Genomic DNA, 144179 nt, shown 5'->3' with positions numbered 1-144179 from the left:
TTAAACATAAAACTAACTCTAACACTAACCCTAACCCTAACCCTAACCCTAACCATAACCCTAACTCATACATCAAACCTTAACCCTAACCCTAACCCTAACCCAAACCCTAACCCTAACCCTAACCCTAACCTTAACACTAACTCTAACTTCTAACACTAAATCTAACCTGAAACCCATCCCTAAACCTAACCCTAACCCTAAACCTATCCTAACCCTAACCTTAACCCTAACCATATTGCTAACAACTAATACCTAACCCTAGCCCTAACCCTAACCCTAACACTAACCCTAACATTAACCCTAACCCTTAAAATAACCCTAAGCCAGATTGTAATAACTAACCCTAACACTATCCCTAACCCTAGCATAAGCCTAAAATTAACTCTAACCCTAACCCTAACCCTAACTCTTACATCTAAATTTAACCCTAACCCTAACCCCAAACCTAACCCTAACCCTAACACTAACCCTAATCTCTAACACAAAACTTACTTTAAACCTATCCCTAAACCTAACTATAACCCTAAACCTAACACTAAACCTAACCTCTAACCTGAACCCTCACCCTAAACCTCAACCTAAACCTAACCTTAATCATAACACTAACACAAAACCTAGCCCTAACCCTAAACTGTAACCCTATCCCTATCCCTATCCCTAACCCTAACCCTAACCCTAACCTTAACCCTAACACTAACACTAACCCTAACCCATAACATATCCCTAACACCTAACACGTAAACCTAAACCTATCTCTAACCTTAAACCTAACACTAAATCTAACGCAAACCCTAAACCTTACCCTAAACTTAACCCTAACCATAACACTAGTGCTAACCTAATGGTAACCATAAAACTAACCATAACCCTAAGCCTAACCCTAAACCTAACCCTAACTATAAACTTAACACAAAACATCACACTAAACCTAACACTAACACTAACACCTAAACATAACCCTAACCCTAACCGTAACCCTAACCTTAAAAACTCACCACTAAGCCTAATCCTACCCCTTACCATATCCTTATCACTAACACTAAGCCTAACCCTAATGCTGAACCTAAGCTTTAAACCTAACCCTAAAACTAAACCTAACCCTAACTATAACCTCGAATCTTAACACTAACCCTAACACTAACCCTAACGCTAACCCTAAACCAAAAGCTAATCTTTAACTATAACCCTAACCCTAACCTTAAACCTAATCCAAAACTCTAACTGTAACACTAACCGTAGCACTAAAGGTAAACCTGAGCCTAAGCTTTATGCCTACACCTAACTATAACCCTAACCATGAACTCTAAGCCTAACTTAACCCCAAACCGAACACTAACTCTAACCCTAAACCAAAGACTAACCGCTAACCATAATCCTAACTCTAACCCTAACCATAACACTAAACCTATCTTCTAACCCTAACAAGAAACCTAACCCTAACCCTAAACCTAAACCTAACCCTAACCATAAACCCTAATCCTAACCCTAACACTATCCCTAACACTAACCCTAACCCTTAACCAAACCCTAAACCTAACCCTAGCCCTAACCCTATCGCTAACACCTAACACCCAAACCTAAACCTAACCCTAACTCTAAAACTAACCCAAAACCTAACCCTAAACCTAAATCTAACTCTAAAACTAATAATAACCCTAACATTGTCCGAAACCCAAAGCCTAACCCTAACCCTCTCCCTAACACCTAACTCCTAACTCTAACCTTAATCATAAACCGAACACTAAGCGTAAACCTAAACCTAACTCTAACACTAACCCTAACCCTAAAAAGAACTATAACAATAAACTTTAAGCGTAAACATAACCTTAACCCTAAAACTAACCCTTACCCTAACACTAACCCTAAGCTCTAAAAGTAACACTAAACCTAACCATAACCTTTAACTCTAACCCAAATCCTAACCCTAACCCTAAAGCTAACGCTAAACTCTAACCATAAACGTAACCCTAACTCTAACCCTAACCCTAAAACTAACCCCAACCCTAACCCTAAACCAAACCTAATTGTAACTCTAACTCTAAACATAAACCTAAGCCTAACCCTAAACATAACACTAACTCTAACCCTAACCCTAAAACTCACACTAACCCTAACCCTAACCCTAACACTAACTTCTAAACCTAACCCTAACCCTAACCTTAAGGATAACCCTAAAACTAAACACTTACCCTAATCCTAATCCTTAGCGTATCCCTAAATGTACCCTACCGCTAAACTTATGACACAACCTAATCTTTAACCCTAACTGTAACCCAAACCATACCCATAACTTCTAAGCCTAACACTAACCCTAACACTAACCCTAACTGTAACCCTTAACCAAAAGCTAACCTCTAACCATAAACCTAACCCTAACCCTAACCTTAAACCTAAAACTAAACTCTAACCGTAACCCTAACCTTAACACAAACAGTAAACCTGAACTTAAGCTTTAACGCTAACCCTAACCCTAACACAAACCCTAACCATAACGTCTAAGCCTAGCCCTAACCATAAACCTAACACTAGCACTAAACCAAATGTTAACTTCTAACCATAACCCTAAGTGTAACCCTAACCGTCACCCTAACACTAACGCTAACACTAAAACTAACTTCTAACCCTAACACTAACCCTAACCCTAAACCATAACCAAAATACTAACACTATCACTAACACTAACCCTAACCGTAAATGTAACTCTAACCCTAAACTATAACCCTAACCCTATCACTAACACCTAACTGCTAAACTTAACCCTAACCCTAACTCTAAGACTAGCCCTAAAACTAACATTAACCCTAACCCTAACGCTACCCCTAAACCTAACCGTAACCCTAACCCTAACCGTAACCCAAAGCCTAACCCTAACCCATTCCCTAACACCTAACTCCTAACCCTAACCTTAATCATAACTCTAACACTAAGCGTAATCCTAACCCTAACAAAAACCCTAACCCTAAACCGAGCCATAACCAGAAACTATAACCCTAAACCTAACACTAAAACTAACCCTTAACCTAACACTAACCTTAAACTCGAAACATAATGCTAAACCTAACGCTAGCCATTAACTCTAACTCAAATCCTAACCCTAACACTAACCATAAACCTAAGGTTAAGCTCTAATCGTAACCGTAACCCTAACCCATTACCCTATCCCTAACACCTAACCCCTAACCCTAAACCTAACTCTAACCCTAACACTAAATCTAACGCATAACCTAACCATAACTATAACATTAACCTAATTGTAACCCTAAACCTAACCATAACCCTAAGCCTAACCCTAACCATAACCCTAACTCTAACCCTAACTCTAACCCTCACACTAACCCAAACCCTAAACCTAAGGCTAAAACTAAATTTTTACCTAACCCTAACCCTAAGGGTAACCCTAACCCTAAAACTACCCACTAACCGTAATCCTAACCCTTGTCATATTCTTATCTGAAACCTCTCGCTAACCCTACCTTGAACCTAAGCTTTAACCCTAATCCTAACCATGACATCTAAGCCTAACACTAACCCTAACTCTAACCCTAAACCAAAACCTAACCTCTAAACGTAACCCAAACACAAACCCTAACCTTAAACCTAACCATAAACTCTAATGATAACACTAACCATAACCCTAACAGTAAAACTAAAACTAAGATTTAACCCTAACCCTAAACCTAACAATAACCTCTAAGCCTAATACTAACCATAACCCTAAAAGAAACACAAACCTCTAACTCTACCTAACCCAAACCCTAACCCTAACCCTAACCCTAATACTAAACCTATATTCTAACCATAACACTAACCCTAACCCTAAACCTAAACCTAAACCTAACACAAACACTAACCCTAACCCTAAACGCTAACCCTAAACCTAACCCTAACTGTAACCCTAACAGCAAACCTAAAACTAAGATTTAACCCTAACCCTAAACCTAACAATAACCTCTAAGCCTAACCCTAACCCTAACCCTAAAACAAACGCTAACCTCGAATCATAACACTAACCCTACCTAACCCGAACCCCAACCCTAACACTAACACTAAACATAACTTCTAACCATAACACCAACCCTAACCCTAAACCTAAACCTAACACAAACACTAACCCTAATCCTAAACGCTAACCCTAACCCTAAACGCTAACCCTAACACTAACACTATCCTTAACCCTAACCCTAACTCTGAGCCGAACCCTAAACATAACCCTAACCTTAAACCTATTGCTAAAACCTAACACCCAACCCTAAACCTAACCCTAACTCTAAAACTAACCCAAAACCTAACCCTAACCCTAAATCTAACTCTAAAACCAATAATAACCCTAACACAGTCCGAAACTCAAAGCCTAACCCTAACCCTCTCCCTAACACCTAACTCCTAACTCTAACCTTAATCATAAACCGAACACTAATTGTAACCCTAAACCTAACTCTAACACTAACACTAACCCTAAAAATAACTATAACAATAAACTTTAAGCATAAACATAACCTTAACCCTAAAACTAATCCATACCTTAACACTAACCCTAAGCTCTAAAAGTAACACTAAACCTAACCATAACCTTTAACTCTAACCCAAATCCTAACCCTAACCCTAAAGCTAATGCTAAACTCTAACCATAACCGTAACCCTAACTCTAACCGTAACCCTAACCCCAATCTTAACCCTAAATCTAACCCTAACATATAAGCCTATCCCTAACACCTAAAGCTAAACCAAACCATAACTCTAACCCTAACCCTGACACTAACCACAACCCTAACCCTAACCCAAATGCAAACCTAATTGTAACCCTAACTCTAAACATAAACCTAAGCCTAACCCTAACCATAACCCTAACTCTAACCCTAACACTCACACTAACCCTAACCCTAACCCTAACACTAAATTCTAAACCTAAACCTAACCCTAACCTTAAGAATAACCCTAAAATTAAACACTTACCCTAATCCTAACCCTTAGCGTATCCCTAAATGTACCCTACCACTAAACTTATGCCACAACCTAATCTTTAACCCTAACTGTAACCCAAACCATACCCATAACCTCTAAGCCTAAAACTAACCCTAATTGTAAACCTAAACCAAAAGCTAAACTAACCATAACGTCTAAGCCTAGCCCTAACCCTAAACCTAACACTAGCCCTAACCAAATGCTAACCTCTAAACATAACCCTAAGTGTAACCCTAACACTCACCTAACACTAACGCTAACACTAAAACTAACCTCTAACCCTAACCCTAACCCTAACTTTAAACCATAACCAAAATACTAACACTATCACTAACACTAACCATAACCCAAAACGTAACCCTAACCCTAACACTAACACCTAAACGCTAACCCTAACCCTAACCCTAACTCTAAGATTAACCCTAAAACTAACTTTAACACTAACCCTAACGCTAACGCTAAACCTAATTGTAACCCTAACCCTAACCGTAACCCAAAGCCTAACCCTATCCCCCTCCCTAACACCTAACTAATAACCCTAACCTTAATCATAACTCTAACACTAAGCGGAATCCTAACCCTAACACTAACCCTAACCCTAAACTGAGCCATAACCCTAAACTATAACCCTAAACCTAACCCTAAAACTAACCCTTAAACTAACACTAACCCTAAATTCGAAACATAACGCTAAACCTAACTATAGCCATTAACTCTAACTCAAACCCTAACCCTAACACTAACCATAAACCTAAGGTTAAGCTCTAATCATAAACGAAACCCTAACACTAACCGTAACCCTAACCCTAACCCTAACCCTAACACTAACCCTAAACCATAACCCTATCCCTAAAACCTAACCCCTGAACCTAAACCTAATGCTAACCCTAACACTAAATCTAACGCATAACTAAACCCTAACTATAACATTAACCTAATTGTAACCCAAAACCTAACCATAACCCTAAGCCTAACCATAAGCATAACAACTCTAAACGTAACCCTAATCCTCACACTAACCTAAACCTAAGCCTAAAACTAACACTAACCTCTAACCCTAACCCTAACCCTAACCGTAACCCTAAACCTAAAACTAACCACTGACGTAATACCAACCCTTAGCATATCCCTAACTGAAAACTACCCCTAGTCCTTACCCTCAACCTAAGCTTTAACCCTAATGCTAACCCTAAACCTAACCATAACCATAACCTCTAAGTCTAACCCAAAACCCTTACACTAACTCTAAACCTAAACCAAACGCTAACCTCTAAACATACACCAAACCATAACAATAAAACTAACTTCTAACCCTAACACTAACCCTAACCCTAAACCAAAACCTAACCCTAACCATAACCCTAAACCCTAACCATAACTTTAACACTATCCCTAACCATAAGCCCAACCCTAAACCGTACCATAAACCTAACCATAACCCTAACCCTATTGCTAACACCTAACCCCTAACCCTAACCCAAATGTGAACTCCAAAACTAACACTAAAACTAACCCTAACCTAACCATAAACCTAATTGTAACCCTAACCCTAACTGTAACCCAAAGCCTAACCCTAACCCACTCCCTAAAACCTAACTCCTAAAACTAACCTTAACAATAACCCTTTGGGGGCTGGGGATTTAGCTCAGCGGCATAAGCGCCTGCCTTGCAAGCAGGCAGTCGTGAGTTCGATCCCTGGTACCGATAAAAAGGAAAAAGACAAAAAAAAAAAAAAAAAAACAATAACCCTTACACTAAGCGTAACCCTAAACCTAACACTAACACTATCCCTAACCCTAAGCCAAAACATAACCCTATACTCTAAACCTAAACCTAGCCCTAACCCTAAATCTAACCCTTACCCTAAAAATAACCCTAAACTCTAATCGTAATGCTAAACCTAACCCTAACATTTAACTCTAATGCAAACCACAACCCTAACCCTAAACTAAATGCTAAGCTCTAACCATAATCGTAACCCTACTCATAACCCTAAAACTAAACCTAAATCATAAGCCTATCCCCAACACCTAACCCCTAAACCTAAACCTAAACCTAAACCTAAACCTAACCCTAACACTAAACCTAACGTAAACCCTAAAGCTAACCCTAACGCTAATCTAATGGTAAACCTAACCCTAACAATAACCCTATGCCTAACTCTAACCATAACCCTAACCCTAAAACTAACCATAAAACTCTCACTCTCACAAAAACTAACACTAACCCTAACAGTAACCCTAACCCTAAAGCTAACCACTAAACCAAACCATAACCCTTAGCAGATCCCTAACCGAACCCTACCGCTAACCCTAAACCTGAACCTAAGCTTTAACCTTAAACCTAAAACTAACCATAAAGATAAACTCTAAGCCTAACACTAACACTAACACTAACCCTAACTCTAACACTAAACCAAAATCTAATCCTAACCCTAACACTAACCCTAATCCTAAACCGAACCATAATCCTATACTCTAACACTAAACTTAACCCTAAACCTAAACCTAAAATTTACACTAAAACTAACCTAAACTCTAACCGTAAGGCTAAATCTAACCCTAACTTTTAACTCTAACCCAAACCATAACACTATCCTTAACCCGAACAAAAAACCTAACGCTAATTTCTAACCATAACCATAACCCTAACTCTAAGGGTACCCCTAACCATAACCCTAACACTAACCCTAACCCATAACACTGTCCCTAACACTTAACCCCAAAACCTAACATAACCCTAAACCTAAAAGTATAACGCACACCCTAACCCTAACCGTAATGCTAACTGAATGGTAACCCTAGCCGTAACCATAACCATAACCATAACCCTAAGCCTAACTCTAACCATAACACTAACTCTAACCCTAACTCTAACCCTCACACTAACCCTAACCCTAAACCTAACGCTAAAACTAAATTTTAACCTAGCCTAACACTAAGGGTAACCCTAAACACAAAACTACCCACTAACCCTAATCTTAACCCTTGTCTTATTCCTATCTGAACCCTCTCCCTAACCCTAACCTTGAATCTAAGCTTTAACCCTAACCCTAACAATAACATCTAAGCCTAACACTAACCCTAACTCTAACGCTAAACCAAAAGCTAACCTCTAACCATAAACCTAACCCTAACCCTAATCTTAAACCTAAAACTAAACTCTAACCGTAACCCTAACCTTAACACAAACAGTAAACCTAAACTTAAGCTTTAACGCTAACCCTAACCCTAACACAAACCCTAACCATAACGTCTAAGCCTAGCCCTAACCCTAAACCTAACACTAGCCCTAAACCAAATGCTAACCTCTAACCATAAACCTAACTGTAACCCTAACCCTCACACTAACACTAACGCTAACACTAAAACTAACTTCTAACACTAACACTAACCCTAACCCTAAATGTAACCCTAACCCTAACCCTATCGCTAACACCTAACCGTTAACCCTAACCCTAACACTAACTCTAAGATTAACCCTAAAACTAACCTTAACCCTAATGCTAACTCTAACCCTAAACCTAATCGTAACCCTAAACCTAACCCTAACCCTAACCCAAAGCCTAACCCTAACCCATTCCCTAACACCTAACTCCTAACCCTAACCTTAATCATAACTCTAACACTAAGCGTAATCCTAACCCTAACACTAACCGTAACAATAAACCAAGCCATAACCCTAAACTATAACCCTAATCCTAACCTTAAAACTAACCCTTAACCTAACACTAACCCTAAACTCGAAACATAACGCTAAACCTAACCCTAGCCATTAACTCTAACTGAAACACTAACCCTAACACTAATCATAAACCTAAGGTTAAGCTCTAATCATAACCGTAACCCTAACACTAACCGTAACCCTAACCCTAACCCTAACACTAACCCTAACCCATTACCCTATCCCTAACACCTAACCCCTAACCCTAAACTTAACCCTAAACCTAACGCTAAATCTAATTCATAACCTAACCCTAACTATAACGTTAACCTAATTGTAACCCTAAACCTAACCATAACCCTAAGCCTAACCCTAACCATAACCCTAACTCTAACCCTAACTCTAACCCTCACACTAACCCTAACCCTAAACCTAAGGCTAAAACTAAATTTTAACCTAACCCTAACCCTAAGGGTAACCCTAACCCTAAAACTACCCACTAACCCTAATCTTAACCCTTGTCATATTCCTATCTGAACCCTCTCCCTAACCCTAACCTTGAACCTAAGCTTTAACCCTAACCCTAACAATAAGATCTAAGCCTAACACTAACCCTAACACTAACCCTAACTCTAACCCTAAACCAAAACCTAACCTCTAAATGTAACCCAAACACAAACCCTAACCTTAAACCTAACCATAAATCCTAACCATCACCCTAACCATAACCCTAACAGTAAACTACAACTAAGCTTTAAACCATAACCCTAAACCTAACAATAACCACTAAGCCTAACACAAACCCTAACCCTAAAACAAACGCAAACCTCTAGCCTTACCTAACCCGAACCCTAACCCTAACCCTAATACTAAACCTAAATTCTAACCATAACACTAACCCTAAACCTAAACCTAAACCTAACACAAACACTAACCCTAACGCTAAACCCTAACCCTAACCCTAACCCTAACTGTAACCCTAACAGTAAACCTAAAACTAAGCTTTAACCCTAACCCTAAACCTAACAATAACCTCTAAGCCTAACCCTAACCCTAAAACAAACGCTAACCTCGAACCATAACACTAACACTACCTAACCCGAACCCTAACCCTAACACTAACACTAAACCTAACTTCTAACCATAACACTAACCCTAACCCTAAATCTAAACCTAACACAAACACTAACCCTAACCCTAAACGCTAACCCTAACCCTAACACTATCTCTAACCCTAACCCTAACCCTAACCCTGAACTGAACCCTAAACGTAACCCTAACCATAACCCTATCGCTAACACCTAACACCTAAATCTATCCATAACTCTCACTCTAAAACTAACTCTAAACCTAAAACTAAACCTAACCCTAACCCTATCCCTAACATAAACCCTAATACTAATCGAAACACAAACCCTAATCATAACCCAAAGCCTAACCTTTACCCTCTCCCTAACACCTAACTGCTAAACCTAAATTAATCATAACCCTAACACTAAGCGTAAACCTAACCCTAACACTAACAGTAACCTTAACCCTAAACTGAACCATAATCCTGAACTCTAACGCTAAACTAACCCTATGCCTAAACCTAACACTTACCCTAACAATAATCCTAAACTCTAACCCTAACCCTAACACTAACCCTAACCCTAACATTAACCCTAACCCTAAATTTAATGCTAATCTCAAACCATAACAGTAACCCTAACCCTAACACGTAAACCTAACCCTAACCCTAAACCTAACTTAACCCTAAAGCTAACCATAACCCTTACCCTATCCCTAACACCTAACACCTAAACCTTATCTTAATCCTAACACTAAGTCAAAATTCTAATCCTAACCCTAACACTCTCCGTAAACCTAACCCTAACAATAACCCTAACCTCTAACACTAAATCTAACCCTAAAACTATCCCTAACCCTAACCCTAAACCTAACACTAACCCTAAATTCTAACCCTAACCCTAACCATAACACTTACCTAAATGTAATCTTAACCCTAACCATAACTCTAAGCCTAGCCCTAACCCTAACACTAAACCTATCCCTAACCCTAATGCTAACCCTAACCCTAAACCTAAGGTTTAACCCTAACCCTAACCATAACCCTAAAAAAAAAAAACATCTAAGCCTCACCCTAACGCCAAACCTAACCACAAACTCTATCAATAACACTAATGCTAACCTCTAACCATAACACTAACACTAACCGTATCCCTAAACCTAACCCTAACCCTAACCATGACACTAAACCTAAGTCGAACCCCTCAAATTAAGCCCTAACACTAATCCTAACCCTAACCCGAAATGTAAACATAACCCTAACCGTACACTAACCCTAGCCCTATCTGTAACACCTAACCCCTAACTCTAAAGATAAAACTAACCCTAAAATTAACACTAAACCTAACACTAACCCTAACCCTACCCTAAGCTTAACCCTAAACCTAATTGTAACCCTAAACCTTACAGTAACCTGAAGCCTAGCCGTAACCCTATATCTAACCCTAAACCAAACCCTAAACCTAATCCTAACCATAACACTAACCCTAAGCATAACCCTAACACTAACACAAACAATAACCTCTAAACCTAAACCTAACCCTAACCGTAAACCTAACTCTAAACCTATCGACTAATCCTAATCCTAACCCTTACCCTATCGCTTAAATAAATGCTAACCCTAACCCTAAACGTAAGCTATAACCTTAAGCCTAACCCTAAAGATAACTTCTAGGCCTCACCGTAACACTCACCCTAACCCCAAACTCTATAACTAAACCTAAAGCTAACCTCTAATCGTAGACATAACACTTACCCTTACCCTAATCCTACCCCTAATCCTAACCCTAACCCTAATCCTAACACTAACCCTAAACTCTAACCATAACACTAACCCTAAACCTGAACCTATCACTAACATATAACCCTAACCCTAAACCTAACACTAAGCCTAACCCTAACCCTAAGCTACACGTAACTCTAACCCTAACCGTAACCCAAAGCCTAACAGTAACCTTAACCCTAACCCTAACACTAACACTAATCCAAAACCCTAACCCTAAACCTAATATTATCCCTAATCCTCACTCTAACCGTAAACCTAATCCTTACCCTAACCCTAAACATATCTCTAACACCTAACCCCTACCCCTAATGCTAAACCTAAACCTAAAATTACACTAAACCTAACCCTAAACCTCCACCTAACCCTAAGCCTAAACATAAACCTAATCCTAAAACTAACACTAACCGTAAACTGAAGGCTAATCTTTACAGTCTCCCTAACACCTAACGCCAACCCCTAACCCTAACACTAACCCTAACCCTAAACCTAACCCATTTAACTAACCCTACAACTAACCATAACTTCTAATCCTAACCCTAACCCTAACCATAACCCTAACCCAGAACTAATATTAATCCCTTACCCTAACACTGAAACTAACACTAAGCCTGACTGTAATACATAACAGTAAACCTAACCCTAACTCTAACACTAACACTAACCCTAACCCTAACCCTAACCCATACATCTTACCCTAAACCTAACCCTAATCCTAACCCTAACCCTTACCCTAACCCTAACACTAACCCTAACCTCTAACACTAACCCAAACCCTAAACCTATCCCTAACCTATCCCTAACCTAACCCTAAACCTAACACTAAACCTAACTTCTAACCCTCACCCTACACCTCAACCTAACCATAACTGTAACCATAACAATAACACAAACACTAACCCTAACCCTAAACTCTAACCCTAACCCTAACCCTAACACTATCGCTAACCCATAACACTATCCCTAACACCAAACCTGTAAACCTAACGTTAACCCTAACCCTTAACCTAACACTTAATCTAATGCAAACCCTAACCCTAACCCTAACGCTAACCTAATTATAACTCTAACAAAAACCATAATGCTAAGCCTAAACCTAACCCTAACCCTAAATCTAAATCTAACCCTAACCCTCACACTAACCCTAACTCTAACACTAACACTAACATCTTAACCTTACCCTAACCCTAATAGTAACCCTAAACATAAAACTAACAACTAACCCTAATCCTAACACTTACCATATCCCTAACCCTAAAACTAATCCTAACACTAACCCTGAACCTAAGGGTTAATCCTAACCCTAACACTAAACCTAACACTAACCATAACCTCTAAGCCTAACACTAACCCTAACTCTAACCCTAAACCAAAAGCTAACCTCTAACCACAACCCTAACCCTAACCATAACATTAAACCTAATTCTAAACTCTAACCGTAACCCTAACCATAACCCTAAATCTAAACCTGAACCTAAGCTTTAACCCTAACACTAACCATAACTTCTAAGCCTAACGTAACCGTAAACCTAACCCTAACACTAACACTAAACAAACGCTAACCTCTAACTATAATCCTAAACCTAACCCTAAGCCTAACACTAAACTTATCTTCTAAATCTAATACTCACCCTAACCCTAAAACTAAACCTAACCCTAACCCTAATGCTAAATCCTAACCTTAACCCAAACACTATCCTTAACCCTAACCCTAACCCTAACCTTAACCGTAACCCTAAAACGAATTCGAAACCCAACACTAACGGTATCGCTAACATCTAACCCCTAACCCTAACTCAAAAACTAAGCCTAAACCAATCCCTAATAATGCTAACCCTAACACAAACCCTAAACCTAATCGTAACCCTTACCCTAACCAAAACAAAAAGTCTAACCCAAACCCTCGCCCTAACATCTAACTCCTAACCCAAACCTTAATCATAACCCTAACACTAAGCATAACCCTAACCCTAAACCGAACTATAACACTAAACTTTAAGCCTAAACCTAACCCAAACCCTAAACATAATCTTTACCCTAACACTAAACCTAAACTCTAACCATAACACTAAACCTAACCATAATCTTTAAGTCTAACCCAATCCCTAAACCTAACCCTAAACCAAACACTAACCACTAACCATAATCATAACCCTAACTCTAACAATAACACTAACCCTAACCCTAACACTAACCCTAACCCTAACACTAACACAAATCCTAACCTATAACCCTATCCCTAACACCTAACCCCTAAACCTAATGCTAACTCTAACCCTAACCCTAATGCTAACCCTAAAACTAAATCAAACGCAAACCAAAACCCTAACCTTAAACCTAACACTAACCTAATTGTAACCCTAACCCTAACCATAACGCTAAGCCTAACCATAAGCATAACAACTCTAAACGTAACCCTAATCCTCACACTAACCTAAACCTAAGCCTGAAACTAACACTAACCTCTAACCCTAACCCTAACCCTAACCGTAACCCTAAACCTAAAACTAACCACTGACGTAATACTAACCCTTAGCATATCCCTAACTGAAAACTACCCCTAGTCCTTACCCTCAACCTAAGCTTTAACCCTAACCATAACCCTAACTATAACCTCTAACCCTAACACTAACCCTACACTATCCCTAAGTCTAAACCTAAACCAAAAGCTAAAATCTAACCATTACCATAACGCCAACAATAACCTTAAACCTAACCCTAAACTCTAACCGTAACCATAACCTTAACCCTAATCGTAAACCTTAATTAAGCTTTAATCCTAATGCTAACCCTAACCCTAACCATATCCATAACCTCTAAGTCTAACCCAAAACCCTTACACTAACTCTAAACCTAAACCAAACGCTAACCTCTAAACATACACCAAACCATAACAATAAAACTAACTTCTAACCCTAACACTAACCCTAACCCTAAACCAAAACCTAACCCTAACCATAACCCTAAACCCTAACCATAACTTTAACACTATCCCTAACCATAAGCCCAACCCTAAACCGTACCATAAACCTAACCATAACCCTAACCCTATTGCTAACACCTAACCCCTAACCCTAACCCAAATGTGAACTCCAAAACTAACACTAAAACTAACCCTAACCTAACCATAAACCTAATTGTAACCCTAACCCTAACTGTAACCCAAAGCCTAACCCTAACCCACTCCCTAAAACCTAACTCCTAACACTAACCTTAACAATAACCCTTTGGGGGCTGAGGATTTAGCTCAGCGGCATAAGCGCCTGCCTTGCAAGCAGGCAGTCGTGAGTTCGATCCCTGGTACCGATAAAAAGGAAAAAGACAAAAAAAAAAAAAAAAAAAAAAAAAAAAAAAAAAAAAAAAAAAAAAACAATAACCCTTACACTAAGCGTAACCCTAAACCTAACACTAACACTATCCCTAACCCTAAGCCAAAACATAACCCTATACTCTAAACCTAAACCTAGCCCTAACCCTAAATCTAACCCTTACCCTAAAAATAACCCTAAACTCTAATCGTAATGCTAAACCTAACCCTAACATTTAACTCTAATGCAAACCACAACCCTAACCCTAAACTAAATGCTAAGCTCTAACCATAATTGTAACCCTACTCATAACCCTAAAACTAAACCTAAATCATAAGCCTATCCCCAACACCTAACCCCTAAACCTAAACCTAAACCTAAACCTAAACCTAACCCTAACACTAAACCTAACGTAAACCCTAAAGCTAACCCTAACGCTAATCTAATGGTAAACCTAACCCTAACAATAACCCTATGCCTAACTCTAACCATAACCCTAACCCTAAAACTAACCATAAAACTCTCACTCTCACAAAAACTAACACTAACCCTAACAGTAACCCTAACCCTAAAGTTAACCACTAAACCAAACCATAACCCTTAGCAGATCCCTAACCGAACCCTACCGCTAACCCTAAACCTGAACCTAAGCTTTAACCTTAAACCTAAAACTAACCATAAAGATAAACTCTAACCCTAACACTAACACTAACACTAACCCTAACTCTAACACTAAACCAAAATCTAACCTCTAATCCTAACCCTAACACTAACCCTAATCCTAAACCGAACCATAATCCTATACTCTAACACTAAACTTAACCCTAAACCTAAACCTAAAACTTACACTAAAACTAACCTAAACTCTAACCGTAAGGCTAAATCTAACCCTAACCTTTAACTCTAACCCAAACCATAACACTATCCTTAACCCTAACAAAAAACCTAACGCTAATTTCTAACCATAACCATAACCCTAACTCTAAGAGTACCCCAAACCATAACCCTAACACTAACCCTAACCCATAACACTGTCCCTAACACTTAACCCCAAAACCTAACCTAACCCTAAACCTAAAAGTATAATGCACACCCTAACCCTAACCGTAATGCTAACTGAATGGTAACCCTAGCCGTAACCATAACCATAACCATAACCCTAAGCCTAACTCTAACCATAACCCTAACTCTAACCCTAACTCTAAACCTCACACTAACACTAACCCTAACAATAACCATAACCTCTAAGTCTAACATTAAACCAAACACTAACCCAAACTCTAACCCTAAACCACAACCTAACCTCTAAGCCTAACCCTAACACTAACACTAGCCCTAACCCTAACACTAAACCTAAATTCTAACCCTAACACTAACCCTAACACTAAATCTAAACCTAACCCTAACACTATCTTTAACCCTAACCCTAACCCTAAACCGAACCTAAACCTAACCCTAAACATAACCCTATCACTAACACCTAACACCTAACCCTAACCCTAAGTGTAACTCTAAAACTAACCCTAAACCTAAACCTAAACCTAACCCTAACTCTAAACCTAATCCTAACCCAAAGCCTAACCTTAACACTCTCCCTAACACCTAACCCCTAACACTAACCTTAATCCTAACACTAACACTAAGCGTAAACCTAACCCTAACACTAACAAAAACCCTAACCCTAAACCGAACCCTAACCCTAAACTCTAACCCTAAAACTAACCCTAACCCTAAAACAAACACTTACCCCAACACTAACCCTAAACTCTAGCCGTAACCTTAACCCTAACCCTAACCCTAACCTTTAACTCTAACACAAACCTTAAACATAGCCCTAACCCTAACTCTAACCCTAAACCTCACGCTAACCTCTAACAATAACCGTAAACCTAACCCTAACCCTAAATTCTAATCCTAATCCTGACCATAACCCTAAACATAATCCTAACTGTAATCTAACCCTAAACCTAAGTTTAACCCTTACCCTATCCCTAACACCTAACCACTAAACCTAAACCTAACCCTAACCTTCACCAAAAATTCTAATCCTAACCCTAACCCTAACCCTAGAACTAATACTAACCTCTAAAACTAACCCTAACCCTAAATCTATGCCTAAACCTAACCCTAAACCTAACACTAACCCTAAATTCTAAACCTAGCCATAACCCTAACCCTAACCTAAATGTAATCCTAACCCTCATCGTAACCCTAAGCCTAGCCCTAACCCTAACACTAACCCTATCCTTAACCCTCACACTAACCCTAAACCTAAAGCTAAGCTTTAACTCTAACCCTTACCATAACCCTAAAAATAACTTCTAAACCTCACCCTAACCCTAACCCTAACCACAAACTCTATCACTAAACCTAACACTAACCTCTAACCATAACACTGACCATAACCCTAACCCTAACCCTAACCCTAACCCTAACCCTAACACTAACCCTAAGCCTAACCCATCAAATTAAGCCCTAACACTTTCCTAAACCTAACGCTAACTGTAAACCTAAACCCTAGCCCTACCCTAACCCTAACCTTATCCCTAACACCTAACCCCTAAACCTAACACGGAACCTAACCCTAAAACTAACACTAAACCTAATACTAACTGTAACCCTACCCTAAGCCTAAACCTAAACTTAATTGTAACCCTAAACCTAACCGTAACCCGAAGCCTAACCATAACCCTAACCCTAACACTAACACTAAATTCTAAACCTAAACCGAACACTAACCCTAACCTTAACCCTAACCCAAAACCTAACCCTAACACTTATACTAACTTCTAACCCTAAGCCTAAACCTAAACCTAACACTAACCCTAACACTAAGGCTAAACTCTTACACTAACCATAACAGTAACCATAATCATAACCCTAACAGTAATAATAATCTCTAACCCTAATCATAAACCTAACTCTAACCCAAACCCTAATGCTAACACTAATCTAATGGTAACCCTAACACTTACCGTAACCCGAAGCCTAGCCATAACCCTATACCTAACCCTGACCAAAACCATAACCCTAAACTTGAACATAACTCTAAACCTAAACCTAATCCTAACACTAAACCTAACACTAACACTAACCCTAACACTAACTTCTAAACCGGAACCTATCCATAAATGTAAACCTAACCCTAAACCTAACTACTAATCCCAATCCTAACCCTATCACTATCTCTAACCCTAATGCTACCCAAAACCCTAAACCTAGCTCTAAACATAACTTTAAACCTAACCCTAACCTCAACGTAATTCTAACCCTAACTGTAACCCCAAGATTAATAAAAAACCCTAACCCTAACTGACCCTATACCTAACCCTAACTCTAACTCTAACTCTAACACTAACCCTAAACCCTAACCCGAAACCTAACACTATCCCTAACACTAACCCTAACCCTAAACCTATCCCTAATATCTAACCCCTAAACCTAACACTAAATCTAAACCTAAAATTAACACTAAACCTAACCCTAACACTAGCCATAACCCTAAGCCTAACCCTAAACCGAATCATAACAGTAACCCTAACCGTAAACCGAAGCCTAATCTTTACTCTCTCCGTAACAACTAACCCCTAACCATGACCCTAATACTAACCCTAACCCTAAACGTAACCATAACACTAACCCTACCCCTAACCCTATCTTCTAATCCTAACCCTAACCCTAACTATAAGCATAACCCTAACACAGAACTAACATTAATCCCTTACACTAAATGTAACTCTAACCCTAACCGTAAAACTAACCCTAAGCCTGACTGTAATACCTAACCCTAACCCTAACCCTAGCATAACCCTAACCATAACTCTAACCGTAACTCTAACTCTAACCCTAATCCAAACACTAACCCTAACACATATTTCTAAACCTAAACTTAACCCTAACCCTAACACTAACCCTAACCCCTAAAACTAACCCTAACCCCATACCTATCACTAAACCTAACACTCAACCTAACTTCTAACACTACCCTTGCCCTAAACCTCAACCTAACCCTTACCCTAATGATAACACTAACCCAAACCCTAACTCTAACCCTAAACTGTAACCCTAACCCTAACACTAACACTAACCCTAACCCATAACACTATACCTAATACCTAACCATTAAACCAAAACATTACAGTAACCCTAAACCTAACACTAAATCTAATGCAAACCCTAACCCTAATCCTAACATTAATACTAACCCAATTATAACCCTAACAATAACCATAACACCAAACCTAACCCTAAAACTAACCCTAACTCTAAACCTAAACCTAACCCTCACACTAACCCTAACCCTAACCTAACACTAACACTAACATCTAAGCCTAATCCTAAGAATAACCCTATACCTAAAACCTAATCCTAAGCATAACCCTATACCTAATCCTAAGCATAACCCTATACCTAAAACTATCCACTAACCTAATCCTAATCCTTACCATATCCCTAACCATAACCCTAATCCTAACCCTAACCCTGAACCTAAGCTTTAGCCCTAACCCTAACCCTAAACCTAACCCTAACCATAATATCTAAGCCTAACACTAACACTAACACTAACCATAACTCTAACCCTAAACCAAAAGCTAACCTCTAACCATAACCGTAACCCTAACCGTAACCTTAAACCTAATCCTAAACTCTAACCATAACCCTAACCATAGCAGTAAACGCAAACCTGAGCCTAAGCTTTAATCCTAACAGTAACCCTAAAACTAACCATAACCTTTAAGCCTAGAACTAACCCTAACTCTAACACTAAACCAAACACTAACCTCTAACCATAACCTAACCCTAACTCTAACCCTAACAGTAAACCTATCTTCTAACACTAACACTAAACCTAACCCTAAACCTAAACCTAAATCTAACCATAACCCTAACCCTAAACACTAACCCTAAACCTAACACTATCCCGAACCCTAACCCTAACTCTAAACCGAACACTAAACCTAACCCTATCCATAACCCTATTGCTAACACCTAATCCCTAACAGTAACCCTAACCTTAACTCAAAAACTAACACCAAACCTAACCCTAATCCTAACCCTAACCCTAACCCTAAACCTAACTCTACACCTAAACCTAATCGTAACCCTAACCCTAACCGAAACCCAAAGCCTAAACCTAACACTCTCCCTAACACCTAGCACAACCCTAACCTTAATCATAACCTTAACACTAAGTGTAACCCTAACCCTAACCCTAACCCTAACCCTAACCCTAATCCTAACCCTTAACCTAACAGTAACCTTGAACTCTAACTCTAACACTAAACCTAAGCTTAAGCTTTAACTCTAACCCAAACCCTAACCTTAACCCTAAACTTAACACCTACCTTTAAGCATAACCGTAACCCTAACTCTAACTGTAACCCTAACAATAACCCTAACCCATAACCTTATCATGAACACCTAACCCCTAAACCTAACCCTAACCCTAACACTAACCCTAACACTAAATCAAACCTAACCCTAACACTAACAATAATGATAACCTAATTGTAACCCTAACACTAACCATAACCCTAAGCCTAAAGCTAATCATAACCTTACTCTAAAAGTAACCCTAACACTCACACTAACCGTAAACTTATCCCAAAACCTAACATTAACCTCTAAACCAAAAAGTAACCTAACCCTAAAATTAACCACTAAACCTAATCCTAACGCTTAGCATATTACTAACCGAACCCTACCCCAAATACTAACCCTCAACCTAAGCATTAACCCTAACCGTAACACTAAACATAACCATAAACTCTAAGCCTAACAGTAACCCTAACACTAACCCTAACTCTAACCCTAAACCACAAGCTAACCTCTAATCATAACGCTAACCCTAATCATAACATTAAACCTAACTCTAAACTTTAACCGTAACCTTAACCTTAACCCTAACCATAAACCTGAACTTAAGCTTTAACCCAAACCATAACCATAACCATAACCTCTAAGCCAAGCCCTAACCCTAACCCTAACTCTAACACTAAAACCAACACTAACCTCTACTCATAACCCTAACTCTAACCCTAAAACTAACACTGCAACTAATTTCTAACCCTAAAACTAACCCTCACCCTAAACCTAATCCTAACATTAAGCCTAAACCTAAACCTTAACCATAACCCTAAAACTATACCTAACCCTAACCCTAACGCTAAACCGAACCCTAAATGTAACCCTAACCCTAAACCTATTGATAAAACCTAACACCTAACCATAAACCTAACCCAAACTCTAAAACTAACCCCTTAACCTAACCCTAATCCTAAATCTAATCATAACCATAACCATAACCGTAACCCAAAGCCTAACCATAACCCACTCCCTATTACCTAACTCCTAACCCTAACCTTAATCATAACCCTAAAACTAAGAGTAACCCTAACCCTAACCCTAACACTAACCCTAACCCATAACCCAATCACTAACACCTAAAACCTAAACCTAACACTAAACCTAACCCTAACCCTAACACTAAATCTAACAGAAACCCTAACCCTAAACCTAATGCTAACTTAATTGTAACCCTAACCCTAATCATAATCCTAAGCCTATTCCTCACCATAACCCTAAATCTAACCCTAACCCTAACCCTCACACTAACCGTAACCATAAGCCTAACCCTAACAATAACTTCTACACCTAACCTTAACACTAATGGTAACCGTAATCCTAAAACTAAACACTAACCCTCTTCCTAACACTTAGCATATCTCTAACTGAACACTACCCATTACCCTAACCCTGAACCTAAGCTTTAACCCTAACCATAACCATAAACATAACCACAAAATCTAAGCCTAACACTAACCCTAACAGTAACACTAACTCTGAGCAAAAAAAAAAAAAAAAAAAAAAAAAAAAAAAAAAAAAAAAAAACCTAACATCGAACCATAACCCTAACCCTAAACATAACCTTAAACCTAACCCTAAACTCTAACCATAACCTTAAACTTAACCCAAACGATAAACCTGAACTAAACCTTTAAAAATAACCCTAACCCTAATCATAACCTCTAAGCCTATCCCTAACACTAACCCTACCTCTAAACCTACAGCAAATGCTAACCTCTAACCATAAACCTAACCCTAACCCTAACCCTAACCCTAACCCTAACCCTAACCATAACACTAACCCTAACCCTAAACCTAAAACTAAACCTAACATTAAACTAACCCTAAACACTAACTCTAACCTTTACACTATCCCTAACACTATCCCTAACCCTAATCCGAACCCTAAACTTAAGCCTAAAAATAACCCTGTGGCTAACACCTAACACCTAACCCTAACCCTAACCCTAAACCTAACCCTAAACCTAACCCTAACCCTAAAACTAATTGTAACCCTAACCCTAGCCATAACCCAAAGCCTAAACTTAACCCTCTCCCTAACACCTAACCACTAACCCTAACCTTAATCATAACCCTAACACTAAGTGTAAACTTAACCCTAACCCTAATAATAACCCTATCCTTAACAATAACCCTAACCCTAAACCGAACCGTAACCCTAAAGTCTAACCCTCAAGCTAACTGTAACCCTAAACCTAACACCCTAACACTTACCCAAAACTCTAACCATAACCTAAACCATAACCCTTAACTCTAACCCAAACCCTAACACTAACCCTAACCGTAACCGTAAACCTAACGCTAACCTTTAACCATAACCATAACCATAACCCTAACCCTAACCTGTAAAACTAACCCTAACACTAACACTAAATTCTAATCCTAAACATAACCATAACCCTAAGCATAATCCTAACCCTAACCTACCCTATATATAACCTAACCATAACCTATATATATATAACCTATAACCTAACCTACCCCCTATATAACCTAACCATAACACTTTACCCTATCCCTAACACATATCTCCTAAAACTAACCCTACCCCTAACCCAGAATTCTAATACTAACCCTAAACCTAACCCTAACCCTAATACTAACCCTGACCTCTAACACTAACCCTAACACTAAACCTATCCCTAACCCTAACCCTAAACCTAACACTAACCCTAAATTCTAACGCTAAACCTAACCGAAACTCAAACCCTAACCTAAATGTAATCCTACCCTAACCATAACCCTAAGCCTAAGCCTATCCCTAACACTAACCCTATCACTAAGCCTAATGCTAACCCTAACCCTAAACCTAACTTTAACCCTAACCTTAACCATGACGCTAAAAATAACATCTAAGCCTCATTGTAACCCAAACCCTAACCCTAACCACAAACTCTATCACTAAACCTAACACTAACCTCTAACCTTAACCCTAACCCTAACACTAAAAGTCACCCGAACCATAAACCTAACACTTACCCAACACTAAACCTAAACTCTAACCGTAACAATAACCCTAACTCTAACTTTCAATTCTAACCCAAACCCTAAGCCTAACCCTAAACCTAATGCTCTCCTCTAACCATAAATGTAACACTAACCTGTAATCCTAACTCTAACCCTAACCCTAAATTGTAATCCTAACCCTAACCATAACCCTAAACATAACCCTAAAACTAAATCTAAACCTAAACTATACTTAAAACTAACCATAACCCTTACGCTATCCCTAACACCTAACACCTAAACCTAACCCTATACTTAAACCTAAGTTTTAACCCTAACCCTAACCCAAACCTAAATCTAACCCCTAACCCTAACCCTAACCCTAACCTTAACACTAACACTAACACTAACACTAAATCTAACACAATCCCTAACCCTAACCCTAACCCTAATTCTAACCTAATTGTAACCCTAACACTAACCTTAACCCTAAGGCTAAACCTAACTCTAACTCTAAACCTAACACTAACCCTAACCGTAACCTAACCCTAAAACTAATCACTAACCCTAATGCTAACCTTTACCATATCCCTAAACCTAACCCTAATCCTAACACTAACCCTGAACCTAAGCTTTAACCCTAACCTTATCCTAACCCTAACCCTAACCCTAACCATAAACTTTAACCCTAAACCTAACCCTAACCCTAATTCTAAACTAATTGTAACCCTATCCTAACCCTAACCCTAAACCTAAATCTTACCCTAACACTAACGCTAAACTCTAACTGTAACTCTAACACTAACCATAACCTTTAACTCTAACCCAAACCCTAACCCTAACCATTAACTCTAACCCAAACCATAACCCTAAGCCTAACCCTAACCCTAAACAAAATGTTAACCTCTAACCATAACCGACACTGTAAACCTAACCCTAACCCTTACAATAACCCTTACCCATAACCCTATCCCTAACACCTAACCCCTAAACCTAAACTCTAACTGTAACTCTAACCCTAACCATAACCTTTAACTCTAACCCAAACCCTAACCCTAACCATTAACTCTAACCCAAACCATAACCCTAAGCCTAACCCTAACCCTAAACAAAACGTTAAACTCTAACCATAACTGAAACTGTAAACCTAACCCTAACCCTTACAATAACCCTTACCCATAACCCTATCCCTAACACCTAACCCCTAAACCTGACCCTAACTCAAACCCTAACCCTAACACTAAATCTAACGTAAACTCTAACCCTAACCCTAATGCTATATTAATTGTAACCCTAAACCTAACCATAAACCTAAGCCTAAGCCTAACACTAACCCTACCTCTAACCGTAACCCTAACCTTCACACTAACCCTAAACCTAACCCTAACACTAATACTAATCTCTAAACCTAACCCTAACTCTAACCATAACCCTAACCCTAAAACAAAACACTAAACCTAATCCTAACCCTTAGTGTATCCCTAACCCTAACCCTAACCCTAACACTAACACTAACACTAACACTAACACTAACACTAAATGTACGCTTTAACCCTAACCCTAACACTAACACTAATCATAACCTCTAAGGTTAACACTAAACCTAATGCTAACAATAACCCTAATACATACCTGTAACACTAACCCTAACCCTAACCCTAAATCTAACAATAACCCTGACCTATAACACTAACCCTAACCCTAAAACTATCCCTAACCCTAACCCAAAACCTAACACTAAACCTAACTTGTAACCCTAACCCTAACACTTAGCCTAAATTCTAAACGTAAAATTAACCCTAACCCTAAACCTATTCTTAACATCTAAACCTAATGCTCACCCTAACCCTAAACCTAGCCCTAAACCTAACACAAACCTAATCATAACCGTAATCCTATCCGTAACCCGAAGACTAACCATAATCCTTACCATAACACTAACACTAACACTAACCATAAACCATAACAATAAACCTAACACTAAACCTAACCCTAACTGTAAACCTAAACCTAACCCTATCCTAACCCTAACCCTAGCCCTAACACCTAACCCCTAACCCTATGGCTAAACCTAACTCTAAAACTAACACTGAACCTAACCCTAACACTAATCCTAACCGTAAGGATAGACTAAACCTAATGGTAACCTTACCCCTAACCGTAATCCGAAGCCTAACAATATCCCTAACCCTAACCCTAACCCTAACACTAACACCACACCCTAACCCTAAAACTAACACTAACCCTAAGCCTAACCCTAAAGCTAACCCCAACATTAACCCTAATTTCTAACACTAAGTCTAACCCTAAACCTAAACCTAACCCTAACACTAACACTAACTTCTTATCCTAACCGTAACACTAACCCTAGCCAAAACCCTAAGGGTAACCATCATCTCTAACCCTAATCGTAACCCTAACCCTAACCATAACCATAACCCCAGCCCTAATCCTGACCCTAAACCTATCCCTAAGCCTAACCATAACGCTAACCCCTAAACTTAACACCTAACCCTAAACAATAACCCTAAGCCTAAACCCTAACCTTAAGCCCTAACACTAATCCTAAACGTAACCCTAACCCTAAACGTCAACCTAAGCCTAACCCTAACCATGACACTAAACCTAACCCTAACCCCAATCCTAAAGGCTAACAATAACCATAATTTTAACACTAAAACTTAAACCTAACCCTAAACCTAACGCTAACCCTAACCCTAACTATAACCCTATCTCTAACACCTAACACCTAATTCTAAACCTAACCCTAACCCTAAAACTAACCATAAATCTAACGCAAATGCTACCCCGAACCCTAACATTAACCCTAACCTCATTGTAACCCTAACCCTAACCATAACCCGAAAGCTTAACCGTAACCCCATCCCTAACACGTAACCCCTAAACCTAACCGTAACCCTAACACTAATCCTAATCCACATCCTAAACCTAACCGAAAACCTAACCCTAACCTTAACCATAACCCTAAGCTAAATCTGACCCTAACCCTAAACCTAATGACTAAACCTAATCCTAAAGTTTACCCTATCCCTAACCCTAATTCTAACCCAACACTAAACCTAAGCTTTAAACTTAACCCTCACCATAACTTTAATGATAACTTCTAAGCCTCACACTAATCCTCACCCTAAAACAAACTCTATCATTAAACCTAACGCTAACCTCTAAGCAAAGCCCTAACGCTAACCCTAAACCTAACCCTAAAACTAACACTAACCCTAACCCTAACCCTAACAGTAACCCTAACCCTAAACCTAAACCTAAGATTTAACCCTAACACTAACTCTAACCCTAAACGTAACCATAAAACTAAACCTAACCCTTACAGTGACACTAACACTAAACTCTAACCCTAACCCTAAACCTAACCATAACCCTAACACTAACCCTAAACCTAACGCTAACTTCTAACCATAACCGTAACCCTAATCCTAACCATAACCATAATGCTAACCCTAACTCTAACCCTAACACTAACCCTTATCCATAACCTTATCCCTAAAACCTTATCCCTAAACCTAACCCTAAACTGTAATCCTAACCCTAATACTAAATCTAACGCAAACCCTAACCCTAACGCTAACCTAATTGTAACCCTAAACATAACCATAACCCTAAGCCTAAACCTAAACTGAACCCTAACTCTAAGCCTAACCCTAACCCTCACACTTACCCTAAACCTAGCACTTACCCTAACACTAACCTCTAAACCTAACCCTAAACCTAACTGTAACCCTAATCATAAAACTAACCAATAGCAATAATCCTAACCCGTAGCATAACCCTTACATAACACTACCCCTAACCCTCACCCTGAACCTAAGCTTTAACCCTAACCCCAACCCTAAACCTAACTGTAGCATCTAAGCCTAACACTAAACCTAACACTAAGCCTAACTCTAACCTTAAACCAAAAGATAACCTCTAACCATAAACCTAACCCTAACCCTAAACTTAAACTTAACCATAAACTAATCGTAACCCTAAACCTAACCATAATCCGAAGCCTAACCATAACCCAAACCCTAATCGTAACCCTAACTCTAAGCACTAACCCTAAAGCTAACACTATCCCTAAGCCTAACCCTAACCGGCAACCTAACCCTAACCTTAACCCTGATGCTAACACCTAACCTCAAAACCTAATGCTAAATCTAACCCTAAAACTAACACTAACCGTAACCCTAAGCCTAACTCTAAACATAATAGTAACCCAAAAAATAACCATAACCCGAAGCCTAACCTTAACTCTCTCCCTAACACGTAACCCATAACACTAACCATAAAACTACCCCTAATCCTAAATGTAGCCATAACCCTAAACCTACCAATAACGCTAACATCTAATCCTAACCCTAACCTCAAGCGTAACCCTAACCCTAACCCTAACCTTACCTCTTAAACTAAAGCTAACCCTGTCTGTAATACCTAAACTTAAACCTAACCCTAACCCTAGCATAACCCTAACCCTAACCCTAACCCTTAGCCGAACACTAACGCTAACCCTAACCCTAACACATACCTCTAACCCTAAACCTAACCCTAACACCAAGCCTAAACTCTAACACTAAACCTAAACCTAAACCTATCTATAACACTAACTCTAAACTTAACACTAAACCCAACTTGAAACCCTAATACTAACCTAACCATAACCCTAACCATAACACTAACCCTAGCCCTAAGCCTAACACTAACCATAACACTAACCCTATCACTAACTCTAACCCTAACCCATAACCCTATCCCTAACACGTAACCCATAAACCTAACGCTAACCCTTACCCTAGCACTACATCTAATGCAAAACCTAACCCTAACCCTCAACCCAACCCTAATCCTAACGTTAACATAAATGTAATCCTAAACCTATCCATAACGCTAAGCCTAAGCCTAACCCTAACCCTAACTCTAAAACTAACCCTAACCCTCAAACTAACCCTAACACTAATCCTAACCATTAAACTAACCCCTAAAGCTAACCCTAACACTAAACGTAACCCGAACCCTAAAACTAATCACTAAACCTAATCCTAACCATTACCCTATTACTAACACTTACCTTAACCCTAAACCTAACCCAAACCTAAGGTTTCACCCTAACCCTAACCCTAACACTTACTAAAACCTCTAAGACTAAGCCTAACCCTAACACTAACCCTAACTCTAACACTAAACCAAACACTAACCTCTAACCATGACCCTAAAACTAACACTAACCCTAACCCTAAACCTAACCCTAAACTCTAACTGTAACACTAACCCTAACCCTAACACTAACACTAACCCTAACCCTAAACTTAACCTTAACCTAACAGTAAAACTAACCCCAACCCTAAACCCTAACCCTAACCCTAACACTATCAGTAAAACCTAACCCCTAACCCTATGCCTCACCCTAACTCTAAAACTAAACCTAAACCTAACCCTAACCCTAACCCTTACCCTAACCCTAACCCTAAACCTAATCATAACCATAACCCTAACTGTAATGCAAAGTCTAACCCTAACCCTCTCCTTAACACCTAATCCCTAACCGTAACCATAATCATAACCCTAACACTAAGCCTAATACTGATCCTAACGCTAAACCTAAATTTACCCTAACACTAAACCTAAACTCTAACCCTAACCTTAACCCTAATGCTAAACTTTACCTAAAACCCATACCCTAACCCTAAGCCTAAACCTAATGCTAATCTCTAACCATAACCATAACCCTAACCCTAACCCTAAACATGAAACCTAACCCTAACCCTAAATTCTAATCATATCCCTGAACCTAGCCCTAACCTGGACCTGAACCTAATTGTAACCCTAACCCTAACCAAAACCATAAGACTAAACCTAACCGTAACCCTAACTCTAACCTTAACCCTAACACTAACACTAACCCTAAGCCTAATCCTAACACTAACACTAACTTATAAACGTAACCCTAGAACTAACCATAATCCTAACCCTAAACCTTACACTATCCCTAAACCTAACCCTACCGTAAACAAAACCCTGAACCTAAGCTTTAATTCTAACCAAAACCCTAACACTATTGCTAACCATAACTGTAAACCTAAACCAAGCCCTAAAACTAACCCTAACCCTAACCCTATCGCTAACACCTAAACCCTAACCCTAACTCTAACCCTAACTCTAAAACTAACCCTAAATGTAACCCTCACCCTAACCCTAACCCTAACCCTAAACCTGATCTTAACACTAAACTTAACTGTAAACCGAAGCTTAAAGCTAACTCTCTCCGGAAACCTAATCCTAACCCTAACCTTAATCATAACTCTAACACTAAGCGTAACTCTAACGCTAACCGTAACACTAGCACTAACCCTAAACTGAATCATAACCCTAAACTCTAATCCTAAACCTAACACTAACCATAAATCTAACACTTACCTTAACACTAACCCTAAACTATAACCGTAACCCTAACACTAACTGTAACCTTTAATTCTAACCGAAACCCTAACCCTAACCCTAACCCTAACCCTAACCCTAACCCTAACGTTAACCTCCAACCAAAACCGTAAACCTAACCCTAAACGTAACCATAACCATTACCCTATCTATAACACATAACCCCTAAACCTAACCCTAAAACAAAACCAAAATTCTAATCCTAACCGTAAACCTAACCCTAACACTAAACCTAAACTCTATCACTAAACCTAACCTTAAACCTATCCCTAACCCTAACCCTAAACCTAACACTAAACCTAAATTCTAACCCTAAACCTGACCCTAACCCTAACCTAAATGTAATCCTAACCCTAACCCTAAGCCTAGCCTAACCCTAACACTAACCCTATCCCTAACCCTAACCCTAACGCTAACCCTAACCCTAAACCTAAGCTTTAAATCTAACCCTAACCATAAAACTAACCATAAAATCTAATCCTTACCCTAACACTAACCCTATCCCTTACCACAAACTCTATCACTAAACCTAATGCTAACCTCTAAACATAACCCTAATCCTAACCCTAACCAAAAGCCTAAACCTAACACTAACACTAACTCTAAGCCTAACCCTAAGCCTAAGCTTTAAACATAACCCTAACCCTAAACCCAACACTCTCCGTAACAACTAACCCTAACAACTAACCCCTAAGCCTAAGCCTAAACCTAACACTAAAACTAACCCTAACCCTAACAATAACCCTAAACAGTAACCCTAAACCTAACAATATCCCTAAGCACAACCCTAACCGTAAACCTAACCCGAAACCTAACCCTAACCCTATCCCAAACACCTAACCCCTAACCCTAACGCTGAACATAAACCCAAAAATAACTCTAAACCTAACTGTAACCCTAACACTAACCCTAAGGCTAACCCTAAAACTAATCGTAACACTAAACCTAACATTAATGTGAAGCCTAAACTTAACCATCTCCCCAACAGCTAACCCCTAAGCCTAAACCTAACCCTAACCCTAAGCCTAACACTAACCCTAACCCTCACAATGCTAATTTCTGATCCTAACCCTAACCCTAACCATAACAATAACCCTAACCCAGACCTAACATTAATCCCTTAACCTAACACTAACCCTACTGCTTAAACTTACACTAAGCCTGACTATAATACCTAACCCTAACCCTAAGCCTATCCTAAGCCTAACTCTAACCCATACTCTAACCCTAAACGTAACCCGAAGCCTAAACCTAACCCAAACACTAACACTAACACAAACCCTAAACTCTAATACTAACCCTAATCCTAAACTATTTGTAACCCTAACCCTAAACCTAGCACTAAACATAAATTCTAACCTAACCCTAACCATTAACCTCAACGTAACCATAACCCTAAAAATAACACTAACACTAATCCTAACCCTAACCCTAAATGCTAACCCTAACCATAACCTAACCCTAACCCTAACCCGAAGCCTAACTCTAACACGAACCCTAATCCATAACACTATCCCTAACCCCTAAAAATTAAACCTGACCCTAACCCTAATACTAACCCTAACACTAAAACTAACGCAAACCCTAAACCTACCATAACCGTAAAACTAACGTTAACCTAATTATAACCCTAACCGTAACTATAACCCTAATCCTAACCCTCACCGTAACCCTAACTCTAACACAAACTCCAACACTCACACTAACCCTAACACTAACCCTAAAACTAACAGTAACCTCTAAACCTAACCCTAACCCTAACTGTAACCATAGCCCTAACACTAAACACTAACCCTAATCCTAACACTTACTCTATTCCTAACCCTAACCCTAACCCTAACTATATCCCTAACCCTAAACCTAATCGTAACCCTAGCCTAACCATAACCCAAAGCCTAAACCTAACTCTCTCCATAACACCTAAACCCTAACCCTAACCTTAATCATAACCCTAACACTAAGTGTAACCATAACCCTAACCCTAAACCTATCCTTAACCCCAAGCCAAAATCTTACACTAACACTAATACTAAACACTAACTGTAAACCTAAACCTAACCATAACCTTTAACTCTAACCCAAACCCTAACCCTAACCTTAACCCTAACACTAACCCTAAACCTAAATGTAATGCTAACATCTAACCATAACCGTAACCCTAACCATAACCATAACCATAACACTGACCCTAACTCTAAGCCTAACACTAACCCTAATCCATAACCTTATCCCTAACACCTAACCCTAAACTATAATCCTAACCCTAACACTAAATCTAATGCAAACCCTAACCCTAACCCTAACCCTAACCTAATTGTAACCCTAACCATAACCATAACCCTAAGCCTAACCCTAAACCTAACCCTAACTCTAAGCCTAACCCTAACCCTCACACTTACCCTAAACCTAACACTTACCCTAACACTAACCTCTAAACCTAACCATAACCCTAACCGTAACCCTAACCTAAAACTAACCACTAATTCTAACCCATAGCATAACCCTTACATAACACTAACCCTAACCCTAACCCTGAAACTAAGATTTAACACTAACCCCAACCCTAAACCTAACCATAATCTCTAAGACTAACAGTAAACTTAACACTAAGCCTAACTCTAACCCTAAACCAAAAGCTAACCTCTAACCATAAACCTAACACTAACCCTAAATTTAAACATAACCCTAAACTAATCATAACCCTAAATCTAACCATAATACAAAGTCTAACCATAACCCTAACCCTAACCTTAACCCTGACCCTAACACCTAACCCCAAACCCTAACGGTAAATCTAACACTAAAACTAACACTAACACTAACCCTAACACTAAGCCTAATTATAAACATAATAGTAACTCCAAAAATAACCATAACATGAAGCCCAACCTTAGCCCTCTCCCTAACACATAACCCCTAACCCTAACCCTAACCATAACACTACCACTAATATTAAACGTAGCCATAACCCTAACCTTACCAATAACTCTAACTTCTAATCTTAACCCTAACACAGAGTGTAACCATAAGCATAACCCTAACATTAAACCTAACGTTAACCCCTTATCCTAACCCTAACCTTACCTCTTAAATTAAAGCTAACCCTATCTGTAATACCTAACCCTAAACCAAACCCTAACCCTAGCATAACCCTAAGCCTAACCCTAACCGTTACCCGAACACTAACGCTAATCCTAAGCCTAACACATACCTCTAACCCTAAACCTAACCCTAACATTAACCCTAAATTCTAACACTAACCCAAAACCTAAACCTATCCATAACACTAACTCTAAACCTAACACTAAACCCAAGTTGTAAACCTAATACTAACCTAACCCTAAAACTCAACCTAACCCTAACCATAACCATAACAGTAACCCTAACCCTAAGGCTCACCTTAACCATAACACTAACCCTATCACTAACCCTAACCCTAACCCATAACCCTATCCCTAATACGTAACCCGTAAACCTAACCCTAACCCTTACCCTAGCACTACATCTAACACAAAACCTAACTCTCAACCGAACCCTAACCTTAACTTTTACCTAAATGTAATCCTAACCCGAACCATAATGCTAACCCTAACCCTAACCCTAAACCTAACCCTAACTCTAACCCTAACCCTAACCCTCACACTAACCCTAAGCCTAAACCTAACGCTAAAAATAACCCCTAAACCTAACACTAACACTGACCGTAACCAAACCCTAAAAATAATCACTAAACCTAATCCTAACCATTACCCTATCTCTAACACTTATTTTAACCTTAAACCTAACCCAAACCTAAGCTTTCACCCTAACCCTAACACTAACCCTAATCCTAACCATAACCTCTAAGACTAACCCTATCCCTAAAACTAACCCTAACTCTAACACTAAACGAAAAGCTAACCTCTAACCATAACCCTAACACTAACCCTAATCCTAACCCTAAACTTAACCCTAAACTCTAACTGTAACTCTAACCCTAACCTTAACACTAACACTAACCCTAACACTGAACTTAAGCCTAAACCTAACACTAACCCTAACCCTAAGCCTTAACCCTAAACCTAACCCTAACACTATTGATAAAAACTAACCCCTAACCCTATGCCTAACCCTAACTCTAAAACTAACCCTAAACCTAACACTAACCCTAACCCTTACCCTAACCCAAACCCTAAACCTAATGGTAACCATAACTCTAACCGTAACCCTAAGCCTAACACTAACCCTCTCCTTAACACCTAACCCCTAACCCTAACCTTAATCATAACCCTAACACTAAGCGTAATCCTAATCCTAAACCTAACACTGACCCTAAACCTAAACCTAAACTTTACCCTAACACTAACCCTAAACTCTTACCCTAACCCCAACCCTAATGCTAACCTTTAACTAAAAACCCAAACCCTAACCCTAACCATAAACCTAACACTAACCTCTAACCATAACCATAATTCCTAACTCTAACCCTAAACCGTAAACCTAACACTAACCCTAAATTCTAATCCTATCCCTGCCCAAGCGCTAACCAGAACCCGAACCTAATTGTAACCCTAACCCTAACCAAAACCATAAGCCTAAAGATAACCGTAACCCTAACTCTAACCTTAACCGTAACCCTAACTCTAATCTTAACCCTAATATTAACACTAACACTAACCTCTAAACCTAACCCTAAAAATAACTGTAATCCTAACCCTAAACCTAACCACTAACCCTAATTCTAAACTTGACCCTATCCCTATCCCTATCCCTAACCCTAACCCTAACCCTAACCCTAAACCTAACCCTGAACCTAAGCTTTAACCCTAACACTATGGCTAACCATAACCTAACCCTAAACCAAACCCTAAAACTAACCTTAGCCCTAACACTAACCCTAATCCTATAGATAACACCTAAACCCTAACCCTAAATCTAACCCTAACTCTAAATCTAACCCTAACTCTAACCCTCACCCTAACCCTATTGCTAACCCTAAAAGTAATCGTAATCCTAACCTTAACCGTAACCCAAAATCTAACCCTAACACTCTCCATAACACCTAATCCCTAACCCTACCCTTAATCATAACCCTAACAATAAGCGTAACCCTAATGCTAACCCTAACACCAGCCCTAACCCTAAACTGAATTATAACCCTAAACTCTAACCCTGAACCTAACACTAACCTTAAATATAGCACTTACACTAACACTAACCCTAAACACTAACCGTAACCCTAGCACTATCCATAACCTTTAACTCTAACCAAAACCCTAACATTAACGTTAACCTGTAACCATAACCATAAATCTAACCATAACCATTACCCTATCCATAACACATAACCCCTAAACCTAACACTAAACCAATCGCAAAATTCTAATCCTAACCCGAAACCTTACCCTAACACTAACATTCATCTCTAACACTAACACTAAACCTAAGGCTATCCCTCACCCTAACACTAAACCTGAATTCTAACCCTAACCCTAACATAAATGCAATCCCAACCCTAACCATAACCCTAAGCCTAGCCCTAACCCTAACACTAACCCTGTCCCTAACCCTAACCCTAACCACAAACTCTATCACTAACCCTAAGCCTAAGCTTTAAACATAACCCTAACCCTAAACCCAGCTCTCTCCGTAACAACTAACCCTAACAACTAACCCCTAACCCTAACACTAACACTAACACTATCCCTAAGCCTAACACTAAGCCTAAGCTTTAAACATAACCCTAACCCAATCCTAACGCTAACCACTAACTGTAACCCTAACTCTAACCCTAGCCCTAACCCTCACACTAACCCTAAATCTTAGCCTAAACCTAACACTAACCTCTAAACCTAACCCTAACCCTAAATGTAAACCGAAACCTAAAACTAACCACTAACCCTAATCCTAAACCTTACGCTATTCCTAACATTAACTCTAACCCTAAATATAACCCTAACCCTAAACCTAATCGTAAACCTAACCCTAACAGTAACCCAAAGCCTAAACCTAACCCTCTCCGTAACACCTAATCCCTAACACTAAACTTAAACATAAACCTAACACTAAGCATAACCCTAACCCAAACCTAAACCTAACTCTAACCCTAAACCTAACCTTAACCCTAAACCTAACTCTTACAATAACACTAACACTAAACTCTAACTGTAACCCAAAACCTAACCCTAACCTTTAACTCTAACCCAAACCCTAACCCTAACTCTAACCCTAACCCTAACACTTAACCTAAACGTAACGCTAACCTCTTACCATAACCATAACCATAACCCTAACCCTAACCATAACCATAATCCTAACGCTAACCCTAACTTTAACACTAACCCTAACCCATAACCCTATGCCTAACACCTAACCCCTAAACCTAGCCCTAACAATAATCCTAAACCTAATACTAAATCTAACACAAACCCTAAACCTAAGGCTAACCCTAACCCTCACACTAACCCTATTCCTAACCCTAAAACTAACACCTAAAGCTAACCTTAAACCTAACCATAACCCTAACCCTAAAACTAATCACTAAACCCAATCCTAACACTTACCCTATCCCTAACGCTTACCTTAACCCTAAACCTAAACCTGAACCTAAGGTTTCAGCTTAACCATAACCTCTAAGCCTAACGCTAACCCTAAACCTAACCCTAACCCTATCGATAAAACCTAACCACTAACCCTTAACCCTAACCCTAACCCTAAACTTAAAACTAAACCTAAACCTAACCCTATCGATAAAACCTAACCCCTAACCCTTAACCCTAACCCTAAAATCTAACCCTAGCCATAACACAACCCCTAACCATAACCTAACACTAAACCGAACCCTAACCCTAACCCTAACACTAACCCTATTGATAAAATCTAACCCCTAACCCTATGCCTAATCCTAAAACTAAAACTAACCCTAAACCTAACCCTAACCCTAACACTTACTCTAACCCTAACCATAAAACTAATCGTAACCCTAACCCTAACTGTTACCCAGAGCCTAACCCTAACCCTCTCCCTAACACCTAACCCCTAACCCTAACCTTAATCATAACCCTAACACTAAGCGTAACCCTAACCCTAACTCTAACACAGACCCTAACCCTAAACCTCTTACCCTAACACTAACCCTAAACTCTAACCATCACCCTAACCCTAACCTTTAGCTCTAACCCAAACCCTAACCCTAACCATAACACTAAAACTAATGCTGACCTCTACCCATAACCATAAACCTAACCCTAACCCTAAACCGTAAACCTAACCCTAACCCTAAATGCTAATCTTAACCCTAACCCTAGCCCTAACCCAAACGCAAATGTAAATTTAACCCTAACCCTAACCATAACCATAAGCCGAAACCTAACTCTAACCTTAACCGTAACCCTAACATTAACCCTAAGCCTCATCCTAACACTAACACTCAACTCTAAACCTATCCTTAGCACTAACTGTAATCCTAACCCTAAACCTAACCACTAACCCTAATTCTAACACTTACCCTATTCCTAAACCTAACAGTAACCCTAAACCTAACCCTGAACTAAAGCTTTAACCCTAACCCTAACCCTAACTGTAACACTATCGCTAACCCTAAACCGAAAGCTAACCTAACCCTAACCCTAAACCTATCGCTATCACCTAACCCCTAAACCTAACCCTAACCCTAGCAATAAAACAAACTTTAACTCTAACCCTAACCCTAAACTTAACCCTAACCCTAAACCTAATTGTAACCCTAACCCTAACCATTACCCAAAGCCTAAACCTAACCCTCTCTGTAACACCTAATCCCTAACACTAACCTTAATCATAACCATAACACTAAGTGTAACCCTAACATGAACCCTAAACCTAAACTGAATAATAACCCTAAACTCTAACCCTAAACATAACACTTACCCTAACAGTAACCCAAAACTATAACCATAACCCTAACACTAACCGTAACCTTTAACTGTAACCGAAACCCTAACGCTAACTATAACCCTAACCATAAACATAACGCTAACATCTAACCATAACATAACCTTATACATAAACATAAGCATAACAATTATCCTATCCATAACACACAACCCCTAAACCTAACCCTAACCCTAACCCAAAATTCTAATCCTAACCCTAACACTAACCCTAATCTCTAACACTAACCCTAAACCGAAACCTATCCCTAATCCTAACCCTAAACCTAACACTAAACCTAAATTCTAACCCTAACCCTAAACCTAACCATAAGCCTAAACTCTAACCCTAAACTTCAACCAAACCCTAAACCTAACCGTTACCCTAACACTAACCCTAAACTCTAACCGTAACCCTAACTCTAACACTAACCTTTAACTCTAACCCTAACCTTAACCCTAACCATAAATCTAAACCTCAACCCAACGCTAACTTCAAACAATAACCCTAACATTAACCATAACCCGTAAACCTAGCCCTAACCCTAACCCTAACCCTAAATTCTAATACAAACCTTAACACTAACCCTAAACCTAACACTAACACAAACCCTAAACCAAAATTCTAATCCTAAGCCTAACTGTAACCCTAACCCTAACCTTAAAACTAACCGCAACCCAAACCCTAACCCTAACCATAACCTTAATCTTAACCCTATCCCTAACACCCAACCCGTCAACCTACCCCTAAACCTAACACTAAAGCTAAATCTAAAGCAAAACCTAAACGTAACCCTAACCCTAACCCGAACCTAATGGTAACCCTAACACTAAACATAACCCTAAGCGTAATCCTAATCCTAAGTATAATTCTAACCTTAACCCTAACCCTAACACTAAACCAAAACCTGATCCTAACACTAACCTCTAATCCTAACCCTAGCAATAACCGTAATCCTAACCCTAAACCTAACCACTAACCCTAACCCTAACCCTTATCCTATCCCTAACCCTAACCCTAAACCTAACCAAACCCTGAACCTAATATTTAACTCTAAGCCTAAACCTAACCCTAACCATCAACTCTAAGACTAACCCTCACCATATCCCTAAATCTAACTCTTACCCTAAATAGAATTCTAACCTCTAACCATAACCCTAACCATAACCATAACACAAACCTAAAACTAAACATAACATAAACTCTAACCGTAACACTAACACTAAGCCTAACCCTAAGATTAACACTAATCCTAACCCTAACACTAATCCTAACCCTAACCCTAACCATAACCATAAACATAACCATAACCATAACCATAACCATAACCCTAAACATAACATTAATTCCTTATCCTAAACCTAGCCCTACCCCTTAAACTAACCCAAACCCAATCTGTAATACCTAACCCTAATCCTAAACCTAGTGTAACCCAGCCCTAACCCTAACCATGACCCTAACACTAAAACTAACCCTTAACCTTACCCTAACCCGTACTTTAAACCTAATCCTAAAACTAACTCTAACCCTAATCCTAACACTAACACTAACCCTAAGCTCTAACACTAACCCTAACACTAAACCTATCCCTACCTTAACCCTAAACCTAAGACTAAATCTAAACCTAACCCTAACACTAACCCTAATCCTAAACCTCAAACTAACCCTAACCTTAACCATAACACTAAAACTAACCCTAACCCTAAATGATAACCCTAATCATAACCCTAACCATTACCCTAACATATAACCCTATACCTCACACTTAACCCCTAACACTAACCCTAAACCTAACCCTAACGTAATTGTAATCCTAACCCTAACTATAACCCTAAGCATAACACTAACCCTAACCCTAACTTCTAACCCTAACCCTAACCCTAACTCTAACCCTAACACTAAATTCTAGACCTAACACTAAACCTAACCATAAAGCTTACCCTAAAATTAAACAGTAACCCTAATCTTAAACCTTTCCCTATCCCTAACCCTGAAACTAAGCTTTAGTCCTAACCCTAACACTAACCATAAACTCTAAGCCTAACCCTAACCCTCACTTCTAACCCTAATCCTAACCCTAACCCTAAACCTAAACCTAACCCTAACCCTAAAATCTGACCATAACCATAACACTAACACTAAGCATAACCCTAACCGTAACAATAATCTCTAATCCTAATTGTAAACCTGACTGAAACCCTAACCGTAACTCAACCCCTTAAATCTACCGTAAGCCTGACTGTAATACATAACCCTGACCCTAACCCTAAACCTCGCATAACACTAACCCTAACCCTAACCCATATCTCTAACCATAACCCAAACAAAACTAACCTTAACCCAAAGCCTAAACGTAACCCTATCCCTAACCCTAACCCTAATCCTAACCGTATTCCTAACACTAATCCTAACACTAACCCTAAACCTAAACCTAACTCTAAAAGTAACCCTAACCCTAACACTGACAATAACACTAAACCTAACCCTAACACTCACCTCTAAACTTAACACTAACACTAACCGTAAACCAAACCCTAAACCTAAGGATTAGCCCTAATCCTAACACTAACATAACGATGACCTCTATGCCTAACCCTAACCCTAACCCAAAACTCTAACACTAAACATAACGCTAACCACTAACCATAAGCCTAAACCTAATCTTAAACCTAACCCTAACCCTTACCCTAAACCTAAGCCTAACCCTAACACTTACCTCTAACACTAACCATAACCATAAACTTGACGCTAACCTGTAAACATAGTCCTAAGCCTCACCCTAACCCTAACACTAACAATACCCCTTAAACCTACCATAACCCTGACCGTAATACCTAGCCCTAACCCTGACAAGAAACCTACCATAACACTAACCCTAAATCTAACCCTACCCCTAAACCTAACCCTAACCCATAGCTCTAACCCTAACCCTAAACTTAACCCTAACCCTAACCCTAAACTTAACCTTAACCTCTAATCCCATCCCGAACCTTAACACTAAATTATACCTCACCCAACCCTAAATCTAACACTAATCCTAACTTCTAACCCTAACACTAACCCTAACCCTAAATCTCAACCTAAACCTAAACTTAAACATAACCCTAACCCTAACCCTAACCCTAACCCTGAAAGTAACCATAAATATAACCTTAACACTAACCCTAAGCCTAAATCTAATTGTAACCCTAAACCTAACCGTAACCCGAAGTCTAACCCTGACCCTTTCCCTAACAACTAACCCCTAACGCTAACCCTAAACCTAGCCCTAACCCTAACACTAAAGTAACCCTAACCCTAACCCTAACCCTAAATGCTAATCATAATCCTAACCCTAACTTTAATCCTAAACCTAAACCTAACTCTAAGCCTAATTTCTAAACCTAAACCTAACCCTAACTCTAACACAAAACCTAAACCTAACCCTAACACTAAACTCTAACCCAAACCCTAACACGAAACCTAACCCTAACACTAAACCTAACCCTAACTCTAAACCTAACCCTAAAGCTCAACCTAAACCTAAACCTAAAAATAGCCCAACCCTCACCCTAAGTCTAAACGCTAACCCTAACCGTAAACATAACCCTATCCGTAACCCTAACCTTAACCCTAAACCTAACACTATCCCTCACCCTAAACCTAACCTTAAACCTAACACTAAACCTAACACTAACAACCGCTCTATCCATAACACCTAACCCCTATCCCTAACCCTAACCCTAACCCTCATCATAACCCTCACCCTAACCCTAAACCTAATTGTAACCAAAAACCTAACCATAACAAGAAGCCTAACCAAAACCTGCTCCCTAACACCTAAAACTTAACCCTAACCCTAAACCTAACCCTAATCCTAACCGTAACCATACCCTTTACCCTAAACATAACCCAAAACCTAAATTTAATCATAACCCTAAACCTAACTCTAACCCTAAACCTAACCGTAGTTCTAAAATCTAACCCCACCTTAAAGCTAACCCTCACTGCAATCTTATCCCTAACACCTAACCCGTAAACCTAACACTAACCCTAACTCTGAAACTAACCATAAATCTAACGCAAACAATAACCCTAACACTAACTCTAACCTAATTGTAACCCTAAACCTAACCATAACACGAAGCCTAACACTAAACCTATTCCTAACACCTAACCCCTAAACCTAACCCTAACCCTAATCGTAATCCACACACTAACCCCAACCATAACACTAAACCTCATCCTAACCCTAACCCTAACTCTAAATTTTACCCTGACCCTAACACTAACCCTACCCCTCACCCTAAACCATAACTCTAATCCTAACACTAAGCCTAACCCTTAATCTAACCCTAACCATAACCATAAACCTAACCCTAACCCTAATCATAACACTAACCTAATAGTAACCGTAACCCTAAACATAACCTGAAGCCTAAGCCTAACCCTAACCCTAACCCTAAAACTAACCCTAAACCTAAGTTTTAACCCTAACACTAAACCTAATCATAACCACTAAGCCTAATCCTAACACTAACCCTAAAACTAACCCTAACTCTAACCCTAACCTAAACCCTAACCCTAACCTTAATACTATCCCTAACACTAACCCTAACCCTAACACTATAATTAACACCTAACCCATAACCCTAAACCTAAACCTAACCCTAAAACTAACCCTAACCCTAAACCTAAACCTAAACTTAAGTTTAACCGTAACCCTAAACCTAACCTTAACCATAAACTCTAAGCCTAACCCTAACCCCAACCCTAAATACAAACACTAAACCTAAAACTAACGCTAACCTCTAACCATAACCCTAACCCTGACCTCAACCCTAACTCTAACACTAACCCTAATTATAAACTATAACCGTAAGACTAACCCTAACCATAACCCTAACCTTAGGCCTAAAATCTAACCCTAACCCTAACTCTAACTCTATACGTAACCCTAACACTAACACTTAACCAACTTCTAACCCTAACACTAACCCTAGAACTAAACCTAAACCTAACCCAAACCATAACCATAAACCTAAACCCTAAGTGTAAAACTAACACTATACCTAAACCTAAACCTCAACGTAAACCTAACCCATAACCTAAACATAAACCTAACCCTAACCCTATCCCTATTCCTAAGACCTAACCCCAACCCCGACCCTAAAACTAACCCTAAAACTAACACAAACCCTAAGCCTAACCCTAAACCTAACCCTAAAACAAAGCCTAACCCTAAACCTAATCATAACCCTAACGCTAACCATAACCCGAAGCCTAATCATAACCCTCACCCTAACTAACCCCTAACTATAAATCTAACCGTAACCATTTTCCTAACCCTACCACAAACCCTAACATCTAATCCTAACCCTTACGCTAAACCTAAACATAACCCTAACCATAACAATTACCCTAAGCTTAACATTAATCCCTAACCCTAACCCAAACCCTACCCCTTAAAATAACCCTAAACCTGACTGTAATACCTAAACCTAACACTAACCCTAACCATAGCATAACCATAAATCTAACCCTAACTCTAACCCTAACCATAACCATAACCATAACCTCTAACACTAACCCTAACCCTAAACCTATCCCTAAATCTAACCATAAACCCAACATTAAACCTAACTTCTAACCCTAACCCTAACCCTAAACCTAAACCTCAACCTAACCCTAACCCAAAGCATAACCCTAACACTAACCATAACCGTAAACCAAAGCCTAGGTGTGACCCTAAACCTTACCCTAACCCTAAGCCTAACCCTAATTCTATCCTTAACCCTAAAATTAACCCTAAACCTAAATATGACTCTAAACCTAACACAAACCCTAACACTAACAATAACCCAAAACATAACCCTAACAATAACTTCTAAACCTAACCCTAACACTAACTGTGATGCTAAACATAAACCTCAGATTTAACACTAATCCTAAAACTAACCCTAAGCATAACCTCTAAGCCTAAACCTAACACTAACCCTAACCCTTAACTCTACACCTAAATATAACCCTAACACTAAAAATAACACTAAACCTAACCCTAACCCTAAATTCTAACCCTAACACTAACACTAACGCTAACCCTAATGCTAGCCATAAACCTAACACTAAACCTAACATTAATATCTACCCCGAACCCTAACCCTACCGGTTGAACTAACACTAACACTGACCGTAATACCTAACCCTGAGCCTAACCCGAAACCTACCATAACCCTAAACCTAACCCTAACCCTAACCCTAAGCCTAACACTGAACCAAATTCTAACCCTAACATTAACCCTAACGCTATACCTAAGCCTAACCCAAAACCTAACCCTAACCCTAAATCTAACCCTAAACCCTAACAGTAAACCTAACACTATTCCTAAACCTAAACCTCACCGTAAACCTAACCATTACCCTAAAACTAACCCTAAACCTAAACCTAAACCTATCCATATCCCAAACACCTAATCCCAACCCAAACCCTAAACCTAACCCTAAAACTAACACTAAACCTAACCCTAACCCTAATCCTAACCCTAAACGTAAACCTAACACTAACCCCTAAACCTAAACCTAACACAAAACCTAAACCAATCCGTAACCATAAACCTAATCCTACCACTAACCCTAACATCTAATCCTAACCCTAACACTAACCCTAAACCTAACCTAACCCAAACCCTAAGCCTAAAACTGAACCAAATTTTAACCCTAACATTAACCCTAACGCTAAACATAAGCCTAACCCGAAACCTAACCCTAACCTGAAATGTAACCCTAAACCCTAACCATAAACCTAACACCACTCCTAAACCTAAACCTCACCGTAAACCTAACCATTACCCTAAAACTAACCCTATCCATATCCCTAACACCTAACCCCAAACCAAACCCTAAAACTAACACTAAACCTAACCCTAACCCTAAGCCTAACCCTAAACCTAACACTAACCGTAACCCGAAGCCTAACCTTAACCCTCTCCCTAACAACTAATCCCTAAAACTAAACCTAACACTAAACCTAAACCGAACTGTAACCATAACCCTAACCCTACCACTAACCCTAACTTCTAATCCTAACCCTAACACTAACCCTAAACCTAACCCTAACCATAACCATAACCCTAAACTTAACATTGATTCCTAACCCTAACCCTACCTCTTAAACTAACCCAAACCCAATCTGTTATACCTAACCCTTACCCTAATACTAAACCTAGCATAACCCAGCCCTAACACAATCCTTGACCCTACCCCAAACCCTAACCCTAAATCTTACCCTAACCCCTATTTAACTCTAAGCCTAAAACTAATCCTAACCCTAACACTAACCCTAACCTCTAACACTAACCTAATTCTAAAACTATCCCTACCCTAATCCTAAAACTAAGACTAAACCTAACTTCAAACCCTAACACTAACCCTAACCCTAAACCTCAGCCTAACCCTAACCTTACCCATAACACTAACCCTAACCCTCACCCTAACCCTAAAACTAATTGTCACCAAAAACCTAACCATAACCAGAAGCATAAGCAAAACCTGCTCCCTGACATCTAAAGCTTAACGCAAACCCTAAACCTAACCCTAACCCTAACCGTAACCATACCCTTAACCCTAAACCTAACCCTAAACCTAAATTTAATCATAACCCTAAACCTAACTCTAAACCTAAACCTAACCGTAAACCTAAACTCTAACCATCCATCAACCTAACCCTCACTGCAATCTTATCCCTAACAACTAACCCCTAAACCTAACCCTAACCCTAACCCTAACCCTAATTGTAACCCACACCCTAACCGTAACCATAAAACTAAACCTAATCCTAACCGTAACCCTAACTCTAAACTTTGCCCTAACCCTAACACTAACCCTACCCCTAACCCTAACCCATAACTCTAACCCTAACTCTAAACCTAACCATAAAACTAACCCTAATCATAACCGTAACCCTAACCCTAACCCTAATCCTAACACTAACCTAATCATAACCGTAACCCTAACCTTAACCCGAAGCCGAAGCGTAACCCTATCCCTAAACCTAACCCTAAAGCAAGCACTAAAACTAAGCCTAACCCCAACCCTAAACCTAACACTAACCTTAACTCTAACCCTAACCTAAACCCTAACCCTAACCTTAATACTATCCCTAAGCCTAACCCTAACCCTAACCCTAACACAATAATTAACACCTAACCCATAACCCTAACACTAAACCTAACCCTAAACCTAACCCTAACCCTAAACCTAAACCTAAACCTAAGTTTTAAACGTAACGCTAACCCTAACCCTAAACACAAATTCTAACCCTAAACCTAACGCTAACCTCTAACGATAACCTTACCCTAACCTTAACCCTAACTCTAACACTAACCCTAACCATTAACTATAAACGTAACACTAACCCTAAACATAACCCTAACCTTAGGCTTAACATCTAACACTAACCCTAACTCTACCTCTATGCGTAACCCTAACACTAACACTTAACCAACTTCTAAACCTAACACTAACCCTAAAACTAAACCTAAACCTAACCCAAACCCTAACCCTAACCCTAACCCTAAACCTAAACCCTAACTGTCAACCTAAGACTATTCCTAAACCTAAAACTCAACGTAAACCTAAACCATACCCTAAACCTAACCCTAACCCTAACACTAACCCTATTGCTAACATCTAACCCCAACCACAACCCAAAACCTAACCCTAAAACTAACACAAAACCTAACCATAACCCTAAACCTAACCCTAAACCTAATCGTAACCGTAACACTAACCATAACCATAACACTATTCCACTCCCTAACACCTAATCCCTAACACTAACTCTAACACTAACCCTAACCCTAACCATAACCATAACCTTAACCCTACCCCTAACACTAACTTCTAATCCTAACATTAACCCTAAATCTAAACCTAACACTAACCCTAAATTTTAAACCTAAACGTAACCCTAATACTCACCCTAACACACAAGCTAGCACTAACCCTAAACTCTAATGCTAACACTAACCCAAACCCTAACACTAACCTTTAACTCTAACCCTAAACCTAACCATAAACATAAACCTAACGCTAACCTATAAACATAACACTAATGCTAAGACGACCCCTAACCCAAATGCTAAACCTAAACTCTAGCTATAAACAAAACCCTAACGCAACTCCTAACCCTAATTCTAAACTCTACCCCTAACCTTAACTCTATACCTAATTGTAAGCATAACCCTAACAGTAACACAAAGACTAACCCGAACCTTTCCCTAACAAATAACCCTTAAAACTAACACTAAGCCAAACACTCTACCTAATACCTAACCCTTAAACCTAACCCTAAACCTAACCCTAACCCTAACCATAACCGTAACCCGAAACCTACCAAAACACTAAACCTAAACCTAACCCTACCAAAAACGTAAACCTAACCCTAAAACTAACCCTAACCCATACCTCTAACACTAACCCTAATCCTAAACATAAACCTAACCCTAAATTCTAACCCTAACCCTAACCCTAAACTTAACCCTAACCCTAACCCATAACTCTAACACTAACCCTAAACATAACACTAACCCTAAAACTAACATTAATCCCTAACCCCAACTCTAACACTACCCCTTAAACAAACCCTAAACCTGACAGTAATACCTAACCCTAACGCTAACACTACCATAACCCTAACCCTAAAGCTAACCCTAACAATAACTCTGAACCTAGCACTAACCCTAACCCTAACAATAAACTCTAACAGTAACCAAAACACTAACGCTACTCCTATCGCTAATTCTAAACTCTAACCTTATCCCTAACACTAACTCTAAACTTAATCGTAACCTTAACCCTAACTGTAACACGAGCCTAACCCTAACACTCTCCCTAACACCTAACACCTAACCCTAACAATAAACGTAAACTAAACCTAACCCTAACCTTAACCCTAAATTTAACCCTAACAGTCACTGTAAATTCTAACCGTAAACACTAACTCTAACCCTAAACCTAACCCTACCCCTAAACCAAACCCTAACCCATACATCTAACCCTAACCCTGACCCTAACGCTAATCCTAACCCTAACCCTAAGCTCTAACACGAACCATAACCCTAAACCTATCCCTAAACCGAACCATAATCCTAACATTAAAACTAACTTCTATCCCTAAACCTAAACCTAACCCTAAACCTCAACCTAACCCTAACCCTAACCATAATCCTAACACTAACCATAACCGTAACTCAAAGCCTAACGTGACCCTAAACCTAACCCTAAACCTAAGCCTAACCCTAATTCTGTCCTTAACCCTAACAGTAACCCGAAACCTAAACATAACTCTAAACCTAAGCCAAACCCTAACACTAACACTAAACCTAAAAATAACCCTAACATTAACCCCTAAATTTAACCCTAAACTGAACCATGATGATAAACCTAAACCTAAGCTTTGACGCTAAGCCTAACACTAACCATAACCATAACCTCAAAGCCTAACGCTAACACTAACACTAACCCTAAACTCTACACCTAAACCTAACGATAACACTGACAATAACCATAAAAGTAACACTAACCCTAAATTCTAACCCTAACACTAACACTAACCCTAACTAATCCAAGACATAAACCTAACACTAAACTTAACATTAATCCCTACCCCTAAACCTAGCCCTACTTGTTAAACTAACATTAACACTGACCGTAATATGTAAACCAAACCATAAACCGAAACCGACCAAAATCCTAAACCTAATCCTAACCCTAACCCTAACCCATACCTCTAACACAAACCCTAACCCTAAACATAACACTAACCGTAAACCTAACATTAATCCCTAACACAAACCCTAACACTACCACTTAAACAAACCCTAAACCTGACAGTAATACCTAATCCTAACCCTAACACTATGATAACCCCAATCCTAAAGCTAACCCTAACCCTAACCCTGAACCTAACACTAAGCCTAACCCTAACCCTAACCCTAAACTCTAACCATAACCAAAACACTAACGCTACACCTATCCCTAATTCTAAACTCTAATATTAACCCTAACACTAACCCTAAAATTAATCGTAACCTTAACCCTAACCATAACACAAGCCTAACTCTAACACTCTCCCTAACACCTAACACCTAACCCTAACCCTAAACCTAAACCTAAACCTAACCCTAAATTTAACCCTAACTCTAACCCTAACACTCACCCTAAACTCTAACTGTAACACTAACTCTAACCCTAAACCTAACACTAACCCATACATCTAACCCTAACCCTAACCCTAATCCTAACGCTAAACCTAAACCTAACGCTAACCTCTAACACTATCCCTAACACTAAACCTATCCCTAAACCTAACCATAAACCGAACATTAAAACTAACTTCTAACTTTAACACTAACCCTAAACTTAAACCTCTACCTAACACTAACGATAAACCTAACACTAACCATAACCATAACCCAAAGCCTAACCGTAACCCTAAACCTTACCTGAACCCTAAGCCTAACCCTAATTCTATCCTTAACCCTAAAATTAACCCTACACCTTAACGTAACTCTAAACCTAACACAAACCTAACACTAACACTAACCCTAAACATAACCCTAACAATAACTTCTAAACCTAACCCTAACACTAACCATGATGCTAAACATAAACCTAAGCTTCAACCCTAACCCTAACACTTACCCTAACCATAACTTCTAAGCTTAACCTAACACTAACCCTAACCCTAAACTCTACACCCAACATAACCCTAACAATAAAAATAACCATAAAACTAAACCTAACACTAACAGTAACACTAACCCTAATGCTAGCCATAAACCTAACACTAAACCTAACATTAATCTCTACCCCAAATGCTAACCCTACCCGTTGAACTAACACTAACACTGACCGTAATACCTAACCCTAACCCTAACTTGAAACCTGCTGTAACCCTAAACCTAACCCTAACCCTAAGCCTAACACTGAACCAAATTCTAAACCTAACACTAACCCTAATACTAAACTTAAGCCTAACCCAAATCCTAACCCTAAACCTAAATCTAACCCTAAAACCTAACCGTAAACCTAACACTATTCCTAAACCTAAACCTCACCGTAAACCTAAACCTTACTCTAAACCTAACCCTAACCCTAAAACTATCCCTATACCTAACACCTAACCCCAACCCAAAACCTAAACCTAACCCTAACACTAACCCTAACCCTATACCTAACCCAAAAACAAACAAACAAAAAAACAAACAAAAAAACACTAACACTAACCATAACACAAAGCCTAATCTTAACCCTATCCCTAACAACTAACCCGTAAACCTAAACCTAACACTAAACATAAAGCTAACTGTAACCTTAACCCTAACCCTACCACTTACTCTAACGTCTAATCCTAACCCTAACACTAACCCTAAACCTAACCCAAACCATAATGATAACCCTAAATCGAACATTAATCCCTAACACTAACTCTAACCCTACTTCTTAACTAACCCTAAACACGACTGTAATATCTAACCCTAAAACTAATCTTAACCATAGCATAAACATAAACCTAACCCTAACCATAACCCTACACATACATTTAACCCTTACCCTAAGACTAACCCTAACCCTAACCCTGAAGCTAACACTAACCCTAAACCTAACGCTAACCCTAAACTCTAAAAGTAACCAAAACACTAACGCTACCCCTATCCCTAATTCTAATCTCTAAACTTAATCCAAACACTAACCCTAAAACTAATCGTAACATTAACCCTAACCGTAACACAAGCCTAACCCTAACATTCTCCCTAACACCTAACTCTAACCCTAACCTTAAACCTAAACCTAAACCTAAACCTAACCTTAACCCGAACACTCACCCTAAACTCTAATTGTAACACTAACTCTAACCCTAAACCTAACCCTACCACTAAACCTAACCCTATCCCATACTCTAAGCCTAACCCTAACCCTAACGCTAACCCTAAACCTAAACCTAACCTCTAACACTAACCCTAACACTAAACCTATACCTAAACCTAACCATAAGCCTAACATTAAACATAACTTCTAACCCTAACCTTAACCCTAACACAAAACCTCAACCTAAAAATCATAACCATAACCCTAACACTAACCATAACACTAACCCTAACCCTATCCCTAACCGTAACCCAAAGCCTAACGTGACCCTAAACCTAACCCTAAACCCTAAGCCTAACCCTAATTCTATCCTTAACCCTAACACAAACCAGAAACAAAAACATAACTCTAAACCTAACCCAAACCCTAACACTAAAACTAACCCTAAACATACCTAACACTAACCTCTAAACCTAACCCTAACCCTAACCGTGACACTAAACCTAAACCTAAGCCTTAACACTAAGCCTAACACTAATCCTAAACATAAACTCTAAGCTTAACCCTAATACTAACACTAACCTTAACTCTACACCTAAACCTAACCCTAACACTACGAATAACACTGAACCTAACACTAACCCTAAACACTAACCCTAACACTGACACTAAACCTAACTAACCCTAGACATAAACCTAACACCAAACCTAACATTAAAACCTACCCCTAACCCTAACCCTATCTGTTAATATAACACTAATACTGACCGTAATATGTAACCATAACCCTAACCCAAAACCTACCAAAACACTAAACCTAACCCTAAACCAAACCCTAACCCATACCTCTAACACTAACACTAAACCTAAACATAACACTAACCATAAAACTAACATTAATACCTAACCCAAAACCTAACACTACCCCTTAAACAAACCCTAAAACTGACAGTAATACCTAACTCAAACCCTAACCATACCATAACCCCAACCCTAAAGCTAACCCTAACCCTAACCCGGAACCTAACACTAACCCTAATGCTAACCCTAACCCTAAACTCTAAATGTAACCAAAACACTAACACTACACCTATCCCTAATTCTAAACTCAAACATTAACCCTAACACTAACGCTAAAACTTATCATAACTTTAACCCTAAGCGTAACACAAGGCTAACCCTAACACTTTCCCTAACACCTAACCCCTAACCTTAACCCTAAACCTAAACATAAACTTAACCTTAACCTTAACCCTAACCCTAACCCTAAATCTCACCCTAATCTCTAACCGTAACACTAACTCTAAACCTAAACTTAACCCTACCCCTAAACCTAACCCTAACCCATATCTCTAACCCTAACCCTAACCCTAACCCTAAACCTATCCCTAAACCTAACCATAAACCTAACATTAAAACTAACTTCTAACCCTAACCCTAGCACTAAAACTCAACCTAACTCTAAATCTAACCATAACCCTAACACTAACCATAACCATATCCCAAAAGCCTAATGTGACCCTAAACGTAACCCTAAACCTAAACCTAAACCCTAATTGTATACTTAACCCTAACACTAACCTGAAAACTAAACATAACTCTAAATCTAACACTAACCCTAAACATAAACCTAACAATAACCTCTAAACCTAACCCTAACCCTAAGCGTGACGCTAAACCTAAACCTAAGCTTTATCCCTAGCCCTAACCCTAACCCTAACCATTACCTCTAACCCTAAACCTAACACTAAACCTAACCCTAAACTATACACCTAAGCCTTAACCTAACACTGACAATAACCCTAAACCTAACAATAACCCTAAACTCTAACCCTAACTTAACCCTAACTAACCCTAGACATAAACCTAACACTAAACCTAACATTAATCCCTACCCCTAACCCTAACCCTGCCTGTTAAACTAACACTAACACTGACTGTAATATGTAACCCTAACCCTAACCCTTAAACCTACCAAAACCCTAAACCTAACCCTAACCCCAACCCTAACCCATAACTCTAACACTAATCCTAACCCTAAATATAGCACTAACCCTAAAACTACAATTAATCCCTAAGCCAAACCCTAACACTACCCCTTAAACAAATAATAAATCTGACAGTAATACCTAACCCAAACCCTAACACTACCATAACCCCAATCCTAAAGCTTACCCTAATGCTAACACTGAACCTAACAATAACCCTAAAACTAACCCTAAACTCTAAGCGTAACCAAAACACTAACGCTACACCTATACCTAATTCTAAACTCTAACGTTAACCCTAAAACTAACCCTAAACCTAATCGTAACCTTAACCCTAACCATAACAGGAGCCTAACCCTAACACTCTCCCTAACACGAACACCTAAACCTAACCCTAAACCTAACTCTAACCTTAACCCTAACTCTAACCCTAACACTCACACAAAACTCTAACTGTAACACTAACTCTATCCCTAAACTTAACCCTACCCCTAAATCATACCTCTAACCCTAACCCTAACCCTAACCCAACCCTAACGCTAACCCTATAACTAGCCCTAACCTCTAACACTAACCCTAACCCTAAACATATCCTTAAACCTAACATTAAAGCTAACATCTAACCCTAACCCTAAACCTAACCCTAAACCTCAGCCTAGACCTAATCTTAACCATAACCCAAACACTAATCATAACAGTAACCCAAAGCCTAATGGTGATTCTAAACCTAACCCTAACCCTAAGACTAATCCTAATTCTATCCTTAACCCTAACACTAACCCTAAACCTAAAGATAACTCTAAATCTAACCCAAACTCTAACACTAACACTAACCCTAAACATAACCCTAACAATAACTTCTAAACCTAACTCTAGCCCTAACCGTGATGCTAAACCTAAACCTAAGCCTTACCTCTAACCCTAACACTAAACCTAACCATAACCTCTAAGCCTAACCCTAACACTAACCCTAACCCTAAACTCTACACCTAACCCTAAACCTAACACAAACAATAACCCAAAATCTAACTCTAACTCTAAACTCTAACCCTAACACTAACACTAACCCTAACCCTAATGCTAGCCATAAAACTACAACTAAATGTAACATTAATCCCTACCCATAACCCTAACACAAACCATTAACCTAACACTAACACTGACCGTAATACGTAACCCTAACCCTAACCCGAAACCTACCTTAACCCTAAACATAACACTAACCCTAACCCTAACACTGAACCAAATTCTAACCCTAAAACAAACCCTAACACTAAACCTAAACCTAACCCAAACCCTAACCTAACACTAACCCAATCCTAAACTATAACCGTAAACCTAACACTATTCCTAAACCTAAACCTCACCATAAACCCAACCCTTAACCTAAACCTAACCCTAACCCTAAGCCTAACCCTAACACTAACCCTAAACCTAAAGATAACTCTAAATCTAACCCAAACTCTAACACTAACACTAACCCTAAACATAACCCTAACAATAACTTCTAAACCTAACTTTAACCCTAACCATGATGCTAAACCTAAACCTAAGCTTTACCTCTAACCCTAACACTAAACCTAACCATAACCTCTAAGCCTAACCCTAACACTAACCCTAACCCTAAACTCTACACCTAACCCTAAACCTAACACAAACAATAACCCAAAATCTAACTCTAACTCTAAACTCTAACCCTAACACTAACACTAACCCTAACCCTAATGCTAGCCATAAAACTACAACTAAATGTAACATTAATCCCTACCCATAACCCTAACACAAACCATTAACCTAACACTAACACTGACCGTAATACGTAACCCTAACCCTAACCCGAAACCTACCTTAACCCTAAACATAACACTAACCCTAACCCTAACACTGAACCAAATTCTAACCCTAAAACAAACCCTAACACTAAACCTAAACCTAACCCAAACCCTAACCTAACACTAAACCAATCCTAAACTATAACCGTAAACCTAACACTATTCCTAAACCTAAACCTCACCATAAACCCAACCCTTACCCTAAACCTAACCCTAACCCTAAGCCTAACCCTAAACCTAATTGTAACCCTAACGCTAACCGTAACCCAAAGCCTAATCTTAACCCTCTCCCTAACAACTAACCACTAATCCTAAACATAACACTAAACCTAAACTTAACCGTAACCATAACCCTAACAATACCAATAACCATAACATCTAACCCATACCCTAACACTAACCCTAAACATAACCCTAACCATAAACATAACACTAAAGCTAACATTAATTCCTAAACCTAACCCTAACCCTACCCCTTAAACTAACACTAAGCCTGACTGTAATACCTAACCCTAACACTAACCCTAACCATAGCATAACCATAAACTTAACCCAAAACTAACCCTAACCATAACCCTAACCCATACCTCTAAACCTAACCCTAAGTTTACCCTAACAGTAACCCTAACTCTAACCCAAACTATAAACACTAAGCCTAACCCTAACCCTAACACTAACCCTAACCCTAACCCCAACCCCAAACTCTAACACTGAACCTAACACTAACTTCTAACCATAACCCTAACCCTAATCCTAACCCTAGCCCTAACCCTAAACCTAAATCTAACCCTAAACCTAACACTATCCATAACCGTAAACCTAAAAGTAAACCTACACCTAACCCTAACGTAATTCTAACCTTAACCCTAACCATAATCCTAATCCTACCCCTAAAACTTAACCCCTAACCCTAACCCTACCTCTAACCCGAAAACTAACCATAAAGCTAACCATAACCCTAACTGTAATCCTAACCCTAATCCTATCCCTAACACTTAACCACTAATATTAACCCTAAACCTAATCCTAAAACTAACCTTAAACATAAACCTAACCTAACCCTAACCCTAGCCCTGAACCTAATCATAACAGTAACACTAACCGTAACCCGAAGGCTCACCCTAACCGTCTCCCTAACACCAAACACCTAACACTAACCCTAACACTAACCCTAACCGTAACCATAACCTTAACCCTACCACTAACACTAACTTCTAATCCTAACATTAACCCTAACCATAAACCTAACCCTAACCATAAACTTTAACCCTAAACCTAACCCTAACACTCACCCTAATTCTCAAGCTAGCACTAACCTTAACTATAATGCTAACACTAACCCTAACCCTAACACTAACCTTTAACTCTAACCATGAACCTAACCCTAACCGTGAACCTAACCCTAACCTCTAACCATAACCCTAATTCGAACACGACCCCTAATGCTAACCCTAACCCTAAACTCTAACACTAACCAAACCCCTTACGCTACCCCTAACCCTAATTCTAAACTCTAACCCTAACCCTAACACTAAACCTAAACCTAATCATAAGCCTAACCGTAACAGTAACACGAAGCCTAACCCTAACACTCTCCCTAAAACCTAACCCCTAAACCTAACACTAACCCTAACACTCTCCCTAACACCTAAACCTTAACCCTAACCCTAAACCTAAACCTAACCCTAACCCTAACCCTAACCATAACCCTAATCCTAAACGTATCCCTAACCCTAAATTCTAATCCTAATCCTAACCCTGATTGTAACCCTAATCCTAACCTGAATCCTACCAAAATTCTAAACCTAACCCTAACCCTAACCCATACCTCTAACAATAACCCTAACCCTAAACATAACACTAACCCTAAACCTAACATTAATCCCTAACCCAAACCCTAACACTACTCCTTAAATAAACCCTAAACCTGACAGTAATACCTAAACCTAAAACTAACACTACCATAACTGCAACCCTAACCCTGAACCTAACACTAACAATAACACTAACCCTAAACTCTAACCATAACCAAAACACTAATGCTACCCCTCTACCTAATTCTAAATTTTAACCTTAACCCTAAAACTAACCCTAAATCTAATTGTAACCTTAACCCTAACCATAACACCAGCCTAACCCTAACACTCTCCCTAACACCTAACCATAACCCTAAACCTAAACCTAAACCTAACCATAACCTTAACCCTAACTCTATCCCTAACACTCACCCTAAACTCTAACCGTAACACTAACTCTAACCCTAAACGTAACCCTACCCCTAAACCTAACTGTAACAAATACCTCTAACCCTAACCCTAACGATAACCCTAACCTCTAATACTAACCCTAACCCTAAACCTATCCCTAAACCTAACCCTAAACCTAACATTAAACCTAACTTCTAACCCTAAACCTAACCTAATGCTAACCCATACCTCTAAAACTAACCCTAACCCTAAACATAACACTAACCCTAAACATAACATGAATCCATAACTGAAACCCTAACACTACCCCTTAAACAAAACGTACACCTGACAGTAATACCTAATCCTTACACTAACTCTACCATAACCCTAACCCTAAAGCTAACCCTAACAATAACTCTGAACCTTACAATAACCCTAACCCTAACCCTAACAATAAACTCTAACAGTAACCAAAACACTAACGCTACTCCTATCCTTAAATCTAAACTCTAACCTTAACCCTAACACTAAACCTAATCATAACCTTAAAACTAACCGTAACATGATCCTAACCCTAACACTCTCCCTAACACCAAACCCCTAACCCTAACCCTAAAGCTAAAAGTAAACCTAACCCTAACCTTAACCATAACTCTAACCCTAACACTCACCTTAAACTCTAACTGTAACACTAACTCTAAGCCTAAAGTTAACCCTACCTCTAAACCATACCTCTTACCCTAACCCTAACGTTAACTCTAACCCTAACTAATCTCTAACACTAACCCTAACAGTAAACCTGTCCCTAAAACTAACCCTAAACCTAACATTAAACCTAACATCTAACCCTAACCCTAAAACTCAACCTAAACCTAACCCTTACCATAACCCTAACACTAAACATAACCATAACCCAAAGCCTAACCCTAATTCTATTCTTAACCTTAACACTAACCCTAAACATAACCCTAACGCTAATCTCTAACCCTAACCCTAACCCTAACCAGAACGCTAAACCTAACCCTAAGCTTTAACCCTAACCTTAACATTAACCCTGACCCTAACCCTAACCCGTAACAAATACCTCTAACCCTACCCCTAACCCTAACCCTAAACTCTACACCTGAACCTAACCCTAACACTAACAATAACTCTAAACCTAACCATAACCCTAAACTCTAACCCTAACACTAACACTAAAACTAACCCTAATGGCAGACATAAACCTAAAACTAAAACTAACATTAATCCCTGACCCTACGCCTACCCCTACCCGTTAAAATAACACTGAACGTAATATTTAACCATAATGCTAACCCAAAACCTACCATAACCCTAAACCTAACCGTAACTCAAACGCTAAACCAAATCCTAACCCTAACATTAACCCTAAAACTAAACCTAAACCTAACCCAAACCTAACCCTAAACCTAAACCTAAATCTAACCCTAAACCCAAGCCTTAAACCTAACACTATTCCTAAACCTAAACCTCACCATAAACCTAACCTTTACCCTAAACCTAACCCTAACCCTAAACCTAACCCTATCCCTATCCTGATCGTAACACCTAACCCCAACACAAACCCTAATCCTAACCCTAAAACTAACACTAAACCTAAACCTAACTCTAACCCTAACCCTAAACCTAATCGTAATCCTAATGCTAACCTTAACTGGAAGCCTAATCTTAATCCTCTCCCTAACAACTAATCCCTAACCCTAAACCTAACACTAAAACTAAACCTAACCGTAACCATAACCCTAACCTACCACTAACCCTAACATATAATCCGAACCCTAACACTAACCCTAAACCTAACCATAACTATAACCATAAACCTAAACCTAACATTAATCCCTAACCCTAAACCTAACCGCACCCTTTAAACTAACACTAAACCTGACTGTAATGCCTAACCCTAACCCTAACCATAGTATAAACATAAACCTAAACCTAACCCTAACCCTAGGAATAACCCTAACCAAACTTCTAACCCTAACCCTTAGATTAACCCTAACACTAACCCTAACCCTAAACATAAACACTAAGCCTATCCCTAACACTAACCCTAAACTCAAACTCTAACACTGAACCTAACAATAACCTCTAACCATAACCCTAAACCTAATCCTAACATTAAACCTAACCTTAACCCTAAATCCTAAACCTAACCCTAACACTATCAGTAACCCTAAACCTAATTGTAATACTAATGCTAACCATAACCGTAATCCTAACCCTAACCCCAACCACAACCATAATCCTACCCCTAACACTTAACCCCTAACCCTAACCCTACCTCTAACCCTAAAACTAACTGTAAAGATAACCTTAACCCTAACTCTAAAACTAACCCTAATCCTATCCCTAACTCTTAACCCCTAACCCCATCCCTAAACCTAAACCTAAAACTAATTGTAAACCTAACCCTAACCCTAAACCTAAACCTAATCGTAACCCTAAATCTAACGGTAACCCAAAGCCTAACACTAACCCTTTTCCTAACAACTAACCCCTAATGCGAGCACTAAACCTAGCCCTAACCTTAACCCTAACCCTAACACTAACCCTAACCCTAACACAAACCCTAACCCCAAACGTCAACCTAACCCTAAACCTAACAATAACCCTTACCCTAACCCTAAACACTAACCCTAACCCTAACCCTAACCCTAACCCTATCCCTAACCCTAACCATAACATTAAACCTAACACTATCCCTAACCCTAAACCTAAACCTAACACTAACACTAAACCTAAACCTAACGCTAACTCTATTCATCACACCTACCCTCTAACCCTAACACTAACACTAACACTAAAGTAAACCGTACCCCAAAGCCTAACCATAACCTGAAGCCTAACCAAAACCCTCTCCCTAACACCTAAAGCTTAACCCTAGCCCTAAACTTAACCCTAACCCTAACCGTAACCATAACCTTAACACTAAACGGAACCCTAAACTTAAATTCTAATCATAACCCTAAACCTAACTCTAACCCTAAACCTAAACCTCAACTTAAACTCTAACCCAACCCTAACTGTAAGCTTAACTGCAACCTTATCCCTAACACCTAACCCTTAAACCTAACACTAACCCTAACCCTATAACTAAGCATAAATCTAATGCAAATGCTAACTCTAACACTAACCCTAAACTAATCATAACCCTAACACTAAGTGTAACCTGAAGCCTAACCCGTAAAAGTATCCCTAACACCTAACCCCTAAACCTAATCCTAACCCTAACCCTAATCCTAATCCACACCCTAAACCTAACCCTAACCGTAACCCTAACACTAACCTAATCGGAACCGTAACTCTAACCATAACCCAAAGCCTAAGCATAACCCTATCCCTAACCCTAACCCTAACCCTTACCCTGACCCTAAACCTAACCCTAACCTAAGCTTTAACCCTAACCCTAACCATAACGTCTAAGCCTAACCCTAACCCTAACAATAGCACTAACGCTAAACATAACCCTAACCTAAACCCTAACACTAACCATAATACAATCCCTAACCCTAGCACTAAACCTAACCCTAACCCTTACACTAACCCTTACCCTAAACCTCACCCTAACCATAACACTATCATTAACCCCTAACCCCTAACCCAAACTTAACCCTAAAACTAACCCTAACACTAAAGCTAAATCTAAGTTTAAACCTAACCCTAACCGTAACCATAACATCAAAGCCTAACCCTAAACACATACTCTAGCCCTAAACCTAAGGCTAACCTCTAACCTAGCCCTAACCCTAACCTTAACCCTAACATAACACTAACCCTAACCATAAAATTTAACCATAACATTAACCTTAACCCTAACACTAACCTTAGCCCTAACATCTAACCCTAACCCTAACTCTAACTCTAAACCTAATCCTAAGCCTGACACAAAACTAACTTCTAACTCTAACCCTAAACGCTAACACTAAACGTAACACTAAACCATACCTCTAACACTAACCCTAACCCTAACCATAAACCTAACACTAACCCTAAACCTAACCATAACACTAACACTAACACTAACCTGTACACTAAACCTGAACCTAACCCTAACACTAACCTTAACCCTAAACCTAACTCTAAATCTAAAACTAACCTCTAGCCCTAACACTAACCCTAACTCTAACACTAAAATTAACACTAAACCAAAATTCTAACCCTAACATTGATCCTAACCTTAAACTCTAAGCCTAACACTATCCTTAACACTAACCCTAACCCTAAACCTAACACTAACGCTAACACTGTCCCTAACACTTAACCCCTAACCCTAACCCTAACCCTAACCCTAACCCTAACACTAACACTAACACTAAAACTAACCCTAAATCTAACGTTAACCCTAAACCTAAACCTAATCTTAACCCTAACCCTAACCCTAACCCAAAGCCTAACCCTAACTCATTTCCTAACATCTAACCTCTAATCCTCACCCTAATCATAACCCTAACCCTAACCCTCACCTAACCCTAACACTAAGCCCAAACCTAACCTAACCATATCGGTAAACTCTAACCCTAAACCTAACCCTAACCCTAACCTTAACCCTAACACTAACCCTAAACCCTAACTCTAAACCTAACACTATCCCTAAACCTAACCCTAAACCTAACCCTATCCATAACACCTAAGCCCTAACCCTAACGCTAAACCTAATCCTAAAACTAACACAAAAACTAACCCTAACACTAAACTTAACCCTAAGCCTTACCCTAGAGCTAATCGTAAACAAAACCCTAACCATAATTAGAAGCCTAAACTTAAGGCTCACACTAACCACTAACACCTAAGCCTAACCCTAACACTAACCCTAACCGTAACCATAATCCTAACCCTACCACTAACCCTAAATTCTAATCATAACCCTAAACCAAACCTAACCCTAAATCTAACATTAATCCCTTAACCTAACCCCAACTCTACCCCTTAAACTAACCTGAAGCCTGACTGTCATATATAACACTAACCCTAACCCTAACCCTGTTGCTAACTCCTAACCCCTAAACCTGACCCTAACCCTATCTCTAAATCTAACCCTAACCTAAACCTAACCCTAAGTATAACCCTAATCATAACACAAAACTTAACCATAAGCGGAAGCCTAACTCTAACCCTCTCCTTAACACCTAACCCCTAACTCTAACCCTAAACCTAGCCCTAACCCTAACCTTAAACGGAACCCTAAGACTAAACCTACCCCAACCATAAATTGTAATCGTAAACCTAATCTTAACCCTAACCTTAAACCTAAACCTAACCCTAAAACTAAACTCTAACCCTAAACCTAGCCATAACCCTAACTTTAAACGTAAACCTATAACTAATCGTACCCCAACCATAAAATGTAATCCTAAACCTAACCCTAACAATAACCTTAACACTAAACCAACCCTAAAACTAAACTCTAACTCTAAACCTAACCCTAAACCTAACCCTAACACGATCCCTAACCCTAAACCTGACACTATCCCTAAACTTAAACCTAACCCTAAGCTGAACCCTAGCCCTAACCTTAACACTAACTCTATCCCTAATACCTAAGCCCTAACCCTAACCCTAACCCTAACCTGAAGCCTAACCATTACCCACTTCCCAACATTTAACACCTAACCGTAAACCCAAACCTAACTCTAACCCTAACAGTAACCATTACCCTAATCCTAAACATAACTCTAACCCTAAATTCTAATCCTAACCCTAAAAGTAAACCTAACCCTAAACGTAACCCTAATGCTAAAATTTAACCCTAAACCTAACCCTAACCCTAACACGAACACTAAACCTAAACCTAATCTTAAACTCTAACCATAACCGTAACACTAACCCTAACCCTAATCATAAACCTAACCCTAAACCTAACATTAATCCCCAACCCTAACCCTACCCCTACCCCTTAAACTAACCCTAACACTGACCGTAATAGCTAACCCGAAACCTAACTCTCAAACTACCATAACACTAAACCTAAACCTAAGCTTACCCCTAAAACTAAACCTAACTCTTACTTCTAACCCTATCCTAAACTTGACCCTAACCACAACCCTAACCTTAAACCTAACCTCTAACACTAGCCCTAACCCTAAAACTAACATAACTCTAAACCTAACCCTAAACCATACCTCTAACACTTACCCTAACCCTAACCCTAAACCTAATACTAACCCTAAACTTAAACATAACCCTACCCCTAAACCTAACCCTAACCCTAACCCCTACGTCTAACAATAAATCTAACCTTAACCCTAAACCTAACTCTAAGCCTAACATTAACCTCTAACCCTAACCCTAACACTAGCACTAACAGTAAACCAAACTTCTAACCCTAAGCTTATTCCTAACCTTTAATTCTAATCCTAACCACAACCTTAACACTAACCTTAAACCTTAAAATCAACCTTACACAGACCGTAAAACCGAAACCGAAACCTAACCCTAAACCTACCATAACACTATCCCTAAACCTAACATTACCCCTAAACCTAACCCTAACCCTTATTTCTAACCTTATCCTAACCCTGACGCTAACCACAAAACTAACCTTAACACTAACCTCTATTACTAACCCTAACCCTAAACTTACCATAACCCTAAGCCTAACCATAACCCTAACCCTAATGCATACCTCTAACCCTAACCCTAACCATAACCCTAACCCTAAACCTAACCTAACCATAAACATAACCATAACCCTAAACCTAACCCTAACCCGTACCTCTAACTCTAAACCTAAACTTACCCTAACCTTAAACCTAAACCTAATTCTAAACCTAACACTAAATGCTAACCCTAATAAAACCCTAACAATAATCCTAACTCTAACACTAAACCAAACTTCTAACCCTAACCTTAATCCTAACTTTAACTCTAACCCTGACCATAACCCTAAACCTAACCCTAACCCTAAACCTAACGCTAACCTCTAACCATAAGCTTAACCCTAACCTTAACGCTAACACCTAACCCTAACCCTAACCCTAAACCTAATCCTAACCTTAACCCTAACCTAAATACTAATCCTAACACTACCCATAACCCTAACCCTAACTGTAACCTAAATCTAAAACTAAGTGTAACCGTAACTCTAACCCTAACCCTAAACCTAACCCTAAACTTAACACTAACCCTACCACTATCCCTAACACCTAACCCCTAACCTTAAACCTAACCCTAACTCTAAAAGTAACCCTAAATCTAACCCTAAAACTAACAGTAAACCTATTCGTAATGCTAAACCAACCCCTAAAACAAAGCCTAAACTTCCTAACCACTAACCTCTAATACTCACCCTAATCATAATCCTTTCCCTAGCCCTAACCCTTCCCCTAACACTAATGCTAACCCTAACCCTAACTTAACCATAATCCTAAACTCTAACGCTAAACCCAACCCTAACCTAACCTTAAGCCTAAAACTAACCCTAAACAGTAACTCTAAACCTAACACTATCCCTATCACTAATCCTAACCGTAAACCTAACCCTAAACCTAACCCTATCCCTAATACCTAACCTCTAAACCTAACGCTAAACCTAACCCTAAAACTAATACTAAAACTAAGCCTAACAATAACCGTAACCCTAAGGCTTACCCTAAATCTAATTGTAACCCTAACCGTAATCTGAAGCCTACCCTTCAACCTCTCCCTAAGCCTTATGCCTGATGCTAATCCGAACACTAACTCTAACCCTAACCGTAACCAGAATCCTAACCCAACCAATAACACTAACTTCTAATTGTAACCCTAACACTAAACCTAACCATAACACTAACCCTAAACCTAACATTAATCCCTTACCCTAACCCTAACTCCACGACTTAAACTAACCCAAAGCCTGACTGTAATAACTAACCCTAACCCTAACCCTGTCACTACATCTAAACCCTAAACCTAACACTATCCCTAACCATAAACCTAATCCTAAAACTAACATTAATCTCTAACCCTAAGCATAACCCTACCCATAAACCTTAAAATAAACATAACACAGACCATAATACCTAACCCAAAACCTAACCCTAAACCAAAACCTTACCCTTACTTCTAACCCTACTATAGCCCTGAACCTAACCACAACCCTAAATTTAACCCTAACCTCTAACACTAACCCTAACCCTAAACCTACCATAAACCTAAACCTAATACTAAACCTAACACTAACCCATACCTCTAAAACTAACTCTAAAACTAGCCCTAACCCTAACGCTGTCACTAACACCTAACACCTAACCCTAAACCTAACCCTACCACTAAATCTAACTCTAACACTAAACCTAACCCTAACCCAAACCATAACTGTAAGCCTAAACCTAATCATAACTCAAAATCTAACTGTAACCGGAAGCCTAGATCTAACACTCTCCCTAACACCTAACCCCTAACACTAACCCTTAACCTAGCCCTAACACTAACCTTAAACGTAACCCTAAAACTAACCCTACCCCAATCATAAATTGTAATGCTAAACCTAACCCTAACCCTAAACTTAACATTAAAACTAATGCTAAAACTAAACTCTAACCCTAAACCTAACCCTAACCCTAACCCTAACCCTAACACTAACACTATACCTAACCCTAAACCTAACACTATCCCTAAACCTAAATCTTACCCTAAACCTAACCCTAAGCTTAACGCTAACACTAACTGTATCCCTAATACCTAACCCCTAACACTAAAACTAACCCAAACCCGAAGCCTAACCATAACCATCTTCCTAACACTTAACACCTAAACCTAACCCTAAACCTAACCCTAACCGTAAAAGTAATCGTAACACTAACACTAAACCTAACTCTAACACTAAATTCTAATTCTAACCCTAAAAATAACCCTAACCCTAAATGTAACACTAACCCTAAAATTTAACACTAAACCTAACACTTACCCTAAACCTAACCCTAATCCTAAACTCTAAACCTAACCCTAAACACTAACCCTAACCCTAAACCTAACCCTAATCTAAACTCTAAACCTAACCTCTATCACTAACCCTAACCCTAAACCTAACATAACCATAAACCTAAGCCTAACCCTAACCCATACCTCTAACACTAACCCTAACCATAAACCTAAACCTAACCAAAACCTAACCCTAACCCTAACCCTAACACTAACCCGAACCCGAACCTCTAAACCGAAACCTAAACCTAACCCTAAACCTAACTCTAAACCTAACACTGACCTCTAATCCTAACAGTAACCCTAACCCCAAAACTAACATAAACAAAATTTCTAACACTAACCTTAATCCTAACCTTTAATTCTAACCCTAACAATAGCCCTAACTCTAACCCTAACCCCAAGCCTAACGCTAACCTCTAACCATAACCCTAACCCTAACCCTAACCTTAATGCTAACAACTAATACCTAACCATAAGGTTAAACCTAAGTCAAACCCTAAGTTCTAATCCTAACACTACCCATAACCCTAGAACTAACCCTAAACCTAAACTTAATACTAACCTTAACCCTAATTCTAAACCTAACCCTAATCCTAACCGTAAAAGTAACACTAACCCTAACCCTAACGCTAACACGAACATTAACCTCTAAACTTAAACCTATCACTAACCGTAATCCTAACCCTAAACTTAACCACTAACCCTAACCCTAATGTTAACACTATCCATAACCCTAACAATAACCCTAAACCTAACACTAACCCTAACACTATCCCTAACACCTAACCCCTAACCCTAACCCTAACTCTAAAACTAACCATAAATCTAACCCTAACCCTAACACTAAACCTAATCGTAACGCTAACCCTAATACTAATTGAAAGCCTAAACCTAACCCTATTCCTAACACCAAATATCTAATCCTCACCCTAATCATAACCCCATCCCTAACCCTAACACTAACCCTAACACTAACAATAAACCTAAACCTAACCCTAACCTAACCACAATCCTAAACTCTAACCCTAAACCTAACACTAAACCTATCCTTAACCCTAACACAAACCCTAAACCCTAACTCTAAACCTAACACTAAACCTAACCCTAACCCTAACCCTAACCCTAGCCCTAACCCTAATCCTAAACCTAACCCTAACCCTATCCCTAACACCTAACACCTAACGCTAATGCTAAATCTAACCCTAACACTACCACTAAAATTAACCCTAATAATAAGCCTAACCCTAAGCCTTACATTAAAGCTGATTGTAACCTTAACCCTAAATGTAATCCGAAGCCTAACATTAAACCTGTCCCTAAACCCTACCCCCTAACCCTAAGCCTAACACTAACCCTAATCCTAACCGTAACCATAATTCTAACCCTACCACTAACCCTAACTTCTTCTCCTAACACTACCTCTAAACCTAACATTAATCCCTTACCCTAAACCTAACTCTACCGCTTAAACTAACCCGAAGCCTGACTATAATACGTAACCCCACACTAACATTAACCCTGTCGCTAACACCTAATCCCTAACCCTAACCCGACCTCTAAATCTAAACCTATTCCTAAACCTAACACTAAACCTAACCTTAACCCTTAACATAACCCTAATCCTAAACATAATCGTAACCCAAAACCTAACCAAAAACGGAAGCCTAACCTTAACCCTCTCACTAACACTTAACCCCTACATCTAATCCTAAACCTAGCCCTAACCCTAACCTTAAATGTAAACCTAACCCTAACCCTACCCCAACCATAAATTGTAATCCTAAACCTAACCCTAACCCTAAACTTAACCCTAAACCTAAACCTAACCTAAACTCTAACCCTAAAACTAACCGAAACCCTAACCCTAACCCAAACACTAACACTATCCTTAACCCTAAACCTTACCCTAAACCTAACCCTAACCCTAACCCCAACACTAAACCTAACGCTAAGTCTATCCCTAATATCAAACCCCTAACCCTAACTCTAACACAAACTCGAAGCCTAACCATAACCCTCTTCCTAACACTTAACCCCTCAAGCCCTAACCATAACCGTAACCCTAACCCTAAACCTAACTCTAACCCTAAATTCTAATTCTAATCCTAAAAATAACCATAACCCTAAACGTAACACTAACCCTAAAATTTAACCCTAAACCTAACACTAACACTAACACTAACACTAACCCTAAACCTAACCCTAATCCTAAACTCTAAACCTAACCCTAACACTAACCCTAACCATAACACTAACCATAAACCTAACCTAAATCTAACATTAATCCCTAACCCTAATCCTAACCCTACCCCTTAAAATAACCTTAACACTGACCGTAATACCTAAACCGAACACTAACCCTAAACCTACCATAACACTATGCCTAACCCTAAACCTACCCCTAAACCTATCACTAAACCTTACTTCTAACATTACCCTAACCCTGACCCTAACCACAACCCTAACCTTAACCCTAACCTCTAACCCTAACCCTAACCCTAACCCTACCTCTAACCCTAATCTTAAACTTTAACCCTAACCCTAAACCTAACCCTAACCCTAACTATAACCTATATCTAATGCTAACCCTAAACTTAACACTAAACCTAACTGCTAACACTACCCTAAATCTAACCGTAACCCTAAACCTAATCCTAAACCTAACCCTAAACCTAACCCTAAAACTAACAGTAAACCTAACCTTAAAACTAAGCCTAACCCTAACTTAAACATAAACCTAACCGTAACCCTAACACTAACCATAATCCGAAGTTTCATGCTAAGCCTCTCCCTAACACTTAACCCCTAAACTTAACCCTAACACTAACCCTAACACGAACACTAACCCTAAACATAAAAATAACCATAAAATTTAACCCTAAACATAATCCTAACCCTAACACTAACCCTAAACCTAACCGTAATACTAAAAACTAAACCTAACCCTAACACTAACCCTAACCATAACCATAAACCTAACCCTAAAACTAACATTAATCCCTACCCCTAACCCTAATGCTACCCCTTAAAATAACCCTAACACTGAGAGTAATAGCTAAGCCGTACCTTAACCATAAACCTACCATAACACTATCCCTAAACCTAACACTACCCCTAAACCTAAGCCTAACCCTTACTTCTAAACCTATCCTAACCTTGACTCTAAGCACAACCCTAAACTTAAACATATCCTCTAACACAAACCCTAACCCTAAAGCTACTATAACCCTAAACCTAACCCTAACCCTCACACTAACACATACCGCCAACACTAACCCTAACCCTAACCCTAACGCTAAACCTAACACTAACCCTAAACTTAAACGTAACCATAAACCTAACACTAAACCTAACCCTAAACCTAAACCTAACCATAACCTGTATGTCTAAAAATAAACCTAAACATAACCCTAATCTTAACCTTAAACCTAACTCTAAACCTAAAACTAAATTCTAAACTTAACACTAAACCTAACCCTAACACTAAGACTATACGTAAACCTAAACTTAACCGTAAACCTAACCCTAAACATAACCCTAACACTAAATTCTAATCCTAACCCTAACCCTAACCCTAACCGTAAAACTTACATAACCTTAACCCTAATCTCTAACCCTAAACCTAACACTAAAACAAACTGCTAACCCTAAACTTAGTACTAACATTTAACTCTAACCCTAACAATAACCCTAACCCTAACACTAACCCTAAATCTAACTCTAACCATAACCCTAACACTAACCCTAACCTTAATGCTAACACCTACACCTAACCCTAACACTAAACCTAATCCTAACCCTAGCCCTAACCCTAAATTCTAATCCTAAAACTACCCCTAACCCTAACCCTAACCGTAACCCTAACCCTAAACCTAAAACTAACCCTAACCCTAACTCTAACCCTAAACCGAACCCTAATCCTAAACTCTAAGCCTAACCCTAACACTAACCCTAACCCTAACCCTAACCGAAACCGTAACCCTAAACCTAACCCTAACATTAAATTCTAATCCTAACCCTAACCCTAACCCTAACCCTTAAACTTAACTTAACACTAACCCTAAACCTAACACTAAACCTAATTTCTAACCCTAACCCTGACCAAACTCCTAAACCTCAACCTAAGCCTAACCATAACCCTAGCCATAACCCTAACCATAACCCTAACTGTAATCCAAAGCCTAATCGTAACCCTGTAACTAACCCTAACCCTAATCCTAACCCTAACCCTAACCCTAAACCTAAGCCTAACTTTAAAACTAACCCTAACCCTAACACTAACACTAACTCTAAACTTAACACTAACACTAACCTCTAAATATAACCCTAACCCTAACCATAACCCTAACCCTAACCCTGAACTTAAGTTTAACCCTAACATTAACACTAACCCTAATCATAAACTCTAAGCCTAAGCCTAACCATAACATTAACCCCAAACACCAACTCTAAACCTAACGCTAACCACTACCCATAAGCCTAACCCTAATACTAAACCTAAATCTAACCCTAACCCTAACCCAAAAACACTAACCCTAACAGTAACGCTATAGGTAAACCTAAACCTAACCGTAAAACTAACCCTAACCCTAAACATATGCCTAACACCTAACCCCTAACCCTAAGCTTAAACCTAACCCTAAACCTAAACGTAAACCTAACTCTGACCTTAATATTAACCCTAACCCTAACGCTAACCCTAAACCTAAACCTAATCGATAACAATACCACTAACAGTAACCCGAAGCCTAACACTAACCCTCCACATAACACCTAACCCCTAACCCTAATCCTAAATTAACCCTAACTGTAAACCTAACCCTAAGCCTAACCCTCCCCCGAACACCTGACCCATAAACCTAACCGTAACCCTAACCCTAACTTCTAATCCTAACCCTAACGTTAACCCTAACCCTAACCCTAAACTCTAAACCTAACCCTCACCCTAAGCCTAAAGCTTACCACTTAACATAACACTAAGCCTAACCCTAACCCTAAACTTAACCCTAAACCTAACCCTAAAATTAAACTCTAACCCTAAACCTAACCCTAACCCTAAATCTAACCCTAAAACTATCCCTAACTCTAAACCTAACCCTAAAACTAACACTATCCATAACCCTAAACCTTAGCCTAAACTTAACCCTAACCCTAACGTTAAACCTAATGCTAACTCTATCCCTAATATTTAACCCCTAACCCTAACACTAACCCTAACCCGAAGCCTAACCATATCCCTAACACCTAACACCTAACCCTAAACCTAAACATAACACTAACAGTAACCGTAACCCTAACCCTAAACCTAACTCTAACCCTAAATTCTAATCCTAACCCTAAATATAATCCTAAACCTAAATGTAAACCGAAACCTAAAATTTAACCATAAACATAACCCTAACCCTAACACTAACCCTAAAACTAATCCTAAACCTAACCCTAATCCTAAACTCTAACCCTAACCCTAACAATAGCCCTAACCTTAACCCTAACCATAAACCTAACCCTAAACCCAACATTAATCCATAACCCTAACACTGATCGTAATATCTAACCTGAACCCTAAACCTAAATCTACCATAACATTATCGCTAAACCTAACCCTACCCCTAAACCTAACCATCACCCTTATTTCTTTTTTTTTATTTCTAACCAAACCCTAACCCTGAGTCTAACAACAAAACTAAACTTTACAATAAAATCTATCACTAACCCTAACCTTAAACCTACCATAACCCTAAACCTAACGCTAACCCTAACTCTAACCCTAACCCATACCTCTAACACTAAACTTAACCCTAACTCTAAACCTAAACCTAAACCTAACCATAACCATAACCCTAACCCTAAGACAAACCCGTACCTCTAAACCTAAACCAAACCCTAACCCTAACCTTAACCCTAAACATAACTCTAAACTTAACACTAACCTCTAACCCTAACATTAACCCTAACCCCAACCCTAACACTAACACTAACAATAACAATAACACTAACACTAAACTAAACTACTAACCCTAACCTTATTCCTAACCTTTAATTCTAACCGTAACCATAAATCTAAACCTAACCCTAACCCTAACCTTAAAACTAACCTTAACCTTAATGCTAACACCGAACACCTAACCCTAACCCTAAAACTTATCCTAACCCTAAGGCTAACCATAAATTCTAATCCTAACATTACTCATAACGCTAACCCTAAACCTAACCCTAAAACTAACACTAACCCTAATTCTAACCCTAACCCTAATCCTAACCCTAACACTAACACTAACACTAACCCTAACCCTAACATGAACACTAACCTCTAAACTTAATCCTAAGACTAATTGTAATCCTTACCCTAAACTTAACCACTAACCCTAACCCTAAACCTAACACTATTCCTAACGCTAACCCTAATCCTAACCCTAACCCTAACCTTGACATTAATCCCTTACTCTAACCTTAACTCTACCGCTTAAACTAACCCGAAGCCTGATTGTAATACCTAACCCTAGCAATAACCCTAAACCTGTTGCTAACACCTAAACCCTAAACCTAACCCTAACCCCTAACCCTAGCCCTAAACCTACCTCTAAATCTAACACTAACACTAACCATAATCCTAAGCCTAAACTTAATCATTACCCAAAACCTAACCATAACCGGAAGCCTAACTCTAACCCTCTCCCTAACATCTAACCCTTAACTCTAACCCTAAACCTAACCCTAACCCTAATCTTAAACATAACCCTAAAACTAACCTACCACAACCATAAATTGTAATCCTAAACCTAAACCTAACCCTAAGCTTAACACTAAACCTAACCCTAAAACTAAACTCTAACCCTAACCCTAACCCTAACACTATCCCTAAACATAAAGCTAAACCTAAACCTAACACTCTCCCTTACCCTAAACCTTACCCTAAACCACACTAACCCTAACCCTAACGCTAACTCTATCCCTAATACCTAACCCCTAAACCTAACCCTAACACTATACCTAACCCTAAACTTAACCCTAAACCACACACTATCCATAACCCTAAACCTTACCTTATACCTAACCCTCACCCTAACCCTAACCCTAACCGTAACCCTAACACTAACTCTATCCCTAATACCTATCACCTAACACAAACCCTATCCCGAGGTGGAACATAACCCTCTTCCTAACACTTAACACCTAACCCTAAACATAAATCTAACCCTAACCCTAACTGTAACTGTAATCCTAACCCTAAACCTAACCCTAACCCTAAATTCTAATCCTAACCATAAAAACAACCCTAACCCTAACCATAACCCGAACCCTGAAATTTAACCCTAATCCTAACCCTAACCCTAACACTAACCTTAACCTAACCCTAATCCTAAACTCTAACCCTAACCATAACACTGTCGATAACATCTAACCCATAACCGTAACCCTAAACCTAAACCAAACTCTAATCGTAAATTCTAATCCTAACCCTAAAAATAACCCTAACCCTAAATGTAACACTTACCCTAAAATTTAACCATAAAACTAATCCTAACACTAACCCTAAACCTTACCATAATCCTAAAATCTAACCCTAACCCTCACACTAACCCTAACCCAAAGCCTAACCATAAAAATAACCCTAAACCCAACATTAATTCCTAACCCTAACCCTATGGCATAAACTAACCCTAACATAGACCGTAATACCTAAACCGAACCCTAACCCTAAACCTACAATAACATTATCCCTAAAGCTAACCCTACCCCTAAACCTACACCTAACCCTTATTTCTAACCCTACCCTAACCCTGACCCTAACCACAAACCTAACCTTAACACTAACCTCTATCACTAACCCTAACCCTAAAACTACCATAATGCTAAACCAAACCCTAACCCTAACCCAAACCCATACCTCTAACACTAAACCTAACCCTAACCATAAATCTAAAGCTAAACGTAACTATAACCCTAACCCTAACCCGTACTTCTAACCCTAAACCTAAACCTAACCCTAACATTAACCCTAAACATAACTCTAAACCTAACATTAACCTCTAACACTAACCATAACCCCCAAACTAACACTAACACTAAACCAAACTTCTAATCCTATCCTTAATCCTTACCTTTAACTCTAACCCTAACCCTAACCCTATCCCTAACACTAACCCTAATTCTAAACCTAACGCTAACCTCTAACCATAGCCCTAATCCTAACCCTATCCTTAACACGAACACCTAACACCTAACCTTAACCCTAAACCTAAACCTAACCCTAAGCCTAACCCAAAAACCTAAACCTAAATCTAACCCTAACCCTAACTCTAACCCTAAACCTAATCCAAACCCTAACCCTAACACTAACATTAACCCTAACCCTAACCCTAATAAGAAACTCTAACCTCTAAACTTAACCCTAACACTAACTGTAATCCTAACCCTAAACTTAAACACTAACCCTAAAATGAACCCTAACCCTAACACTATCCATAACCTTAACCCTAACCCTAACCTAACCCCTAACCCTAACCCTAACTCTAAAAGTATACCTAAATCTAACCCTAACCCTAACCCTAAACCTAATCATAATGCTAACCCTAACACTCCCCAAAGCCTAACCCTAACTCTCTTCCTAACACGTAATCTAATCCTCACCCTAATCATAAGCCTAACCCTAAACCAAACACTAACACTAAACCTAACCTAATCATAACCCTAAAATCTAACACTAAACCTAACACTACCCCAACCCTTAACCCTAACACTAACCCTAAACCCTAACTCTAAACCTAACACTATCCCTAACCCTAACCATAACCGTAAACTAAACCCTAACACTAACCCTATCCCTAACACCTAACCCCTAACCCTAATGCTAAACCTAACTCTAAAACTAACACTAAAATTAACCCTAACACTAACCCTAACCCTAATCCTTACCCTAAAGTTAATCGTAACCCTAACCTTAACCATAATCTGAAGCCTAACTTTAAGCCTCATGCTAACCACTAACCCCTAATAATAAGCCTAACATTAAACCTCACCCTAACCGTACCAATAATGCTAACCCTACCATTAACCCTAACTTCTAATCCTAACACTAACCCTAAACCTATCACTCTAACCCTAAACCTAACATTAATACCTTACACTAACCCTAACTCTAACCCTGTCACTAACACCTAACCCCTAAATCTAATCCTAACCCTACCACAAAATCTAACTCTATTCTTGAACCTAACAGTAAACCACCCTAACCCTTACATTAACCCAAAACGTAAACCTAATCATAACCCAAAACCTAACCATAACAGGAAGCCTAAGCCTAACACTCTCCCTAACACATAACTCCTAAATCTAATCCTAAACCTAGCCCTAACCTTAACCTGAAATGTAACCCTAACCCTAACCCTACCCCAAACATAAATTTTAATCATAAACCGAGCCCTAACCCTAAACTTAACCCTAAACCTAAACCTAAACCTAAACCTAAACCTAAACTCTAACCCTAAACCTAACCCTAAACCTAACCCTAACCCTAACCCTAACCCTAACCCTAACATTAACACTATCATTAACCCTAAACCCTACCCTAAACCTAACGCTAACCCTAACCCCAACCCTAACCCTAACACTAAGTCTATCGCTAATACCTAACCACTAACCCTAACCCGAAGCCTAACCATAACCCTCTTCCTAACACTTAACACCTAAACCTAAACCTAAACCTAACTCTAACCCTAACCGTAACTGTAACCCTAACACTAAACCTAACTCTAACCCTAAATTCTAATCCTAACCCTAAAAATAACCCTATCCCTAAACATAAACCTAACCCTAAAATTTAACCATAAAACTAACCCTAACCCTAACACTAACCCTAAACCTAAACCTAATCCTAAAATCTAAACCTAACCCTAACACTAAACCTAACCATAAACCTAACCCTAAATGTAATATTAATCCCTAACCTAACCCTAACCTTACCCCTTAAAATAACCCTAAAACTGACCGTAATACCTAACCCGAACCCTAAGCCTAAACCTACCATAACACTATCCCTAACCCTAACCCTAAACCTATCGTTAAACCTTACTTCTAACCCTACCCTAAATGTGACCCTAATCAAAACCCTAACTTTAACCCTAACCTCTAACACTAACCCTAATCCTAAACCTACCATAACCCTAACCCTAACCCTAACCCTAACCCATACCTCTAACACAAACCCTAACACTGTCGCTAATACCTAACACCTTAACCCTAGCCCTAAACCTACCTCTAAATGCAACCCTAACCCTAAATCTAACCCTAACACTAACCATAACCCTAAGCCTAAACCTAATCGTTACCCAAAACCTAACCATAACCGGAAGCCTAACTCTAACCCTCTCCCTAACACCTAACCCCTAACTCTAACCCCAAACCTAGCCCTAACCCTAACCTGAAACGTAACCCTAAAACTAACCCTATACCAACCTTAAATTGTAATCGTAAACCTAAACCTAACCGTAAGCTGAACACTAAACCTAACCCTAAAACTAAACTCTAACCCTGAACCTAACCCTAACACTAACACTATACTTAACCCTAAACCTAAACCTAAACCTAACACTATCCCTAATACTAAACCTTACCCTAAACCACCCTAACCCTAAACCTAAGGGTAACTCTATCCCTAATACCTAACACCTATCCCTAACTGTAACCCTAAAACTATACCTAACCCTAAACCTAACCCTAAACTTAACAATAACCCTAAACCTAAACCTTACCCTAAACCTAACCCTAACCCTATCCGTAACCCTAACGCTAACTCTATCCCTAATACCAAACACCTAACCGTAACCTTAACCCTATCCTGAAGCCTAACCATAACCCTGTTCCTAACACTTAACACCAAACCTAACCCTAACCCTAACCCTAACTGTAACCGTAACTCTAACCCTAAACCTAACTCTGACCCTAAATTCTAATCCTAACCCTAAAAATAACCCTAACTCTAACCTTAACCCTAACCCTAAAATTTAACCCTAATTCTAACCCTAACCTTAACACAAACCCTAAACCTAATTCTAACAATAACCCTAACCCTTTTGCCAACACCTAACCCCAAACAATAACCCTAACCCTACCTCTAAATCTAACCCTAACCCTAAACCTAACCCTTATTATAACCCTATCCCTAAACCTAGCCATAACCCAAAACCTAACCATAACTGGAAGCCTAACCATAACCCTCTCCCTAAAACCTAACCCCTAACTCTAACCCTAAACCTAGCCCTAACCCTAACCTTAAATATAACTCAAACCCTAACCCTACCCCTACAATAAATTGTAATCCTAAACCTAATCCTAACCCTAACCTTAACCCTAAACCTAACCCTAAATTCTAACCCTAAACCTAACACTAACTCTAACACTAACCCTAACACTATCCCTAATACTAAACCTTACCCTAAACCTAACCTGACCCATAAACCCAACCATAACCCTAACACTAAGTCTATCACTAATGCCTAACCCCTAACCCTAAAACTAACCCTAAGCTGAAGAATAACCATAATCCTCTTCCTAACACTTAACACCTAAACCTAAACCTAACCCTAACCCTAACCCTAACCCTAACCGTAACCGTAAGCCTAACCTTAAACCTATCTCTAAACCTAAATTCTAATATTAAGCCTAACCCCTAACCCTAAAGGTAACTATAAACCTCAAATTTAACCCTAAACCTAACCGTAAGCCTAACACTAACCCTAAACCTAACCCTAATCCTAAACCCTAAACCTAACCCTAAACCTAACCATAAACCTAACCCTAAACCTAACATTAATCCCTAACCCTAACCCTACCCCTTAAAATAACCCTACCACTGACCTTAATACCTAACCCATACCCTAACCCTAAACCTACCATAACACTATCCCTAACACTAACTCAACCCCTCAATCTAACCCTAACCCTTACTTGTAACCCTACCCTAAACCTGACCCTAATCAAAACCCAAATGTTAAGCCTATCCTCTAACACTAACCTTAACTGTAAACCTACAATAACCCTAAACCTAACCTTAACCCTAACCCTACCCCATACCTCTAACACTAACCCTAACCCTGTTGCTAACACCTAACCCCTAACCCTAGCCCTAAAGCTACCTCTAAATATAACCCTAACCCTAAACCTAACCCTACCCTTACCATAAGCCTAAGCCTAAACCTAATTGTAACTCAAAACCTAAATGTAACCGGAAGCCTAACTCTAACCCTCTCCCTAACACTTAACCCCTAACTCTAAACCTCAAACTAACCCTAACCCTAACTTTAAATGTAACCCTTAAACTAACCCTACTGCAACCATAAATTGTAATCCTAAACCTAAACCTAACCCTAACCTTAACACTAAACCTAACCCCTAAACTAAACTCGAACCCTAAACATAACCCTAACTCTAATAGTATACCGAAACCTAAACCTAACACTAAACCAAACACTATCCCAAACCCTAAACCTTACACTAAAACTAACCCTAACCCTAACCGTAACCCTAATGCTAACTCTATCCTTAATACCTGACCCCTAACTCTAACCCTAACCGAAGTCTAACCATAAGCCTCTTCCTAACACTTAACACCTAACCCTAAACCTAACCCTAACCCTAATCCTAACTGTAACCATAACCGTAACCGTAACCCAAACCCTAAACCTAACTCTAACACTAAATTCTAATCCAGCCCTAAAAATAACCCTAGCCCTAAATGTAACACTAATCCTAAAATTTAACCCTTAACCTAACAGTAACCCTAACACTAACCCTAAACCTAACCCTAATCCTAAACTCTAAACCTAACCCTAACACTAACCTGAACCCTAACCCTAACCATAAACCTAACACTAAACCTAACAATAATCCCTAACCCTAAACCTAACCCTACACCTTAAACTAACACTAACAATGACCGTAATACTTAACCCGAACGCTAAACCTAAAGCGACCATAACACTCTCTGTAAACCTAAACCAACACCTAAACCTAACCCTAACCCTTACTTCTAACCCTATCCTAACCATGACCCTAACCACAACCCTAACCTTAAACCTAACCTCTAACATTTAACCTAACCCTAAACCTACCATAACCCTAAACCTACCACTATCCCTAAAATGAACCCATAGCTCTAACACTAACCCTAACCCTAACCCTAAACCTAAACCTAAACTTAAACCTAACCATAGCCCTAAACCTAAACCTAACCCTAATCCTAACCCATACCTCTAACCCTAAAACTAAACCTAACCCTAACCTTAACCTTAAACCTAACTCTAAACCTAACACTGACTTCTAACCCTAACACTAACCCTAACCCAAACACTAACACTAACACTAAACCAAACTTCTAACCCTAACCTTAATCCTAACATTTAACTCTAAACCTAACCATAACCCTAACCCTAACCCTAACTCTAACCCTAACTCTAATCCTAATGCTAACCTCTAATCTTAACCGTAACAATAACCCTAACCCTAAAACTAACAGTAACACTATCCGTAATCCGAATCCTAACCTTAACCCGCTCCCTAGCCCCTAACGCCTAACCCTAAACCTAACTCTAATCCTAACCCTAACCTTAACCATAATCCTAACCATACCACAAACCCTAACTTCTAATCCTAACCCTAACCCTAAACCTAACCATAACCCTAAACCTAAACCTAACATTAGTCTCTTACCCTAACGCTAACTCTACCCCTTAAACTAACCCAAAGCCTGACTGTAATACCTAACATTAACCCTAACCCTAACTCTGTCACTAACACCTAACCCCTAACCGTAATCCTAACCCTTCCTCTAAATCTCACCGTATTTCTAACCCTAACCCTAACCCAAATCATACCCGTTAAACTAACACTAACCCTGACAGTAATACCTAGCCCTAACCCTAATCCTAAACCTGCCATAACCCTAACCCTATCTCTAAATCTACCCCTAAAAGTAACCCTGGCACATACCTCTAACCCTAAACCTAAACCTAACTCTAATCCTAATCTTAAACTTTAACCCTAACCCTAACCCTAACACTAATCTAACTAATATTTAACCTAACACTAAACCTAACTTCTAACCCTAACCCTAACTCTAACCCTAAACCTTACCCTAAACCTCAACCTAACCATAAACTTAACAATAACACTAACGCTAACCCTAACCATAACCCAAAAGCCTAAACGTAAAACTATCCCTAACTCTAACACTAACACTAATTCTAAACCTAACCCTAAATCTAACCCTAATCCATACCTCTAAACCTAACACAAACCCTAACCCAAATCCTAACCCTAATCCTAACCTTAACATCTAATCCTAACCCTAGCCCTAAACCTAACACTAACTCTAACCCTAACCCTATAGTAACCTTAACCCTAACCCTAACCCTAACTTCTAACCCTAATTGTAAACCTAACCCTAACCGTAAACTTCAACCTAACCCTAAACCTTACCGAAACATTAACACTAACCCTAAATTCTAACCCTAATCCTAAACCTAACCCTAACCGTAAACCTCAACCTAACCCTAAACCTAAACATAACGTTAACCCTAACCATAACCATAACCCAAAGCCTAACCGTAACCCTAACCCTAACACTAACACTAACCCTATTCCTAAATCTAACCTTAAACATAACCCTAACAAATACCTCTAACCCTAACCCTAAGCCTAAGCCTAATCCTAACCATAACATCTAACTCTAACCCTAACCCTAACACTAACCTGTCCCTAAACCTAACCTTAAAACTAACACTAAACCTAACTTTTAACCCTAAATTTAACCCTAACCCTAAACCTAAAACTAAACCTAACAGTAAACCTAACCCTAACCCTAAAACTATCCCTAACTGATACCTCTAACCCTAACCCTAACACTAACACTAACCCTAAATTTAACCCTAACACTAACCCGAACACTAAATACAACCTTATCCCTAACACTTAACCTCTAAACCTAACCCTAACCCTAATCCTAAAACTAAACATAAATCTAATGCAAACGTCAACATTATCCCTAACCTAATTGTAACGCTAAACCTAAACGTAACCCAAAAGCCTAACCCTAACCCTATCCCTAACACCTAACCCCAAAGTCTAACACTAAACCTAACCCTAATCCTAATTCAAGCCCTAACCTTAACCCTAATCCTAACACTAACCGTAACAATAACACAAACCTAACAATAACCCTAAACTTTAACCCCAACCCTAAACATAACCCTAACCATAAACCTAACCCTAAACCTAGCATTAATCCCTAACCCTAACCATAACCATACACGTTAAACTAACACTAACACTGACCGTAATACATAACCCTAAACCTACTATAACAATAACCCTAAACCGAACACTACCCCTAAACCTAACCCTAACACATACCTCTAAGCCTAACCGTAACCCTAACACTAACCCTAGGCATAACCCTCACCCTAACCCTGACCCTAAACTTAAACCTAACCCTAACCCATAACTCTAACTGTAAACCTAACACTAACCCTAAACTTAAACCTAACTCTAACCCTAAACATAACCCTAAACCTAAATTTAACACTAACTCTAACCCTAACCCTAACACTAAACTCTATCTGTAGCACTAACCCTAACCTTAACCCTAACCCTAATGGTAACCCTAACCCTAACCCTAACATCTAACTCTAACTCTAAATCTAACTCTAACCATCACCCTAAACCTAAACCTAACCGTAAACCCTAACCCTAAACCTAACAAAACTCCTAACCCTAACCCTAACCGTAAACCTAACCGTTACCCTAAACCTAACCCGAAAATAACCCTAACCCTATCCCTAACACCAAACCCCAAATCTAACCATAAACATAACCCTAAAACTAACACTAAACCTAACCCTAACCCTAATCCTAACCCTAAACATAATCATAACCCTAACACTAACCGTAACCCAAACCCTAATTTTAATCCTCTCTCTAACACCTAACCCCTAACCCTAAGCCTAACAATAACCCTAAGTCTAACTGTAACCATAAACCTAACCCTACCCATAACTCTAACTTCTAATCCTAACCCTAACCTTAACCCAAAGCCTAACCCTAAACATAACCATACCCATAACCCTAAAACTAAAATTAATCCCTAACCCTAACCCTACCCCTTAAACTAACTCTAAACCTGACTGTAATACCTAACCTTAAACCTAACCCTAACTCTAGCATAGCCCTAACACTAACACTAACCATAACCCTAACCCATACATTTAACCCTTACCCTAAAACTAACGCTAATACTAACATAATGGTAACCCTCACACTAGCCCAAAACCTAAGCTTTAATGATAACCCAAATACTAAGCCTAACCATAAACTCTAAGCCTAACCCTAACCCTAACCCTAACAACAAACTGTAACACTAAATTTAAAGCTAAACTCTAACCATAACCATAACACTAATACTAACCCTAACCCTAACTCTAACCGTAAACCTAAAGCCTAACCTTAACCCCAAAAATAACCATAACCCTAAAACTAACCATAAACCTACCCCTAACCCTAACCCTTAACCTAAACATAACACTAATCCTATCCCTAACACTAAACCCCTAATACTAACCCTAAACTTAACCCTAAAACTAACAGTAAACCTACCCTAACACTAACCCTAACCATAACACTAACCCTAAGCATAATCGTAACCCTAACTCTAACTGTAATCTGAAGCCTAACCCGAAGCCTCTCCCTAACACCTAACCTCTGAATCTAATCCTAACACTAACCCTAACACTAAACCTAACCCTAACCATAACTCTAACCCTAACACTAACCCTAACCCTAAACCTAAATTTTGACCCTAACCCTACACATAACCTTAACCATAAAATCTAAGCTTAACCCTAAAACTAACCCTAAACCAAACTCTGAACCTAAACCTAACGCCAACCTCTAACAATAACCCTAAACTTAACCTTAACCCTAACCTCTAACCGTAACATTAACCCTAACCCTAACCCTAACTCTAAAATATAACCCTAACCCTAATTCTAAACTTAAACCTAACCCTAACCCTAACCTTAACACTAAACCAAATTCTAACCCTACCACTAAACCTAACCCTAACACATACCTCTAACCCTAACCCTCACACTAACCTTAATCAAAACCCTAATCCTCACCTTATCGTCTAAGCCTAACCCTAAACCTAACCTATCCCTAACCCTAACCCGAAAACGAACACTAAACCTAAATTTTAAACCTAAACCTAACCCTAAGCCTAAAACAAAACCTATCTCTAAATCTAACCCTAAACCTACCACTAACACATACCACTAACCCTAGCTCTAACCCTAACCCTAACCCTAAGCCTAACATTAACCCTAACTCTAACCCTAACCCATACCTCTAACGCTAAACCTAACCGTAACCCTAAACTTAACCCTAACCATAACCATTTCCCTAACACCCAACCATTAACCCTAACCCTAACGCTAATCCTACCACTAACCCTAACTAAACCTAATCCTAAGTTTTAACCCTAACCCTAACCCTAACCTTAACCATAAACTCTAAGCTTAAACCTAAACCTAAACCCAAAATTTAACACTAAAACTATCGCTAACCTCTAAAAATAACCCTAACCCTAACCTTAACATTAACAGTAACAATAAAATTAACCCTAATCTTTATCAGTAACACTAATATTAAACCTAACCCTAACGCTAACCCTAACCCTAACATCTAACCCTAACCCTAACTCTAACTCTAACCCTAAGCCCAACACTAACCCTAAACAAACTTCTAATCCTAAAACTAACCCTAACCCTAACCCTAACCCTAACCCTAACCCTAACCGTAACCCTAACCCTAACCCTAACCCTAACCCTAACACTAACCCTAAATCAAACAGTAAACCCTAACTCTAAACCTATCACAATTCCTAACCCTAACACTAACGGTTAAGCTAACCCTTACCCTAAACCTAAGTCTAACACTAACCCTATCCCTAATACCAAACCACAACCCTAACCATAAACCTAACCCTAAAACTAAATCTAAACCTAACCCTAACCCTAACCCTAAGCCTAACCCTAAATTGAATCATAACCATAACGCTAACCTTAAGACGAAGTCTAATCTTAATCCTCTCCCTAACACCTAACCCCAAACCCTAACACTAACCCTAACCTTAACTGTAACTATAAACATAACAATACCACTAACGCTAACTTCTAATCCTAACCCTAAACCTAACCCTAACCCAAACACTAACCCTAACCATAACGATAACCATAACCTTAAAACTAACATGAATTCCTAATCCTAAATCTAACCCTAACTCTACCCCTTAAACTAACCCTAATTCTGACTGTAATACCTAAACCTAACCCTAACCCTAGCATAACCCTAAGCCTAACCCTAACCCTAACCCTAACAATAACCCTAACCCATACCTCTAACCCTTACCCTAATACTAAGTCTAACACTAACCCTAATCCAAACCCTCAACCTAACCCAAAATCTAAGATTTAGCAAAAATCTTAACACTAAGCCTAACTATAAAATGTAAGCCTAACCCTAACCCTAACACCAAACTCTAACATTAACCCTAACGCTAAACTCTAACCATAACCCTAACACTAACCCTAACCCTAACCCTAAAGCCTAACCATAACCCTAAAACAAACCATAACCCTAAAACTAACCGTAAACCTAGCACTAACCCTAACCATAACCCTAACCCTAAACATAAACATAACACTGATCCTATCACTAACAATAACCCCCTAACCCTAACCCTAAACCTAACCCTAAAACTAAGAGCAAACCTAACCCTAAGAATAACCCTAGCCCTAAACCTAACACTAAACCTAATCAAAACCCTAACACTAACCATAACACGAAGCCTAACCCTAAGCCTCTGCCTAACACCTAACCTCTAAACCTATCCCTAAAACTACACCTAACACTAACCCTAACCCTAATCATAACTCTAACGCTAACTGTAACCATAAACCTAAGTTTTAAACTAACCCTAACCCTAACCTTAACCATAACATCTAACCCTAAACCCAACTCTAAACCTAACCCTAACGCTAACCTCTAAGCATAACACTAAAGCTAACCTTAACCCTAACCTCTAACCGTAACACTAACCCTAACCCTAACCCTAAAACTAACGCTAAAATCTTGCCCTAACCCTAAATATAACTCTAACTATAACAATAACTCTAACCCTAACACTAACACTAAAGTAACTTCTAACACTAACAGTAACCCTAACTCTAAACCTAAACCTAACACTAACACTTACCCTAACCTTAACCCTAACACTAACCCTAACCGTAATCATAACCCTAACCTTACCCGTAACCCTAACTTCTAATCATAACCCTAACGTTAATCCTGACACTAACCCTAACCCTAAACCTAACCCCAACTCTAACCCTAAACTCTAAACCTATCCCTAATCCTAAACCTAAAGCTAACCTCTAAACATAACCCTAACCATCACACTAACCCTAAACCGAACCCTACCGCTTAAAATAACACTAACCCTGAGAGTAATACCTAGCCCTAGCGCTAACCCTAACCCTACCATAAACTAACCCTAATGTTAACCCTACTGCTAAACCAAACCATAGCCCATAGCTCTCACCCTAACCCTAACCCTAACTCTAACCCAAAACTTAACCTCTAACCCTAACCCTATCCCTAACACTAACCTATCCCTAAACCTAAAACTAAACCTAAATTCTAACACTAAACCTAACCCTAAACCTTAACCTAACCCCAAACCAAACCATAAACTTAACCCTAACCATAACAGTAACCCAAAGCCTAACCTTAACCCTATTCCTAACCCTAACGCTAATCCTAATCCTACCCCTAAAACTAACCCTATTCCATACCTCTAACCCTAACCCTAAACCTAACCTTAAGTTCTAACCCTAACCCTAACCCTAACACTGACCTATTCCGATCCGTAAACTAAAACTAACACTAAACCTAACTTTTAACCCTTAACCTAACACAATGCTAAGCCTAAAACTAAACCAACTATAATCCTAACCCTAATCTTAACCCAACCCTAAACCATAACCCTAACACTAACCTTAAGTTAACCCTAACCCTAACCTAACCATTACGCTAACTACAACCTTATTTCTAAAACTTAACCCCTAAACCTAACCCTAACCCTAACCATAAAACTAAACATAAATCTAATGCAAAAGCTAACACTAACCCTAACACTATCCCTAACATAAATGTAACCCTAAACCTTAACGTAACCCAAAGCCTAACAATAACACTATCCCTAACACCTAACCCCGAAATCTAAAACTAAACCTAACCTTAATCCTAATCCAAGACCTAACCGTAACCCTAGTCCTAACCCTATCCTTAATGCTAACACAAACCTAACCCTAACCCTAAAATCTAACCCAAAACCTAACACTAACCCTAAACCTAACCATAACCATAAACCTAAACCTAAACCTAACATTAATCCCTAACCCTAACCCTAACACAAATCATTAAACTAACGCTAACACTGACCGTAATATGTAACCCTAAACCTAACCCTAAACCTACCATAACACTAACCCTAACCCTAACCCTAAACCTAAACCTAACCCTAACCCGTACCTTTAAACCTAACCCTAACCCTAACTCTAAACCTAACCCTCACACTAACCCTAACCCTAAACCTAACCCTAACCCATTCCTCTAAAACTAATCCTAACCCTATCCCTAAACTTAACCCTAACCCTTTCCCTAACCTTTAACCCCTAACCCTAACCCTAACAAAAACCCTAACCCTTAACCTAAACCTAAACCTAACTACAAACACTTGTCCTACATTTACCCTAACCCTAAACCTAAACCTAACCGTAACCCTAACCCTAACCCTAACCCAAACACTAACCTAATCGTAATCGTAATCCTAACCATAACCCGAAGCCTAAGCGTAACCCTACCCCTAACGTTAACCCTAACCTAACCCTAAACCTAACCCTAAACCTAAGCTTTAACCCTAAACCTAACCTTACCCATAACCTCTTAGGCTAACCCTAACCTTAAACCTAAACTAACCATAACACTAACCCTAACTTAAACCCTAACCCTAACCCTAAACCTAATATTATCCCTAACCATAACCCTAACCCTAACACTAACACTATCACAAACACCTAACCCCTAACCCTAACCTTAAATCTAACCCTAAATCTAACCCTCAACCAAACCCTAACCCTAAACCTAGGTTTTAACACTAACCCTAACACTAACCTTAACCATAACTTCTAAGACTAACACTAAACCTAACCTTAAACACAAACTCTAACACTAAACCTAACGCTAACCTCTAACTCTAACCCTAACCCTAACTATAACACTAACTCTAACACTAACCATAAACTCTAACCATAACACTAACCCTAATCCTAACCTTAACCTTAGCCCTAACATCTAAACCTAACCCTAACTCTAACCCTAACCCTTACCCTGACACTAAACCTTACCCTAAACCTTAACCGCAAACCTAGCCCTATTCCTAAATCTAAACCTAACCGTAAAGCTAAATCTTACTCTAAACCTAACCTAATTCCTAACACCTAACCACAACCTAAACCCTAAACATAACCCTAAAACTATCACTAAACCTAAACCTAACCCTAATTCTAAGCCTAACCCTAAACTTAATCGCAACCCTAACGCTAAACGTAACCCAAAACCTAATCTTAACCCTCTCCCTAACAACTAACCCCTAATCCTAAACCTAACGCTAATGATAACATTAATCACTAACCCTAACCTTAACTCGATCCCCTAAACTAACTCTAAATTTAACTGTAATACGTAACCCTAACCCTAACCGTAACCATAGCATAACCCTAAACCTAACCCTAACCCTAACCAAAACCATAACACTAACCCATACCTCTAACCCTAACCCAAAGACTAACCCTAATACTGAACCTAACCTAACCATAACCATAACCATAAACCCTAAGCATAAACCTAACCCTAACACTAACGCCAAACTCTAACACTAAACTTAACGCTTATATCTAAAAATAACCCTAACCCTAATTCTAACCCTATCCCTAACCCTAAGCCTAAAGCCTAACCCTAACATTAACACTATCCGTAACCCTAAACCTAACTGTAAGCCTAACCCTAACCCTAAATGTAACCCTAAACCCTAACCCTAACAAGAACCCTAAACCTACCCCTAACACTTAACCCCTAAACCTAACCCTAAAACTAACTGTAAACCTCAACCCAACCCTAACCGTAACCCTAACCATACCCTAATCCTCAACATAACCCTAAACCTTAATTCTAATCCTAACCCTAACCCTAACCTTAACCCTAAACTCTAACTCAAAACCGAACCCTAACCATAACACTAACTCTAACCCTAACCCTAAACATAACACTAACCCTAAACATAACATTAATCCATAAACCTAACCCTAACCCTACCCCTTAAACAAACCCTAAACCTCATAGTAATACCTAACCCTAACCGTAACACTACCATAACCACAACCATAAAGCTAACCCTAACACTAACCCTTAACCTAACCCTAAACCTAAACCTAACGCTAACCTCTAACCATAACCCTAACCCTAACACTAACCCTAACCCTAAACCTAACCCTAACCCTAAACCTAAACTCTAACCGTAACCAAAACACTAATGCTACCCCTAAACCTAATTCTAAATTCTAACTTTAACCCTAACACTAACCGTAAACCTAATCATAACCTTAACCCTAACAGTAACATGAAGCCTACCCCTAACATCTCCCTAACACCTATCCCCTAACCCTAACGCTAACCCTAACCCTAATCCTAAACCTTACCCTACCCCTAAACCTAAACCTAACCCTTACCTCGAATTCTAACCCTAACGCTATCCCTAACGCTAACCCAGCCCTAATACTAACCTCTAACACAAACCCTAAACCTAAACTTATCCCTAACCATAACCCTAAACCTAACATTAAACATAACTTATAACCCTAACCCTAAACATCAACCTAACCCTAACACTTACCCATAACCCTAACCCTAACCATAACCATAACCCAAAGCCTAACTGTGACCGTTACCCTAACCCAAACCCTAACCCTAATTATATCCTTAACCCTAACACTAAACCTAAAACTAAACATAACTGTAAACCTAACCTTAACCCTAACACTAACCCTAAACATAACCCTAGCATTAACCTCTAAACCTAACCTTAACCCTAACTGTGACGCTAAACCTAAACCTAAGCTTTAACCCTAACCCTAACACTCACCCAACCATAACCTCTAAGCCAAACCGTAACACTAACCCTAACCCTAAATTCTAAACCAAAACCTAACCCTAACACTAAAAATAACCATAAACATAACCATAACCCTAAAACTAACACTAACCCTAACCTTAACCCTAGCCATAAACCTAACACTAAACCAAACATTAATCACTAACCCTATCCCTAACCCTACCCATTAAACTAACACTAACACTGCCAATAATACATAACCCTAAGGCTAATGCTAAGCCTACCATAACCCTAAACCTAACTCTAACCCTAACCCTCACCCATACATCTAACACTAATCCTAACACTAACCTTAAAATTAATGCTAACCCTAAACCTAACCATAACCCTAACCCTAACACTAACACTAAACCTAACCCTAACCCTAATGCTAACCCATATCTCTAATCCTAAACCTAACCCTAACCCTTACCTTAACCCTAAACCTAACTCTAAACCGAACACTAACCTCTAACCCTAACACTAACCCTAACCCTAACCCTAAACCTAACACTAACACTAAAACAAACTTCTAAACCTAACCTTAATCCAAACCTTTAACTCTAACCCTAACCATAACCCTTACCCTAACCCTAATCCTAATCCTAACAGTAACCTCTAAACATAACCCTAACAAATAACCCTAACCTTAACGCTAACACCTAACACCTAACCTTAACCCTAAACCTAAACCTAATCCTACCCTAACCCTAAATTCTAACCCTAACACTATCCATAACACCTAACCCATAAAATTATCCCTAACTCTAAAACTAACAGTAAATCTAACCCTAACCCTAATCCTAAATGTAATCCTAAACCTAATCGTAACCCTAACACTAACCCTAACCTAAAGCCTAACCTTAAACCTCTTCATAAAACCTAACCTCTAATACTCACCCTAATCATAACCATAAACTTAACCTTAACACTTACCCTAACCCTAACTCTAACCCTAACCCTAACACTAACACTAACCCTAAACCTAACCTAAACATAACCGTAAACTATAACCCTAAACCCTAAAGCTAAACCCAACACTAAACCTAACACTAACCCTAACTGTAAACCTAACCCTAACCCTAAACCTATCCCTAACACCTAACCCCTAACCCTAACGCTAAACCTAACCCTAAAACTAACAATAAAACTAAAGGTAACACTAACAGTTACCCTAAGCATTACCATAAAGCTAATCATAACCCTAACCCTATCCGTAATCGGAAGTCTAAGCTTAACACACTACCTAACCCCAACCCCTAATCCTAACCCTAAACCTAACACTAACTCTAATCCTAACTTTAACCATTACACTAACCCTAGCACTAACGCTAACTTCTAATCCTATCCCTAACCCTAAACCTAACAATAACCCTAACCATAAACCTAACATTAATTCCTTACCCTAACCCTAACTCTACACCCTAAATTAACCCGAAGCCTGACTGTAATACTTAACCCTAACCCTAATCCTAACCTTATCACTAAACCTAACCCCTAAACCTAATGCTAACCCTACCTCTAAATTTAACCCGAAACCTAAACCTAACAATAACCCTAACCATAACCCTACGCAGAAAACTAATCGTACCCCAAAACCTAACCATAACCAGATGCCTAACCCTAACCCTCTCCCTAACAGCTAACCCTAAATCTAAACCTAAACCTAGCCTTAAACATAACCCTAACCCTAATCCTACCACAACCATAAATTGTAATCCTAAACATAACCCTAACCCTAAACTTAAACCTAATCCTAACGCTAAACCTAAACTCTAACCCTAAACCTAACCCTAACCCTAATCCTAACCCTAACACTATCCCTAACCCTAAACCAAACACTAAACCTGACACTATCCCTACTCCTGAACCTTACCCTAATCCTAAACATAAACCTAACCCTAACTTTAACCCTAACGCTAACTCTATCCCTAATACCTTACTCCTAACCCTAAACCTAACCCTAACCCTAACCTGAAGCCTCACCATAACCCTCTTCCTAAAACTTAATACCTAACCCTAAACCTAAACCTCACCCTAACCCTAACCGTAACCATAACCTTAAACCTAACTCTAACCCTAAATTTGAATACTAACCCTAGAAATAACCCTAACCTAAATGTAACCCTGCCCATAAAATTTAACCCTAAACCTAACCATAACCCTAACACTAAGCCTAAAACTAACTCTAACCCTAAACTCTAACCCCAACCCTAACACTAACACTAACCATAACTCTAACCATAAACCTAACCCTAAACATAAGATTAATCTATAACCCTAACTCTAACCTTAACCCTTAAACTAACCCTAACACTGACCGTAATACCTAACCCTAGCCCTAAAGACTAAACTTAACCGTAACCCTTCCTTGTAACCCTACCATAACCCTGACCCTAACCACAACCTTAAGATTAACCCTAACCTCTAACACTAACAATAACCCTAAACCTAACACTAAACCTAACTACTAACCCTAACCCTAAAACTCAATCTAAAACTAACCGTAACACTAACCGCAAATGTAACCCAAAGCCATTCCATAACACTATCACTAACTCTAACCCTAACCATAATCTGAACCCTAACCCTAATCCTAACCCTAAACCTAACCCTAACTCTAAACCTAGCACTAACACTAGCACTAACCCTAACCCTAAATTTCAACCTAAACCTAACCCTAATCATAACCCTAATTCGAGCCCTAACACTAACCCTAACCCTAAACCCTAACCCTAACCTAAAAGCTAAACCTAAACCTAGCCCTAACACTAACCTTAACCGTAACCCTAACCCTAACATTAACCCTAACCCTAAATTCTAATTCAAAACCCAATTTTAACACTAACCCTAACCCTAAACCTAAACCTAACCCTAGCCCTAAACTCTAACCCTAAACCTAATCCTAACCCTAACACTAACCCTAATCGTAACCCTAACCCTAAAATCTAACCCTAACCCTAACACTAACCCTAACCATAACCCTAACCATAAACCTAACCAAAAACCTAACATTAATCCCTAACCCTAACCCTAAAATCTAACCCTAACCCTAACACTAACCCTAACCATAACCCTAACCATAAACCTAACCAAAAACCTAACATTAATCCCTAACCCTAACCCTAACCTAACCCATTAAACTAACCCTAACACTGACCATAATATGTAACCCTAACCCTAACCCTACCATAACACTAATTCTAATGCTAAACCTACCCCTAAACCTAACCCTAACCCATAACTCTAACCCTAACCCTAGCACTAACCCTAACCCTAACCATAACCCTAATCCTAACTATAACCCAAACCCTAACCCTAACCCTAACCCATACATCTAAACCTAAGCCTAACCCTAACCCTAAACTTAACCCTAAACCTGACACTAAACTCTAACCTTAACCCTAAACTTAATCCTAACCCTAAACCTCAAGCTAACCCTAACCCTTAGGCTAAACCTAAACCTAAACCTAGCCCTAACCCTAATGCTAACCCTAACCATAAATATAACACTAACCCTAAACCTAACGATAAACCTCATTCTAACACTAACACTAATCATAACATTAACCCTAAACATAACCCTAAACACTAACACTAACTCTAACCCTAAAACCAACCGTAAACCTAACCCTAACCCTAAACCTTAACCAAAACTCTACCCCAAAATCCTAACACTAACCCTAACCCTAACCCTAAACCTAAACCTAAAACTAACAATAACATCATCCCTAAGCATATACCTAAACATAACTCTAAACCTACCAGTAAACAGAAGCCTAACCCTAACCCTCTCCCTAACACCTAACCACAAACGCTTACCCTAAACCTATCACTAAACCTAACCCTAACCTTAATCCTAACTCTAACCCTAACTGTAACCCTAACCCAAACCCTAAACATAAACCTAACCGTAACTCTAACACTAAAGTTTAATCCTAAACCTAACAGTAACTCTAAGCCTAGCCCTAACCCTAACACTAACCCTAACACTAAACTCGAACCCTAAACCTAACCTTATTCCTAACATTAACCCTAAACCAAAACCTAACCCTAAACTCTAAACCTAAGCCTAACGCTAACCCAAAACCTAACCCTAACACTAAACCTAACTGTAACCCTAACCTTAATCCTAAACCTCAACCTAACCCTAACCCTAACAATAACCCTAACCCTAAACCCTAAACGTAACCCTAACCCTAACTCTAACACTATCCCTACCCCCAAACATAACACTAAACATAACGCTATCCCTAACCCTAAACCTAACTCTAAACCTAACTCTAAACCTAACTCTAACCCTAAACCTAACCCTAACAATAACACTTACGCTAACTCTATCCCTAACACCAAACACATAACACTAAATCTAACCTTAAAACAAACCCTAACCATAACCCTAAACCTAATGGTAACCCTAAACCTAACCGTAACACTAAGCCTAACCATAACCATCTCCCTAACATCTATCCTGTAACCCTAACACTAAACCAACCCTAACACTAACCATAACCATAAACCTAAACCTAAACTTAAGGCTAACCCTAAATTCTAATCCTAACCATAACCCTAACCATAAAACGTAACCTAACCCTAACCCTAAACTCTAACCCTAAACCTAACACTAAACCTAACTTCTAACCCTAATGCTAACCCTAACCCTTAACCTCAACCTAACCCTAATCATAACCCTAACCGTAACCCAAAGCCTAACTGTAACCCTGTGCCTAAACCTAACTCTGACCCTAATCCTAACCCTAACCCTAAACCTAACTCTAGCCCTAACCCTAACACTAGCACTAACTCTAAACCTAACCCTAACACTAACATCTAAACCTAACCCTAACTCTAACCATAACACTAAACTTAATCCTAAGCTTTAACACTAATCCTAACCATAACCTCTAAGCCTATCTAAGCATAACCCTAACACCAATTTCTAACAGTAAACCTAACGCTAACCTCTACACATAAGCTTAAACCTAATCCTAAACCTAAACCTAACCCTAACCCTAACTCTAAACCCTAACCCTAACCCTAACACTATCCGTAAACCTAAACCTAAACGTAAACCTAACCCTAACCCTAACAATAACACTAACCATATCCCTAACACCTAATCACTAACCCTCAGTCTAAACCTAATCCTAAACCTAACTGTAAACCTAAATCTGACCTTAATAATAACCCTAACACTAACACTAACACTAACACTAAACCTAATCATAAAACTAACACTAACCATAACCCGAAGCCGAATCCTAACATTCTCCCTAACAACTAACACCTAACCCTAACCCTACACTAACCCTAACCGTAACGCTAACATTAACCGTAAACCTAAACCTCTCCCTAAGAACTAACAACTAACCCTAACCCTAACACTAACCCTAACCCTAACCCTAACCGTAACCGTAATCATAGCCCTAACCCTACACATAACCCTAACTTCTAATCCTAACCCTAAACCTAACCCTAACGCGAAACCTAAACTCTAACCCTAACTCTAACACTAAACCTAAAGCTAAACTCTAAACATAACACTAAGCCTAGCCCTAACCCTAACACTTTCCCTAAATGTAAACCTAAACCCTAAATGTAACCCTAAACCTAACCCTAATCCTAATCCAAGACCTAACCCTAACCCTAATTCTAACTCTATCCCTAACCCTAACACAAAAATAACCCTAACCCTAAACTCTAACCGTAACCCTAACACTAACCCTAACTCTAACCCTAACAATAAACCTAACCCAAATCTAACATTAATCCCTAACACTAAACCTAACTCTACACGTTAAACTAACACTAACACTGACCGTAATTCGTAACCCTAACAGTAACCCTAAAACTACAATAACACTAAACCTAACCTGAACCCTACACCTAAACTTAACCCTAACCCATGCCTCGAACCCTAGTCCTAACCCTAATGCTAACCCTAACCCTAACCATAACCCTAGCCCTAATCCTAAACCATATCCATAATCCTAAACGTAGCCCTAACCCTAACCTTAACCCTAACCCTAACCCTTTCCCTAACACCTAACTTCTAAACATAACCCTAACAATAATCCTAACACTAACCGTAACCCTAACTCTAACCTTAACCCTAAACCTAAGTTTTAACTGTAACCCTAACACTAAACTTAACCCTAACCCTAAACCTAAAACCAAACTCTAACCCTAAACCTAATGCTAACCTCTAGCCCTTACACAAACCCTAACCTTAACTCTAACTGTCACCCTAAACTTAACCCTAAACTATATACGTAACACTAACCCTAACCACACCCATAACCCTAACTGTAACCCTAACACTAACTCTAACATCTAACACTAACCCTAACCCTAACTCTAACTGTAACCCTAACCACAAACCTAACATTGTACTAACTTCTAACTCTAAAACTAACCCTAACTCTAAGCCTAAACCTAACCCTAACCATAACCCTAACCTTAAAACTAACTCTAAACCCTAGCCCTAAACCTAAAATGATTCCTAACACTAACCCTAACCGTAAACTTAACCCTTACTCTAAACTATCCCTAACCCTAAACCTAACACTATCACTAACACCAAACCCCAACCCTAACCATAAACCTAACCCTAAAACTAACACTAAACCTAACCCCAACCCTAACACTAATCCAAACCCTAAACCTAATCATAACCCTAACGATAAACATAATGCGCAGCCTAGTCTTAATCCTCTCCCTAACACCTAAACCCTAACCCTAACCCTTACCCTAAACCTACCCCTTAAACTAACCCTAAATTTGACTGTTAAACCTAAGCCTAACCGTAACTCTAACCCTAGCAAAACCCTAACCATAACACTAACCATAACACTAATCCATAACTCTAACACTAACCCTAACACTAACCCTAATCCTAAGCCTAACCCTAACCTAAAACCTAAGCTTTAACGCTAATACCTAAGCATAACCCTAACTCTAACCCTAACCTCAGCATAACCTTAACTCTGGCCCAAACCTAACTATACCCTAAACCAAACCTAACCATAACCATAACCCTAACCCAAACCTCTAACACTAACCCTAACACTAACGTTAACACTAACCCTAATCCTAACCCTAACCCCAACTCTAGCACAAAATATAAGCTTTAATGCTAACCCTAACACTACCCCTAACAATAAAATCTAAGCCTAACCATAACCCTAACCCTAACACCAAACTCTAACACTAAATTTAACACTAACCTCTAACAATAAAACTAATCCTAATCCTAACCCTAACCATAACCCAAACCTGAACCCGAACCCCAAAGCCTAACCCTAACTTGAACACTAACCATAACCCAAAACCTAACCGTCAACCTAACCTTTACCCTAACCATAATCCTATCTCTAACCATAACCCTAATCCTATCCCTAACACTTAACCCTAATCGTAACACTAACCCTAAACCTAAAACTAACTGTAAACTTAACCGTAACCCTAACCCTAACACTAACACTAAGCCTAAGAATAATCCTATCCCTAGCACTTAACCCGTGCCACTAACCCTAAACCTAACCCTTAAACTAACTGTAAACCTAACCCTAACCCTAACCCTAAACCTAACTCTAAGCCTAAACCTTACCCTAAACCTAATCCTAACCCTACAACTAAACATAACCTGAAGCCTAACCCTAACCCTCTTCCTAACAACTAACCCCTAACACTAACTGTAACTATAACCCTAACCCTACACCAAACACTAAATTCTAATCCTAACACAAACCGTGAACGTAAACCGAACCCTAACCTTAAACTTTAACCCTAAACCTAAACCTAACACTAACCCTAACCCTCACCCTAGCACTCACCCTAAACTCTAACCCTACACTAACTCTAACACTAACATTAACATTTAACTCTAACCCTAACACTAATAGTAACCATAACCCTAACCCAACCACTAACCCTAACTTCTAATCCAAATTCTAACCCTAACCCTAACCCTAACCCTAACCCTAACCCTAACATTAACCCTAACTCTAACACTAAATTTAACCCTAAAACTTAACTTAACCCTAAACCTATCTCTAACCCTAACCCGAACCCTAATACTAACTTAAACCCTGACCGTAATACCTAACACTAACCCTAATTCTAAACCTAAATTCTAACCCTAAACCTAACTCTAACCCTAACACTAAAACTAACCCTAACCCTAAAACTAAACTCTAACCCTAACCCAAAACCTAACCCTAACCCTAACCCTCACCATAGTCCTAACCCAAAACCTAAACTTCATCCATAAACCCTAAGCCGAACACTAAAACTAACCCTTACCCTGACCGTAAAACCTAACCGTAACCCTATCCCTAATTCTAACACTAACATAAGCCTAACACAGACCTCTAACCGTAAACCTAATGCTAACTCAAACCCTAAACTTAACCTTAACCTTAACCCTAAACCTAACACTAACCTCTAACCCTAACCCTAACGCTAAACCTAACCCTAACACTAACACTAAACCTAAATTCTAACACAAATCCTAAACCTAAACCTAAACCTCTAACTAACCCTAATCCTTAACCTAACCCTAATCTAACACTAACCCTAACCCAAACCCTAACCCTAACCCTAAAACTAATCAAAAACCTAACACTGAACCTAACCCTACCCCTAAACAGTACCGCTAAACCTAACACTAACCATAACTCTAACCCTAAACCTAATCATAAACCTAACCGAAAAATTAAGCCTAAACCTAATCATAACCCTAAACCTAACCATAACCAAAAGCCTAAGCCTAACCCTCTCACTAAAACCCTACCCCTAACGTTAGCCCTATAGCTAGCCCTAACACTAACCATAACCATAAACCTAACCCTAACCCTAACCCTAACCCCAACACTAAGTCTAAATTATAATCATAAACCGAACCTTAACGCTAATACTATACATAAACATAACCCTAATATCTAACCCTAAACCTAGCACTAATCCTAACCCTAACACTAAACCTAAACCTAACCCTAACCCTAAACTCTAATCATAACCCTAACCCTAACCTCTAAGCCTAATCCTAAACCTAATCATAACACTAACCCTAGACCTAACCCTAACCTAAACCCCAACCTTAACCCTAATACTATCCCTAACACTAACCCTAACTGTAAACCTAACCCTAACCCTTACCCTAAACCTAAACCTAACACTATCACTAACACCTATCCCCTAACACTAACCCTAAACCTAACCCTAACCCTAACTCTAAATCTAACTTTTAAACCTAACCCTAACCCTAACCACAAGCATAACCTTTAACCGTAACCTTAAACCTAAAACTAAACCCAAACTCTAATAATAAAACAAACGCTATCCTTTAACCATAACCCTAACTCTAACCTTAACGCTAACTCTAACACTAACCTTAACCCTAAACTCTAACCATATTACTAAACCTAACAATAAACTAAATCCTAACCCTAACCCTAACTTCTAACACTAACCCTAAACTCTAACCCTAACACTAACACGAAACCTAACACTAACACTGACCCTAACCCTAACACAAACCCTAAACATCAACCTAACCCTAAACCTAACAATAACCCTATCCTAACCCTAAATCCTAACCCTAATGCTAACCCGAACCCTATTCCTATCCCTAACCCTAACACTAAACCTAACATTATCCCTAACCCTAAACCTAACCCTAAACTTAAACCTAACCCTAACCCTGACCCTAAATTCTAATCCTAAACCTAAACCTAACCCTAACGCTAAACCTAACCCTAAACGTAATATCTAACCCTAAACCTAACCCTAACCCTAAACTTAACCCTCACACTAACCCTAACCATAACCCTAACCATAACCCTAACCCTAACCCTAACCCTAAATACAACCTTGTCCCTAACATCTAATTCCTAAACCTAACCCTAACTCTAACCATAAAACTAACCATAAATCAAAAGCAAACGCTAACCCTAACCCTAACCCTAACGTAATAGTAACCCTAACCCTAACCGTAACCCGAAGCCTAACACTACCCCTATCCCTAACACCGACCCCTAAATGTAACCATAACCCTAACACGAAGCCTAATCCAAACACTAACCCTAACCGTAACTGTAACCATAAACATAACCCTAACCCTAAACTTAACCATAACCCTAATCGTTACCCAAAGCTTAAGTGTAAACCTATCCCTAACCCTAACACTAACCCTAACACTAAAACTAAACCTAACCATAAACCTAAGCTTTAACCCTAACCTTAACCCTAACCATAACCTCTAAGACTAACCCAAACCTAACGCTAACACTAAACCTAACCCTAACCCTAAAACTAACCCTAACAATAAACCTAAGCTTTAACCCTAACCTTAACCCTAACGCTAATAAAAAACTCTAAGCCTAACCCTAAAACTAACCCTAACAATAAACCTAACCCTAACCCTAACCCTAACCTTAATACTATCCCTAACACTAACCATAACCATAAACCTAACCCTAACCCTAACACTAACACTATCACTAACAGCTAACCGCTAACCCTAACCCTAAACCTAACCCTAAAACTAACCCTAAACCTAACCCTAACCATAAACCCTAACCTAATCGTAACCTAACACAAACCATAACGTGAAGCCTAACCCTAACACTTTCCCGAACACTTAACCCCTAACCCTAAACCTAATACTAACCCTAACACTAACGCTAACCCTAAACCTAACACTAAACCTAAATTTTATCTATAACTATAACCCTAAACTTAACCATATCATTTAAGCCTAACCCTAATCCTAACCCTAAACCCAAACTCTAACCCTAAACCTAAGGCTAACCTCTAAACAAAACCCTAACCCTAACATTAACCCTAAGGTCTAACTGTGACACTAACTCTAACCCTAACACTAACCCTAACCCTAACATCTAACCATCACCCTAAATCTAACTCTAACACTAACACTAACTCTAACAATAAAACAACTTCTAACCCTAACATTAACCCTAACCCTAAATCTAAACCAAACCCTAACCCTAAACCTAAACCTAAGTTTTAACCTTAGCACTAGCCCTAACCTTAAGCATAACCTCTAACCCTAATCCCTAAGCCTAACTCTAAACCCAAACTCTAACCATAAACCTAATGCTATCCTCTAATCATAACCGTAACCCTAACCTTAACCCTAACTCTAAACCTAACCCTAACCCTAAACTCTAACCATTACATTAATCCTAAACCTAACCTTAACCCTAACCCTAACCTTAACATCTAACCCAAACACTAACACTAAACCAAAGCCTAACACTAAACCTAAGCCTAACCCTAAACCTAAGCATAACCCAAAAGCTAACCATAACCCAAAGTCTAATCTTAACCCTCTCCCTAACACCTAACACCGAACCCTAAAACTGACACTAACCCTAACCCTAACTGTAACCATAAAACTAACCCTACCACTAACCCTAACTTCTAATCCTAACCCTAAACCTAACCCTAACCCTAACCCTAACACTTAAATTAACCTTAAAACTGACTGTAATACCTAACCCTAACCCTAGCATAACACTAAATCTAACCGAAACTGTAACCCTAGCCATTACCCTAAACCATACCTCTAACCCTAACCCTAACACTAACCCAGACACTAACCCTAATCCTAACACTAACACTAACACAAAACCTAAGCTTTAACGTTAACCCTAAAACTAACCCTAACCATAAACTCTAAGGCTAGCCCTAACCCTAACCCTAACATCAAACTCTAACACTTAACCTAATGCTAACATCTATACATAACCCTAACACTAATGCTAACTCTAACAGTACCCCTAATGCCTAACCCTAACGCTAAAACTAACCGTAACCCTAAACCTAACCATAAACCTAAACCTAACCCTAATCATAACCCTAACCCTAACCTTAACCGTAACACTACTCCTATCCTTAACACTTAACACCTAACCCTAACCCTAACCCTAACCCTAACCCTAAACCTAACCATAAAACTAATCATAACACTAACACTAACCGTAACCCACAGCCTAACCCTAAACCTCTCCCTAACATCTAACCCCTAACCCTAACACTAACAATAACCCTAACCCTAACCATAAACATAAACCTAAACCTACCACTAACAGTAACTTCTTATCCTAACACTAACCCTAACCCTAAACCTAATCCTAACCCTAAACTCTAAACCAAAACCTAACCCAAAGACGAACCTTAAAATCACACTAACACTAACCCTAAACTCTAAACCTAACACTAACCCTAACCCTAACACTAACTTTTAACTTAACCTTAACCATAACCCTAAGGCTAACCCTAACCCTAAACCTAACCTTAACCTCTAACCCTAAGCCTAACCCTAACACTAACCTATCCGTAACCCTAACCCTAAACCTAACACTAAACCTAACTTCTAACCATAACCCTAACCCTAACCCTAACCCTAAACCTCAACTTAACCCTAACCCTAAGCATAACCCTAACCCTAACTCTAACCATAACCCAAAGACGAACCATAACCCTATTCCTAAACCTAACCCTAAACCTAAAACTATCCCTAAACCTAAAGCTAAACCTAACTCTAACCCTAACACTAACCCTAACCTAACCCTAACACTAACCTCTAAACCTAACCGTAACCCTAACACTCATCCTAAAGCTAAACCTAAATCTAACCCTAACACTAACCCTAACCTAACCCTAACAATAACCTCTAAACCTAACACAAACTCTAACCATAACCCTAACCCTAAACCAAAGCTTTAACCCTAGCCCTAACACTAAGACGAAACATAACCTCTAAGCCTAACCATAACCCTAACGCTAACACCAAACTCTAACACTAAAATTAACGCTAACCTCTAACCACAACCCTAACACTAATCCTAACCCTAACCCTTAACCTAACCCTAACCCTGACCCTAAGCATAACCCTAACATATCCATAACCTTAAACCTAACCGTAAACCTAAACCTAACACTAACCCTAATACTAACCCTAACGCGAACCCTAAACCTAACCCTGCACCTAACCGTAAATCTAACCCTAACCCTAACAATAACCCAAACCCTAACCCTAAACCTACCCTAAACCTAATCGTAACACTAACACTAACCATCACCTGAAGCCTAACCATAACCCTCTCCCTAACACCTAACAACTAACCCTAACTCTAACACTGACACTAACCCTATCCCTAATACTAACCTAACCTCTAAACTAACCCTAAACCTAAACTTATCCCTAACCCTAACCCTAAACCTAACATTAAACCTAAATTCTAACCCTAACACTATCCCTAAACTTAAACATAAAACTAACTGTAAACCTAACCCTAAACTTAACCCCAACCCTAACCCTAAGCCTAACCCTAATCATATCCCTAACACTTTACCCCTACCCCTAAACCCTAACCCTAACCCTACAACTAACTGTAAACCTAACTCTAACCCTAACACTTATCCTAACCATAACCCTAACCCTAAACAAAACACTAAACCTAATCGTAACACTAACACTAACCGTAACCTGCAGCCTAACACTAACCCTCTCCTTAATACCTAACCCCTAAGCCTAATCCTAAAACTAACCCTAACCCTAACCATAACCATAACCCTAACCCTACCACTAACAGTAACTTCTTATCCTAACACTAACACTAACCCTAACACTAAACCTAACCCTAACACTAAACTCTAACCCTAACCCTAACCCTAACCCTAACCCTGACTCTAACCTTTAACTCTAAGCCTAACCATAAACCTAACTCTAACCCTAACGCTAAACCTAACATTAAACTCTAACCCTAACCCTAACACTAACACTAACCTATCCGTAATCATAACCCTAAACCTAAAACTAACCCTAACCCTAACCCTAAAGCTAAACCTAGCTCTAACCCTAATCCTAACCCTAATCTAACCCTAACACTAACCTCTAAACCTAACACTAACCCTAACCGTAACCCTAATCCTAAACCTAAGCTTTAACCCTAATCCTAATACTAACCCTAACCATAACCTCTAAGCCTAACTGTAACCCTAATGCTAATCCCAAACTCTAACACTAAAATTAACGCTAACCTCTAACCATAACCCTAACACTAATCCTAACCCTAACTCTAAACCTAATCCTAACCCTAACCCTAAGAATAACACTAACACTATCCATAACCCTAAACCTAACTGTAAACCATAACTGAACACTAACCCTAACCCTAACACTAATCCTAACCCTATCCCTAACACCTAACCCCTAACGCTAACCCTATACCTAACCCTTGAAACTAACAGTAAACATAACCCTAACCCTAACCCTAACCCTAAACCTAATCTTAACACTAACACTAACCATAACCTGAAGCCTAACCATAACCCTCCCCTAACAACTAACACCTAAACCTAACCCAAACACTAACCCATACCCTACCAGTAATCATAACCCTAACACTACCCCTAACCCTAACTTCTAATCATAATACTAACCCTAACCCTAAACCTAATGCTAACCCTAAATGCTAACCCTAAACCTAACTCTAAAACTAACCATAACCCTAAAACTAACTTTAACTCTGACCGTAATACCTAACCCAAACCCTAACCCTACCATAAGCTGAAGCCTAATCCTAAACCTAAACGTCATTCTAACCCTAAATTCTAACGCTAAACCTAACCCTAACCCTAAAATTAACACTAACCCTAATCCTAATCTTAAACTCTAAACCTAACCCTAAACCTAACCCAAAACATAACCATAACCCTCACCATAACTCTAACACAAAACCTAAACTTAATCCCTAACCCTAACACTAAACCCTAAAACTAACCCTAACACTGACCGTAATACCTAATCCTAAACCTAACCCTAAATTCTAATTATAAAACTAACACTAACCCTAACTTTAACCCTAAACGTAACCCTATTATCTAACCCTAAACCTAACCCTAACCCCAACACTAACCCTGACGCTAAACCTAATCATTGACTCTGACTATAACCCTTACTCTGACTTGAAACCTAATCCTAACACTAAACCTAATCCTAACCCTAACCATAAACCCTAACCCTAAGCTTAACCCGAAACCTATCCCTAACCCTAAACCTAACACTAAGCCTAACCATAACCTCTAAGGCTAACTGTGACCCTAATGCTAACCCCAAACACTAACACTAAAATTAACGCTAACCCTCTAACCATAACCCTAACACTAAAACTAACACTAACCGTAAACCTAACTCTAACACTAACACTAACCCTAAAACTAATCAAAATGCTAACCGTAACCAGAGGCCTAACCATAACCCTCTCTCTAACACCTAACACCTAACACTAACACTAACACTAAGCCTAACCCGACCAGTAATCGTAACCCTAAAGCTACCCCTAACCCTAACTTCTAATCCTAATCCTAACACTAACCGTAACCCTAACCCTAAATCTAAACCTAATTCTAACCCTAAACTTTAACCCTAAATCTAACTCTAACCCTAACCTTAACCCTAAAACTAACTTTAACCTTGACCATAATACCTAACCCTAACCCTAACCCTACCATAATCCTAAGCCTAATCCTAAACCAAAATGTAATTCTAACCCTAAATTCCAACGCTAAACTTAACCGTAATCCTAACACTAATACGAACACTACCCCTAACCCTAAAACTCTAAACCTAACCCTAAATCTAACGCAAAACCTAACCCCAACACTCACCAAAACCCTAACCCAAAACCTAACATAATCCCTAACCCTAAACCTAACACTAACACTAACACTAACCCTAAACGTGATCTTAAACATAACCCTAAAACTAACCCAATTCCTAACCATAAACCTAACCGAAAACCAAACCCTAACCCTAACACTATCCCTAACACCTAACCACAACCTTAAACCTAACCCTAAAACGAACACAGAACCTAACCCTAACACTTACACTAACAATAACTTCTAATACTAAACCTAACCTGAATCCTAACCCTAACCCTAACCATTACCATAACCCTAAACCTAACATTACTCCCTAAACCTAACCCTAACCCTGCCACTTAAACTAACACTAACACTGACTGTAATACCTAACACTACCAGTAACCCTAAACCTAGCATAACACTAACCCTAATCCGAATCCTAACACTAACACTAACCCATACCTCTAACCATAATACTAACACTAACCTTAACACTAACCATAAAATCTAACACTAACCCTAACACTAACCATAAAATCTAACACTAACCCTAACACTAACCATAAAATCTAACACTAAACCTAACACTAAACCTATCCCTAACCCTAACCCAAACCTAACACTAAACCTAACTTCTAACCCTAACCCACCCTAACACTAAACCTCAACCTAAACCTACCCCTAACCATAACACTAACCCTAACACTAAATGCTAACCCTAAATATAACACTAACCCTAACACTAACACTAACCCTAACCCTAACACTAACACTTACCTCTAAACCTAACCCTAACCCTAAACATAAACCTAACGACTAACCCGAATCCTAACACTTAACCTATCCCTAACGCTAACCCTAACACTAACCCTAAACCTAAGCTTTAAACCTAACCCTAACCTTAACTCTAACTGTAACATCTAAGCCTAACACTAAACCGAACCCTAACCACAAACCCTATCACTATATCTAACGCTAAACTCTAACCATAACCCTAACCCTAACCCTAACATTAGCCCTATCATTAACCCTAAATTAACCCTAACCCTAACACTATCGCTAACCCTAATGGTAACCTTAACCCTAACCCTAACCCTAACCCTAACCCAAAACTCTAACCCTAACCCTAACCATAAAGCTGACATTAAACATCTAACCAAGGCCTAACCCCAACCCTAACACTAACACTAACTCTAACCCTAATCCTAAACTTAACCATAAACATAACCCCAACTCTGACAACTAACTTTAAGCCCTAAACCTAACACTAACCCTAACCTCAAAGCCTATCTGAAAACCTAACGCTACCCCCTAAAGCTAACCCTACCATCTAAACCAAACGCTATCCCTAAACTTAACCCTAACACTTACCCTAACCCAAATCCCTATCCCTAACCCTAAGCTAACCCTAATACTAAACTTATCCCTATCCCTAACCCTAACCCTAACCCTAAATCTAGCCCTAACCCTAACTCTAACCCTAACCATAACCCTAACACCTAAACCTATCTCTAACCTTAACCCTAACACTAACCCAAATTCTAACACTAACCCTAAACCCTAACTCTAACCCTAACACCTAACCATAAGATCTAACCCTAATCCTAACCCTAACTCTAACTCTAAGCTCTAACCCTAACTGTAACGCTAACCCTAACCCTAAACCTCACCTCAAACCAGAAACCTATCCCTAACTCTACCACTATCCCTAAACCTAAGCATAACCTTAACACTAACCATAACACTAATCCTAACTCTAACATTAACCCTAAAACTAACCCCTAATCATAATGCTAACCATAAGCCCAAGCCTAACACTAACTCCAACCCGAACCTCTAAGTCTTACCCTACCATAACCGTAACACTAACCCAAAGCCAAAACCTAACCCTAACCCTAACCCTAACCCTAACCCTAACCCTCTAACCCTAACACAAACCCTAACCCTAAACTTAAACCTAATGGTCATGCTAACCCTAACTGTAACCCTAACATGAACCCTAACACTAACCATAACCATAACCCTAACTTCTAACCATAAGCCTAACCCTAAACCTAACCCTATCCTTAACCCTAACAGTAATGCTAACCCTAAACGTAACCCTAACACAAACCCAAAATCTAACCCTCATCCTAACCCCTAACCCTAACTATCCCTAAACCTAAACCTAAAACTAAATTTAATGCTAAACTTAACCCTAACCCTAACCAAAACCCTAATCTCTAACCATAAACCTAACCCTAACCATAACCATAACCCTAACTGTAACCCTAACACTAAGCCTCACCCTAATCCACTAACCCTAACCATAACTCTATCTGTAACGCTAAGGCTAACACTTACACTAACAACAATCCCTAAAACTAACCCTAACACTAAATCTAACACTAACCCTAAACCCTAACCATAACCCTAACCCAGAACCTAACCCTAAACATAAACCTAACCCTAACCCTAACACTAACCCTAATCCCTAACACTAAACCTAACACTAACTCTATCCCTAACTATAAACCTAACCCTAACCCTAATCCCTAACCCTAACCCTACCCATAAAACTAACCCTAGCACTATCCCTAACCCCACCCCAACACTATCCCTAACCTTAACCTTAACCCTAAACCAAATCTGTAACCCTAAACCAATTCTGTAACCCTAAACCTAAACCTAACCCTAACCCTAACACTAACTCTAACCCTAACCCTAAACCTAAGCTTTAAATTTAACCCTAACCTTAACTCTAACCATAACTTCTAAGCCTAACATTAACCCTAACCCTAACCCCTAACTCTATCATTAAACCTAATGCTAAACTCTAACCATAACCCTAACCCTAACCCTTACACAAACCCTTACACTAACCTTAAATTATCCCTAACACTAAAACTATCCCTAACTATAACCGTAAACCTAACCCTAACCCTAACCGTAAGCCTAACACTATCCCTAACACCTAAACCCTAACCCTAACCATAAACCTAGCCCTAAAATTTACCATAAAACTAGCCCTAACACTAAACCCACTTCAAACCCTAACACTAACCCTAAGTCTAACCCTAAACCTAAGCTTAATCCTAACACTAACCCTAACCCTAACGCTAACCCTAACTTCTATGCCTAACCCTAAACCTAACACAACCCCAATCTCTAACATTAAACCTAATGCTAAGTTCTAACCATAATCCTAAGACTAACACTAACCCTATATCTAAACCTATGCATGACCCTTAAACTAACCCTAACCCTAAGGCTAAGCTCTAACCATAACACTAAGACTAACACGAACCCTAAACCTAAAGCTACACATGCCCATTAAACTAACCCTAAACCTAACCCTAACCCTAATGCTAACCCTAACCCTAACCCAAATCTCTAGCCCTAAATGTAACCTTAACTCTAAACCTAAACGTAACCCTAACTTTAAACCTAATCACAACCTTAACCCATAACTCTAAACGGAACCGAAACCCTAAACCTAACTTCTAAACCAAACCCTAACACTAACCGTAACCCTAACCCTAACCCTAAATCTAACCCTAACCCAGCTGTAACCCAAAACTCTAAACCTAAATCTAACCTCTAACCCTAACTGTATCCCTAACCCTAACCCTAACCTCTAACCTGAAACCTAAACCTAACCCTAACCATAACACTAAATCTAACCATAACCCAAACACTAAATATAAACCAAACATTAACCCTAACCTAAATTTACCCTAAACTCTAACATGAACCATAACACTAACCTAACCCTAACCCAACCATAACCCTAACACTAACCCAAACCCTAAACCTAAACCTAACCCTAGCCTTCTAAGCCTAAACCTAACCCTAACCATAACCCTAAACATAAACCGAACCCTAACATTAACCCTAACCCTAACCCTAACCCTACCCCAACACGAACCTGATCACTAACCCTAACCTTAACCCCTAACCATAATCCTAAACCTAAGACGATCCCTAACCCTAACGCTAATAGTAAACCTAACACTAACGCTAACACTAACCCTCTAACACTAAGCCTAACCCTAACCCTAACCAAACCCTAATACAATTCCTAACCCCAACCCCTAACCCCAACCTTAACCCTAACATTAACCCAAACCAAAATCTCTAAGCCCAACTCTAACACTAACACTATACATAACCCTAACCCTAACATTAACCCTAACACTAACCCTAAACATAAACATAAACATAACCCTATCCCTAACATTAAACCTAACACTAACCCTAACACTTACCCTAAACCCTAACTCTAACGATAACCCTATCACTAACCCCAACCCTAACCCTAACTTCAAACCCTAAACCTAAACCTAACGCTAACCCTAACCCTGAACCTAACCCTTACCCTAACCCTCTAACCCTAACCCTAACCCTAACCCTAAAGTAATCCTAACCCTAACCCTACTATCTAACTGTAACCGTAACTCTAAACCTAACCTTAACCCTAAGACCAACCCTATCCTCTAAGACTAATCATAACAATAACCCTAACTCTAACGTATAATCCGAACCCTAACCCTAACCCTAAACCTAACCATAACCCTAACCCTAACTTTAACACAAACCCTAACCCTAACCCCTAAACCTAAACCTAACCATAACACTAACCATAACACTCACTCTAACCGGAATTTCTAACACTAGCCCTAACCAGAACCCTGACATTAAACTTCTAACCGAGCCCTAAACCTAACCATAACACTAACCCTAACTCTAACCCTAACCTTAACCTTAACCAAAAATCTAACCACATCTCTGACACCTAAACTTAATCCCTAACCCTAACACTAACCCTAACACTATCACTAACATCTAACCCTAACCGTAAACATAACACTACCACTAATCCTAAACCTACCATCTAACCCAAATGCTATCCCTAAACTTAACCCTAACACTTACTCTAAACCTAATCCCTATCCCTAAACCTAACTCTAACCATAACCCTAACCCTTACCTTAACCCTGATCCCTATCCCTAATCCTAACACTAACCCTAACCCTAACTCTAACCCTAACACTAATTCTAAACCTAAGCCTAACCCCAAACCTAAACCTAACCCTTACTCTCACACTAACACTAACCCTAACCCTAACCCTAACCCTAACCCAAAACCCTAATTCTAACCCTAACACCTAACCATAAGATCTAACACTAATCCTAACCCTAACTCTTACCTCTAACCCTAACCACAATGCTAATCCTAACCCTAACCCTCACCTCTAACCCGAAACCTATCCCTAACTCTACCACTAACCCTAACCCTAAGCATAACCTTAACACTAACCATAACACTAATCTTAACACTCACACTAACACTAAAACTAACCCCTAATCATAATGCTAACCATAAGCCCAAGCCTAAACACAACTCTAACCTGAACCTCTAACCCTAACCCTACCATAGCCATAACATTAATCCAAAGCCTAAACCTAACAATAACCCTCTAACCCTAACCGAAACCCTAACCCTAACCTTAACCCTAATGGTCATGCTAACCAAATCATAACCCTAACACGAACCCTCACCCTAACCATAACCATAACCCTAACCTCTAACCATAAACCTAACACTAAACCTAAACCTAACCGTAAGCCTAACCCTCACCCTAATCCACTAACCCTAACCCTAACTCTATCTCTAAAGCTAACCCTAACCCTAACACCAACACTCATCCCTAACCCGAACATTAACACTAACCCTAACCCTAACCCTAAAACCTAACCGTAACACTAACACAAACCCTAACCCTAAACCTAAACCTTAACCCTATCCCTAACCCTAATAATAACCTTCACCCTAAACCTAATCCCTAACACTAACTCTATCACTAACTCTAACACTAAACCTAACCCTAATCCAGAACCCTAACCCTACCCATAAACCTAACAATAAAAATATCCCCAATGCAAACCCCGAATCCTATCCCTAAGCCTAAACTTAATGCTAAACCAAATAAATAACCCTAACTCGAACCCTCACCATAACATTAACCCTAACCCTAACCCTAACCCTAACCCTAAGCATAACCCTAACCCTAATGGTAAACCTAACCCTAACCATAAGCCTAACCCACTAACACTAAACCTAACCCTAACTCTAATCCTAAACCTAAACTTAACCCTAACATTATCCCTAACACTAACACTAACACTCACCCTAATCCTAACATGAACCCTAACTGTTATCTATAACCGTAAACCTAACAATAACCCTAAAGCTAACCCTAACCCTAACCGAAATTCCTACCCCTAACTCTAACGCTAACCCTAACTGTAACCCTCACCATAACCCTAAACTTAACCGTAACACTAACCCTAAGGGTAAGCATAACCATAACCCTAACCCTTAAAACTGAACGCTAATCCTAACACTAACCCTAGCCATAAACTTAACCATAACTTAATCCTAACCCAAACACTAACTGTTACCTTGAACCTAACATTAAAACTAAGCCTAACAATAACCCTAACCCCTAACCCTAACACCTAAACTTAAGCCTAACAACTAACCATAAACTGCTACCCTAATCGTAAACCTAAACCTAACCCTAACCTCTAACCCTAACCATAAAGCTAACCCCAACCCTAATGCTAACCTCTAAACTGAACACTATACCTAACCCTAACTCTAACCCTAAACCTAACCACAACCCGATAACTAACTGTAACCTTAATCCCAACCCTAACACTAACCCTAAACCTGACTCCCAACCCTAAACCTAAACAAAACCCTAAGGCTAAACCTAACTCTAAACCGAACCTCTAACCCTAACCTTAACCCTAAACCTACCATAACCCTAAAGCTAACCATAACCCTAAACCTAACAATAATCCCTCACACTAACCTAACCTTACCCCTTAAACTAACCCTAACCATGACTGTAATAACAAACACTATCCCTAAATGTAACCCTAAATGCTAATCAAAACCATAAACCTAACCCAAACCCTAACCCTAAACCTAACCCTAACCCTAACACTAAGCCTAACCCTAACCATAACCCTATCCATAACACCTAACCCCTAAACCTAACGCTAACCCTAACCCTAAAACTAACCCTAAATCTAAATGCCATCGCTATCACTAACACTAACCCTGTGCCTAACTCTAACCCTAACCTAATCGTAATGCTAACCCTAACAGTAACTCGAAGCCTAACCCTAACCCTATCCCTCACACCTAACACCTAAACCTAACCATAACCCTAATCTTAATTCTAATCCAATCCCTAACCCTAACAACAAACCAAACCCTAATCGTAACCCTAACCCTAACCATAACCTAATTATAACCCTAACCATAACCATAACCATAACCCAAAGCCTAACCGTAACCCTATCCCGAAACATAAACTTAACTCTAAATCTAACCCTACCCTAACACTAACCCTAACCCTAACACTAACCTCTAAACCTAACCATAACCCTAACAATAAACCTAAGGACTAACCTTAATCCTAACCCCTACCCTATCCCTATCCTTAAGCCTAACACTAACCTTAACCATAACGCTAACCCTATACCTAAGCTTTAAAAGTAACACTAATCCTTACCCCAAAATCTAACACTAAACTAAAACTCACCTCTAACCATGACCCTAACACTAACCCTGAAACTAACCTTAATACTAACTTTAACACTAACCCTAACCATAAACCAAACCCTAAAGCTAACCCTAATCATAACCCTAACACCTAATCACTATCCCTAAACCTAAAACTAAACCTAACTCTAAACCTAACCCTAACCCTAACCCTAAACCTAAACCTAGCCCTAACGCTAACTGTAAACCTAACCCTAAACCTAACCCTGATTTATAATCCTAACCCTAACACTAACCCTAACCATAAACCTAACCCTACCCTAACCATAACTATCCCTAACACCAGACACCTAAACCTAACCCTAATCCTAAACCCAAACCTAACACTAAATCTTACGCAAACCCTAAACGTAACCCTAACACTAACCCTAACCCTAACCTACATGTAACCCCAACCCTAAACATAACCTTAAGGCTAACCTTAAACATAACCCTAACTCTAAGCCTAACCATAACCCTAACACTAACCCTAACACTAACACTAACACTATCCTCTAAACCGAACCTTAACACTAACCATAATCCTAACCCTAAACCTAACCGCTAACACTAATCCTAACCCTTTTCCTATCCCTAACCCTTACCATAACCCTAAACCTAAACCTGAACCTATGATTTAACCCTAAGACTAACCCTAACTCGAACCATCAACTTTAAGCCAAACCCTAACCCTAACTCTAACCATAAAATGAATCCTAACCTGTAAGGATAACCCTAACCCTAACCCTAACATTAACACTAAACCCAAACATAAACTCTAACTGTAACCCTAACACTAACACTAACACTAAACTCTACCACTAGCACTAACCCTAACCACAACTCTAACCCTAACACTAATCCTAACTGCTAACCCTAACACTAACACTAACCCTAACCCTAAACTCATTGTAACCCTAATCCTAAATGTGACACGACAGCTAAACCTAACCCTAACCCTAACCCTAACAAAATACTAATCCAAATTCTAAACCTAACCAAAAACCTAACGCTAACCCTAAACCTAAACCTAACCCTAACCTAATGATAACCCTAACCCTAAAGATAACCCGAAGCCTATGCATAACCTTATTGCTAACCCTAACCATAATCCTAACCCTAACCCTAAACCTAAACCTAACCCTAAACCTAACCCTAACCCTAACACTAAACATAACCAAAACCCTTACCCTAAAACTAACATCTAAATCTAACCCTAACCATAACTGAAACCTTACGCTAAACCTAACGACTAACACTAATCATGACCCTTACCCTATCCCTAACCGTAAAACTAACCCTAATATTAAACCTAAGCTATAAACCTAACCCTAACCCTAACCATAACCTCTAAGCCTAACTCTAACCTTAAACTGAACCCCAAACTCTATCACTAAACCTAATGATAACCTCTAACAATAACTCTAAACCTAACCCTTGCCCTAACCCTAACACTAAACCTAATGATATCCCTAAACCTAACCCGAACCATAAGCCTAAACCTAAGCTTTAAAACTAACCCAAAAACAAACCTAAGGCTAACCACTAACCCTAACCCTAACCCTAAACCTAACCCCTAGCATATACCTAACCGAACTCTACCCCTAATACTAACCCTCAACCTAACCTTTAAAACTAACCATAACACTAACCATAACCATTAACTCTAAACCTAACACTGACCCTGACACTAACCCTTACTCTACCCCTAAACCAAAAGCTAACCTCTAACCATAAACCTAACCCTAAACCTAACCTTAATCCTAACCCTAAACTCTAACCATAACCTTAACCCTAACTGTAAATCTGAAATTAATGTTTAACCCTAACCCTAACCATAACCATAACCTCTAAGCCTAACCCTAACACTAACACTAATTCTAAACCTAAATCAAATGCTAGCCTCTTACAATAACCCTAAGTGTAACCCTAAAAATAACACGAAAACTAAAACTAACTTCTAATTCTAACACTAACCATAAAACTAAACCTAAATCTAAACCTAAACTGAAACCGAAACCTAACCCTAACCTTAACCCTAATGCTAACCTAAATGTAAGCATAACACTAACCATAACCCTAAGCCTAACGTGAAACCTAACCCTAACTTTAAACCTAACCCTAACCCTAAAACTAACCCTAACCCTCACACTAACCCTAACCCTAAAACAAACACTAACATCTAAACCTAACCAAAACCCTAACGGTAACCCTAACTCTAAAACGAACAACTAACCCTAATCCTAACCGTTACCATATCCCTAACCCTAACCATAACCCTAACCCTAACCCTAGCACTAAGCCTAAACCAAAAGCTAACCTCTAAGCATAACCCTAACCCTAACCATAACTCTAAACCTAATCCTAAACTCTAACCGTAACCCTAACGATAACACTAAAAATAAACCTGAACCTAAGCTTTAACACTAACCGTAACCATAACCATAACCATAAACTCTAAACCTAACCCTAACACTAAACCTAACCCTAACTCGAAGCCTAAACCAAACGCTAACCTCTAACCATAACCCTAACCATAACCCTAACACTAAACATATCTTCTAACCCTAACACTAACCCTAACCCTAACACTAAATCTATATTCTAACCCTAACACTAACCCTAACCCTAACCCTAAACCTAAACCTAAACCTAAACATAACCCTAACCCTAAACCATAACTGTATCCCTAATTATACACCTAACCCTAACCCTAACCTTAAACTGAAACCTAGCCCTAACCCTAACTCTATCACTAACACCGAACCCCTAAACCTAACCCTAAGCCTAACTCCCTAACCCTAACCCTAACCTTAACCTATCACCCTGTCCCTAAAACCTAACCACAAAACCTAACCCTAACCCCAAACTGAACCCTAAAAATAAATCTAAACCAAACCGTAAAGCTAGCCCTAATCCTAACCCTAACCTAATTGTAACACTAAACCTAACCATAACCATAAGCCTAACCCTAACCATAACCCTAACTCTAACCCTAACCCTAACCCTCACACTAACCCTAACACTAACCTCTAAACCTAACCCTAACCCTAAACCTAACCCTAACCCTAACCCTAAAACTAACCCTAGCACTAAATCTAACACAAACCCTAACCATAATTCTAACCTTAAACCAAAAGCTAACCTCTAACCGTAACCCTAACGCTAAAACTAACACTAAACCTAACTTTTAACCCTAACACACTAACCCTACACCTAAACCTAAACCTAACCCTAAACCCTAACCCTAACCCTAACACTATCCCTAACCCTAAACTGAACCATAATCCTAACCCTAAGCGAATTGCTAAGACCTAACCCCTAACACTAATCCTAACGCTAACTCTAAAACTAACCCTAAACCTCACCCTAACCCTACACCTGATCGTAACCCTAACCCTAACCCTAACACACAGACTAAACCTAACCCAATACCTAAAACATAAGTCCTAACCCTAACCTAAATCATAACCCTAACACAAAGCGTAGCGCTAACCCTAAACCTAATCCTTACCCTAACACTAACCCTTACTCTAACTGTAACGCTTATGCTAACCATAACCTTTAATATTAACCCTAACCCTAAACCTAAACCTAAAGCTAACCTCTAATCATAACCGTAACCCTAACTCTAACCGTAACCCTAACCCTAACACTAACCCTAACCCATAAGTCTATCCGTAACACCTAACATCAAAACCTAACCCTAAACCTAACCCTAACACTAACCTAATTGTAAGCCTAAGCCTAACCATAACCATAACCATAACCATAACCATAACCATAACCATAACTATAGATTATTACTAACCATAAACCTAACTCTAACACTAACCCTAAACCTAACACTCACACTAAACCTAACCCTAACACTAACCTCTAAACCTAACCCTAAACTTAACTGTAACCCTAACCCTAAAACTAAGCACTAAACTTAATCCTAACCCTTAGCATATCCCAAACTTAATCCTACCCCTAACCCTAACCTTCAACTAAGCTTTAACCATAACCGTAACCCTAACCATATCCATAAACTCTAAGCCTAACACTTACCCTAACTCTAACCCTAAACCAAAAGCTAAATTCTAAGCATAACGCTACCCCTACCCCTAAGCTTAATCATAACCTTAAACGCTAAACGTAACCCTAACCTTAACCCTAACCATAAACCTGAATTTAAGATTTAACACTAACCCTAAAACTAACCCTAACCCTAACCTCTAAGTCTAACCCTAAATCTAACCCTAACTCAAAACCTAAACCAAATGCTAACCTCTAAACACAACCCTAACCCTAACCATAACCCTAACACTAAACTAATTTCTAACCCGAACACTAACAATAACCCTAAACCTAAACATAACCCTAACCCTAACACTAACACTAACCCTAAACTCTAACCGTAATGCCAAAACTAACCCTAACCTTTAACTCTAACCCAAACCCTAACCGTAACTCTAATCCTAAAGCTAACACTAACGTCTAACAATAACCATAACCCTAACTCTAACCGTCACCCTAACCCTAACCCTAACACTAACCCTAACCCATAACCCTATCCCCAACGCCTAACCCCTAAACCTAACCCTAACACTAACACTAACCCTAACACTAAATCTAATGCAAACCCTAACCATAACCCTAACGCTAACGTAATTGTAACCCTAAATGTAACCATAACCCTAAGTCTAAACCTAAACATAACCCTGACTTTAACCCTAAACTATAACCCTCACACTAACCCTAACCCTAACCCTAACACTAACACTAACACTAACGCTAACACTAACCTATAAAACCTAACCCTAACCTTAAGGGTAACCCTAACCCTAAAACTAATCACTAACCCTAATCCTATCCCTTGTCCTATCCCTAAGTGATCAATACCCCTAACCCTAACACTGAACCTAAGCTTTAACCATAACCCTAACCATAACCTCTAAACTTAACACTAACCCAAACACTAACGCTAACTCTAAACCTAAACCAAAATCTAACCTGTAACCGTAACCATAAACCTAACCTTAAACCTAGCCCTAAATTCTAACCATAACCCTAACCTTAACCCTAATGGGAAACCTGAACAAAGCTTTAACCCTAACCCTAAAACTAACCCTAACCCTAACCATAACCTCTAAGCCTAACCCTAAATCTAACACTAACTCTAAACCTAAACCAAATGCTAAACTCTAAACATAACCCTAAACCTAACCCTAACTCTAACACTAAACTAATTTCTAACCCGAACACTAACAATAACCCTAAACCTAAACATAACCCTAACCCTAACACTAACACTAACCCTAAACTCTAACCGTAATGCTAAACCGAACACTAACCTTTAACTCTAACCCAAACCCTAACCCTAACCCTAACACTAAAGCCAACGCTAACGTCGAACCATAACCGTAACCCTAACTCTAACTGTAACCCTAACCCTAACCCTAACACTAACCACAACCCATAACCCTATCCGTAACACCTAACCTCTAAACCTAACACTAACACTAACCCTAACCCTAACACTAAATGTAACGCACATCCTAACCCTAACCCTAACGCTAACGTAATTGTAACCCTAAATCTAACCATAACCCTAAGTCTAAACCTAACAATAACCCTACCTCTAAACCTAACTATAACCCTCACACTAACTGTAACCCTAAACCTAACACTAACACTAACACTAACCTCTAAACCTAACCCTAACCTTAAGGGTAACACTAACCCTAAAATTAATCACTAAACCTAATCCTAACCATTGTCATATCCCTAACCGATCACTACCACAAACCCTAACCCTGAAACTAAGCTTTAACCATAACCCTAACCATAACCTCTAAACCTAACAGTAACCCTAACACTAACTCTAACTGTAACGCTAAACCGAAATCTAACCTGTAACCGTAACCCTAACCCTAACCCTAAACGTAATCCTAACCATTAGCATATCCCTAAACGAACCTTACCCCGAACCCTAACACTGAACTTAAGCTTTAACCCTAACACTAACAATAACATCTAAGCCTAAGATTAACTCTAACACTAACCCTAACTCTAACCCTAAACCACAACCTAACATCTAAGCCTAACCCAAACCCTAAACCTAACCTTAAACCTAAACCAAAACTCTAACCGTAACCCTAAACTTAACCCTAACCATAAACCTGAACCTAAGCTTTAAACCTAAACCTAACCCTAATGATAACGTCTAAGCCTAACCCTAACCCTAAACCTAACTCTAACCCTAAAGCAAAGGCTAACCTCTAATCATAACTGTAACCCTAACACTAATCCTTACCCTGACACTGAAAGTAACTTCTAACCCTAACACTAAACCTAACCCTAAACCTAAACTTAACCGTAACCCTAACACTATCCCTAACCCTAAACCGAACCTTAAACCTAACCCTAAACATAACCCTATCACTAACACCTAACACCTAAACCTAAACCTAAGCCTAACACTAAAACTAAAATTAAACCTAAACTTAACCCTAACTCTAACCCTAACCCTAAACCTAAGCTTTAACCTTAACCCTAGTCCTAACCCTAATGATAACTTCTAAGCCTCACGCTAACCCTCACACTAACCCCAAATTCTATCACTAAACCTAACACTAACTTCTAATCCTAAACCTAAACCTAACCCTAACCGTAACCCTAACACTAACCCTAACCCTAACCCTAACCGTAACCCTAGCACTAACCCTAGCCCTAACCCTAACCCTAACCCTAACCCTAACCCTAAATCTAAGCTTTAACCGTAACCCTAACCCAAAATTAATGCTAACCGCTAACCCTAAACCTAAACCTATCACTAACATGTAACCCTAACCCTAAACTTAACCCTAAACCTAACCCTAACCCTAACCCTAACCTAAACGTAACTCTAGACCTAACCATAACCCAAAGCCTAACCGTAACGCTAACCCTCACACTAACACTATCCCTAACACAAACTCTAACCCTAACCCTAAATCTAATGCTAACCTCTAACCATAAACATAACCTTAACTCGAACTGTAACCCTAACCCCAACCCTAACCCTGACACTAACACTAACCCATAACCCTATCCCTTAAACCTAACACCTAACCCTAAACCTAACTCTAACACCAAACGGAATGCAAACCCTAAACCTAACCCTAACCCTAACTATAACGTTAACCTAATTGTAACTCTAACCCTAACCATAACCCTAGGGCTAACCCTAACCTCACACTAAGCCTAACTCTAATCCTAACACTAAGCTCCAAACCTAATCCTATCCCTATCCGTAACCCTAACCCTAAAAATAACCACTAACCCTAATCCCAAGCCTTAGCATATACCTAACCGAACCCTACAACCAACCCTAACCCTCAACCTAAGTTTTAAGCTTAACAGTAATCCTAACCATAACCATAAACTCTAAGCCTAACCCTAGCCCAAACAGTAACCCTAACTCTAGCACTAAGCCAAAAGCTAACTTCCAGCCGTAACCCTAACACTAAACCTAACCTTAATCCCATCGCTAAACTCTAACCATAACCCTAAACTTAACCCTAACTGTAAACCTAAACTTAAGCTTTAACCCTAAACTGAACCCTAAACAAAGCCATAACCTCTAAGCCTAACCCCAACCCTAACCCTAACTCTAACACTAAAACAAATGCTAAGCTCTAACCCTAAGCCAAAACCTAATTCTAACCCTAACACTAACATGAAAACTAACTTCCAACCCTAACACTATCCTTAACCCTAAACTTAAGCATAACACTAACCCTAACCCTAACCCTAAACCGAAACATAAACCTAACCCTAACCCTAACCCTATCACTAACACATAACCCCTAACACGAACCCTAACCTTAATCTAAAACTAACCCTAAACCTAAACCTAACACTAACCCTAAGCCTAACCCTAAACCTAATCGTAACACTAACCCTAACTGTAAACCAAAGCCTAACTTTACACTCTCCCTAAAACCTAACCCGTAAACCTAACCGTAACACTAAACCTAACCATAACATTTAACTCTAACCCAAACCCTAACCCTAACACTAAACCTAAAGCTAACATATAACCATAACCATAACACTGACTCTAACCGTTACCCTAATACTAACCCTAACCCTAACACTAACCCTAACCCATAATATTTCCCAAACACATAACCCCTAAACCTAACCCTAACCCTAACCATATCTGTAACCCTAACCCTAAAACTAAGCACTAACCTTAATCCTAACCCTTAGCATATCCCTAACGAAATCCTTCCCCTAACCCTACCCTCAACTAAGCTTTAACCATAAGCATAACACTAACCATAACCATAACCTCTAAGCCTAACACTAACCCTACAACTTACCCTATCTCTAACGCTAAACCAAAAGCTAACCTCTAACCATAACCTTAACCCTAGCCCTAAGCTTAATCATAACCCTAAAATCTAACCGTAACCCTAACCTTAATACTAACCGTAAACCTGAACATAAGCTTTAACCCTAACCCTAAAATTAACCCTAACCCTACCCCTAACACTAACACTAAACTAACTTCTAACCCGAACATTAACAATAACCCTAAAACTAAACATAACGCTAACCCTAACCCTAACCCTAAACACTAACCCTAACCCTAACACTATCGTTAACCCTAACACTAACCCTAACTCTAAAACTAACACTAAACCTAACACTAACACGAACACTAACCCTAACCCTATACCTAATCCTAACGCTAACCCTAACTCTAAAACTAACACTAAACCTAACACTAACACGAACACTAACCATAACCCTATACCTAATCCTAACGCTAACCCTAACCGTAACCCAAAGCCTAACCCTAACCCACTCCCTAACACCTAACTCCTAACCCTAACCTTAATCATAACCCTAACACTAAGTGTAATCCTAACACTAACCCTAACCCTAAACCTAACCCTTATACTAACACTAACTTTAAACTCTAACCGTAAAATTAAACCTAACCCTAACCTTTAACTTTAACCCAAACACTAACCCTAACCATAAACCTGAATGTAATGCTAACCTCTAAACATAAACATAACCCTAACTCTATCCATAACCCTAACCCAAATCCTAACAATAACCCAAACCCATAACACTATCGCTAACACCTAACCAATAAACCTAACCCTAACCCTAACAATAACACTAAATCTAATGCAAAACCTAACCCTAAAAATAACGCTAACCTAATTGTAACCCTAAACCTAACCATAACCCTAACCCTAACCCTAAACATAACCCTAAGTCTAACTGTAGCCCTAACCCTCACACTCACCCTAACCCTAACACTAACCTCTAAACCTACCCCTAATCCTAACCATAACCCTAAACCTAAAACTAACCACTAACCCTAATCCCAACCCTTAGAATATCCCTAATCGAACCCTAGCCCTAACCCTAACACTCAACCTAAGCTTTAACTCTAACCGTAAACCTAACCATAACCATAACCTCTAAGCCTAGCACGAACCCTAACACTAACCCTAACTCTAACCCTAAACGAAAAGGTAACCTCTAACCATAACCCTAACCCTAACCCTAACATTAATCCTAATCCTAAACTCTAAGCGTAACGCTAACCTTAACCCATACAGTGGACCTGAAATTAAGCTTTAACCCTAACCCTAACCCTAACCCTAACCCTAACCCTAAACATAACTCTAATCCTAAAACAAAACTTAAACTCTAACCATAACCCTAACCCTATCCATAAATTATAACCTAATCCTAAACTATAACAGTAACCCTATCTGTAACTCGAAACACAAACCTGAACCTAAACTTTAACCGTAACCCTAACCCTAACCCTAAACATAACTGCAAAGCCTAACCCTAACCCTAAACCTAACCTTAACTCGAAGCCTAAACCAAATGCTAACATCGAAACCTAAACTTAACACTAACACTAAACCTATCTTCTAATCCTAAAACTATCCCTAACCCTAAAACTAAACATAAACCTAACCCTAACCCTAACCCTAAACTCAACAATATCCCTAACCCTAACCCTAAACCGAACCCCAAACCTAACCCTAACCCTAACCGTATCACTAAAACCTAACCCCTAACGCTAACCCTAACCCTAACACTAACTGTGAAACCTACACTACACCTAACCCTTACCCTAACCCTAACCCTAACTCTAACCCTAAACCTAATCCTAACCCTAACACTAAATGAAATCCAAAGCCTAAACTAACCCTCTCCCTAACACCTAACTGCTAACACTAACCTTAAACATAACCCTAACACTAAGTGCAACTGTAGACCTAACCCTAACACTAACCCTAACACTAATCCGAACTATAACCCTATAATTTAACCCTAAACCAAACCCTAAACCTAAAACTAACCCTTACCCTAACACTAACCCTAAACTCTAACCATACCCCTAAACAAAACCATAACATTTAACTCTAACCCAAACCCTAAACCTAACCCTAAACCTAACGCGAACCTCTAACCATAACCATAATCTCTAAGCCTAACACTAACCCTAACAATAACCCTAACCCTAAAACTAGCCCTATCCCATAACATTAACCCTAACACCTAACCCCTAAACCTAACCCTAACACTAAATCTAACGCAAACCCGAAACCTAACCCTAACTCTAACCCTAACTCTAAAACTAACCCCAAACCTAACCCTAATCCTAACCTTAACACTAACCCTTACCCTAACTGTAACCCTAAAACTAATCGTAGACCTAACCCTAACCGATACCCAAAGCCTAAACCTAATCCTCTCCCTAACACCGAACTCCTAACTCTAACCTTATTAAGAACCCTAACAGTAAGCGTAATCCTAATCCTAACCCTAATAGTAACCTAACATGAAACCGAACTATAACCCTAAACTTTAACCCTACAACTAACTCTAACCGTAAACCTAACCCTTACCCTAAGACTAACCATAAACTCTAACCATAACATGAAACCTAACCATAACCTTTAACTCTAACCCAAACCCTAACCATTACCCTAAACCTAACGCTAACTTCTAACCATAACTGTAACCCTAACTCTTTCCATAACCCTAAACCTAACACTAAACCTAACACTAACCCTAACCCATTACTCTATCCCTAACACCTAACCCCTAACCCTAACCCTAACCATAACCCTAACCCTAACACTAAACCTAACAATAAATTTAATGCAAACACTAACCCTAACCCAAATGCTAACCTATTTGTAACCCTAACCCTAACCATAACCCTAAGCCTAACCCTAAAAATAAAACTAAATTTAATCGTAAAACTAATGCTCACACTATCCCTAGTGTTAGTGTAACCCTAACACTAACCTCTAAACCTAACGTTAACACTAATCATAACCCTAACCCTAAAACTAACCACTAACCCTAATCCTAAAACCTAGCATATCTTTAACCGAACCCTACCCTTAATACTAACCCTCAACCTAACCTTTAAACCTAACTGTAACCCTAACCATAACCATAAACTCTAAGCCTAACACTAACCCTAACACTAACCCTTACTCTAACCCTAAACCAAAAGCTAACCACTAACCATAACCCTAACCCTAACCCTAACCTTAATACTAACCCTACACTCTAACCATAACCTAAACCTTAAACCCAACCGTAAACCTGAACTTAAGCTTTAACCCTAACCCTAACTCTAAGCCTAACCATAACCTCTAAGCCAAACCCAACCACTAACACTAATTCTAATCCTAAACCAAACTCTAGCCTCTTACCATAATGCTAAACCTAACCCTAACCCTAACACCTAACCCCTAAACCTAACGCTAACTATAAGCCTAAACCTAACACTAAATTTAACGCAAACCCTAACCCTAACCCTAACACTAACCTAATTGTAACCTTAACACAAACCATAACGCTAAGACTAAACCTAACCCTAACCTTCACACTTACCCTAACCCTCACACTAACACTAACATCTAAACCTTACCCTAACCCTAAAACTGACGATGAACCATAATCCTAACCCTTACCATATCCCTAATCCTATCCCTAATCCTATCCCTAACCCTGAGCCAAAGTTTAACCCTAAGCCTAACCCTAAACATAACCCTAACCATAACCTCCGAGCTTAACACTAACCTGAACACTAATCTTAACTCTAACCCTAAACCAAAAACTAACCTCTACCCAAAACCCTAACCCTAACCATAACCTTAAATATAATTCCAAACTCTAACCATAACACTAACCATAAACCTAAATGTAAAGCTGAACCTAAGCTTTAACACAAACCCTAACACTATCTCTAACCATAACCTCTAAGCCTAACCTAACCCTAAACGTAACCCTAACTTGAAACCTAAATCAAAAGCTAACCTCCAAACATAACCCTAAACCTAACCGTAACAATAACACTAAACCTAACTTCTAAACCTAACACTCACCCTAACACTCAACCTAAACCTAACCCTAACACTAACCCTAAACCCTAACCCTAAGGCTAACATTATCCCTAACCCTAACCATAACACTAAACCGAACCCTAAACCTAACACTAACACTAACCCTATCGCTACCAAATAAGCCCTAACCCTAACTCTAAAACTAACCCTAAATATAACCCTAAACCTAACCTTAACTCTAACACTAAACCTAATCATAACCCTAACCATAAGCGAAACACAAAGCCTAACCCTAACCTTCTCCCTAACACCTAACTCCTAACCCTAATTTAATCATAACCCTAACACTAAGCATAACCCTAACCCTAAAACTAACACTAACACTAAAACTAACTTCTAATCCTAACACTAAACCTAAACTTAAATTTAAACCTAAACCAAACCCTAACCCTAACCCTAACACTAAAACTAACCTAATTGTAACCCTAACACTAACAATAACCCTAAGCATAACTCTAAACCTAACCCTAACACTAAACCTAACCCTAACTCACACTAACCCTAACCCTAACTATAAAAGTATCATTAACATCTAAACCTAATCCAAACACAAACCTTAACCCTAAACCTAAAATTAACCACTAACCCTAATCCTAACCCTTACCCTATCCCTAACTCTAAACCTAAGCCTAACCCTAACCCTGAAGCTAAGCTTTAACCCTAACCCTAACCCTAAACCTAACCCTAACCATAACTTCTAAGCCTAACACTAAGCCTAACACTAACCTAACTCTAACTCTAAACCAAAAGCTAACCTCTAATCCTAACCCTAACCGTAACCATAACCCTAAACCTAATCCTACACTGTAACCGTACCCCAAACTGTAACGCTAAAAATAAACCTGAACCTAAGCTTTAACCCTAACCCTAACCATAAACATAACCATAACCATAACATCTAATCCTAAACCTAACACTAAACCTAACTCTAACTCGAACCCTAAACCAAATGCTAACCTCTGACCAAAACCATAAACCTACGCTAACCCTAAAACTAAACTGTCTTCTAACCCTAACACAAACCCTAAGCCTAAACCTAAACCTAAACCTAAACCTAAACGTTAACATAACCCTAAAACTAAACCATAACCGTAACCCTAATTATACACCTAACCCTAACCGTAGCCTTAAACTGAAACCTAACTGTAATCCTAATCCTAACCCTATCGCTAACACCGAACCCCTTACCCTAACCCTAAGCCTAACTCCCTAACCCTAACACTAACCCTAACCCAACACCCTATCCCTAAAATCCACCCCAAAACCTAACCCTAACCTGAACCCTAACACTAAATCTAACCCAAACCCTAAACCTAACCCTAATCCTAACCCTAACGCTACCCTAATTGTAACACTAAACCTAACAATAACCCTAAGCCTAACCCTACCATAACCTTAACTCTAACCCTAACCCTAACCCTCACACTAACCCTAACACTAACCCTAACACTAACCTCTAAACCTAAGCCTAACCCTAACCCTAACCCCTAAACCTAACCCTAACACTATCCCTAACCCTAACGCTAAACTGAACCATAACCCTAACCATAAGCCTATCGCTAACACCTAACCCATAACACTAACCCTAACTCTAAAACTAACACTAAACCTAACCCTAACACTAAACCTAATCTTAATCCCAACCGTAACCCTAACCCACAGCCTAAACCTAACCCAATCCCTAAAACATAACTACTAACCCTAACCATAAGCCTATCGCTAACAACTAACCCCTAACACTAACCCTAACCCTAACTCTAAAACTAACTCTAAACCTAAAGCTAACCCTAACCCTAAACCTAATCGTAACCCCAACCCTAACCCTAACCCACAGCCTAAACCTTACCCAATCCCTAATACATAACTACTAACCCTAAACTTAATTATATCCCTAACACAAAGCGTAACCCTAACCCTAAACCTAATCCTTACCCTAACACTAACCCTTACTCTAACCGTACTGCTAAAGCAAACCATAACCTTTAATTCTAACGCAAACCCTAACCCTTACCCTAAACCTAAACCTAAACCTAACGCTAAGCTCTAACCATAACCGCAACCCTAACTCTAACAATAAACCTCACCCTAACCCTAAAACTATCCCTTACCCATAACCCTATCCCTAACACCTAACCACTAAACCTATCCCTAAACCTAAACCTAACACTAACACTAACCCTAACCCTAAACCTAACACTAAATCTAACGCAAACCCTAACCCTAACCCTAACCATAACCCAAAGCCTAACCCTAACCCACTCCCTAACACCTAACTTCTAACACTAACTTTAACCATAACACTTACATTAAGCGTAACCCTAACCCTAACACTAACCCTAACCCAAAACCAAACCAAAACCCTATACTCTAACCCTAAATCTAACCCTAACCGTAAACCTAACACTTACCATACAACTAACCCTAAACTCTAACTGTATGTCTAGACCTAACTGAAACCTTTAACTCTAACACAAACTATAACCCTAACCCTAGCTCTATAACTAACGCTAACCTCTAAATATAACCGTAACCCTAACTCTAACCATAACCCTAACCCTAACACTAACACTAAGCCTAAACCATAATCCTAACCCTAAAACCTAACCCCTAACCCTAACCCTAACACTAAATCTAACGTAAACCCTAACCCTAACCCTAACCCTAACCCTACAGTTTACCACTAAACCTAATCCTAACCTTTAGCATATCCCTAACCGAACTCTACCCCTAACACTAACCCTGAACCTAAGCTTTAACCCTACCCCAACCCTAACCATAACGATAACCACTAAGCCTAACAGTAACACTAACACTAACACTAACACTAACTCTAACACTAAACCAAAACCTACCATCTAACCCTAACCCTAACCCTGACCTTAAACCTGAACCTAAACTCTAACCGTAACCCTAACCTTAATCCTAACCATAAACCTGAACCTAAGTTTTAACCCTAACCCCTAACCCTAATCCAAACCCGAACTCTAAAACTAACCCGAACCCTAAACCTAACATTAACCATAAACCTAACCCTAACCCTAAACTTAATCATAACCCTAACCCTAACCGTAACACAAAGCCTAACCCTGTCTCACTCCCTAAAACCTAACTCCTAACACTAACCTTAACCATAACCCTTACATTAAGCATAACCCTAACCCTAACCCTAACCCTAACCCTAACCTTAACCCTAACCCTAAGCAATAACCCTATCCCTAAGACCTAACCCCTAAACCTAACCCTAACCCTAATACTAAATCTAATGTAAACCCTAACCCTAACCCAAACTCTAACCTAATGGTAAACGTAACCCTAACCATAATCCTATGCCTAACTATAACCATAACCCTAACTCTAACTCTAACCCTAAACCTCACAATAATCCTTACACTAACCCTAACACTAACCCTAACCCTAACCCTAACCCCAAAGCTAAACACTAAACCTACTCCTAACCTTTAGCATATCCCTAACCGAACTCTAACCCTCACACTAACACTGAACCTAAGCTTTAACCCTAACCCTAAGCTTTAACCCTAACCATAATGATAACTTCTAAGCCTAAAAAACTAACACTAACACTAACCCTAACTCTAACACTAAACCAAAACCAAACATCTAACCCTAACCCTAACCATAAACCTGAACCTAAACTCTAACAGTAACCCTAACCTTAACCCTAACCATAAACCTGAACCTAAGCTTTAACCCTAACCCTAATCATAATCATAACCTCTAAGCTTAACTCTAACCCTAACCCTAACTCCAACCCTAAAGCAAACTTAACCCTAACCCTAACCCTAACACTAAACCTAAATTCTAAACCTAACACTAACCCTAACTCTAAACCTAAATCTAACCCTAACCCTAACACTATTCCTAAACCTAACCCTAACCCTAAATCGAACCATAAAACTAACCCTAAACATAACCATATCACTAGCACCTAACACCTAACCCTAACCCTAAGCCTAAATCTAAAACTAACCCTAAACCTAATCCTAACCCTAACCCTAACCCTAAACATAACCCTAACTCTAAACCTAATCATAACACAAACCCTAACAATAAACCAAAGCCAAACTATCTTCCACTCCCTAACACCTAACTCCTAACCCTAAACTTAATCATAACCCTAACACTAAGGGTAAACCTAACTCTAAACCTAACACTAACCCTAACCCTAACCCTAATCCAAACTATAACCCTATACTCCAACCCTAAACCTAACCGTAACCCTAAAACTAACCCTTATCCTAAAAATAACCCTAAACTCTAACTGTAACGCTAAACCTAATCCTAACCTTTAACTCTAACCCAAACCATAACAGCAACCATAAGCCTAAACCAAAACATAACACTAACATCTAACCATAACCATAACCACTCTAACTGTAACCCTAACACTAACTCTAACACTAACCCTAACCCATAACTCTATCCCTAACACTTAACCCCTAGACCTAACCCTAAACCTAACCCTAACACTAAATCTAACACAAACCCTAACCCTAACCCTAACGCTAACCTAAAGTTAACCCTAACCATAACCATAATCCTAAGCCTAACTCTAACCATAACACTAACTATAACCCTAACCCTAAACCTCACACTAAACCTAACCCTAACACTAACCCTAATGGTAACCCTAAACCTAAAACTAACCACTAAACATAATCCTAACCCTTAACATATCCCTAACCGAAACCTACCCCTAACCCTAACCCTGAACCTAATCTTTAATCCTAACCCTAACCCTAACCATAACCATAACAATAACCTCTAAGCCTAACATTAACTCTAACACTAACCCTAACTCTAACCCTAAACCACAACCTAACCTCTAAGCCTAACCCTATCTCTAAACCTAACCTTAAACTTAAATCAAAACTCTAACCATAACCCTAACATTAACCCTAAACATAAACCTGAACCTAAGCTTTAAACCTAACCCAAGCCCTAACAATAACCTCTAAGCCTAACCCTAACCCTAACCCTAACCCTACCCCTAAACCTAACTCTAACCATAACACTAACTATAACCCTAACCCTAAACCTCACACTAAACCTAACCCTAACACTAATCCTAACGGTAACCCTGAACCTAAAACTAACCACTAAACGTAATCATAACACTTAACATATCCCTAACCGAAACTTACCCCTAACCCTAACCCTGAACCTAATCTTTAATCCTAACCCTAACCCTAACCATAACCATAACAATAACCTCTAAGCCTAACATTAACTCTAACACTAACCCTAACTCTAACCCTAAACCCCAACCTAACCTCTAAGCCTAACCCTAACTCTAACCCTAACCTTAAACCTAAATCAAAACTCTAACCATAACTCTAACCTTAACCCTAAACGTAAACCTGAACCTAAACTTTAAACCTAACCCTAACCCTAACAATAACCTCTAAGCCTAACCCTAACCCTAACCCTAACCCTAACCGTAAAGCAAACGCTAACCTCTAACCATAACTGTAACCCTAACACTAACCCTAACACTGACACTAAACCTAACTTCTAACCCTAACACTAAACCTAACCCTAAACTTAAATCTAACCGTAAAACTAACACTATCCCTAACCCTAACCCTAAACCGAACCCTAAACCTAACCCTAAACAAAACCCTATCGCTAACACCTAACACCTAACCCTAACCCTAAGCTTAAATCTAAAACTAACACTAACCCTAAACCTAATCGTAACCCAAACCGTAACCGTAACCCAAAACCTAAGTTTTACCCTCTCCCTAACCCCTAAACCCTAACACTAACCTTTCTTTCTTTTTTTTTTTTGTCTTTTTTGTTTTGTTTTTATTGGTACCAGGGATCGAACTCACGACTGCCTGCTTGCAAGGCAGGCACTTATGCCGCTGAGATAAATCCCCAGCCCCACCCTAACACTAACCTTAATCAGAACCCTAACACTAAGCGTAAACCTAACACTAATACTAACAATAACCCTAACCCTAAACTGAACCCTAACCCTAAACCTAACCCTAACACTATCCCTAACTCTAACCCTAAACCAAATGCTAACCTCTAACCATAACGTTAACCCTAACCCTAACCCTAAACCTAACCCTAACCCTAACACTAAACCTAACCTCTAACACTAAACCTAACCTAAACCTATTCCTAAATCTAACACTAAACCTAACTTCTAACCCTAAATTTCACCCTGAACCTCAACCTAACCATAACCTTAACCATAACACTAACCCAAAACATAGCCCTAACCCTAAAGTCAAACCCTAACTCTAACTCTAACCCTAACCATAGCAATAACACTAACCCTAACCCATAACACTATCCCAAACACCTAACCCCTAAACCTAACCCTAACCCTAACCTAAATCTAACCCTAACTGTAACGCTACCCTAATTGTAAAGCTAACACTAACCATAACCCTAAGCCTAACCCAAACCCTCACACTGACTCTAAATCTAACCGTAACCTTCACACTAACCCTAAACCTAACCATACCACTAACCCTAACATCGAAACCTAATGCTAAGTTTAACTGTAACCCTAACCCAAAAACTAACCACTAACCTAATGCTAACCCTTACCATATCCCTAACCCTAACCCTAATCCTAACCTTAACCCTGATCCTAAGCTTTAACCCTACCCCTAACCCTAAACCTATCCCTAACCATAGCCTCTAAGCATAACACTAACCCTAACACTAACCCTAACTCTAACCCTAAACCAAAAGCTAACCTCTAACCCTAACCCTAACCATAACCATAACCTTAAAACTAATCCTAAACTCCAACCATAACCCTAACCATAACCCTAAACATAAACCTGAGCCTAAGCTTTAACCCTAACCCTAACCCTAAACCTAAGCATAACCCTAACCCTAACCCTAAAACTAAGAGTAACCCTAAAACAAATGCTAATCTCTAACCAAAACCCTAACCCCAAACCTAACCCTAACACTAAATCTATCTTCTAAACCTAACACTAACCCTAACCCTGAACCTAAACCTAACTCTAACCCTAACCCTAAACACTAACCCTATCCCTAACACTATCACTAACCCTAACCCTAAATGTAAACCGAACCCTAAACTTAACACTAACCCTAACCCAATTGCTAACCATTAACCACTAATGCTAACCCTAACCCTATTTCCAAAACTAACCCTAAACCTAACCCTAACCCTAATACTAACACTACCTCTAACCCTAAACCTAATCATAACCCTAAACTTAAGCGAAACCCAAAGCCTAACGCTAACCCTCTCCCTAACACCTAACTGCTAACCCTAACCTTAATCATAGCCCTAACACTAAGCATAACCTTAACCCTAACCCTAACACTAACCCTAACACTAAACCGAAATATAACCCTAAACTTTAACCATAAACCTAACCCTAACACTAAGCCTAACCCTTACCCTAAAACTAACTCTAAACTCTACCCTAACACTAACCCTAACCTTAACCCTAACCATAAACCGAACCCTAAATCTAACCCTAACCTTATCGCTAACACCTAATTCCTAACCCTAATCCTAACCCAAACTCTAAAACTAACCCTAAACCTAACCTTAACCCTAACACTAAACCTAACCATAAATCTAATCGGAAAACTAACCCTAACAGTAAACCAAAGCCTAATTTTTACAATCTCCCTAACACCGAATACCTAACCCTAACCCTAACCCTAACACTAACACTAACCCTAACCCTAAAACTAAGTATATCACTAACCCTATCCCTAAACCTAACTTCTAAAACTAACCCTAACACTAACCATAACCCTAACCCAGAACTAACATTAATCCCTTACCCTAAACCTAACCCTAACCCTTAAACTAACCCTAAGCCTGACTGTAATACATAACCCAAAACCTAACCCTAGTCTTAGCATAACCCTAACTCTATCCCTAAACTTAACCCTAAACCTAACCCTAACACTAACCCATACATCTAACCCTAACCCTAAACCTATCCCTAATCCTAAGGCTAACCCTAACACTAACACTGACCTCTAAAACTAACCCTAAACCTAACAGTAACCCTAACTTCTAACCCCAAACTTCACCCTAAACCTCAACCTAACCCTAACCATAACACTAACCCAAACCATAACCATAACCCTTAACACTAACCTAACCCTAAACCTAACGCTAACCCTAAGAATAACACTAACCCTAACCCATAAAACTATCCCTAACGCCTAACACCTAAACATAAACCTAAACTTAACCCTAATCCTAATCCTAACGCTAACCTAATGGTAACCATAACACTAACCACAACCAAGCCTAACACTAACCCTAAACCTAACTTTAAACTAACCCTAACCGTCACACTAACCCTAACACTAACACTAACACTATCTTCTAAACCTAACCCTAACCCTAACCGTAACCCTAATCTAAAACTAAGCACTAAACCTAATCCTAACACTTACCATGTCCCAAAACCTAACCCTAATCCTAACCCTAACCCTGAATCTAAGTTTTAACCCTAACGCTGAACTTAAACGTAACCCTATCAATAACCTCTAAGCCTCACCCAACCCTAAAACTAACCCTAACTCTAACCCTAAATCAAAAGCTAACCTCTAAACATAACCCTAACCCTAAACATAACCTTAAACCTAATACTAAACTCTAAACGTAACCCTAACTGTAACCCTAAACACAAACCTGAACCTAAGCTTTAACCCTAAGCCTAACCTTAATCAAAACCCTAAACTCTAACAGTAAACCTAACGTTAACCCTAACTGTAAAGCTGAACTTAAGCTTTAACCCTAACGCTAACCATAACCGTAACCATAACCATAACCATAACCATAACCATAACCATAACCTCTAAGCCTAACCCTAACCCTAAATCTAACACTAAAATAAACAGTCTCTAACCATAACCCTAACCCTTACCCTAACACTAACACTAAAACTAATTTCTTACCCTAACTCTAGCCCTAACCCTAAACCTAAATGTAACCCTAACCCTAACTCTAACCCTAAACCCTAACCCTAACCCTAACACTATCTGTAACCCAAACCTTAACCCTAAACCGACCCATAAAACTAACCCTAACCCTAACCCTATCACTAACACCTAACCACTAACCCTAACTCTAAACCTAACCCCAACCCTAACCCTAAGCCTAACCCTAAACCTAGTCATAACACTATTGCTAACACTAATGGTAAAGCGAAACTTAACCTTTACACTCTCCCTAACATCTAACCCCTAACCCTAACCCTAGCACTAAACATAACCCTAAACGTAACAATATCCCTAATGCTACGCCTTACACTAACTTCTAATCCTAACACTAACCATAACCATAACCCTAAAGCAGACCTAACATTAATCCCTTACACTAACACTAGCATAACCCTAACCCAAATTATAACCCTAAACCTAAACCTAACCCATACATCTAACCCTAACCCTAACTCTAACCCTTACCCTAAACCTAACCCTATCCCTAAGCCTCGCCTCTAACACTAACCCTAACCCTAAACCCATCTCTAACCCTAACACTAAACCTAACACTAAACCTAAATTTTATCCCTAACCCTCACCCTAAACCTCAACATAACGTTAAACCTAACCATAACACTAACCCAAACCCTAACCCTAACCTTAAACTCTAACTCTAACCCTAACACTAACTCTAACATTAACAGGAACACTAACACTAACACTAACACTAACACTAACACTAACACTAACACTAACACTAACACTAACACTAACTCAAAGCACTATCCCTAACACCTAACACCTAAGCTTAAGCCTAACCCTTACCATAAACCTAACAATAAATCTAACACAAACCCTAAGCCGAACCCTAACCCTAATCCTAACGCTAACCTAATGGTAACCCTAACACTAACCATAACCGTAAGCCTAACCCTAACCCTAAACCTAACTCTAAACCTAACCCTAACCCTCACACTAACCATAACTCTAACCCTAACCCTAACACTAACATCTAAACTTAACCCAAACCGTAACTGTAACCCTAACCCTAAAACTAACCTGTAACCCTAATCCTAACACTTACCATACCCCTAACACTAACCCTAACCCTAATCTTAACCCTAACCCTGAACCTAAGCTTTAACCCTAACCCTAACCCTAAAACTAACCCTAACCATAACCTTTATGCCTAACACTAACCCTAACACTAACCCTAGCTCTAACCCTAAACCAAAAGCTAACCTCTAACCAGAACCCTAACCCTAACCATAACCTTAAACCTAATCCTAAACTCTAACCGTAACCCTAACAATAACACTAAATGTAATCCTCAACCTAATCTTTAACCCTAACACTAACCCTAATCATAACCATAAATGCTAAGCCTAACCCTAACCCTAAACCTAACCCTAACTCGAACCCTAAACCAAAGGTTACCCTCAAACCATAACCCAAACCCAAACCCTAACCCTAACACTAAACAAATCTTTTAAAACTAACACAAACCTAACCCTAAACCTAAACCTAAATCTAACCCTAAATCTAACACTAACACTAAACCTATCTTCTAACCCTAACACTAATCCTAACCCTAAACATAAACCTAACCCTAACCCTAAACCCAACACTATCCCTTACCCTAAGTCTAACCCTAAAAAAGAACCCTAATCCTAACCCTAACTATAACACTATTGCTAATGCCTAACCCCTAAAACTGAACCTAACCCTAACTCTACAACTAACCGTAAACCTAACCTTAACACTGACACTAACACTAACTCTAACCCTAAACCCAATCGTAACCCTAACCCTAACCGAAACCCAAAGCATAACACTAACCCTCTCCTTAACACCTAACTCCTAACCCTAAAGTTAATCATAACCCTAACACTAAGCGTAACCCTAACCCTAACCCTAACACTAACCATAACACTAAACCGAACTATAAACCTAAACTTTAACCCTAAACCTAACCCTAACCCTAAGCCTAACCCTTACCCTAAAACTAACTCTAAATTCTAACCGGAACAATAAACCTAACCATAATTTTTAACTCTAACCCAAAACCTAACCCTAACCCTAAACCTAACGCTAACATCTAACCATAACCATAACCCTAACTCTAACTGTAACCCTAATGCTAACCCTAACTCTAACACTAACACTAACCCATAACATTTCTCAAACACCTAACGCCTAAACCTAACCGTAACCCTAACCTTAACTGTAACCCTAACCCTAAAACTAACCACTAAACTTAATCTTAACCCTTAGCATATCCCTAACCCAATCCTACCCCTAACCCTAACCCTCAACAAAGATTTAACTATAACCATAACACTAACCATAACCATAACCTCTAAGCCTAACACTAACACTAACACTTACCCTAACTCTAACCCTATACCAAAAGCTAACCTCTAACCATAAACCTAACCCTACCCCTTAGCTTAATCATAAGCCTAAACTCTAACCGTAACACTAACCTTAACCATAACGGTAAACCTGTACTTAAGCTTTAACCCTAACCCTAAAACTATCCCGAACCCTAACCATACCTCTAAGCCTAACCCTAACCCTAACCCTAAAACTAACACTAAACTATCTTCTAAACTGAACACTAACAATAATGCTAAACCTAAACATAAACCTAACCCTAACCCTAAACCCTAACCCTAACCCTAACACTATCCTTAACCCTAACCCTAACCCTAAACCGAACTATAAACTTAACACAAACCCTAACTCTATCACTAACACCTAACCTCTAAACCTAACCTTAACTTTAACCCTAACTCTAAAACTAACACTAAACCTAACCCTAACCCTAAACCTAAACCTAATCGTAACTCTAACCCTAACTGTAACACTAACCCTAACCCTAAATCGAAACATAACCCTATACTCTAACCCTAAACCTAACCCTAACCCTAAACCTAACCCTTATCTTAAAACTAACCCTCAACACTAACTGTAACACTAAAACTAAACCTAACCTTTAACTCTAACCCAAACCATAACAGTAACCCTATGCCTAACCCAAAACCTAACGCTAACCTCTAACCATAACCATAACCCTATCTCTAACCATAACCCTAACACTAACACTAACCCTAACCCATAACCCTATCCTTAACACCTAACCCCTAAACCTAAACTTAACCCTACACCTAACACTAAATATAACACAAACCCTAACCTTAACCCTAATGCTAACCTAATGGCAACCCTAATCCTAACCATAACCCTAACCCTTACTCTAACCATAACCCTAACTCTAACCCTAACTCTAAACCTCACACTAAACCTAACCCTAACCCTAACCCTAACTTTAACGGTAATCCTTAACCTAAAACTAAACACTAAATATAATCCTAACCCTTAGCATATCCCTAACCAAACCCTACACCTAACCCTAACCCTGAACCTAAGCTTCAACCCTAACACTAACCATAACAATAACAATAACCTCTAAGCCTAACATTAACTCTAACACTAACCCTAACTCTAACCCTAAACCACAACCTAACCTCTAAGCCTAACCCTAACTCTAAACCTAATCTTAAATGTAAACCAAAACTCTAACCATAACCCTAACCTTAACCCTAACTGTAAACCTGAACCTAAGCTTTAAACGTAACCCTAACGATAACCTCTAAGCCTAACCCTAACCATAACCCTAACTCTAACCCTAAAGAAAACGCTAACCTCTAACCATAACTGTAACCCTAACACTAACCCTAATCCTGACACTAAACGTAACTTTTAACCCTAACACTAAACCTAACCCTAAACTTAAACCTAACCGTAACCCTAACACTATCCCTAACACTAACCCAAAATTGAACCCTAAACCTAACCCTAAACATAATCCTATCGCTAACACCTAATACCCAACCCTAACCCTAAGCCTAACTCTAAAACTAACCCTAAATCTAAACCTAACGCTAACCCTAACCCTAAACCTAATCATAACCCAAACCATTACGGTAACCCAAAGCCTAACCTTAACCCCCTCCCAAACATCTAAACCCTAAAACTAACCTTAATCATAACCCTAACACTAAGGGTAAACCTAACCCTGATCCTAACAATAACCCTAACCCTAAACTGAGCCATAAACCTAAACTCTAACCTGAAACCTAACCCTAAACCTAAACCTAACACTAACCCTAAATTCTAAACATAACCCTAACCCTAACCTTTAAATCTAACCCAAACCCTAACCCTAGCCCTATCCCTAACCCTATATCTAACGCTAAACTCTATCAATAACCATAAACCTAACCCTAAACTGCAAACCTAACCCTAACCCTAACCCTAAATTTTAATCATAATCGTAACCATAACCCTAACCATAACTCTAAAATTAACCGTAACTGTAACTTAACCCTAAACCTAACTATAACCTACACCCTCTCCCTAACGCCTAAACCTTAACAATAACCTTAATCATAACTGTAAAACTAAGCATAAACCTAACCCTAACCCTAACAATAACCCTAACCCTAAACTGAATGAAAAGCATAAACTCTAACCCAAAACATAACCATAACCCTAAACCTAACACTTAAACGAACACCAAATCAAAACTCTAACCGTAACTCTAAGACTAACCGTAACCTTTAACTCTAACCCAAACCCTAACCCTAACTCTAACCCTAACCCTAAACCTAAACCTAACGCTAACCGCTAACCAGAACCATAACCCTAACCCTAACGCGTAAAACTAACCCTAACACTAAATTCTAATACTAACCCTAAAAATAATCCTAACCATAACCCTAAACCTAATCCTAACCATAACCTAACCATAACCATTACACTATCCCTAACACCTAAGCCCTAAATCTAACCCTAACCCTAACCCAAAATTGTAGTCCTAACCCTAATACTAAACCTAACCTCTAACACTAAGCCTAACACTAAACCTTTCCCTAACCCTAAGCGTAAACCAAACACCAACCCTAAATTCTAACGCTAACCCTAACCCTAACCCAACCCCTAAACTAAATGTAATCGTAAACCTACCCATAACCCTGGGCCTAGCCCTAACCCTAACACTAACCCTATCCCTAAGCCTAACGCTAACACTAACACTAAACCAAAGCTTTAACCCTAACCCTAACCATGACCCTAAAAAGACCATCTAAGCCTCATCCTAACCCTAACCCTAACCATAACCACAAACTCTATCACTAAACTTAACGCTAACCTCTAAACATAACCCTAACCCTAACCCTAGCACTAAGGCTCACCCTAAGCTTAACCCCTCACATTACTCCCTAGCACTAATCCTAATCCTAATCCTAACTGTAAACCTAACCCTATTCCCACCCTAACCCAAACCCTATCTCTAACACCTAACCCCTAACCCTAACGCTAAACCTAACCCTAAAACTAACACTAAAACTAACGCTAAACTTAACCCTACAGTAAGCCTAAACCTAAACCTAATTGTAACGCTAACCCTAACCATAACCTGAAGCCTAACTGTAACCCTAACCCTAACAATAACACTAAATCCTAAACCTAAACCTAACACTAACGCTAACACTAACCCTAACCCTAAACCTAAACCTAACTCTAAAATTAAACCTAACCCTTACAGTATCCCTAAACTGAACCCTAACACTAACACTAACCTTTAAACCTAAACCTAACACTAACTGTAAATCTAACCCTAAACCTAAAAACTAACCCTAATCATAACCCTTAACCTATCCCTAAACCTAACACTAACCCTAACCCTAAACCTAAGCTTTAACCTTAACCCTAATCCTAAATTTAATGATAACTTCTAAGCCTCACGCTAACCCTCACACTAACACCAAATTCTATCACTAAACCTAACACTAGCCTCTAAACCTAACCCTAACCTTAACCCTAAACCTAACAGTAAACCTAACACTGACCCTAACCATAACCATGACACTAACCTTAACCCTAACCCTAAACCTAATCTTTGACCCTAACCCTAACCCAAACTTAATGCTAACCGCTAAACCTAGACCTAACCCTAACCCTAACCTAAACTCTTACCGTAACACTAACCTTAACCCTAAACCTATCATTAACATGTAACCCTAACCCTAAACCTAACCCTAACCCTAACCTAAATGTAATTCTAAACCTAACCGTAAACCTAAGCCTAACCATAACCCTAACCCTCACCATAACACTATCCCAAACACTAACCCTAACCCTAAATCTAACGCTAACCTCTAACCATAACTGTAACCCTAACTCTAACTGTAACCCTAACCCTAACCCTGACACTAATGCTAACCAATAAACCTATTCCTAACACCTAACCCCTAACCCTAACCCTAACAATAACACTAAACCTAATGCAAACCCTAAACCTAACCCTAACCCTAACTATAATGCTAACCTAATTGTAACTCTAACTCTAACAATAACCCTAGGGCTAACACTAACCATAACCCTAACTCTAACCCTAGCCCCCCCCCACACTAACCCTAACAGTAATCCTAAAACTAAACTCCAAATCTAACCCTAAACATAACTGTAACCCTAACCCTAAAACTAACCACTAACCTTAATCCTAAACCTTAGCATATAACTAATCGAACTCTACCACCAACCCTAACCCTCAACCTAAGCTTTAATCTTAACTGTAAACCTAACCATAACCAAAATCTCTAAGCCTAACACTATCCCTAACAGTAACCCTAACTCTAACACTAAACCAAAAGCGAACTTCTAACCATAACCCTAACACTAACCCTAACCATAATCCTATCACAAAACTCTAACCATAACCCTAACCTTAACCCTAACTGTAAACCTGGACTTAAGCTTTAACCCTAACACTAACCCTAACTCTAACCCTAAACTCTAAGCCTAACACTAACCCTAAATCTAACCCTAAACCAAAAGCTAACCTCTAACCCTAACACTAACCCTAACCCTAACCTTAATCCTAACCCTAAACTCTAAGACTAACTGTAACCCTAAATGTAACCCTAAAACAAACACTAACCTCTAACCATAACCCTTATCCTAACCATAACCCTAACACTAACACTAACCCTAACTCTAACCCTAAACCAAAAGCTAACCTCTAACCCAAACCCTAACCCTAACCTTAATCCTAACTGTAAACTCTAACCCTAACCCTAACCCTAACTCTAACCCTAAACCAAATGCTAACCTCTAACGGTAACCCTAACCCTAACCCTAACCCTAACACTAAATTCTAACCCTAACACTAACCCTAACACTAAAACAAAATGTAACCCTAACTCTAACCCTAATGCTAAACCCTAACAATAACCGTAACACTAGGCAGACCCTAACCCTAACCCTAAACCAAACCCTAAATCTAAACCTAAGCTTATCGTTAACACCTAAAACCTAACCCTAATCCTAATCCAAACTCTAAAACTAACCCTAAACCTAATGTTAACCCTAACACGAAGCCTAACCCTAAACCAAATCAGAACAATAACACTAACCATAAACCGAAGCCAAACATTTACACTCTCCCTAACACCTAATTACTAACCCTAACCCTAACACTAACCCTAACCCTAAAACTAACCATATTACTAACCATACGCCTAAACCTAACTTCTAAAACTAACCCTAACCATAACCATAACAATAACCCTGACCCAGACCTAACATTAATCCCTTACCCTAAACCTAACCCTAACCCTTAAAATAACCCTAAGACTTAATGTAATACCTAACCCAAATCCTAACCCTAACCCTAGCATAAGTCTAACCCTAACTCTAACCCTATCCCTAACCCTAAACCTAACCCTAAATCATACATCTAACCCTAACCCTAAACCTAAACCTATCCCTAACCCTAATACTAACACTAAACCTAATACTAACACTAAACTCTAATACTGACCCTAACCCTAAACCTAACATTAAACCTAACTTCTAACCCTAACCTTCCCCTAAACCTCAACCTAACCCTAACCCCAACCATAACACTAAGCCAAACCATAGTCCTAACCCTTAACTATAACCCTAACCCTAACACTAACAATAACACTAACTCTAACCCATAACACTATCCCTAACACATAACACCTAAACCTAAACCTAACTCTAACCCTAATCCTAACGCTAACCTAATTGTAACCATAACACTAACCAAAACCCTAAGCCTAACAATAACCCTAACCTTAACTCTAAACTGAACCCTAACCCTCACACTAACACTAACACTAACCCTGACACTAACATCTAAACCTAACCCTAACCATAACCCTAACCTAAAACTAAGCACTAACCCTAATCCTAACACTTACCATGTCCCTAAACCTAACACTAATCCTAACCCTAACCCTGAACCTAAGTTTTAACTCGAACCCTAACCTTAAACCTAACCCTAACCATAACCTCTAAACCTCACCCAACCCTAACACTAACCGTAACTCTAACCCTAAGCCAAAAGCTAAACTCTAAACATAACCCTAAAGCTAACAATAACCTTAAACCTAATACTAAATTCTAACCATAACCCTAACTATAACCCTAAACACAAACCTGAACCTAAGCTTTAACCCTAACCCTAACCATAACCATAACCTCTAAGCGTAACCCTAACCCTAAACCTAACTCTAATTCTAACCCTAAACCAAACGCTAAACAATAATCATAACCCTATCCATAACCCGAACACTAAGCCTATATTCTAACCCTAACACTAAGCCTAACCCTAAACCTAAATCTAAACCTAACCATAATCCTAACCTGAAACATTAACCCTAACATCAACATATCCCTAACTCTAAACCTAACCCTAAACCGAACCCTAAAACTAAACATAAACCTATCCCTAACAACTGACACCTAACCCTAACACTAACCATCACTCTAAAAGTAACCCTGACCTAACCCTACTCAAACCCTAACCCTAACCTTAACCTTAATCCAAACCCTAAACTCTAAACGTAACCCTAACAGTAACCCTAAATGTAAACCTCAACCTAAGCTTTAACCTTAACCATAACCTAATCATAACCATAAATTCTAAGCCTAACCCTAACCCTAAACCTAACCCTAACTTGAACCATAAACCAAAGGTTACCCTCACAAAATAACCCTAACCCAAACCCTAAACATAACACGAAACCAATCTTTTAACCCTAACACTAACCCTAAGCCTAAACCTTACCCTAACCCTAACCCTAACACTAAACCTATCTTCTAACCCTAATACTAATCCTAACCCTAAAACTAAACCTAACCCTAACCATAACCCTAAACCCAACACAATCCCTAACCCTAACCCTAACCCTAAAAAGAACCCTAAACCTAACCCTAACCCTATCGCAAACACCTAACCCTAACTTAAACCTAATCCTAAATCAACAACTAACCATAAACCTAACCCTAACCCTGACCCTAACCCTAACGCAAACCCTAAACCTAATCGTAACCCTAACCCTAACCAAAACCCAAAGCCTAACACTAACCCACTCCTTACCACCTAACTCCTAACCCTAACCTTAATCATAACCCTAACACTAAGCATAACCTTAACCCTAACCCTAACACTAACCCTAACACTAAACCGAAATATAACCCTAAACTTTAACCATAAACCTAACCCTAACACTAAGCCTAACCCTTACCCTAAAACTAACTCTAAACTCTAACTGTAACACTAAACCTAACCATAACATTTAACTCTAACGCAAACCCTAACCCTAACACTAAACCTAATGCTAACCTCTAACCATAACCGCAACCCTAACTCTAAGCGTAACCCTAATGCTAACACTAACCCTAACACTAACCTTAACCCATAACATTTCCCTAACACCTAAATCCTAAACCTAACCCTAACCTTAACTGTAACCCTAAACCTAAAACTAACCAATAACCTCAATCCTAACCCGTAGCATATCCCTAACCCAATCCTTCCCCTAACCCTAACCTTCAACTAAGCTTTAACCATAACCGTAACCCTAATCATAACCATAAACTCTAAGCCTAACACTAACCCAAACACTTAACGTAACTCTAACCCTAAACCAAAAGCTAACCTCTAACCATAACCATAACACTACCCCTTATCTCAATCATAACACTAAACTCTAACCGTAACACTAACCTTAAGCCTAACCATAAAACTGTACTTAAGATTTAACCCAACCCTAATACTAACACTAACCCTAACAATAAACTCTAAGCTTAACACTAACACTAACCCTAACTCTAAACCAAAACCAACTCCTAACCTCTAAACATAACCCTAACACTAACCCTAAACTCTAACCCTAACCCTAACACTATCCTTAACCCTAACCCTATCGCTAAACCAAACCATAAACCTAACACAAACCCTAACTCTATCGCTAACACCTAACCCCTAAACCTAACCCTAACCCTAACCCTAACTCTAAAACTAACACTAAACTAACCCTAACACTAACCCTAACCCTAACCCTAAATATAATCGTAAACCTAACCCTAACCGTAACACTAAACCTAACCCTAAACCGAACCATATCCCTATACTCTAACGCTAAACCTAATCATAACCATAAACTTAACACTTATTCTAAAACTAACCCTAAACTCAAACCGTAAAGCTAAACCTAAACCTAACCTTTAACTCTAACCCAAACCATAACAGTTACCCTAAGCCTAACCCAAAACCTAAAGCTAACCTCTAACCATAACCATAACCATAACCCTAACCCTAACACTAACCCTAACACTAACCCTAACCCATAACTCTATCCTTACAACCTAACCCCTAAACCTAACCTTAACCCTAACCCTAACCCTAACCCTAACACTAAATCTAACACAAACCCTAAACCTAACCCTAATGCCAACCTAATGGTAACCCTAACCCTAACCATAGCCCTAAGACTAACTCTAGCCATAACCCTAACTCTAACCCTAAACCTAAACCTCACACTAAACCTAACACTAAACATAACCCTAAAAGTAA

Source organism: Cavia porcellus, unplaced genomic scaffold (assembly GCF_034190915.1).
Source record: "Cavia porcellus strain 051 isolate PalLab524CR breed Dunkin Hartley unplaced genomic scaffold, mCavPor4.1 scaffold_35, whole genome shotgun sequence".
NCBI lineage: Eukaryota > Metazoa > Chordata > Mammalia > Rodentia > Caviidae > Cavia > Cavia porcellus.
The sequence above is the reverse complement of the archived record's forward strand: the minus strand, read 5'-3'. Positions refer to the sequence as shown.